We start from the raw sequence: 116,110 nt of genomic DNA, 5'->3' as shown, positions 1-116,110 counted from the left end.
GTGTATGTGTGTTACAAACAATTAATACCACAGTTATTATAAATTTGTAATCAGAAAATGATTATTCCATTAAAAAGGAATTATATCTCTGAATAAACAACACAGTCTAAACAGACTTTTCTAAATCATTCCGAGAATTATGTCAGCTGCAATTTTGTTGTAAATTCTCTGAATATTTTACCGACATAGGTTTAATAAAGTATTTTAGAGAAATATTTACTTTATAGAAACCAGAAACGATTTGTTTTCCTATTCTGTATACTGTATTCATATGATTATGTTTTCAAACATGTTGTTATTAAATATAAGTAACCTATAAGGAAATTTTCTCCTGGTTTTTGAATTAGAAAAATGATTTCTTTAAACTGTTTTTGTTCTTTCCAAAATCATTACAAATACAAAACACATTTCCACTGACCTCAATCTACAGCCTATCATCAATTTATAGCACGTTTCCAAACAAACCAATGCAGTTTGAAACAAATGAAAATAACTGAAATAAAATGAAGAGTGAAGGCTACATTTAATAAGCACTTTTACAGTTACATGACAAAAAAATATTAGTTTCAGTTAATCGAGCATTTGTATAATGACTGCTATACTTGTGCATGTTTTTGAGTTGCACATCAAACCTTGGCCAGCATGACATGATAACCTTAACTAAAGAGAATCAATAGAACATATGCATTTTTTCTGTCTGATATGAAGTCAAATGATATGCACAATGCAACGCTGAAATTAGTCATTAATGGTTTACAATACAAATGTTATTTACACTATAAAAAACTCACTTCCTTAAATTTTTAAGTACAATCAACTTGGATTTTTAATCATTTCAACTGTACATTAAATTGGTTAAAAAAACAGGTGAATCTTATATAGCTTAAAACAAGATGAAAATTGCTTAACTTTGATGAGTTAAAGCAACGGAAAAACAAATGTTGTGATATTTCATTGATCATATAATTTTTTTACAATGCATTTTTTTAAGTAAAACATCAAAATAGTGTGCCTTGTTGAAAAGCTATGATAATGTGTGGTGAAACATAAAGGCGAGGTGTATCTCTGTTAGTAGCCTATCATCTGAGAGAGAGGCAGAACATCCTTTCTAGTTTTCCTCGCAGCCTGTTGAATGCATTGCCCACATCAAACACTTTTAAACAGAGTAAGCACACAATCAGATCCCTTCAGATTGGGGGACAGAGAGAGGGGAGGGGGGGAAATGGGCCCTTTCTCACCAAACAATACCATTATTTCAGCTCCCTTGGCCAAGAATGCCACATTTCACAGCCCACTACCCTCCTCCAAATGTCAATCAAAGCTCACTGGAGACTCAAGCTCCTCCCAGGACCGGCCCACCACTGTGACCACGCCCACAAAATCTGACCGCTTCCTCTGAGCCATCTGCATAATCTGTTTTATGCGGTTGCCATAAGAGAAATGGGTAGCACTTTACAATAAGGTTCATAATAATGTACTGCACTTATACAGCATTTATTAATCTTTGTTAATGTTAATTTCAACATTTACTAATACTTTATTAAAATCTTCCATTAACATTAGTTAAAGAACTGTGAACTAACATGAACAAACAATAAACAGCTGTATTTTTTATAACGTTGACAACAATACAGCAACAAATGCATTGCCCTTGGTTAGTTTATGTTAGTTAATACATTAACTAATGTTAACAAATGAACCTCATTGTAAAGTTAACGAGAAATGTAGGCTATGTAAAAAGTGGTTTCAACAATTTAACGTATTAGTTAAAATTAATATTTTAACTGTGCAGTTTTTTTCTAAACCTCCAAATAAAAAATGTTATAAATGCAAGCACTAAATATGTAGCCTACATGTAAATGAGCCTACACTGTAAAATCAATAGACCTAAGTTATGACAATATATGTTTTAACATTGCTGTGAATCAGTTGGAAGGTAATTTTCCACCTTTTTTGTTAAACAAGATTCAACTCATCTATTGAAGTCAGTTTAATATAGGCCTTTAAGTTAAAATGACTTAAACATCCAAGTTGATTGTGCTTGTGTGTAATAGTGTACATGTGAATAAGATGTACATTTTCAGCATATCTTTTCTAAAAAAAACAAATTAAAAGGGGGTTTAAAGACTCCTGATCACAGTTGGCCAATACCCTGTAAAAAGAAAATATTTTCATGATTTGTAATCACATTATTTCTTTTGTCAAATCAACTAGATAATTTATGTAGTTCAGATAACATAATATTTTGAGTTTCTGATGATTAAATCAATCTCTTTCATTGTATTAACTCAATTTTTCCATTTCAATGAACTTAAAATTTGTATATAGTTTACTTATTTTTTTTAAGTTTAACCAACAATATTTCTTTACAGTGCCGAGTCAATGCATAAGGCTATTTTCGTTTTATTTCATCATTGATTAGTTTAATTTTACAATACTTTAAAATCTACAACTTTATAATGTGAATCAGCTACTTATTCAAAAAGGTGTCGACTTTGACATTGAAGACTGCCATGTTTAGCTACATGATCATGATTTGGACTACTGTTTAGACAGAGAGAGTAATTTTAATAATAAAAACAAACATACTGTGTACTTCATATGTTAGAAGTTATGAAATCTTTCAAAGGGTAAAATTTAATTACACAGCTCTGGTCATGGGACTATTACACCAGCCATGTAAAACTATTCACAAAAAAGTCTAAATGAAGTAACTCAAAAAAGTAAATAGTCTATGTTTTAAACTATTATGCTCATAACTATGATGTTAATACAAAATGGAAAGGAGATGATTTTGATCATGGATCATTATAATGTTTGTGTTTCAGTACCACCCGGGAAAGGTGGACGGCGGCGATGGGAAAATTGTGAATGAGACAGTGCGACGCGTATTTGTTGTTCAATTAAATTATGCAGCGGCGGTATCCGTTTTGCGTCCAATCACATCACGAGTCAGAGCGCCGAGGAGCTGACAATTCAACCAATGGCGCATCGCACGGCAGAGACTAGCGCAGCAGCAGACCAATCGGCGCCGCGCATGCAAATGAAGCATTTGCTCCGGCTGGATCTGAATGTCAACTAGTCAAAGATGGAGTCTGACGCTAGATGGCCGCGAGGCCGCGCGTCTTTACATTCGCTCGTTTATTTCGCTGAACCGCGCGATAAGATTTTAACTTTGTGCTCTCGAAAACGGAGAGTTTTAAAACATTGACCATTTGAAAAGGGACTGAAGAAGAAGACGGTCAGGTTTTGCACCTTTTTCTCAACTTTTCCTCTTCTCTCACTCTCCCTCTTCGTTTTTTTTTTCTATGACGGAGTGTCCCTCCCTTGGTTCGCTACCATTCATGAATTTGGGGTTCACTATATGCTCTTCATGCATTTGGGATGATTGGGCGGAAATGGCGGGAGCTGTGGGGCGTAAAGGAGAGTTTGGATGGATGGGACCAATCCACTCGCCTCAGTTTCATGCGCATCAGGACCGTGTGCCATCAAACCCTGGGTACGAGATCTTTTCTGTGGTCTGCAGCGTTTATGCGCGTAATGTTTGCTGTCTGAGAAAACAGAGAAGCCTGAATGAATTGCCACTATTTAAATGCACGCGCTGACAGTGTGATCAGGTACGAATCACCTTTTTAAACGCTTGAACGTGAGGTTATGTAAACACCACCGTTATTAAATGTAAATTCGTTAGTTTAGTTGGTTTAGGGATGCTTTACATTTAATCCGAATCAAAACAAACACGAGAAAGTGTCAAACGGCGCTTATGTATTATTAACTGGATCAGAATGCATCTAATGAGAATATAAATTGTTGTTTAATTAATGAAGGTTTGATAGTAATTGGGAAAGTTTGTAACGGTTATCAACAAGTCTTTGAAAATGTTAAGCAAGCTGTTAACGTGTTTAATTACTTTTAGCTCTCACCACTGTGAACATTTAAGTGTTTGTTTTGTTTATTTGTTTGTTTCAGAAAAAGAAGTCGCTTTATAATGTCGCATAATTTCCTAAACGTGTGGTTCTCACTGTCCTGGAAAACCAAATATTTCCAAAGTAGCCTAATTTCCAGGCCTGGAAAAGTCATGGAAATTTCTGCAGTCAATGTAAAGTTTAATTATGACCAGTTATACAAAACTATTTTAAGTAAGAGAAACACTCTAGTGTTGTGTCTGTAATTTAGCCTAAAGAAAATTCTAATTCAGTCTTCATAAAGGGTTTGAAAAGTCATAGATTAATTATGGAAATTAACTGGGGAAGTGTGGGAAACCTAAATTAAAATCGTCATTGGTTGCCTTTTTTTTTTTTTACTAAAGTGCACTCTTTCTGCTTTTGTTTTCTTTTTAAAGTTTGTTTCGATTTCACTTCATCTTATGTAACTATCAAGGTCTTAACATTTTTTAGGGATACTGTTCTCTCTGTTCTAAACATGTCAGAAGTCCTGACACATTTCCAAGACTCTCCCGGAGGATCAGAGAGAGACATCTGTTTAAAAAGATAGATTTTTATTTAATTGTACTATTAAAACAAAAAACACTAAAGTTGTTTTCATTGTAAATCAGAGCCTCACAGAGAAAAAGGAAACAGATGTGAAAAAAATGTGCTTTCAGTGGTAAAATGTTACTGTAAAATTTAGATTTTAATTTCCCATGCCTTCCTAAATTTGTTCAGCTGATGTTGTTGCTGTTTGTAGATGAATTATTTAATTATTTGAGTAATACTTTGAAGCTGAACTGCGAGTTCACTACTCTTTCCTTTGATTCTCATAACCAAAGTGCATGACATTCATATAAATTAAGCACACAGAAATCGGAATGTAATATAATTGTTCAAACATGATGAGGGAATTGTGATATTGAGCAGGTTTTTGTCCATTGCCCTTTTTCTGTTGTACTACTGGCCAATCAGAAGAGCAGTGCAATATTAAAAGGGCATTGGCTGATAGAACAGAGACCTCCACCTCCCTCTATTTCCTTCACCTCTCACCCCTCTCTGGTTTGACATTATTGAACACGTGGAGCTACAGTCAGTACACAGCCTGGAAACCCGCATAAGAAAATTTATTACAGACTCTAAACGTTTGACAAACATGAAAGTACTATTTTTGCTTGTTAAATATCACACATTTTTGCTTATTACATGTCACATATTTTCACTTATTATTTCACATATTTATATATGTAATGTTATTATATTGTTTTTTAGTTTGATGCAGTTTTTATTAGTTTTTCTAAAAAAATATAAAATTATTATTTTATAATTAGTGTAATATTGTTTTTATTTGTAGTTTTTGTTATAGTTCTAAACATTTTATATATTGCATATTTATATATTGCATAAATTATTGTTTTATGTTTTATATTGCATATGTGTGTGTGTGTATATATATATATATATATATATATATATATACAGCAAAAGGCCTGTTAAGAATGTAAATTAATGTAATTTTAAAATATTTTTTGTTTGTTTGACAGACTTGCTTTGCTTTGATCAGTTTAATGAAAGTACTATTTTTGCTTATTACATGTCATATATATATATATATATATAAAATTGGAGGCAAGTTATCTGTAAAAATATACAATATTTTTAGCAATTATACACACACACACACACACACACACACACACACACACATATATATATATATATATATATATATATATATAATTAGAGGCAAGTTATCTGTAAAAATATACAATATTTTTAACAATTATACACACACACACACACACATATATATATATATATATATATATATATATATATATACATTGTTATTGTTTTCTTGTGGCTGCATTTTAATTATTTTTCTAAATATTCCAAATATTGTTGTTTTTGTATTATTAGTATATTGTCTTTATTTGTTTATAGTTGTTGCATTTTATTTATTTATTCAAATATATGTATGTATATATACGTATATAATATAAATTATTGGTCAAATTGGAAGTAATTTGGACATTATTATTATTCTTTTCTAATATATATTACACACATATGTGTGTGTGTGAAATAATTGAAATGAGTGTGGGGCAGTGGTCACTGTCCAGAGAAGATGGCTGTCGTCGGTCCATGTGCTGATGTGCTGAGGTCAGCTGCTCTGACGATGTTGCACTACTGTACCATCCATTCTAGCAGTGCAATAGTATTGTCATAGCATTTAGCCTCTGATATGCTCAACGCTCATGAAACGCTCCCAAACAAGTGCCGGATTGCTCAGGTTGTCCCCCTACGTTACCCTGCAACTGTAACCGGTGTAACGCACGTTTGATCAATAAAATTGATTCTTTTTTGACTTAAAACTGAGTTCAGCCGTCATTTGTTTTGGCGACCACGCCATTTTGGCTCAGTTATCACCCCCATGCGTCAGGCTACGTTTGGAGCTAAAGGGCCGAAATAAAGGTGCACGGTCGGACCCTCCCTTGTCGCAGGTTAGCAGGGGGAAGGGAATGTTTTCAGTGGAATGCAGGGAGGCAAGTCCAGTTGTGAGTATAGGGGTGGGGGATGGTCAGGAGAGGGGCCCAGGACTGCTAAACGTGTCTCTCGGCATTTCTGAGACAGTCCTTAACATAGCTGTGTGAATCAACCCTATAGGGGCGAGTCGCTACACACAAGGTGTCTGTACTTGCCCCGTATCTATACTAATATACTGGTGTTGACTTGAAGTGCAGAATACTAAAGCTTAGGTTACTCCATTAGCACTCACAACTCACAAGAATCTCTACACGTAAATGCTGAAAACGTGCTATCAGCTCTTAAGTGATACAAATGTTCCTCAAAGTTTTTGAAACAAAGTCGCACAATTTTAGGATTATGCCTGGGGTTAAATGGGGGTGGTAAACTCTCAGCGACTGGAGCACCTCAAATACCTCATTTACGAATGCGACTTGTCGGGGCACGTTCGCAAAGGTTGCTGGGTAATAGTGGAATGTGAGGAATGGGAGATGATATGTGTCTGTGGTGCTCGGGACACATCATCACTTCTCAAGCAAGTCGCTAAATAATCTGCTCGTCTTCAATGATGTCACAACCGCTTGATTATGGAGAAAAAAAACATGCATTTATGAGTGTTTGGTGAATTCCATTACGCCTTGTCTCAACCCGATGTTTGTACTGTTAGACATGATGTAACAAGTTAATTACTGCTGAATGGCTCTCTAGTGTTTGCGCTTATCGAGTATCATTTGAAGGTCACTCAAAAAGGGTCAAAGACCACTTGAGTTAAACAGTTGAGTTTGTTATTAACGGTTCATCATCTCACCTCATCTCAGGCCTATAAGGTGTCTTATGGGAACTATGTTGTAACTTAATTTTACTGCAAACAAAAATGAGGTTAGATGGGTCTGTTTGAAATTGAGTACATCCCATTACCTTCAAAGAGCACATTGCAAGTACACAATACTTCCTCCTCAACACATTGGGATTTATTTAGGGAAAACCTGTTTTATCCATCATTATTACTGACCAAAGCCGTCAATGTCTTCTGTTGGAGATACGTTTTTATCTAATTGTATTCGTTAGGGTGCTTTCCAGGAAAATAGTAGTGTCAGAAATACTTAAAAAGCAAGTACAAATGTTGGTCATTAGCCTCTGGTCATGCTAAACTTGAAACAAGTTTCATTTTATATTCATATTACATTGGTTTTGTAATTTGTGCAACCCAGTTTAAATCCCTGATTTGTGGTACTAATCACCTTAATGGTGACAAAACCATTTAAGGTTAAGTAAAGGTTAACAATCAAGTTAAATCAAACTTAATTTATGAAGTCAACTACTGTTCTCTCAAAAATTTAGGCAACTAAGGAGAAAGATGACAGCAGAAGTGGAGGAAATGAGCAAACATGTATTAAGAGTTGCCCTGACTCAAAGTCTTGCTTGATTAACTGGTACTCAAACCAATCAAGTAATCTTAATTTGGGTTTTCTGAGGCATAGGCATATGAATAGTACATATTTCTAGATTTGTACAATTAAGTTCAACAAATTGTTGGACATTAAGTAGCCACAGATAACTAAGAAGGGCTAAATAGAACAACTGTTGGGTTTAAAAAAAACTATAGAATGGGGTAATATTATTTCATGATAGGATATAATGTTAGCCTACTTCGTTGTTATTACTTAAATCGTGCAACAGAGTTGACTGCTAAATAGTTTTTTAGAAAATAAAAGCTGTTCAGTTAAAGACTGTGTATGAACTTAGTGTCAAAATAATGTCACGATCAAGAGTTCAAGAGGTTCAAGTTAAAAATCTAGTTTTACAAACATATTCAATGTAATTATCACGACAAAACACGCGATTTGTGCCTCTATGCTTGAGACAAAAAGTCACGTGACATTCATTGGCTTACATAGCCTTCTAACTTTGTTTCTTTGCGTTTTATCGCTTGATGTGCTTAGTAAATTATAACTTGTCTATAGGCTATCTTTACACATGCTACATTTTTATGATAATCATTCTAAATATATTTTAATCGATACCTGTTGCAGGGAATTCATCAGCCGGTTTAATTTGAAAAACGAACAAAATTGTAGGCCTTGTTCACAGGTTGTAGTTGTTCTCAGGTCGACGCAGCGGGAATCAAAACAAAATAGCGCGAAGTCTGTTTGAACACAGTGGTGTGTGGTATCTGAGCTGTTTATAGCAACAAAGGCTGGTAATAATATGGTCTAATTTTCAATCAATCTAATTTTACAAAATCAAATGATACGCTAGTTCTCCATTCAAGTCGGGCGCATAGTCTTTGCCGCCATCTTACGGACAACAGAGATCTTCATCTTCCCGAAGATGTCTAGTTAATTTACTCGTTACCGATTGAAAGTTTTTTTTTTTTTTTTTACTGCAATTAATATTCTGTTTTTATGAATGTGCGGTTTCAGTTCCTCGACCTTTATATCATAAGGCACATTAAAAATTTAATTCAGCAATGAATTGTGACAATGCTGTTCATGTTTCCTTTTTGCTTGGCAAAGCCAGGGTGGCACCTCTAAAATGCAGGGACAACGTTGAATAGGCTACAACAGGAAATTAGTTTTCGCATGTGTCTGAGTTTAATCAAATTACAAATAAATATGACAACAGAATAAGTCTAAAATAAAGCTCTTTAATTATATCAATTCATTAAAGCCTAAGAAAAACAGCCATAAACAAAACAGTATAAACAAGCAAACTAGCAAATATATAAAATAGGCTATAGCCTTTATTAAATCAGTTGGGGCAGAATAGAAAAGTTTTAGAGTTACTTTCCAGATTAAGTTGTTATACATCAATGTCTGTGTATAAATGATATAATAAACAAAAGTAAATAAACAGTTCACCAATGAGACAAAAGGCTAGATACTTTATCAAAGCTCTTAATCACGAACACAGAATAAACAGAATATAAAAGTTGTATAAATAAGGATTTTACACTTTCTTAATAAATAATAACAAAACAGCTGTTAACTTAAACCATATGACATGCAAACGTAGCAAACTCCTTTTAATCACAAATTTCTGCCAGAATCATACTTAAGCTAAACTGCAAAACAACCACACAAGCGCAGATGTGTATAAATACACAGTTTTGAGGCAGGAATGGAAACTGAGAAAGTACAACATACACATTAAATAAAAAGTTCATATTTACAGCAGTAATAATAATAATAAAAATCAGTCCTCATGTCTCTGTGGATGAACCTGGGTTATTTCGGGCACAATTTTCATCTTGTCCGCAGTTGGCATCGGCATCGTCACACTCACACTGCTTCTGTGTGCAAAAGATGTAAATCACTTAGCAAAGAAAAAGAATCATTTTCGAACAAAAACATTATTGTTACATTTAAAACATTAATTCAAGTTACAATATTTGAGAGTAATACATTTTAGTAATATATACATTTATAATTATTATATAAAAAGTGAAAGTGCCATTCAAACCTGGATGTTTGAGCTTTTGAGGATGCGCTCTGGCAACTCTGTGATCTGCTCTTTGGTCTGAGACTCCACAGCGGCCTCGTGTGGCAACTGTTATGAGTGACAACATTCATTCAACACACATGGAATTTAGATAAAAATATCAGCACCTATTTATTTTTTTACTTCTTTTTTAGAGCAATTTAGTAGTCTTAAAATAGTACTATAAATAGTTTATTAAAAACGTATAATATTTATTTACTATAATTATTACAATTATAATTTTATAGCATCTTTATTAAATATTATGTATAGTTATTTTGATAACTGAATTGGAGAGCGTACCAGGACGTGGGGGGCTCTGAAGAGGTAGCTGAAGGGGTAGTTTAAGAGGTTGAGGCAGGTGCTAGAGTATATATCCGCATAGCGCAGTAACTGACTGGCGAAGAGGGTTTTTGTGGAACCACAGCGTAAAAGACTGCCCATTTTCCCATAGCACAGATCCATGCCGTACGTCACCATCTGTAATGCATATCGAAAAAACGCTATGTTACGGTAAGGGTATGCATTTTTAAGAAACACAATTTTAGAATATTTTTTGCATGAAGATAATCCACAAAACAGGCTGTGAAAGCATCAAAACTTCCTGAGAACTCACCTTTATCCTGCGCTGAATCGCACTAATATCCGGACTCTCTTGACTTCCACTGTCCAAATGCCTGATGGGATAAAATGAGGGGTCAGCTGAAAAGTTCAATGTCATTCAGTTGTCATTCACTCTTTGGTGTTCTTTGGTCACTTTTGACAGAGAAAAAAGAAAATAGTTTTTATGTTTTACTTCATCGGAATGGTCCAATGTTGGGCAAAGTTACAATTTTGCGTTACTTTTTTAAAATGCAACCTACTTAGTTAATTTTTACGGAAAGTAATGCGTTACGTTACATATGCGTTCGATTTCCTCATCTGGGCTCGGCTTGTTTGTTTTTTAATTAAAGAAAAAAAAAAACAATAAGCCTCAGGCTGAAGGAAATGCAAATTCACACCTGAAGAGGGCGCAGCTCAAACAAACCTTTCAGCTGTGCTGCCATTCTGGATTGCAGAAGAATAGGACTCAGGAGAAGAAAGTTCATCACTCTTACTTAAAAACAACAACAACAACAACAAAAGAAACACAAATGGGATGTTTGACTAAAGTTATTTTTGCCTATCGGTTGAATTGGATCATCGAAGGTCAGCAGCGAGACAGACACAGAGGTGTCAGTCAATATATGACAAAAAATGTATTTGAAAAGTAAATTAGATATTTTGTTATACATTTAAAATGTTTTACTTTATAGTTACTTAAAGTAATCTGATTACATAACTCACATTACTTGTAATGTCTTACCCCAACTCTGGAAGGGTATATTGTGGCACTTGCCATGTGAACACTCAAAGCTTGTTTCGATCAAAGTATTGCGAGAGTGACTAGAGAGCAGACCATGTGCTTTTACATTGTGCTTGCGGTATTTTGATGTCATGCACCGATCCACACACAAACCACGGACATGATTTAAAAAGGTTAAATGGTCCTAACAAAGTGATACTTGTACTCCTCACAGTCAAAAAATATTGCTTTATATGATGAACAGAGTGAATTTAGGCTTGTATTCACATATGACCATTGATCAGTGAACATAAACAGAAGCTCAACCAAACCTGCTACCGTGCGTAAACAAACCTCACTAGTTCTTGCTGAAGCTCAAACATTCAGCGAAACAAGAGAATGAACCTCATTGGCTCTCACACATCAAGGGAACACACTTCCATTTACCACAACTGATGTGTGTTGAGGAATGTTTAAATGTGAATTAAAGATCGAGTCTCTTCAGACAATTTTAAATGCTCAATTCATTTGGATTACGATATCTTGAACAATATGACATTTGAGGTGTTTGAACACTTTTGACCCCTAAATGAGGAGAACCACATTTATGTTTTTTTTTTACCCAAAAAAGGTTCAAAAAGACTTGATACAATAAAAGCCTAAATAAAATATAATTGCTGAATAACCTAATTAATTTGAACTAACAACACTAGATTGTGTGTGAAGTCTGTGCACAGAAAAGCAAGTATATGGAGCGCTGTACTGCCACCTATCCATCATGCCCAGTATTGCACTGATTCTGGCAGAGAAAGACTCACACTTACTGATATAACTCTGCAAGGAAGATGTCAAGATGTCTTAACTCCTCAAACATACCTATAAAAAGAGACAGTATTTTTAGCCTCTAGCAGTCAACAAATCCATTCTTTATCAAATGATGAAAATGAAAGGGTGTTATTTACTGGTTTTGTCGGTCCACACATGCAGCTCCTTCACGAGCTCAGGAACCACCAGGAAAGTCTTCCAGCCCTGACGTTTCTTTGACTTGAGGATATCCCCAAAGATGTGATCCCCCACATAGAGGATGTCTTTGCCCTTGACATCCAGCAAATCACAGACCATATCAGAAGATCCTAAGAAAGGGGTTGAAGAATAACTGACATAAGCAAAAGCAGTGTCTTCATGCAAGCCTAGCAAACAGATCATGAATATGATGAGGACAACATGTGAAAACCCCTCTGGCATTACCTCCAGAATACACTGTCCCGTGCTGGAGGTCTCCAGTGTATGTCCCAATACGCAGCTTTCCAGTGACCTACATCAGGGAACGATCAGAAGTTTAGTACAATCCAAGACATGCCTTAATGTTAATAAAAATATACAGTGTACAATGTTATTTATTCATTTATTGACTGCCATTCAAATGTTTGGGGTCTGTAAGATTTTAATGTTTATATATGGAGAAGTCTCTTAAGCACACCATTCATTTGATTTAAAATACAGTAAAAACAGCAATATTGTGAAATATTTTTGCCATTTAAAATAACGGTTCTCATTTTAAATGTATTTGAAAATGTATTTTATTCCTGTGAGGCAAAGATGAGTTTTCAGTCTTCAGTATCACATGATCCTTCAGAAATCATTTGCTGCTCAAGAAAATAATTCTTCTTATTATTATAGAAGTTGATTTTTGACTGATGCTGTGGATTTTCTTATGATTATAATATAAATATATTATTATTACATTCAATGTTTATGGCAAACATGCACAACAATATTGGAACATGTACTTTTTAATGAGAATCCTCTTGTCTGGGGCACAATTTTGTTAAAATCAGCACATATTGTAAATAAATCCCACCATAATGGTACAAACATTAGGCTACACTTTATTTTAAGGTGTCTTTGTAACAAAGTAATTATACATTTAAGTGCTGGGCATAATTTTAATTAACATGTTAGTGGCGTGTAGGCATAATTTATAGTTATTACTATAGTAAGTACATGTACTATAAAAGGTCACTGTAAAATAGTGATACCACATATTATGTCACTGAGAACAAGACTTTTCAATTCACTATAAAGAGAAATGTGGGTAAATAGGGTTAGGGTTAGGAATGTAAATGTAGTAAAGAGTCATTTCTTTATCCAAAGTCTGATGGATAAGACTTTGGTATTTGTATAACTTTTTTTTTTTTTTTTTTTTTGTAAAATATAAGCTAGACATGTTCCTGACATTCTTAAGATTCACCCATAGTCTCATTGTTATTAAATCATTGGGTATAACAGCTAACATTTACATAAAAAAAAACGTATTTTTACCTGAATGAATGGTTAATTTAAAAGAGAGCACAGCTTTTGATTTCTACATGAATAGTAGCAGTGACTGCGCACCCACCAGACACCAGGAACCCACCGTGTCGACCTGTCGCAATACTGTCCCTCCTGCGAAGAACATGGGCTTCCTAGTGTCCACCACCACCAGGTCAAAGTAGGAGCGCCAGGGTTTCTTGGGGTTCTAGACAACATAAAACATTTCAGAATTTTAACATCTCTATGTGTGCATAAAGTCAGAGTAAATGACACTAAGTGGTATGTTTTGTGTCAGTCAGAGAGTACTCGTGCTGCTCACCTTAGAGCCAGCTGGGAAATCCAGTAAGTACTTCATAATCCCCTAATTTGAGAAAAGATATGATACAGCGTGATTAAAATCCAATTATGAATATTAATGATAGAGTGCAATGATATGCAGCCTGTCTGTGGCAGTGTAAATAATTTCTAGGGGGCTGGCGCTCTCCTTACCTCAGTGTAATTGAAGTCGCTGTTAGTGGCCAGGAACACTTTGGCGACCTCTTTAATGCGGCTCAGTAACACAGGAAGACGAGGCTAAACATAATCATATGTATATGGGTATTTAGGCACATGCAAATCTATAATATAATCTATTGTCATCATAATGATGATTCGAATACAAAATGTTTCTCTCAGGCAATTTAAGAAAAAAGATATAATTATTACTTACATCTTTAATCACGTACTTGTCCAGGTTCTTCAGTGTTCGTTCCTTCAGAATGCCCTGAAAGACAAAAAAAATAAAATAATAATAATTGCTGTAATGTGTGTATGCCTGAATATTCAGCATTAATCATCAATAAATGGATTCTGATTGGCTGTCAATGTCTTTATCGTTCCATCGTTCCAACGTTAGCGCTCCTCTGTGTGATAATTGTTATAGTTGTGGACTTCCCTATTCTCTTAGAATTAGAATGACTATTAAAACTTTATAGTTATCGTCCTCCCTGTATAATCTACACAAAAATGGTCGTTTACCGTGTCGTGAAGGTGATCCATGGCGTCCCTCACGTCCTGAAACATGCTTCTGTGTGACATGAACAAGTCACCGTGTTTGAACCCTTTCATGCAACTAAGTGGGAGAGGAATAGTAAAACAGATTTTAGAAATCTTTTAATTATGCTATTTTAAAGGTTCCTAAATTATTTTTGGAGGTCTGCTAAAAATGGGGCATCCAAGCAACATGCATCCAAGGTCAAAAACACACTTTCACTTGCAGCATAACCCATTTTCTTACATGTCTGAAAAGAATTCTATCTTTCTAAACCTGACACCTCAAGCGAACCGTCCCAGAGTTTGTTTGCAATCGGTCCGAGACTACAGTACCTCGTTTAGGCGATGTCAGAGTGATTGTTTTTGGTGCGGATCTGAGCACGTTCGCCATGTTCACATATGCCTAAACAAACCAAACCAAGGGAGAAAACTCACCAGGTTCCGAAATAAACGCTCATGCACCCTAAGTTTTCTTTTTCGGCATATACTCAACAGACTTGCTATATGGTTGCTAAGGTATTCAAATTGGTCGCTAAGGTGTTCTAGGTCTGCCATATGAACAGTTTGAAAATGATAATGGTTTGAAACCTTTAGCATTAAGCATAAGCAAGAGTAATACTGCTTGCCTCAGCAAAAACTGTAAATTATAAACATTATTCTCATGACTAAGCTGTAAAAGAGCCTGTTGCAGTTAAGAATAATTTACTCACTTTTTATATCTGGTGGATTTGGCGAAGAAGTCCATCAGACAAGCATAAAGATATGTCTCTGAGAACATGAGAGAGACAAATAATGTTAATAGAATCGATTATCCTTTCACTTGACCGTTTAGATGCAACAGTTTCATTGTACCTGATAGGTTGAAGAGCGTGTTGAGAACGTAAAAGCGGTCAGTGTCGTCCCTCTGGATGAACTTGTTTGGATAATACTCATCAACCTGTTCACTGCAAATAGACACACGTTTTAATGAGAATAGTAGCAGACAAATGACAAACCATATAAAAGCAATGGGAATATGTTCACATGTCGGAAGGCGTGTGGCGAAACAATAACAGTGTGTCACTGAGCTGCCCAGCTAATGTGTCACAGAGAGACTGCTAACAATACTGTTCTCAAACAACTGATCCCTGCTAAATAAAACCGTCCCCAAAATACAACCATGTCTAATGAATCACCCTTTACATCGCTGTCTTATTCGTGAGGATAACCAACAGCCTCATTAACAAAATCTACAGTTGTTGGATATAAATATACTACTATAATGAGTTCATTACTTCATCTGTGTCTGATCTAAATAGAGTTGGCTCTCAAATTAGACATTTTCCACCAAAATGGAACAAAATAGTGGTTATAAGTTTTTGTTCCTCCACCTCAGGAGGTCTAACTATTTTTTATGACATATGACATAAATATTTTATTTTATACAAACTACAGTTGTCTATTTTGTTTACTATTGTAATATGTTGTAAAATCTAATTTATTCCTGTGAATAAAAGCGGAATTCTCAGCATCATTTTAACATGATCCTTCCGAAATCAGTCTAATATGGTGATTCTTTGATGAATAGAAAGTTCAAAAGAACAGCGAAGATAGATAGATAGATAGATAGATAGATAGATAGATAGATAGATAGATAGATAGATAGATAGATAGATAGATAGATAGATAGATAGATAGATAGATAGATAGATAGATAGATAGATAGATAGATAGATAGATAGATAGATAGATAGATAGATAGATAGATAAATCTGATTGGCTGATGTACATGGAACATGTTGTAATTGGCAAAAATCAGGTTCTGCGTGTTCCTAGATAGATAGATAAATCTGATTGGCTGATGTACATGGAACATGTTGTAATTGGCAAAAATCAGGTTCTGCGTGTTCCCTCTGTTTGCAGTCACATGAGTCAACACATCCAAAATAACTTTTGCCTTGTCAGTTATTGCCTTGCCCTGCTGTGCTAGTCTGTAACACAGATCCTTGCATTTCTTTATCTGTTTCCAACAGCTCTCAACCCTGCCGTTCCTTCACATTCGGCTTATTGGCTTTCAACCTGCCTCCCTTGAATGTTTTGTCCCACGCTGCACTCAGCTTTGTTGGAATCTTCTGTTGTCAGAGAAAGGTTGAGGCGGCATTTGCGAGCAAACTCTCACTCAATACACCATTGACCCGCGCCACAATGAACCATCTCACTCACCCTCTCAGGTACTCAAAGCCGTGAGTGCACACCAGGATGTTTCCATTGGAGTCTATTTTCAACAGGTTACCATACGTAGTATCGTACACCAGGCCTCTGGAGAGGAGAGGAGAAAGAGAGAGAACATTGGATTGAACAAGAGTCTGGGAGCATTCAGACAAGTGAATAATTGATAGCAAAATATGGCCCTCTTAGGAGTTAAAACAAGAGTTCATTCATATTTATATTTCCCCCCAGCGGTATTGAGCAGAGAGTTAAACTGTCTGCGTTTGGCATTCAGCACGTTTAAGAAACGACCTCAAGCACTATTGCTTTCATGAGACTCTTGAGACTGGTGTAATGCAGGGCATTTTTATTTGTATGGTTACCCACAAAGTTTCTCAGGAATGGTTTATAATAGGCTCAAAAATGACTACAAACACAAAATTTCCATCTTGTACTAAAGACTAAAGAGATCCATTTATATTGGAATTATCCGATAATTTACACTACCGTTCAAAAGGGGGTTTTTTTCTTTCTTAAAAAAATACATTTGTGCTTTTATTCTGCAACGACAAATTAAACTGAACTAAACAAAGACATTTATAATGTAACAAAAGATTTATATTTCAAATAAATGCTGTTCTCTTGAACTTTTGAAAACAAATCACACTTTCATAAATGAAATAAATCAAATAAATGAAGCCTTGGTGAGCATAAAAGACCATAAAACTAGCGAAAGGAATAAGCATATTCATCATATATCAAAACTGATCCTTTAATTTCTCAATACAAGTCTTTTCCACAATTCAGCATATTATTTTAAATGAAAAATCTAAATGCAATAACTTTCTCCACTTCTGAAACAAATTTAGTTTAAGAAACCCTCTTATCAACCCCTCCCCTCAAAGTACCTGAATATATTCATAATGCCTATTTTTTCAAAATCCAATCAATACTCGATGGAAATGACTGGATTTTGAAGTTATTAATGGCATTTCATGTTGATTTGAAAGCAAATGAACATAAATTAGTACAAATACTGAAACTGTAAAAAAAAAAAAAAGATTTCTTAGTATTTTCGTCTTATGTTTCTTTATAAATGTATAAAAGTTCTTAAATCAAGAGACATTAAATTAAAACGCAAAATTATTTACAATATAAAGTCTTGTTTTCTGAAAAAATTGATCAAAATTAAGTGAAAGGGTAAGAAAAATAAACTTAATTTAAAGGTAAAATTTATTTTATTTTGCTTGCCACATTGGTAGACATATATTGTTTTAAGCATAAACTTGCTTTAATTTTGATATATTTGTTATCTGATGTCATTTTGCTTCTCAAATAATTGAATCTTGATTTAAGGACATTAAGGTATTTGTACTGAAAAAATAAAGCAGACAATCATATTTTGCAGTGAGGATTTCCCTGAACTATACATTTTTAAATTCACTGCACTCTTCTAAACTGTTGTCACTTCTTTAATGTGCTCACATTTCTATTGCCCCTTGTGATGTACCATTCCCATTGAAATCAATGGATTAATCGTGTTCTGTGACTCAACGTAAACCAGAATATGGACATTAAGAAGAAGATGTGCATGTAAACACAGTCAATGTTCTGCTTGCACCACCAAAACCCTCAAAAGCCTTTCCAATGAGCTCAGTTACCCAACATAGCCTGATCCAGACCCATTAATGGCGCAACACTTACCGTGTGGGAAAGGTTGGGTCGTATGAATAGCCCAGCAGCTCGTGTGGGTATCCGATTGACACCAGCCTGTCTCTGAGCAGCTCAAAGCCCAGACTCTCATACTCTGGAGACTTATACACTGTTGAAAACACGAGAGTTGATGTGAAAGAAGCACTTCACACATAGTCTGACAACTTGTCCCAAATGCACTATAAAAGCACTCACCCGCCAGAGTGTAATCCATGTCAAATCCATAGCACTTGATGTTTTCCAGTGTCAAACTCCGGTTCACAAACACCCTGAAGGAAAAGACAGGAAGTTGTTTATTTGATTGGTCATACCTTTTCAACAGTTATCGATTTGGCATATACTTTTATCCAGAGAACACTTACACTGCAATAAATGGGACCCTTTTATGCCATTTTAAAAGTCTTTTTTTTTTTTTTTTGAAAAATGATTTCAATGAAGTATTTAAATGAGGAATATTGTGACGTGTTTGTTCCTGGAAGTAAATTCAAGCGTTTCAGGGAGCTGCGCACTGATAGTGAACATGCTTTGTAACTTTGCAGACAATGTTCATGCTCAAACAGCAACATTACACACGAAGAAAGATGAAAATGTAAAAACAAATTAAACATCCTTTAAGTTATAATCAAAGCCACAACCTCAGTGTGGTAACCCTGGCATAAATGCTGAGTTTTGTTACATTATTGAACTGAATTGAATCAACATTGACTCGAGCTGAATAACTTCTGTAGAGCTTCTTATTTATGACTGAATTGAACTGGTGGATATTAGTTATTGAACTAAACTGAATCAACTCTGAACTGACTCAAGCTGAATAATGACACCACTGTTTTTTTAGGGCTGCTTACAGCAGAATTTCATTTTGTTTCATATTTGATGAAGTTTGCATCATAGATTGTTTATTACTGTGAAACTGCTTTAAAACAATCTGTTTTGTATAAAGTGCTGTGGAAATGTAGATAACTTCTATAGCGCCATGCTCTATCAACTGAGCAACAAAAACACGTAATACCGCCAAAAAGTGGTCATTTACGTGTTTGTATTGAAACGTGCAGTGTTTATCGCACTGTCCTATATATCAAGTCAGCGCAGTTTAGGTCTGTTCTTATCAGGTCCCTGGCATATGACATCAGTGCAGCGTGTGTGAGGTCACTGCATGCCGTTCGAAACATGTAAAGACGTAGGGTGAAGGAAACGCCAACTGGCACTCTTTCAATGCAAATTTTTCAATGCAAACAAGCTTTGTTTTTATATTTACAAAGGAAAGGACTGACTAAGCAGTACAAAAACAGTAAGACAATGCAACTTGATTAAATGTAATGAAATTTTAAATGTTGCATGCTTAACAGTCAACTAATGTTGGAAATTAAAAAGAATTGAGGTTGAAATCTTTGATATCACAACACTGCATGGCTAGAATTCCTAAAAATATTTCTGACCAACTGACGACTGACGGTTTCATATACTCACCTATATATTAGTGTTTGAAAATTTGTAACATTGTATAGGCTTTAAAAAATATAACAACTTTTAATTTAAGTGAACTTCAATCAATCTTTGCATAAACCCATTGTAATAAATGTTTCATTAGCTGTGCCTTTAATATATCAGGGCTCAACACTAACTAACAGGTATGCAGAAATTGAATAACCAAACACTGCACAGTGCAGTTATGAATTGAATATTAGTTGCCTTTATGAATTGGCTGAATGTGATATTTTGTATTTAAACGAACAAATTCAAAACAAAGTAGTCTTACTGAAGACAATTTCTAGCACAATACACTGTAAATAAATTATTGTTGGTTTAACTAAGAAAAGTAAGTAATCTAGTTGCCTTAATTTTGAGTTCATTGAAACTAAAAATTTTAGTTACAAAGAAAGAGATTGATTCAATCAACAGAAACTCAAAATATTGTGGTATAAGTTGATTTGACAAATGAAAAAGTTGAGATAAATCATGAAAATAATTTCGTACAATGGAGAGAACCTAAAATGCGAATGCATCATGGGTTGCAAGTCTCTGACTCACTGTGTAGGTTCAATTAAAGATGTTTGTGATAGTCAAATGTTTGCAATGCCATCTGCAACCTTTCTTATCATCGTTTTTCTTTTTCAAATTCTTTGATGACACACATGAATTCCTAAAGAAATAGTTCACCCAAAAATTTGAATTCTGTCATCATTCACTCGCTCTTTTGTGTTCAGTAGAGGAAATAAAGTCATTTGGCATGACATCAGGGTGAGTAAATAATTTTAATTTTGGAGCGGACTATCCCTTCAAGTATATCCAACGTCTTAATGAATAAAAAGCACAGTTAATTATCTAGATGAGTGACTTATCATCTGTGACTAACAATTCACCGAGCAAAGAAACAATCAGTCTTTTATCTTTGAATAGATAAGACTGAGTATACAGGACCAACTAACTAAATCAAATGAATGAATAAATAAATAAACACTTTATTTTAGTGTCCGTTACACATTACATGTACTTACTAGTAATAAAACAAAAATTGTGCATAATTACAAGCAACTAAACTTAAACTAAACCCTATAAAGTGTTAATAGTGCTCAGTACTTAACCAAATAAAGCAGCCTATTTTTTTTATTTTCCCGTTGAGATAGGCTTATTGTTTAATAAATGATGTTATTATTTATTTATTTTTATTTTTTTGGAAAAGTTTTGTTTAGATATTATCTAGAGCATTGGCCCGGGTTTATGTCAAAATATGATGCTTTTATGTAAATTGATGTCATTGAGAGGCAAGAAACTCAAAGCCTGTCAGTGGAGGCTATTGCCACATTATTGTGAAATCAAACAAGGTACTCAAAATGCCATTTTTTTGTCCAAAAAATAACCCTTGAGGGAGACAGCATGATATATGACAAACACCGAGACCACTATTAAGAATTACTGCAACAATGGTGTAGTGGTATAACAACACAATTTATAGCCTATAAAAACAAACAAATCAACTGAAAATATAAATAAATAACAGCACACTAAGACCCGTGTTTCTAAAGATCGTTTAAGCCGGTTAAAGGCAGGTACTCACCTGTATGACAGTGTAAAAGTACCCGTTCTTACCTGTGGTGTATTTCTTTTTTGGCGCTGCGCATGTCCATCGCGAGTGTCCGTTCCCTCGCGCTCCACGAAACACTCTCTGATCACTCTGAACTGTCACAACACCTCTTTTGCCCTTTAAATTGTACCATGATGTTGACATCACCAATGTGAATTTACTTTGGGTTTGGCTTGTAAACAGGAACCTTAAGTACGTAGTTTGGGCGTGTGTGGGGCGCACGCGAACACAAGTGAAGATTGAAATTGGTCGTTGTGGACGGGCTCCAGCGCGCAGCTCGAGCACGTAGATTGTGTTATCAGTATCAGACAGGCGCGCGCGCTCGCCTCTGGATCCAAAGGTCCCAGTCCAGCGCCCAAACACGAAACCATCGATACTGCGCCACCGAGGCGACTACAACAGGAGGAGCATTTACAAATTAATCGCGCATTCATATTTCATTTAGCCCACGAGTGTTCCTCCCTTCATTCATATTCGCAACAAGAGAGTGCGTCTCTCACCCCGGGGCAAGTTGTCACACTGGTTATAACTATATAATACTCGATTACTTAAAGACAAACTTGTCACGCGTTTTAAATTTTGAACAAATTCTTTCGTCTGTGGCTCATAAAATAAGACATTTTGAAAAATGGCTTTTGTACCATGTTCCTTTGTGCTTCATGTCACATCCAGGATAAATTCCTAAATAGAGATCAAGGCATTAAAATTTTGAATTAGTTTTTAACTTCATATTTTAATTTTTTAACAATTTTGTAATGTGCATTTTGTTTTGTAAATAATACAATTGTATTTGTTTATTATTTAGCTTTATATTTTTTTTCAGTTTATTTTAGTAGCCTATTTAAAATTTTTAACCAATATTTGCATTTTATTTTAGCTTTATTTCAACAAACGACAACAAGTGTTGATTCATGTGTTTTTTTTTCTGATTAATGTACATAATGAAGACAATTTTAGCCAAAACCTTTTGGCTTTTAACATTCTTCACAATGTCTTATTTTGTGTTATACAGACAAAATTTCTTCTGTTTTTAAGCCACTTTTAAATTTATAACATTTTAAATCTAAAATGTTTTTTTTTAAAGTAAAAAATGTGATGGTTTTAGACTAAATATGTAATTCAAATATATTGTATAATATTTAAGGATAAAACAGCCACTTGGCAGAAACATTAAAGCATTTTTCGGTTTAATTTTCAAGTATACAGTCATTTTGGTGGAGTCCAATTTTTTTAGTTTGATAGTTTTATGGCGTGTGGAGGTCAACACACCTCTAAGGACTGATACTCAAGCCTTACTAATCACTGCTGAACTATCCAAAGAACAATGTCATTGCAGCGCAACAACTGTACCAGGCCAAACCTGAAATGGTGTCTCTCGGCGTGACAAAGTACAAACATATTGATTCAACTTTCAGTTCGCCTCTAATTAAAATTAGATTTGGAGATGTGGCTTACAGTTTAAACACACAAGACGTCACCAACAGAATAGCTAAAAAGATCACAGAGTCATCAGCCATCAAAACAACAAATGAATATTGGGTCTAAGATGATTTTTATTGGTCAGCTTCTGATTTGACTATATGACTAATTCTGGTGCTAAAGCTTTGTAGATATGTCAGTTTGTATGCTGTTGATGTGTATTGAGCTCAGTTTGGACTGTAGTGAGTATCCGCGTTTCTGGTGCATTCTCTTAAAGTCTTCGGAGATCTCCAGAACAGTTTTATTCTTTGTCTCAGGCACGTGGAACCACACAAAAATACCAGAGAAGAAGCAGAACACAAAAAATACAGAGAAGCAAAAATAATTCAAATGCTCCTGCAATGGAGAAAAACATTAGTTAAGAAAGAAAAAAAACAGTCCAAATAGACATATAAGTGCACCTTATATTTTTTGGTTTAGGTCATCTTACACTTATACTGACACCTAGTGGTGTGGGTGTATTTAAAAGAGCACCTCATGCAATCTAAAAATGGCAGCCTCCATAAGAAGACCCACTCCATGTAAAATAGTTTTTAATAAAGCTACTAAATATGAGTGAAGTCTTCATCTCTTGTGAGATTATATTTGAAAAATGTTTAAAATAATGTACATTTTTTTTGGATGTGTAATTTCTAAGCAAAAAATGGGTCATGAAATGATTGAGGCGGACCAGCTCACCACTATAAGAGGAAACAACATGCCCACTAGGAAGAGCCCGACCCAGTTGAGGATGCAAGCCACCATGAACGCTGGAGGTTTATAAGACTGTGTGAAAATCTCACCAGGAAGTGATGCGGTCACTGCGGCTGTGGAAGAGAGTTCACAAGAGTAATTTGGAGACATTAGAGCCACAAAAATACACTCTTAACGTCAGAAAAATGTGTGGCTGTACCTGGCCCGCTAGAGAAGAAGAAAATGTAGGTGAAAATAAGGACCATGCTGCAGTATGGCATCCAGGATACAAAGCTCTATTACAGAGACATTTCCAATCTCATCAACAGTTTCATGGAATATACAGTACCCATATAAACACTTCATTTAATGATTTGTCTTTAAGAAATAATTCACTTCATGACATTCTTTCTTCAATGAAATGCAAAATGTGTGGATATATGTATAAGGTTTTCACTTATATTACATTATTTGTGTCATTTTTAAAGCTTGACATCTGCAGTCCCCATTCACTTCCATTTGACAAAACGATCAACTTGACATTTGAGAATTGTGGTGAAGGTTTTGTGTGAATAACAACTTAAATTTAGAAGAAAAAAAAACTAACAAACAAAAATCAATTAATTAAAAGACATGCAATATAGTTCAGTCCCCATTCGGTTTCATTATATATAAAACAGCCACCTGAGATTAGAAAAGCTGTGCCGAAGACTTTCTTTTTCAAAAACTACTTTTAAGGTACTTTCATGCTTTTTTGACAGTTTTGTATCCATTATATGAAAAGAGCAGCTGGATATTCTGCCAACATCTCTTTCTCATATGGCTTTGGAATGAGATTAAGTAAATTCTGACCTATTCCTTTAAATGTAGCTGCACAAGCAGCGCTTTTCTTGTTAATAACTGAATTATTAGACACACACACACACACAAACTATCGTTTTAATTCTCATTTAAAAATTAACCACACAATGTATATAATTGCACGATTGCATAATTAAAAAATCAACCCAAACCTGGAGGTAAAGAGTGAGTGTGAGCAGGGCAAGCGAGGCCGCCATGCAGAGATAACCCCTAAAGAGAAGCACTCTCTTCCCAGTACTCTCAATGATCAGCACCTGGATAAAAATAGCACAGTAAACAACCACACAAAACCAACAGAAGCTTCCTTTAAACCAGGTCACATCATGTTTTGAGGATGAGGTGGTGAAAAGCGGCTCACGCAGGCAATGGAGGTGGAGACTTCACACAGGCCTGTCCCTAAGGCGACGTAGCGCAGGTTCTCCTTGGCAATGCCGGCAGCTTGAAACACATCAAACGAATAGAGATAGACCTGCAAAGACATCAATCACAGGCCATATGAACACCAATACCTTTAAATTCTATTACTCATGTTTGAAACTGAATGATGAAAATAATTACGGTGGCTTTCTTTAAAAAGAAGAATAGGGGGGGAAAAGACAATTCTGGTAATGTGTTTTCTGTGCTGTGTGAAGTCAATTTCCTGAGCAGATTGTGGCATGTAGCTGTGCGTTTTGACAAAATAAGCCTTCTCGATTCAATCAATTTTCGATTGAGCAGGTGCGGGCGGCTACGTGTCTTTCTTGTGACTCACAGCACCGATGCCGCAGAGCTGCAGAGTGACGAACGTGACGAGGATGGTGAGGAGCTGCCAGCGGACGTTGTGGTCGAGGAAGAGGTCCATGAGCCCCTGGATCTTCACTCCCTTCAGGGTGGTGTGTTCAGCCAACATCTCCTCCATCTCTGGTCCAGGGTCCCTTTCAGCCCCCCACAGCCTGCGCAGAGCTGGGCCATAACAAACATTGTCAAACAACTTGACAGAGTACACACTGTAAGATTTAAGAGGACGTGATACAAGTACTGTTTTGACACTTTGGCTTGGGAAGTGTTTGCCAATCGATTAAAAGTTTGGAGTTAGTAAGATATTTTTAATGTTTTTGAAAAGTCTCACCAAGGCTGCATTTATTTTATTAAACAAAATACAGTAAAACAGCAATATTGTGAAATATTATTTCAATTTGGAATAATTCTATTCAAGTAGATTTTTAAATGTCATTTATTCCAAAAAATGTCAGTTATTTATTTAACTTTAAATTGAAATATCGCATAAAACATTTGCAAATAAAGCAGAATTTTTCACTTTTCCCAGACATTTCAGAACAACCAAAACAACATTTTCAGATTCTGTGCAATGAGATTGTTCCGCTGGTTAGTCCGGCTATGCCGTCCCATCGCAAAGTATCGACACGAATCAAGGAATGTATTTGGTAACTGTGCTCCCATCATAGTTTATGTGCAAGTTTTCTTACCAGATAAAAATTTTATCCGACTTTTAAATCATAATTAATTATTTGTTTATTTTTCTTGACGTTTCCATCCTGAGGTTTTTTTATGAGATATCCCAAAACGCACATAAAAATAGGTGGATGGAAACATAGTTGGTGTCACATGACCCTTCAGAAATCATTCTAATATGCTAATTTGCTGCTCATGAAACATTTATTATTATTAAAAGTTTTTGTTGCTCAATATGCTTGTGGAAACCCTGATACACTATTCAGAAGTTTGGGGTAAGCAAGATTTAAGGGGTAGAATTAAAAAAAAAGAAATGAATACTTTGATAAAAAGAGACAGTTATGAAATGTATAATGTTACAAAATATCAGTACATAAAAATATACAAAATTATTTATAACAAACATATGCAATTTTCGATTCATCAAAGAATACTGAAAGTATTGTGGTTTCCACAAAAATAAACACTGTTTTCAAAACTGATAATAATAAAAAGCACTATAATTATTACTTGAAGAATGATAATAATTGATAAATGAGCAGCAAATAGGCATAGTAAAATTATATTCCGATCACATGACATTGAAAATTTCTGTTTGAACATGAGAGACTTATTTCAAAGACGTTAAAAATCTAACATTTAACCAGCAGTGTATGTGTAAATGTCACTGAAGGAGTCTGTGGTTCTGACCCGTCTCACAGCCGTGCTTGTCTGCCTTCTCCAGCAGGAGGTACCGCGGGGATTCTGGGAGAAAGGGCAGAGTTAGCATCTGCAGGAGCCCAGCCGCCCCACTGAAGGCCAGCAGCCAGATCCAGCCCTCCTCAGTGCCTAACACCTCGCTGACACACACACAAAACCAGAGTTCAAATCTTTAAATTTGTATGATGAAGACGTGTTCATTTGATTGACACGTGGACAGCAAAAGTAACAGAAAATCCTACTGGAGGATGAACCGTGCTGTTAATGACCTACCTAATCCCAAGCAGCTGACCGAAGAACTTGCCCAATGAGACAAAAGAGGCCACAGACACACCAACCATCCCACGCAGCCTCTTGGGGGCGCACTCCAATATATACATGGTGTGGACAGTCAAACTCACACCTGCGCAGACATCACTCAAGTAGTTTATTTAGAAACACAGCACATCACAAAACAGACAATATATGTACAGATTTTTCCAACGTACCAGCGTTGAGGCCATATAGGACGCGTGCCACCATGATCATCTCAAACGAGACAGCGGCTTTACTCAACAACATAAGGACAGCTCCACAGATTGCCACCACATTGTTCAAAAGCATAGTTCTCTTCCTGTGAAGGGTTAAAAACACAAAACACACTTAGTTGCTGCTCCTTCTAGAAGAATTTAAATACTTTAAAATGACCAAAAATGCAAGGTTACCAAAAATGCAAGGTTACCAAAAATTAAAACTGTAATTTTCATGTCATTCCATTGTTTTTAATAAACCTTAAGCAAGAACTGACCACAGAGAAGTCTTCTGAACAAGTTGTAAGTACCATTTGAATGGTTATGATTTACGTCAGATTTGACTAACTCTACCTAATCTGAGGATAATAATAAGGTTAAAGGTGTTAAATAAAAGTCAAAGCACACACCGTTAAAAAAAAAAACAAATAAATAAATAAATTATATACACATATATATATATATATATATATACATACATATATATGTATATATATATATATATATATATATATACACACTTTCTTTATCCAAAATATCTTATATTTTATGGTGAACTATCCCCAGTAAGTAACTTCATTCAGCATCAGACGATGACCTGACCACACTTCCAGTACCTTCCGTACACGCCTGCCAGATGTCCAGCATAAAGGGTTCCGGCCAGTCCTCCGATGCAGTATATAGACACAATGAAGGACCAGATGAGCGACAGCTCCCACGGCTCAAGGGAGTGGCCATAACGCTGTTGGCAGGTGCTGTTCACCAGCTCTTTAATAAACTTGGAATGCAAGCACAAGTCTCAGTTGATTATGCCATTAATTTCATTTTATTAAACTACTGATATGTATTGATTCTTTGGTCCTTTGGGAATGTCCCATGTGATTAACACTGATTCCCTCAAGCTGCCCTCAAGAGACAGTAAATCACCCTAAGACACTTTATAACCAAAGGTACTTACAATTGATGGCGAGTTCAGGACAGAGATATGGAAGCCATACTGGAAGGTCCCTCCTATTCCTGCTATGAACATGGCTGCAACGAGCACTGGACTTTTTGCCTGCAAAAAAATGAAAGGTATTTGTGAAAACTGAAATGCTCAATTTGTGAACAAAATCATCATGTAATTTAACAGTTAGCGTACCAGTTGTCTTAAAGAACCCGTCATTCTATGTGCAAGTGCAGCGTACTCTATATTCTCACTAATCTTGATGTCTTCCTATGCCAATGATGATGACAAAGCAAGAACAAAATGTCTAACTTACTGTTGATGTGTAACTTTTCATGCTTGGTTGAGTTTTTGGTCAGTAAAGGTAAGGATCCACTCATCTTCACACATCCCTCGGGTACTGTTAACTGAAGCTGCTTCTTTTGTCTCAAAAATTAATAATACTAAAATGTCAGTACAGGAATCTCACCGTTTTTTTTAAATGACACTGACATTTGAGATGAGGCTACGAATACTGCAATTTTATAAGAGCTCCAATATTTTTCCACTTTCCACCAATATAAATAATACAGCAAACAATTTATAATTTCATCATCACAGATAGAGTGACCCATCTACATCATCAACTGTGTATCCACAAAGCCAGTTTGCAGGTTGACCCCAGAATGCAAATTCATCATGTGGTGCTCCTGAGAATTTCTAATGGGTTTTCAGAACAGGATTTATGAGTAAATTAAGTCTGTTGTTGACATTGATTGAAGAGAAGTTTGTTCAGCAAAATAATGAGTTTTTGTACTGCAACAACTTACACAAAGTTATACCTTAAATGCAAATTCATGAATTATTAACAAAATTGAGCACACAATGGTTTTAGCATTTGATGTTTGACTGTGTAATGTATAATTTATGTTGTAGAACAAAATGTGAAAGATTCTTCAGGCAATAACAGAACGTTTTTTACATTTAAATCCATCTCTCTATCAGGTTTTAGGCCTGCAACCGAAAATTGATGTTCATAAGGATGATTTGGCAAGTTCATTCCACAGCAAACAGCTCTCGAACAAACATATCCTTTAGTGCACAGAGCCTTTTAGAACTCCATTGAAAGCGATGTGATGGAGATGTGGGCGTCCACGACCCTTAGAGCAGGAGGAAGCGTGTGAGACCACCGCCTCGGACCTCCTTCAGACGCTGGCAGTGGCGTAACATGTTCAACATGCCCACAAACCGTTTGTCCACCTTCAGCTGGGTGAACTCTCTGATGTCTTGCTCCACAATGAAAAACTGACCTGTGGGACACAGAAAGAGTTGATGGATTACCTTTTTCAGCCTATTAAATACCAGACCAGGATAATGCCCCGTGGCATTAATAGATTTTTTCAAGCAAACAGCTGACTCTCAATTCTTGATATGACAAGACTGTTAATACATGATGGACTGCAGAGCTAAATGAGGTCAAATAAGCCTTTGACCTGCGGCTCCAGAACAGACAGACAGATAAAACTGTGATACCCTTGGTGTCCTTTGTTTCTTGGTCTTTGAAGCGCTGGTGGAGCGTACGGGACGCGTTGTTCAGGGTTTTGACAGACTGATGGAGGATCTTATATTTTGATGTCACAGCTGTGTTGATGCTTTGGACCGCCGCGTTCAGCTGGTCGTATGTCACACGGCCTTTCATGTACCTGTGAGAGCACAAGTGACATTGTGACAAGTGACATCTCTACTAATCAAAGAATTGCAAAAAGTTTAACAGTTTAGCGCCACCCCCTCCTATGAATGACATAATCATAGTCATTCAGCATACGTTCTCAAACTACTTAAATATTAGGAGAAGAAAAAAATGCAATAATCTTTTGCAATCTTTTTTTAATTTATGTAATTCATAATGCTTCATGGAAATGTAGTTCTTTCCCTCATTAAAGCTGTACAGTCTTATACCGTTGTAATTTTGGGTTCAAATCAAAGTTTGCAATGTTGCAATTCACCTCGCGGTTGGTTGGTTTGGCTCATAGCTTATAACTCTTAAACAAAGACTTTTCAGAAACCTCTATGGAAAACACTTCCAGAACCAAGGTCGCTGAAAAAGTGGTCCGCCACTGTTGCCCTATGTAGAGTTTGGTGATAGCACGCTGCTAAAAAACTCATTGCAGTGCATTTTGGGATTTGTTTGAATCTTAGAAGGTAGCCTACCTTTCGAAACAGCCTTCACATCAGGATCCAGGCTACTATGATGTCTAGTTAGGCGGCTCACTGGGTTTTGCAACACAGCTATTGTTTTTTGTTCTGTACTATTATTTGCTCACAGAGTTTGTTTAGACAGTTGTGGAAGGACTCACGGTGGTATGCTGTCAAACTCTGGGACTGTAATGAACTCCATCTCTTTGATCTGGTTTCGTGGAGGTTTCCTGGGCGGCCCCTGTTCCTGAGGGGCGGGGGCCGCATCTGTCTGCCTGCTCTGAACTGCCACCTGTCCTCCACTGAAGATAAAAAAAAAAGACAAACTCATCAGCTTCAGTCAAACAGAAGCTGGCTGAAGCTTTATGTTGTTGAGATTTTCTGTGGTGTTTTTCCTAATGATAACCCAAACTGAATAAGGCACCATCCCACAGAGGGATAGTTAGGTAATAGAAAGATATAAAAACAAGAAATACCCTTGCAGAGCTGCTTGTTGGCCTCTTTTGGGCATGTGCGGAGGGGTGTTGTTCTTGAGGTGATAGGCATCCTGTTCGTCCTCCAGGAAAAACCCTTCTAGATCCTATTGACAAGATAGTTAAAAGATTCAGAAAAGAGAACAGAATAAAAAAATATGTAGCTTGGAACATATGCACTTTTGAAATCCAAAAAAAGGGGTCAATAGATTCAGAAAAAGCTCAGATTCTCCCATCACTAAATGTTACAATTACAGAGAATATCTGCAAAATAGAATAAATATTAATGAAAATATATTACACCTTCAAATGCTTCAGCAAGTCTCTCTGCTGGCCCACATATATCTCAAAGCGATCAAGAAGCTCATTGATGCCAGCGACTTCTTGCTCGATTTTGAGAAGAGTTCCCCGTTTGCTTGGATCTTTTGCTAAAGAAAATTCAAGGAGACATACCGTAACAAACCATAGCACCAACAAGGAACACACAATAATGACAAAATATAAGTCACTTTACATTTTGAGTAAATGATGAGGTTGAGTAAATGATGACAAATTTCATTTTGGGGTGAACTATCCCATTAATTAGTAATACTTTATTTTCGTTTTTAGCAAAATTTTATTGTGAAATAAAAAAAATATTTAAGTGCATCACTAGTAACAGTACAATAAATGCAGCTTACCAACAGCTCGAAGCTCCAGCAGTCTTTTAATCATGGATATTTTGTTGTTAATATGTTGTGTTACTTCTTCAAGCTCACAGTGATTCATTTCTTTAAAAGGGAGATAAAAAGATTAGAAGTCATCAAAAGCATAACTATATTCAAAGACAGACCATGCTTTAGGGTACTGTAACCTAGCAACCGCCTAACAACACCCTAAGAACAAGACAGATAGTCGTAGTAACGACCTACCAACCACCAAGAACACATTAGCAACATCCACCCAGCAAACTTACACTCAGAGAACATTAACCGTATCAACCCTGGAGAATTACACACGACATGCAACACAGTTCAAAATATATTTACTCTCCATTAGGCCGAAATGCACACATTTTAAAGCTTTCGTGGAATGCTTTATCATTCGTTCTTCCTCTTTTATTTTTGTTTGTTTTGATGAACTCTTCTATGAACGCTGCAGCATCGACGACGATGACGACGATGACGACGACAACAACAACAACAAATCTAGTGAGTGACAGATAGCACTGCACACATAAAACACCGTTTAACAGTACTCCTTCAGTCTAAATAATTTGTTACAGACATAAATCATGGTCCACAAACGCTTCTTAATCAGTAAGTTATAGCTAACGTTAAATATAAATAATAATAATAAATAAAAAAACGACAACGGACAGTCTCATTTTGTATTATTGTTCTCAATCTAAAGACAACGTTTTGGATAAATAGGCAACTTTATCAGTTAGGGAAATAAATACAAACACAAATAATGATATTTACCTGTCCTGCGGATTTTTATGGGGATGATAAGTATATTTCTGAAAGGGATGTGATGAAGTCAGATCGCGCCAACTTTTAAACACACACGCACGCGCGGAAGACACTTTGTGATTCGTCCACGCACTTTCGTCAGAGAGAAACTCTTCAGCACAAATTCATAATAACGTAATAAATTGTGCTTTCTGATAAGACCATTCTAAATGTTATGTTATTTGTATTGTATTTCCGGTAGACTGGCTATATCTCGATTTATTATGTAATTAAGTATTTCTCTGATTTTGTTACTGCTGTGGTTTCACTGAAAGGTCAACAACTAAAGATACAGTGAATTAAATAAATGAAATGTGCATTTTAAAATTAAGTTTTAGCTTTAGCAGCACTGAATTCTGATACGTTTTTTCCATAGACTGTAAAAAAAAAAAAACTTTCTTTTTTTTTGGGATTTCACTTGGGTAAATTAATGTTCCAGCGTTAATGTTAATGCCTTTACAGCGTTTTTATTCAACAACGAAAATATTTTTTTCGACGATGATGGTTGACTCATGGGTTTAAAAACACATTTGTGTCTTTTTTCTGAGATGCAAAGTCGAGACCGAAACCACAAAATCAAGACTAACTCCGGAAATAGCAAATAAACAATTTATTTGCAAAACAAAAATTGTTTCAACAACATTTTTTTTTTTGTATTTAAATAAATGCAGATATAAAACTCCACAAACACAAACACATTACAGTATTTTTGCCAAGTACAGTAGAAAAGTAAACATCTGCTCATTTGAATCTCACATTTTTTCAGGTGTTGTAGGAAAATGCAAAACTTAAATGTGGTAAAGTTCTTTTTTTCTTTCAGATTCAGTCAAGTGTCACGGTGTCTGAGCCAGATTTCAGAGTCCAAGAGAAGCTTTGAGCAGCGAGGTCATATCATCAGGTAAGGTGTCCTCTTCATCTGGAAGAACCAAACGTATTCATTTTACAAACAAAACACAGATGAAAATCCCTGCGAGTTTCATTTAAGTATTCTCACCCTCAGTTGAAGTTGCAGTCATGTGCTGCTCTAGTTTGAGTTTTCTTTCTCCAATTCGAAGCATGGCGTCCTCTATAGAGTCCTTACTTATCAGCTTGATCACCTTCACGGTCCTTTAATGGGACACATGCACTCAGATATAAAAGCACGAGGACAAAACGCTAGTGAAACAACAGGAAAAACTACTGTGGGACACACATGTGCACTGTCTCTTACTTGGTTTGTCCCACCCGGTGGCAGCGGCCCTCTGCCTGTTTGTCATTGTAAGGGTTGCAGTCGATATCGTGAAGGATGACCACATTGGCAGAAGTCAGGTTAATGCCCAGCCCTCCAGCTCTGGTGGAGAGCAGGAACACAAATATGTCCTGGTCTGTGTTGAACTGGTCAATCAGCCCAATTCTGTAAAAGCCCAGTCAGATTTACAGTTACTGACCATTTACTTAATTGGCATTTAGAAAACACTTTGATTTACAAGTGATTTAAAGCATGCTAATGGTTACTATGGATAATGGGGTTTAAGTGCTTTGGCCAAGAAAACAATGGTGGTGGAGCAGGACAGTGATCTATATGAATAAAACAGAAGTGTGGTTGGTCACTCATTATTGTAATTTTTCCCCTTTACATCAGCTATTTGTTATATTAATGTTATATTCATATCTGGTATAATGTAAACTGCCCCTGTTATGCTGTTTTAAATGTTCTTAATTTAGTTTTAGAGGTTTACATACATCCCTGGTCCAAAAAAACGTTAATTTTGTCATCATATACATTACAGCATATTTTCTCACTGTCTGAAATGGTTCGATAAAGGATTTGTCTCTCTAAAACCCTTTCTTCCGAGAGCCTGTTCTCCTCTGATGGGTTAAATATCCCAGTCTATTGTCATTTGTCTGATCTGCTCTGATTGGTCAGATCACTCAGTCTGTCGTGATTGGTCTACTGTGCTCTGATTGGTTAGATATCCCAGTCTGTTGTGCTTGGTCTACTCTGCTCTGATTGGCCAGATCAATCAGTCTGGTGTGATTGGTCTGCTCTGATCTGATTAGTCAGATCACCCAGTCTGTTGTGATTGGTCTGCTCTAATTGGTCAGATCACCCAGTCTGTCGTGATTGGTCTACTGTGCTCTGATTGGTCTGATCACCCAATCTGTCGTGATTGGTAAACTGTGCTCTGATTGGTCATGATTGGTCAACTGTGCTCTGATTGGTCAGATCACCCAGTCTGTTGTGCTTGGTCTACTCTGCTCTGATTGGTCAGATCACCCAGTCTGTTGTGCTTGGTCTACTCTGCTCTGATTGGTTAGATATCCCAGTCTGTTGTGCTTGGTCTACTCTGCTCTGATTGGCCAGATCAACCAGTCTGTTGTGCTTGGTCTACTCTGCTGTGATTGGTTTGCTCTGCTCAAACAAGTTTCACACAACAAAACCATGAAATTAAGATAGACAATGTCTTCAAGGACACGGATGGAGAACCTGAGTGTCAGTGAAGGAGACACCGTCCTTGATTTACGACAGCTGTGACAAGACACAATAAACATCAGGTCCACCTCATCACACACTGCCAACATCACCGCTGTCACTCATTCCTGTCATGAGTCTGGGCTTGAGCCGATTCCAGAAGGACATACATGATGATTTGAAGAGTGGATTCTCACGACTCCTTTACTGAGCAACACTGAACATAATAGTGCGTTTACCTGTCACTCATGGGTGTTGAACCGTCCAGCCGGATGTATCTCTGCTTATGGTGTCTCAGGAACACCTCCAAAATGTCAAGCATCATTGTGAACTGGCTAAACAGCACCACTCGATCACCCTGGGGGTAACAGAGAGAGATAAGAGGACAAAATTCATTGTATGGAAAAAAGCAGCATGAACATTCTGGTAAATATCTGCTTTTGCATTCCACAGACGAAAGAAAGTCATACTGGTTTGGAATATGATGATGACTACAGTGGGCTTTACAAGTATATACGTACTTATATAGTTCATATGCAGTATGGTGTAATATGGAAGTGCATTTCTCTGCACAGGTAGAGTATAATAACTTTCATTATACTCTAAAGGCTAATTAAAAATGTAATTTGGTCTCTGGAACATAAACCGGAATCTGTTTTCCCCCAACCTTCTCCTTCAGGGAGTTCAGCAGCTGTGCGAGGAGGCTGAGCTTCCCCGAGTCCAGCAGTATTTCTGTGTCGAGTTGGTATTCCTGCAGTGCAGAATACTGCTGACAGAGGCGGTGTAACTCGAAGTCAGAGAGCACCTCCATGTCCTCTTTGACGAGAGCGGGATCTGCGTCACGGTGACTCGGCTCCTGGAATGTTTCAGCCAGTTAATGGTAAAGCACAGAGACTCTTCAGATGATGATGCACATGTAACAATACAAGATGTTATAGATCTGCCCTAATTGTGCTTATTCCCTGCTGCAGTTCTTTATGAAACACAAAGACTGATCAATATATCTGTTATGACCTATACTAATACAAATATTAGTTTTTTTATTAAATATTTTATTATTCTTGATAATAATGAGAATTAAAGAATTGATAGAATTAATGTATTATTGTAATTATTGTCCACACAGCTGTTTGTGGCCAATAATGATCATAATATTAATAATACATAGTATTTTTAATTTTTAAAAAAAATAAAAATATTTTTATTATTCTTCAATAGTTGTTTTTGTTGATGTATAATCATAAAAAAATTAGAATTTATTCATTCAACTTGGTATGAAAATATTTCCGACCTTGAGCATGAGTTTGCTCATGGCTTTGAGTTTTTCTGTGGTATAATGCTGCCGGTGAAGGAGCGGATGGTTGGACATCTTTCTCAGCTGCATCATCACATTGGTCAGCTCACGTCCTGCAGAAAGACATGGTTAATAAACTCTGATTCGCATACTGTATACTGAAGCCAGTTCATTTTTCAACAATATCTCCCTCAAATACATACTTTCTCTGTTACTGGAGCGCTTCAGTTTGTGGAAAAGAGCGTCATAGAGTTCCTGCTGCCTCTCGGACATGGCACAAAATTCAACCTGCTCCTCTTTGGCAGGCAACTGCTTCAGGACCTGTCGGGCACATCATCATCTGTCAGTGAACCCCTCGAGTGCCCTAGAGTCACAGAGGGTCAACATGACAAGCAAAGTGCCTTATCCGCTTGTGAGACTGAATAATGCATTTGAAATGTTGTCCAACAGATTTCCACATTGGGATGCATTCCATTATGCTAAATGCTTATGGACCATGCATGCTGATGTACCTCGCTCTTCACACGTCTGAGAATGAAGGGTTTCATGATAAGCTTGGCCTGGGTGATCCTGTCCCTCTCAAAACTGCTCTGCTCCTCTGAAGATTTCTGGTGGACACAGATTAAAGAAATATCTGGAACTAAATTTTACATTTACTGAGGACGATTGAAATAGTGCTGGTCTTGATGCTAGGGTGTCTCTAGGCAGGGAAAAGTGTTGTGGATGCTTTCTAGGTCATGGCTAGGTGGTTGCTAAGGTGTTCTGGGTGCTTTTTTTCTAATTCATGGCTAGGCGGCTGCTAGGGTATTGCTAATGTGTTCTGGGTGCATTCTCTAGAGAATGGTTGGGTGGTTGCTAGGGTGTTGCTAAGGTGTTCTGGATGCTTTCTCTAGAGAATGGCAGGGTGGTAGCTTGGGTGTTGCTAAGGTGTTCTGGGTGCTTTGGAGAATGGCTGGGTGGTTGCTAGGGTGTTGCTAAGGTGTTTTGTGTGATTTGGAGAATGGCTGGGTGGTTGCTATGGTGCTGCTAAGGTGTTCTGTGTGCTTTCTCTGGAGAATGGTTGGGTGGTTGCTAGGGTGTTGCTAAAGTGTTCTGGGTGCTTTGGAGAATGGCTGGGTGGTTGCTAGGGTGTTGCTAAGGTGTTCTGTGTGCTTTCTCTAGAGAATGGCTGGGTAGTTGCTTGGGTGTTGCTAGAGCCTAGTTCACACTACATGATTTTAAGCCCGATTTAAGCCCGATTTGCAAATCGTTGAGTCACCGACAAGTCAGGGTGTTATCGCGTGCAAATCGCGGGCGATTAGCGGACGATTAACGCTCGCCAATCTGTTAGTATGAAAGAGCCAACAACGCATCAAAGACAGCTCGCAGACAGGTCACCGAGCTCAGAAAAATATCTAGCATGCTAGATATCCAGAGCTGTCCCGCGACTCAATCTCAGTGATGTCATGAGCTAGAGCCAATCAGAGCAAGGTATGGGTTGAGGTCACCGGGTAAATACGCGAAATGCGCAATTTTCGAAGAAACACGTCCAATAGGAGTTTGCAGAAAGATCAGCAACATGTCAAGAAAGCAATGGACTCAAGATTTAGATCAAAATTGAATCGAACTGTGTCAGGAGCATGAATGCCTTTATGATGTTGGACATGAGATGTACCACAACCGCATCCAGAAAGAGAAAAGGTGGACAGAAATCACAAACGCCCTCAAACAGTGAGCAAAATGTTATTGGAAATGTACATTAAATCTTACTGTAATTCTGTTTGTTGTGATATATTATATTGTGAAGTAAGAGGATATTCAGTTCAAGGATTTAATTGTCATATTTAGCTTGAAACAGAGAATCAAAACAAAAGAATTAGTGGGGGTGCATAACTGAGAATTAATGAATAATGCATTTTCTTTATTAATTCTAGACTTTACTGTTGAGGACATTAAGATCAGGGCCGTATCCCTGCGAACGCTTGTAGATGAGATTGAATCGTTTGGTGACAGAGTTGTTGTCAAATCCTGTAGTGCGTCAGCTCCAGTTGCGGATCAATCATGATGTGTCGTTTGGTGTGAACGGCTCAACAACTTGAACACTCCTGATTTCACAGAGAGCAAGTCATGTAGTGTGAACTGCACAGTTCAGCCCGATGTTTTGAAATCATGTAGTGTGAACTAGGCTTAAGGTGTTCTGTGTGCTTTCTCTGCAGTGTTTCCCAACCCTGTTCCTGGCTGCACACCAACACTGCGTGTATTCTTTGTCTCCCTTATTAAACACACCTGATTCAACCCATCAGCTCATAATCAGGTGGGTTAATGAGCTGATGGGTTGAATCGGGTGTGTTTGATTAGGGAGACAAAGAAAACACGCAGTGTTGGTGTGCCACCAGGAACAGGGTTGGGAAACACTGCTCTAGAGAATGGCTGGGTGGCTGCTACAGTGTTGCTAAGACATTTAGGTGTGTGCAAGTTGTACCATGGAGAACATCTTGGAGATCTGTGAAGTGCTGCTGGAGAACATGCTGGGCATGATGAAGTTGAGCAGGGACATGAGCTCGAGTAGGTTGTTTTGCAGTGGGGTCCCAGTGAGCAGCAGTCGATATTTGGCCTGGAGGGACACAAACGGAGGAGAAACCTGAGTGCCTGAGGGGGCAAAGGCAGTTTAACCCCATCTGGGCCGCACACAGTCCTGCTACTTTACAAAAACAGACATGTGGCTGTAATAGAGCTCAAGGCATTTATTCTTAATGACCACTGACACGTTGCTATGGACGACAGCTATACATGCGACTTATAGGGATCTTACGTTGATGGCCATGAGGTGTCGGTAGCGCAGCGAGTTCATGTTCTTTAGCAAGTGGCCTTCGTCGAACACGGCATACTCCAGCTTGAGCTTGCAGAACAGGCTGCGGTCACTGTTATTTCCAATAGCCAGGTTGTAACTGTGCACAAGAGACCATTTAATGAGCTGAGGTATTAAGGGGCAGGACATGAGGCACAGCCATGTTTCATTACCATAAATAATGAATGGGACAGGGTCATTTTACTTGGACCTTTTCACGTTCACTCAAACGCTGAGTATTTCATCATTATTATGTCTTTAACAAGGGTGCTTTTTCTATGCTAGCTTCACGGCTTGTGGTTCTGTGTGTGTAACAAAGTTCAAAAGATACATATTTCCCCAGACGCCTGATGCTCGGTACCCTTCTCGGATTTGCATGCAGGTGGTCGATGAAGGATATGACGCCTCGACTCTTTCTTCAAGGGTTCAGGGCAATCTTGAGAGCTTGAACTTCGATACTCACGTGGAGACAATGATGTTGTAATCCACTATTTGATTCAGGATCTCATAGCGCATATACTTGCGATCCTCAGCAGACCCTACCGAAATAAATCAGTTAGATTGACACCAACATTTTCTTTGAAATGTTACATTAAAAGTTAAGTGTGTAATTTATTCATGATAAAACATTTCCTTTTACAGTTTAACATGTAAATGAAGCTTTTTGTAGGTTGCTTTCTCCCACAAAAGTGTATACACTGTAGCGCTATCAAAGCATACGAATGAGCCAAACACAGCAGCATTGGCTCAACCAAACTATGTGAGTGTGAGGCGACCATTGGTAGGTTCATGTAGGCTATATTTAAATGCGTATATAAGGAATAATTGACAACGGCCCAACGACCGGTGGTGCAGAGTCAATTATTCTGCTTATACAGTTACCACACCTCAAAACATTGTTCAGATTATGTATTTCAAGACATTTGTCAGGCAATTGTCCTGAAAACACTCTTGTGTGTAGGATTAATTTCTTACCCATCTAATTCCAAGCCTCAGTTGCTACTTAATAACAAAACGTCATTTTAGAGCTAGTAATGGACTCTTGAGCCACGAATAGCAGACTAATGCAGTTAGAGTGAGTGAGAGAGAGAGAGAGAGATTAAGCACATGCGATTACCTGAATCTGTGCATCTTTAAACAGTGTTCAGGCAGCAGCGTCTCTACTAACGGCGAAACTGTAAGTTTATCTGTTCCAAGAATAGCGTCGTTATTACCTTGCTAGTGAGAATTGATTTTAATCTATTTTACTGATAAAATCATCAGAGCAGCGCTGTCAACACGTTTCTGTGTGAGTGTGTGTCCATACTTTAGGCCTATGTTTGTGTGTTTGAGAGGGAAAGCGGGAGAAAGAGTAGCCTACGTGCTTTTCGTACATAATAAAATGGAATTTGGTGGCAAAAAACATGGACATAGTGTGTTGTTTTTATCCTATTGTTTACTATATTTATTTCCTAGGTCAGTGTCATTGCGGGTTTAGGTTCTTTTGCTGTTGTAGTTTGTAAGGACATTTGAAATAACTGAAATCATTTGCCGAAGTGATATGGAACCGTAATGTGGTCAAGACCTGATAGGACCTACTTCAGCTGTGCGTTTCCCTGAAAATGACCTTAGAACGTTCGTTAAATCATTCAGATTTAAGCATTCAGCCCTGCGGTATAATGTATACTACAGTTGACCCTATTACAGTTCCATATCACTTTGCATATCACAAATTATTTCAGTGATTATTTCAGCACTAATATATACAGTACACACATAAATATATATATATACAGTACACATATATATATATATATATATATATATATATATATATATATATATAATTATTTTGTGTGTTTAGTGAAGAACAAAAAAAATCATGCGTAAAAAATTTGCAAAAAGATCCTTGGTTTTACCATAATATACAAGCACTTTGAAACTGGGGCACCAAAGTTTCAGTTCCCGAACCCAATTATCTGTAAAAGTAACAACAAATTAAGATGCTTCAGATGGTTGGATGTTTTATGCTGATGGTTATTTAGATGCGCATTGCTCTGTTCACCAAGTGTAGAAGCAGGAACGGTGATCAGATGAGGCCCATGGTTCCCTTCCTGATAGAGGTATGCCAGGAACGAGATGGCCTGGATGGTCTTCCCCAAACCCTAAATTAAGAAAGTACATCCTAGTGACTAAATGTGCAGTCCTTGCCGTGTAATGAACATTGAGATCATATTCATAATATCACTAAACATTTATAAAAAGGACTATTATTCCATTACCATCTCATCCGCAAGGATTCCACTAAGTTTGTTCTGATGTAGTAAAGCCAGCCAGTTCAGTCCAATCAGCTGGTACGGTTTCAACTGGAATCTAGACAAAAATATAAAAAATTAGGAATCAATCACTCGACAACACAATCTATGATGTTAAATCTTACGTGCTAGTGAGGATCTGGGGCTGGCTCATAGAGCCCGGGCCATTGTTCATCATTTGGGTGACGTCTTGGATCAGTTTTACAGATATCTCCTCACACTTGCTCATGAGACCTTTCACAACTTCCCTTTCCTTCAGAACCTCCCGACATCCTGCCAGCAGCTCGATGGAGAGACCATTTCCTCTGTGCATGGCATCATCCTGAGAAAGAGATGTGTAAAAGTGTTGCTCTTGGATCATGGCCAAAATGTTCTTGTGGTTATAAACAGAAAGCAAAATGCACAGTTCTCTCACCAGGTCTTTCCACCTTTTAAAGGGTCTCAGCTCTGTGATTTTCTGAGCCTTCTTCAAGGAGCATCCTGCAATGAGAGTGAGCTCATCCGCAGAAGCGGTCTGAAAGAAGCTGAGGATCTCTGATTTGAGTTTGGATAGAGACTCCTCTGATTGGTCAGAGTCAGAGTCCAGTAATACATTCACCATAGAGGCCTCAGAGTCACTGCACTCCTCAGACGAGCTCACATATACGTTTTTTGGGACTACCGACTGCTTTGCACTCCTCTGAGGTGTTTTGGTCCCGTCAAGAGGTCTGCGTGGTTTCGGTTGGGGTGGGCTGGAAAGTTGGGGAACCTGAGCTTGTTGGCGGGTATTTGCGACCCGTCTGGTGCGTTTGGCAGCAGTGGATACTTGAGAGGCATCATCCTCAGACTCAACCACTAAACGTACAGAAAGAATGTAAGCTTTAGGACAATTATGACACTTACGTTGAATCTTTGTTGTCATATGCTATCGTATTTGAATTCAATTAGAATTGTAATTGCAAAGCAACTAGCAGTTAAATGTATGCTATTAAAAGCACCAGTCTAAACAAAGTCTAGCTGAGACTTTAAATTTTACATGAGAATCTTTTTCTGGAAGGCCATATGTTGACATTTTAGGTCGAATCTTTCATTTTTAATTAAACATTTTTTTTTTCCTGTGATGCTACTGCCGTAAGACATGCCAGTACACAGTTCAAGAACAGTTATAGCCGTCGTTTAGGAAGAGCCAGGAACAAACTGTAAAATAAATTAATATAAATGATTCATAAATAATTTTAAAATAAACATATTTAATCAATAAAAGTATTTTAATAAATATGTATATATTGCAATTCCATTTGGTGTCACTAGAGGCACAAATTAAAAAAAATATACACTTCACCTGTGTAAAATTTGCACACAAAAAAATGCTCGGTTTTTACATCATACCTGCAAATTTGGAGCACCAAAATTACAGTTTTAAACCCAATCAATTTCATGAATTCTTTCTATTAAGACTTGAATATGGGTAAGTTTCATACAAAAAATAAACATTTTGAGCAAGAAGCTGAGAAAAAAGGGGTTTTTGTCAAAGACTACCCAGATCGGATTCAGAACGATGATCAAAAACATAGATGGAGTCGATCGAGTCCATCAACACTCCCAAAACTTCACAGTGCAACAAGCTCATCCTGGGTCGACAGTTCATTCAGTAACATTGGGCAGTTATGATTTACGCTGTTGCTTTATGCAAACATACTACTTCCACCATGTCATCATTTTTGTGATCTAGATGTCAGTAACACCATTCTTTGCTATTTAGAACTATGACGACTCCTTTACAGTGGCCTCATGGGATAGTAAAGAGTCCATTGGCTTTTGTTTCATGAGAACTGTGTTACTACTGTCAAACTGCTTTTGAAATACTATGAAACCAGTCCAAAATAATACTAATGTCAATTGCGATTTTAAAGCTATACACAATAAATATCCTATCAAACCTCACCAAGATCGGAGAACATTCGTAGTGTTTCCAAGGCATCCTCAATAAGCCAGCTGTGTTCCTGAAGCACATCCCTGAGTTCCTGTGTGAAATCACACACTTCAACTTTAGCCCTCAAGCTCAAACAAATATCTGGTGTACATACCAAAATGGCCAGCTTCTGTCAGTGATGACTTACATTCTTGTTCAGATGAGGGAACTTCCTCTGGAGTTTTCTCAGCATACGTTCCTGATCTTTAGATCCTGGCTCAGGCTCCTCTTCCTCTGAATTATCCATCTAATGAGACATGAAACACTGTTGTGGCCCACTTCCCTGAATACTGCAAGGATGATTGTTTTTTTTGGTAGGCCAAACCCCGGAAAAGAGTTCGCATTTGATTTTAGCACTTTCATTTCAATGAACGGATTTTTGGTTCAGTTTGAAATAAGGTCTGTGATTAACACAAACTTAAGATATTTTGATGTTTTAGATGTTTTGACAGGCATTTCATTTTACATACATTCCCCCTTGTGATATTTTTAAAGCTTTTACTTGTGTACGTTTTTTTACTTGCTAACAAGTGTCTAAATGAGACTACAGATGTTTTCAAGACATCATCACGTCGAACAGATAAACTCGTCTGCTCACTAGTCCGTTTTCACAGCCTCGTTGAGTTTATAACGGAAATCTTGCACACTATTTTAACTTAACTTTCAGGGAATATGTTTCTGTTCGGTCGTTTTTTAACTTAAAATTTTACATCTTTACATACATTTTTTACTTTATTGGAATCGAAATTTGGTACAGGTTTTGGCACCTACTGTGTGAACACGTATATCATGGGCATAATTCAAAAAGGCTAAATGGTACTGAAAAAAATAGTCACACTTGTATTGTTCGCGTCAATAAGTAATGACGAATTTCATCTAGTGGAAACGTTTGGTACTGCGCACAAACAGATTCTTACTGAAAGCTATTCTTTTCAGATATCAACCTCAAATTTGGAACACAGCTTGTTTAGATTTATTTCTTTAGCTTTGACTTTCTCTCATTTTTAGAGTAAAACATGTTTTGGTAAATATATATTTCATATAAAAAATAAAATAAAAAATGGTGTGCATTTTTCATAACAATAAATGTAAAATTGTATAATTGTTTTCAAGTTCACTTTTTTTTTTTACTTTTTTCACTTCAACAATAATCTGCCAAATGTCTTCTTTAAAAACTTAAGTTTGTGCTTCAAAGCATTACAGATTTATGACTCAGTTCTATGCTCAAAAAGTGAATAAATGGATTTATAACTACTGCATAAATATCATTTATTACATTAAATCCCCTAAAAATACAAATCTAAAATATAGTACAATCATTTCATTGAAAAAATGTACCAGCATGCGAACAGTACCAGAGGGTTAAACTGAAAGTGTTGTTATAAACTTGGTGATGTTTAAGTCATGAGACAATAGTGTTGTTCTGATTATAACTAGAGCTGTCAAATGATTAATCGTGATTAATCGCATCCAAAGTATATATAAAAACACACAGATGCATGTATATTTAAGAAAAAAATAGTATTTATAAAAAATATATAAAACTATATACAGTAGATATACAGTATATACACACATGCTTGTTTATATTTAAGAAATATTTTTATGTATATACTGTATATATTTTTATATATATTTTATATATAAATACTATTTTTTTCTTAAATATACATGCATCTGTGTGTATTTATATATACAAAATAATTATACACAATGAACCCACATATATGTAAACAAAAACTTTTATTTTGGATGCGATTAATCACGATTAATCCTTTGACAGCCCTAATTATAACCTATATTTAGCTTCTTACTTCTGCTGATTGTATTTAGGCTTCAAAAGCTTATTGGTAAAGATTACCATGAACAAAACATGTAAGAATCGTAAACTTTTGTTGATATCAGAGCTTATATTCTTCAATTCAAAGGCCAAAGGAAAAATCATATTGGGTTTTTGTCGAGGGAACCAGGCTGATGCGAACGTCTGGGTTGGCCTTCAAAACTAAGTCATCTCTGGAGCGCTCCATAAGCCTAGTGTGAACGCACACACCCTCGCCAATGACTAATAGACTAATACATCATCTTGAAAAGGGACAAACCGTAACATGGCAGTCACAGAAAAACATTCTGTTGGTGTCCTTGATCGGGACACTCTCTTCAATTTAGCCTTGGTGTGTTTGCAGAGGCACAAAACTCCTTGCTGTCAGTATTGAGAGGATCAGAGAGGGAGCGGCCCACGTTATTCCAATGACTGTGTGTGAGTTCACCTCAGAAGCCCGCCTCTTTCTGCTGTCGCTTTCCTGGGAAGCGCCACACATCTGCTGCTGTCTCCTCTCCTGGGCCGAATCGGACGCTGGAAAGGAGAGCATGTCAACAAAGCTCAGCAACAGCAGCATCTTCACCTCAGACACACCATGGGAGCAGTTTAGATTGATGGAGTGACTCTGCTCATCTGTACCTGCTATCCTGGATGTCTTCAGGGGGGAGGGGTGTGCGCTATTGGTCACCTAAAACGTCAGTGAGATGATTATTGCCATGCAACCCAAACAATGGCTGGGATGCACCTAATTGTCACACTGGGTCAAGAAAATGCTTGTTTTTACCATTTGCGACCCCTTCTGTTGTGTTGGTGGAGCTTGTGAGGTAGATCTTGTTGTTCTGTTGTGCTTCAGTCTTCTCTCTATCTTCACTACAGTTACTTCCTCCTCATCAGACAGTGATAGTTCATCCTCAGACGATGATGCTTTTTTCTTACGCTCTACTTGCCTTGATATCGAAGTATAAAGCATACAGAATAAAGCATAAAAGCTATTAGCATAATCAGTTAATCTCGATAATGGTGTTTTTTTTTTAGTGTCTGTAAAAATTACAAACATTTTTTTGTTGAGAGGGTGCTTTATATTATGTCATTTATATTTACAATGCCTCAAGCACAAATACTGAATTTGAGGACTGACCTGACTGGCATCACGGAACTGCCTGATATCTCAATATCCGAGTCAGAGTCAGAAAGGGCAGTGGAGAAAGATGATCTTGATGGACGTTTGGTTTCAGGAGTCTCTGGAATGATAGTGTCTGGCTCTGTTGGAATTAAGCATTTCATTTAACTGTGGCAAAATCACAATGCATGCCCTTGAGAGGCTTATTACTGTAGCAAGACAACACTGCTCTATTATCCAGAGCATGTATGAATATATACACACACACACAACACTTTCTGGTTCTCAAATCTAATTGGCTGAGAGCCTTTTCCAGCCATGTGATATAATAGGTTGCGATTTGCTGGGCTAGTGGAGGGATTTTCCCCCTTTGGTCTCAATATCCCTGCCTGTGCTGAATTATTTATATCCCCGGTGGCTTTTTTATGTTGAAGCATGCTGTGCTATTGCGTTCTGTGATTATTTTGTATGAAATATTGAAGTATCTAATAAGCGTTTTGGCACACCTGGCTGAGTTGCACATTGTTCTAAAATCAGGGTGTAATTCTGGCATACTGGGATTTTTCTCCTTTGTGGAGCACATCACAAAAATGAATCAAAACTTAGTGTATACGTGCCTCAGTCAGGATAAGAATTATATCTATAGAAAGCTTGAAATGTAAAATTGAAATGAACCACCAATTCAAAATCAAATTTAATTATGTAATCCATATGAAACCAGTGAGAGGTACAGAGGTAATCTGTTGAAATATAGATACAAAAGTATGAGAGCTTCCCAATGAGGAAAGGACAAGGCATAAGAGTGAAAACTCAGTCTTGAATAATTAATAAATATATATATATATATATATATATATATATATATATATATATATATATATATATATATATATATAAAGATTTAAAAAATAATTTTTAACCCTCTGGTTCTATTTGAATGTTGGTCAAAAATGACCTTTTTTTTTCTTTCAATGAAACGATTGTACTATTTAGTTTGATAATGTTTTTGTATTTTTAGTGGATTTTATACTAAATTATATTCATGCATTGTTAGTTATATGATTAGTTATAATCCATTTATTCACTTTTTGGGTATTTCAAAAACATCCCACTTTTTTCCACAAAAATAGGCTAATTGAGCATCTAACATAAAAAGTCTGTTTACATAACATGTGTGTATATATTATTATATTTATGTTATATAAATATATAACACTTATACATAACTTATATACAAGATAGATAGATAGATAGATAGATAGATAGATAGATAGATAGATAGATAGATAGATAGATAGATAGATAGATAAATAGATAAATAGATAGATAGAGATGTTATATAAATATAGATCAATAAATATAAGGCGATGACGAATATTTGCATTCATTTGCATCTATTTATGATTGCTAAGATGCACAAATTGTATGGTCTTTTATTTAACCATTGAAGGATGACCACCAGTCACATTAAATAAAACATTATTAAATCACCATCATTCATTTTGGAAGCGAATGAACAGGCTCTTATCTCAAGTGCATACTGTCAAACTTAACAGCCTACCCGAGGGATCCACATGATGTAAGGATGCTGACTGTCCTTTCTTTCTCCTCATTGTTCACTCTCCACATGCGTAAACATCAGCTGAATTCAGGTTCTCGCATAATGCCATGCAAACCAATCGATTCAATCGATAGAATCATTCGTCGCTGCCCGAATTCACCATCTATCAACTGTAAGAGCTGATTTTTTGGACACGAGAAGCATTTCTCTCTAACAAAGCACGGCGAGCTGATGAATGATTGCTTCGTCAATAAACAGCCTCGCATCGGCTTCGGTCAACGGCAATGACCAGATAACCCTGTTTATCTCGAACCATTTCTATGCACGTTCTGAATCATTGGGATATTTCACCGGCTGTATTGTGTGTCTAGTGTATTTAATGAATGAAAGACAGCGTAATCGTACGCTAGCCGGTTGTAACATCTGTAACTACGGTGGCCGTGAAGGTACGCACGTGTAGTCACAGTTGAACGAGAAAGAGTAGTATACTGTAATACATTACACACCTGTATATTAATTGTTGTTATATATTTATGTATTTAATGTATTGACATACATACTTGTAGTGTAGCAAATGAAAGGGAATAGTTAAAACAAAATTAAAATAGTAATTGTTTCATCCATTTTTGGAATAAAATAAAAATGTAAACACGATACATAACTGATTTAAAACTGACAAGAAACTCGTTTCCTTTGGGAAAATTCAGCAGTACGCTACACAGAACCATCACATCTCTTTGAATGGCATGGGTTGAAACATGCAGTTTCACTTATACAAATCGATCTCTTTTCCGAACAGATCCTGTATTTTCCTTTCTTTCAAACTATGCCTCCGTGATGCCCGTCTGTGTGAGCAGGTGGTGATTTGACTGACAGCAGTCCTGTGATCTCGCTTCATAAAGATGCAAGTTGGCAAGAGCCGATACAACAATAACAAACGGTTCTCAGAGGCTGCTGACGCTGCGAGGTGACGTGCACTCACACTGACTGCAGTAACACTGCAGCGACTCTTTCACGAGTGCTGAGATTCAAAATTATGGCTTTAGGCCTACATAAGCGGACTGATTCTCACTGGATCTATAGACAACGTTTGGTTTGGGCAGACGAATGGTATAATAACGGCATAAACTTACATTAAACGACAGTGCACCGTTCATTTAGATTTAATTATGATAGACTTAATGAATAGGAACCCGCTGTTTAAGAAAATGAATCAGTTTGCCTTTGTCGGGAAATTGTTGATAATACACGTGTTTACTTTCACTCAATTTGTGTCATGCTGTTTAAAATGTCCGTCTCGCGATTAAACCAGGTGGTCAGATGCACGGTTACTGTTACTACTGTGACTAATGGCGATTTTTATTCATCCCAGTGAATCGGATCTTTTGAATCGGTTCACTAAAACAATTCATTCAGATACTTTCTGAAGGTAACATCATTACAAGCGAATGGCTGCATCCGAAATCACATAGGCCTACTCTTATTATGGGGTTAAAATTGTTGCATTATTCCAAGTAAATACATTGAGATTCACAAACAAATGTAAAGAAATTCATAAAAATGTATCAAATTCACAAATAAATAGATTGCGATCGACAAATAATTATTAGGCTACTAATGTAATTTTTACAATTTTTACTAATGTGTTTTATGTCACAAACACAACTCTGCCTGGCATTTATTTGTGAACTGTTTTATGTGCATTTGTACAGTAAATCGCTGCACGCATTGGTGAATTTCTTCTTGTGCATTTGTAAATCCCTTCACACATCTGTGGATTTTAAAACACTTAGTGTCAATGTGCAGACAAATCCACAATTAAGTGGACTCCACCAACCGTTTCCTCAAGCCATTCAGATAACGGCCACATTGAGCTGACCAATCGCAACACGTTCAGGCTAACCAATCACTTTAGGCTTTACAATCAGGGTGGTCTTGCCATGAAATAACTTCATTCATCTGCATTGGCTCAAATAGGAAGTGTAAGGCTAAAGGCCCATACAATTGCTTCAGTAAAAATTATGTTTAAAATTTGGGTTTCATTTGACCATTAGACTGTGTATCAAGCCAAGCCACATGTTTATGAGCCTTTGAAAATGCCAGAGAAACAGCGCTTAAATCTCTGTCATATGGGAACAATGTGTTATGGAAGCGTCACAAAATTCATGATAGGACAGGAAAGCATCAATAAATTGCTGACTAATGAATAACTGGATTCAATCTCGTGATAAATATGCAAGTTTGTGTAGTATAGGTGAAATTACTGTCACAGCAGCCAAAAACTTTTCACACTTCTTCAGTCAAGTATATGCAGCAGGTCCGTGGATTTAGTTTTAAACACTAAATGCTAGGGCTGTCAACGATTAATCGGGATTAATCGCATCCAAAATAAAAGTTTGTGTTTACATAAAATATGTGGGTGCACTGTGTTATTATATATATATATATATATATATATATATACATGAAAAAATACAAGCATGTGTGTGTATTTATATATATATATATATATATAAATACACACACATGCTTGTATTTTTAAGAAATATTTTCATGTATGTAATATAGGATATATAGATTTATATATAATGTATATTATATATAAATATTTTATATATAAATTATTTTTTTTATTAAATATACATGCATGTGTGTGTATTTATATGAAGAGTTCAGATGCAAAAGCCTCTAAGTGCCATTTGAAATTTTCTTCTAAAATGATCATTTTTATCAAGCTTGTATATTTAAGTTCAGTAACAGTTACCTATTAATTGCCATTTAAGTGAAATTACTGAACTTAAATATACAAGCTTGATAAAAATGACCATTCTAGAAGAAAATTTCAAATGGCATTTAAAGGCTTTTGCATCTGAACTCTTCATATATACAGTATATACAAAATAATCATACACAGTGTCGTGCACATCGTGTCATGCTGCGCTGCACCGTGTCCAGTGTAGACACTACACTGCGCAATGTGATGTGACAAAAGAAGAATGTCAGAATTCACGGTTCTCAATGATAAAGGTGTAGGCAAAAAGTACCCGGATGACTTACTTCTGGCGGGATTCTGAAATGTGCATATTATATAGACACTTTACTTTCCCATGAGGCCACAGGAGAGGATTTGTGAATGGCTGCGTTTAAAATAGCATACTCTCTTGAGTAGGTACTTGTTTTGAATAAGTAATTATTACACAACCGCTAAAAAAAAATTATGTTCTATATATCCTTGTGAAGTATGAATGGAATGTACTACATTCACCATGTTGTCATTGTCATGGGAACTAGTGTCAGTTCTCTTTGCTGCACTCATTCATAAATCATCTCCTGTGGCCTCATGGGATAGTAAAGTGTTCATCGTATGTACTCTTCAAATTTTTAGCTGGCAGTAGGTCATCCGGTCATCATTTCAGACATACTTCATTTGTCACATTCTGTTTTTCGCCTATGTGATTTTGGATGCAGCCAAAAGAAATTGAATTGCCACGCAACTGATGCTGGTAGGTCACATGATAATGACAACATGGCAAATGTAGTATGTCCAAATTACATTAATACTGCACACATATTTATACTATATAGAACATAAGTTAGCGGTCAAATACTGATACTTATTCAAAATAAGTAATTACTCAAGAGAGTATGTGATTTCAGATGCAGCCCAAGTCTTTTGTGAATTATGAGTGAGTTATTGAATCCTTCAACTTTTAAATTTTTTTTTATTAAAAATGTGCATGGCTACAAATCTAACATGCACCAGAAAGAGTGTTTTGCATCTTTTCCACAAATTACAACTATAGAAATGTTTAAATTATTGCTCCATATTGGTCAAGACTTTTATCAAGCTATAGAAATAGAGAGAAAGAAACGATGAATTTATAACCATCAGTTATTTAAGTGCTTTATAATTAAGTGCTTTATAATCTGCCCTTTTTCTCTGCTTAAAATTTTTAAACATGGATGTATACTATAGGCTATAGTACCCTGAAATTGTATTCATATAAGTCAAAGTAAGTCTATAAATCATTATGATAAATGAAGACAAAATCTTTCCAAATATTCCAAAGAGTATATAGCCAAGATTAGTGAATGTCTGCACATTTTAACTTTAATTTTTAACTTAAAAAAACATTAATTTCCATAACATATACATGCAACATTTCAAAAGATAGATGTTCCACATATGTTTTAATTTAAAGAATTCCATATCATCATAAAACATTAATAACATTTGTAACAACAAGTAGCCTATTGTATATGATCAACGTTAAGGATAACATTAATATCAAAGATATTAAAGAAAAAATATTCACATATGAAAGAGGAAGAAGAATATACGTGGTGTAATCAAAATAAAGAAGAGGAATTTAATTGTTTGTAAATGTCCATATTTCTGATGGCTTTGCGGCTTGAAACTCCTTGTAAGGTTTTAAAACAAACCTTCATGTCAGCCTTGAAAATGCGTGATATCCTTTCAGACCATTATACCTTTTGTGAATGTAAAACTTACCACGGTCTGCACATTTGAACCGCATGTTGCCACCTTCCTTGCGTGACGTCAGTCCAGTTGTTTTGGGTCGTTCGACCAATCGGAAGCGCGCTCGCACTTCTACAGAAGCCGATGTGGGTCCATCCTCGGGCCAGCTTTTATCCTCCGTTCCTCATCACAACGCCCCCTCGGTAGGGTGCATGAACGGGGCTCTGCTGTAATCAGCAGCTCTGACATGGAAACCCCATTGCAGTTGCAGAACGATTTCTATCCAGAGCAGCAGCAGCACCAGCACCAGCAGCACCAGCACTACTGCGGGCGGGAGGAAGAGCGCTCCATCCGGCACTGCACCTGCAACAACTCCTCCACCTGCGAGGATGCGAGGAAAAGCCAGTATTCGCACGGGACGCCGCTGGGAACTTTAAGGACACCGTCCGTCTCATCTTCAACCAGGCAAGGTGCTCAATACAGCGAGTTCACGCCATCTAGTCATGGTAGTTCATCCAGACATCATCACCATCACCTCCTCCACCATCCTCCCCGCGAACTCAACCGGCAGCAGATTCGGGGCAGTCCGGCCAGCAGCCACAGAGAGAGTAACTCTTACACTCAAATAACCATGAGCAGCTGCAGATACAACGGCGGCGTGATGCGGCCGCTCAGCAACTTGAGCTCGTCCCGCAGAAACCTGCACGAGTTTGACTCGGAGTCTCAGCCACTGCAGCCAGTCTCTGCGGCGGACGCGTCCGACACGCTCGCCTCCAAGCCGGAGAACAACTCCACCACCCTCATGCCTTACGGTACGGGAGACGGAGGAGGAGGAGGGGGAGGTGGAGGAGGAGGGGGTGGATGTAGCCACAGCGGGAGCAAATCGGGCAAAAAGAAGAACCAGAACATCGGACAGAAGCTCGGGCACAGGAGGGCCTTGTTTGAGAAAAGAAAGCGACTGAGCGACTACGCGCTCATCTTTGGGATGTTTGGGATAGTGGTGATGGTCATTGAAACTGAACTCTCGTGGGGAGCTTACGGAAAGGTGCGTAACTTAATAGTCCCCAAATCCTGCAGGTTTCCCCCTCATCTAGGTCAGAATTCATTAAGTCGAGTCTGCCTGCTGGCGAGCGAGAGAGCGAGCGAGGGAAAACTACAAGTTTGGAAAGTGGATATATGAAGAACTGTGGCAAGGTCACGTTTTCTGGAGAACGTTTTGCTTTGCTTTGGCATTCTATCCCTATGGAAGAGTTTTTAACTTAACTATATATTAGTTCCAATTACAAGTTTTCTCTATAATTCTCCTATTAAATTCATGTTTTTTATGAATTGCATATTTACGCTACGGCAAGAGTGTTGTTGTTTGGTATTATATCAGCATGACTGTGATTTGGCCACATAAAGGTAATATCTAGGTGCATTAAATTGCATTTTACAACAACTCAATAGACAAAAATATTTTCAGTGCACGCACAAATTACACAGCTCCCTTTCTGTTTGATAGAAACACTGGAATGTTACAAACACAAACAAACTAAAATATTATCATGTTGTTAAAATAAATAATAAATATCAGCACTAAGTTGGTAAGCTCAACCAATCAAATGACTGGAACTGTTGTAGTTCAACAGCATCTATCAAGATGAAACTCAAATTCTTACTAAAGTAAGTAATAAGTCAAGTTAAAATTATAAACCAATTCACAATTTTAGAACAACTGTGTACCCTTCGTCGTGAGCTTTCTGTTGAATAAATGTGTTATTTGCATTTATATTACTATAAATGCTTCAAATAATTTAATAATACAGTTGATGCCTTTATTAAAGTCCCAAGGAGGATATGCATTACTGCAATTCAATTTGGCACATAGTTGCCAAATGACAACATTTATATATTCTCAGTTTACATCTATATTAAATATTCTATTGTAAAACAATATTAGATCTTTGAACAATATAGCAATTAAACTACATATGAGAGAAATGTACAGAATGAGTTATATCAGCATGTCTCTACTGTAAGGGAAACCCTATAGGAAATCAATGGTCCTGTGCTGTTTCTTGAAACATCATAATATTGTTTTTGATGATGTTAAATGCACTTATATTAGTTCTTATGTTGTGATACCATTTACAAGGTGTGACTTAATCCAAACCCTCACAAAAGTGTACACAGTCAAAGAATCATTAAAAACACATTGTAATATGTTGCAGTGATATTTTTACAGGTTTAAACAATATGCAATCATGTTTAAACTGACTAATCCAAATGATCTGAAATTGTCTTTTTCTTCTTTTTTTCCAGGAGTCACTGTATTCTTTAGCCCTAAAATGCCTGATAAGCCTTTCTACAATCATTCTTCTTGGGTTGATTATCATATATCATGCCAGGGAAATCCAGGTAACTTACTGTTTACTGTTTTTGTGTGTGTGTGTGTGTGGGGGGGGGGGGGGGTGCTTTCTGCAGAAGGTTCTGCTGTCATGAGAGTCATTGAGTTTCTTAACACATTCTCTCCTCCAGACTAATGCTTAACACATAGCACTTGAATGATATCCATTACCATTGAATTACAATCGGATTATTTTCAATAGCACTGCATCCTCTCCATTTCCCAGTGGCTTAATCAAATCATCCCATGAAGTCCTGTCAGTGACTTGTTGACTTGGCTTAAACAGCAAGTGTTCACAGTTTATTAGCTAGTTGAATAGACAAGACCTGGTTGAATTCCCTGTAAAGTATGTTGAGTATTTATTAATCTTCATAGAATCATTTTAGAAATCTCCCAGAGTAAAACATGAGATTCATAGTCTATTACCTGTGTTGATAAAGTACTTGCGCTTTCTCAACAGAAATGTAATTTCTAGATTAGGTAGAAGCTTTCAATGTCTCTATATTGTTATTCATAAGCGCTAAAAGATTTTTGACCATATTTGTTTAGAGAAAGAACTCCAGTTTAGGGTTGTAGGACTTGGAAAGCACTCAGTCTTATGACCTTGCATCTGTGAATTGTTGTATTACTGTATTACTGGTGTGAAGTTTATGCAATTCAGCATCTATATCGCCACTGTAATGCATTTCTTTGCATTAAGTAATGCATTAATACCAAAAGATGCCATTTATCTTGTGCTGACAAGAATGAAATTTTGTATATTTCGGAACAGTCTCCGTGATGTTTCTTAAAATACTTTGCAGCCAGGGAAATGTAGCATCAAAGATTTATTTGATCTATTCCACTTCTTTCTTTTTCGTTCTTTCATATTCATGCTTTCAGAATTCACATGGTCATATGAAACCAGGAAATTTGAGTGGATTTGAAAGTTTGTAGGCCTGGGAGACGAATAAAATGATGAAAATGAAAACAATTAATTCATTAATGAGCAAATTAGATTACAAATCATATTAAAATCATAAATTAGCTAAAATACTAAAACTAAAATTAAAATTACTCTTTATGTGCGCTGTTAAATTTTATTAAACAACCATAATCCAGTTGTCAAAAGTGTGGGAACCCTGTAGGAATTTCATTCAACTTCAAACAGATACAAATATCTCATTCAAGTTGAATCAGACAGGCTTATTATGAAGTGGAACCATGTGTGGCTTTTCCAATAGGGAAATATCACTGTTGATTTCTTGTGGGATGGACCAATTAGCCCAAAGGATTTAATCACAGAGGGCCATGTCAATATCACACTGATTAACATACGTTTATTGCCGGGGGGTTGAATTTAATGTACATAAAAGCTTGATTTATTCATTTTTTTACTTCAAATAAGGACTTTTTTTTACTTAATTATTATACATGAATGTCTGCATATTGCATACAGTTTTTTGTTTTTTTGGCCTGGGTATTGCCTATTTATATTTTCACTAGCTGATGAGAATGTTATTTATTTATTTTTATGACTGAAGCCGTCGTACCGTATATGGATATATTGGTTTTGAGTGATACTTGCGTTAATGGCAAAATATATAAATCAAGAACTTACTTAATCAAAGCTTGTACTGCCAGTAACTACATAGTGCCAACAAGATTGTAGTGCTATTGGCAGAGCAGAGAAAGTGTTATTAGTTAATAGTGTGCTTGTTTTTTTCTTTTCTTTTAGAGTCACCTGTTCAAAGGTATGACATAGGATTTCAGTTAGTGACCAGGCAGCAGCATTTCAGACAATTCAGCCAAAAATTCACTAAAAAAAAAAAATTAAATCATCATTTATAATATTCTGTAGCAGAACATTCACGTTGCTTCTTTACATACCGTATAACTAAAGTACCATAAACGTGCATACAACTATATCAAAGTTTAGTTTTGCGTGTATATATTTTGGAAAATTGCATCAAGACCCATCACACCAGGTTTGACATCATATGTATAATGGTACATCATACAAATATTGAGAATATACATCACATGGACTACTTTTATGTTGCTTTCATGGCTCTTTTTGTCATTGTGGAGCTTCACAGCATCCATTCCCATTGACTTTACTTGGAAAAGAACAGCATGACCATTCCTCAAAACGTCTCCTTGTGCATTCCACGGAAGAAAGAAAGACGTACAGGTTTGGACTGGAGCAACATAAGGGTGAGAGAGAATTTTCAGTTTCCAGTGAATTATTCCTGTAAAAGCTCACATTAGCGGTAAAGTCAAACCATTTGCCGTAATGTAGTTGACAATGACTAATGCCGGAGAAGGCCATGAGAATGATAAAATGATAGATCACCTAAAAATGAAAATTCAGTCAGGTTGTTCCACGTATGAGTTTCTTTCTTCTGCTGAACACAACAGGAGATATTTTGAAGGACGTCCGTAATCAAACAGTTGATTGACTTTCATTTTTCCCCGTATACTGTGGAATTCAATGGGGTCCATGAACTGTTTGGTTTCCCATATTCTTTTTTTGAGTTCAGCAGAAGAAAGAGCATCACACAGGTTTGGAACAACTTGAGGGTGAATAAAAGAAATGATGACTGAAGTTGTATTTTTAGGTGAACTATCCCTTCAAATTTGACCTGTGAATTCGCTCAATTAGCCGGTTTCCGGAGCTCTGTAGCTCAGCCAATCTCCCCCGATAGCTCAGTTCGGCCGGACGGCCAGCTCTGGGAAGGGTTCTGGTCGTCCCAAACGTCTTCCATTTAAGGATTATGGAGGGCACTGTGCTCTTAGGAACCTTAAGTGGAGCAGAATTTTTTTGTAACCTTGGCCAGCTCTATGCCTTCCCACAATTCAGTCTCTGAGCTCTTCAGGCAGTTCCTTTGACCTCATGATTCTCATTTGCTCTGACATGCACTGTGAGCTGTAAGGTCTTATATAGACAGGTGTGTGGCTTTCCTAATCAAGTCCAATCAGTATAATCTCATGGTTGATCAGAAGAAATAGACAGCACCTGAGTTAAATATATGAGTGACTGAAGAAAGAACTGAATGAGATGATGACTGAAGTTGTATTTTTGGGTGAGCTATCCCTTCAAATTTGACCTGTGAAGTCGCTCAATTAGCCGGTTACCGCGGTGTGATCTAGCATCCAGCAAGAGTCAAAACAAGAAGACAATACATTGACCTTCAACAGGGATGGAAAAAGACCGCAGGCGATGAACAGCCTTCCACCTGAGATGTCAAAGAGCCATGTTGAGATTTCCTCACTGTGGCCATTGATGTGGAGGCAATTAGGTGTTGTTGGCATGAGAGGAATAATGATGCAATATGATGACAAAAAAACCAGATGATCTAACTTGGGTATAAAAAAGCCTTTTGTGGCACTGATGAAGAGGATGCTGGGTGCAAGTGGACCTTAAGTTTTCAACTTTTCAAGTATTCTCATAAAACTAGTGTTAAAAAAAGAGTAGTCCGTAGAAAATAGAAATCCCGTCATCATTTACCTACCCTGAAGTTGTTCTTCCCCTTTCCGTGAAACGTTAAAAGGAGATGTTTGGCACAATGTTTAAGCTGGTCTTTTCCACAAAATGGATGTAGATATTGATTGGTTCTCTGCTGCCAAAAAGTAGACACAGAAGAAATTTATTTTGGTTTGCCCAATCCATGTATTTCACGGATGAATAAATACGGCATTTAAACAACATAAATGACACAAATTGCATTTTGGGGTTATACTGTTTCTTTAATACAATAATGCTTGTGCTCTGCATACAGATGTTTTAGAAGTTCAATATCACACATACAATGGCCACAGTGTATATAGAAGCATAGGTGTGTTTGTACATGTGTGTGTGATGTGTACATGAAACAAAATCACTGTTTTGTAATATGCATGCAACCCCCCCCCCCCCCCCTCCTTAAGAAAAGTCATTAAGAGCATCCATAAATGCCTGAGCAGTTTTATTACTTTTCACACTGTTGAATTATAACGGCGTGTATTCATGAGCCAGTAGCACTCTGTAATATTTAGGGCCCACAAGCCTCTGAGGGACATCAATCATGGGATTGCTTTACCAGAAAAATGTGCCTTTCTGAAGGTACCAGCTGAGGCCCTACCCATTTAGAAATACATGCACATCATTGACATATTGATACGAAATATAAGTATTGCATTCTTTTAACTAATAACCTTCATTTGCTGCAGCAGTTATATGATTGTTAGCTGCAATTGAACCACAAATCCCTTGTTTTCCAGTGTGTTTAACGCGACATATAGGGCAGAAACGCGTGATTAATGCATGTGAGCCATGCTGATGCACTATAGGAGATGTGCACTACCTTTTTCTGTGACAACTAAACTCTACCCGAGACGACTGCCGAGTGTCACGTATCCATCTCTCACCACTGACCCCTGAGTTTTCACTGAGCTGGATTACAGAAAAGATGTTATGAGATTCAGTTAGAAGCTTCTTGATTTTATTAGATTTATTTAAAACAACAGCTGATTTAAATTAAACTGTATTTTAAAAAAAAAATTGAATTAATTTGAGAGAGCTGATTATATTTAAAATTCTAGAGCATGTATACGGTACGTAGCTCAGAGAAATGTTGTTTTATCATTTTAACATTATAAAAAAGACATTTAGCGTGCATTCAAATTCAGTTAAAGGAATGGGATCTTCAATCCCTTAATAATTGGATTTAATAATGTAATTTTTTGTATTTAAAATGAATACAACTTTACAGTTTATTAAAATAAGAAACCTCCAGTGACCCATGCGTTTTCTCTGAGCAAAATTACAGTATGGATTAAAGGGATACTTAAATTGGAAATAGGCTCATTTTACCACTCCCCCAGAGTTAAACAGTTGGGTTTTACCGTTTTCGAATGTATTCAGACGATTTTCTGATATTTAGAAAAATATCAGTAAACAGACAGTTTCTGGTCTCATTGACTTCCATTAATGGAAAGAAAATACTATGGAAGTCAATGAGACCAGAAACTGTCTGTTTACTGATATTTTTCTAAATCTCAGAAAATCATCTGAATACATTAGAAAACGGTAAAACCCAACTGTTTAACTCTGGGGGAGTGGTAAAATGAGTCAATTTCCAAAAAAAAGTGGACTATCCCTTTAAGCATTTTCAATTTTCAATTCATTTAATTTGACATGACCAGTGCCTTTTATATGAAATTATTTTAGTCTATACATTTTGAATTTAAATCCCTAGACACACAGAGTTCGATTGAGTTACCGTTGAAACAACAGCTGTCATCGTTTACTGACGGCGTTCAATTACACAAATGCAAACTCTGAAAGCATGCGTCTCCTTCGAAGAAACTTGAAAGCTGAAAGCAACCCACAACTGAGGATTTACTTAGCAAAAGTGGCCTCTTAGGACCCACTTTGATATCATAAATTAACCATTGCATTAATTTGTAATTGGGCTGAACCTCTCTACCTAATTCTCTAATGAGACTGAGCGATTTCTTTTCTTAGCGACAAGATATATGTTCCCATTCTCTACATTACACAGATTAAATATTGAGCCATGCTCCATTAGTTATATTGAGCTCTTCTGAAACCAGTAACCAACCCCTGCTGCCTACTAGACAGACGGGTAGCACGAAGGCAGACGACCTTTTGTCCGTGCCCTTGTCGAGGCGAAATGTCAACAGGAGCACAGAGCACCAGTCCCCCTGTATGGACATGTGTTTAATAGATTATTTTGTTGTGCTCGTGTTTTAACAGAGTTCAGGTCTGGGAAGGCAACAGTGAGTGCGGTCGCTTCAGAAGAGCCATCGACCTTGCTTTGCACTGATCAGTTTAGGCCATTTTTTATTGCGGTTTTCATTAATCCACATGCTCTGCCAAAGTCAGCCTTGCATCCATCATTCCACTGAGCGCTGTATCTCATGCTGTATTAGTGGAGGCCGGGGGTGATGGAGCCACTTCTACACATCTACCTGCAGCCGCCTTTCATACACGAATATGGAAATGCGTCACAAGTAAATCTAACATTAACAGATTATATATATGAGTCTTCAACTAAATAGTTTTATAATGTGTTTGTAAATTATTTAATTGTACATTTTACAATATGTTCAATTTCTATTTCATTACAATTCTTGTTCTAAAAGCTATGCAACAGTGTAAACGTCATATTAACTGACAAAAATGCATGTACTATTGTAGATATAGTAAAGATATAATGTACACTCTAAAATATGCTGGGTTGTGTTAACCCAATTTTTTGTAAAATATGGACAATCCCAGCCATTGGGTTACATTTTTATATAACATTTTGAACCCAATGGCTGGGTTTGTCCATATTTTACCCAAAATTGGGTTAAAACAACCCAGCATTTTTTAGAGTGTAGATCAGTATGTGTATTGTTCTAAAATTACTTAAAAGAGTATTACAATAACAGCTATTTAAAAAAATAATCAAGGTAGGTTTTTCAGAAATAAAAATCTTTTTTTTTTATTTAGGCCTTTTTATTTTTTTATTTTTATTTTAATATACACACATATAAACATTTTAATAAATGTAAGGCAATCATTAAATTGAGTTCAGTTCTTAATTAAAACATTGAAATGGTTTATAAATGTAAATGAACCTAACTTAAATATTCTAATGCTGTTTGACTGCAAAAACATAACATTAATAAAATATTATATTATATAATTATATGTTAAGTGTAAAATCTTAGGTATTGCAAAACTTTATAAAAAAAAATTCTTAAAAAAAGTTTTTCAAAACCACTACAGCATTAATTTTACTAAAATTCATCATCATGCTTTAACAGAAGGGAATAAATCTACATTTGGCCATTTTTTTTCCTCAATTCTTGTTTTCATGATTATTTTTTGAAAGCTTTGAGGCATGAAGTGTTTTTTTTTCCTTTGTGAAAGAATCAAGATTATTTTGTGATTCAAAAGCCCTAAAAACATCAATCCATTTTACTAAAATCCCTCATAATATAACAGAAAGGAACAAATCTAAAATGATCATTTTCGATATATTTGGACTTCTGCTTTGCCTTGGTTGAGTTAGCTGCCGCCGTCACGCTCTCGGACTTGTTGAGGTTATCTGCTCGACCCTTAGCTGTTGTAACCAGGCCATTACATGTTCACCTTCCCCTCTGTTGTCAAATTCAGCATTTTTCCATAACTACCTGCTCAAGCACTCAGTTGGAATATTGGATGCTTGAGGGTGAAGCACCCTTGAGTATTGTATTGCAGGTCATCCATTACCATAATTGGTTTTACCTACCAAGTAGGTTTCCTTACGTAGCCCATTTTAATGTTTAATTGCTTCGTTTTGAAGCTAGCGAGTTAAAAGCGGTGTCTTGATGACATGTTTTGCCCATATGGACAAAATTAAAGCTTCACGCTTATCATCCTTAGTGCAGGCTGTGTGGTTTGTTGGTTGTTGTTGTTGTTGCTAAGTTTTGAGTAAGACAGCGTCTGTCACCGTTCAGAAAGGCAGCTTGTGTTTCGCTGTCTAAGTTACACTCGCACGGAAAGTCGAACAACAGCCTAAACTAACAGACAGGCTGGTTAATGTTACAGCATCTCTGGCAATTGTCAGGCCTTTTAAGACAGTTGATGTGTCTTATCTGCTCTAAAATCTCCCTTTCTTCTGGCCTTACGATTTCTGTCGTGAGTCAGTGTAGATGAGAATGTCCCAAACAAAACGTGATTGGGTTTGATCTATTTTTATGTTTGGGAGCATAATGTTTTGGATGTTATTTTGATTCTTTGGAATTAGAGTATGTGGTAGGAGTGTGTGTTTGCATGAGCGTCGTATGAATATGAGGGATTAGTGTCGTATTTTGAGGCTGTATGATTCATGTGACTAACATGTAGGTGGGAGTACAAGGGTCTAAAATGGAGATGTTCATTTTGTCATTTAGTCTTTGGGCTAAAAAAACATTCTAAAATCTTTGAAGCGTGAAGGGTTTATTTTCTGTGCGAACGATTCAAGATTTTTTTTTTAGCGATGATCGCTAAAGCAACAGTGACTGTCACCATTCATTATTATTGCTCATCTGGGAAAAAGAGCTCAATGTTTTTCAATCTCAATATTTTCCAGCCTTCTTTTTTAATATTTAATCTCAAAATATATGTATTTGCTTTAAAAAAAATGATTCTACCAGATAAACATCATTTTAATGTAAAAAGTAAAATACAGTAAACATTTAAAAAAAGAAGAAGAATGATATATAATAATTTCCGTTAAGGCCCTTTTTATGCACTAATATGAAAATACAATAAGAAATTTCGGCATACAATAAAAGTTTCATATATTTTGTTAAATTTGTAATTATTTTGTATTCTCTTATATTAAAGCTTAAAGGACCTAAATAAAAATGAGCAATTTTGAGTTATGAATCAATTAGCTGAATACAGTTTGAACTGATTAATGGAAAGGAATCAAATCTTTTTGCTGTACAAAACATAAAATAAAAATATATCTAAAATATATTTTATATTTGCAGCAAAATAATTGCTTTTTCTCTGTTATGGATATATACCTCAAATCATGCAGTTTGAAGAAAGCAATGCTAGCTAGAAACCTCACAGAGCAGCCTAGCAACCACTTAGAAACCACACAGAATGCCATAGCAACCACCTAGCAACTAGCCAGAACATCCTAGCATATAAGTGCCAATAACTACTCAGAAGTCATTCGCAACAGTAGTATAGCATTATGCTGGCAGTCAACACCCTTTTGTACGGTCAAGCACCATTTAGATTAATGTTTTAATGTATTATCACTCAATATATTGTATGATCCAGGTTATTAATCTCATTTGTCTCCAGAAGTGGTGCTGTTTTTCTTATTGAGGAATTTGGAGATTAGGAACCAAGGTTTAAATCAAGGTTATTTGGCAAGGTGCCAGTTTATATTTTGTGGTTTTACTTGATTCAATCAGACATCACCTGTATGATGATCCAGATACTGTGGATCAAGCACCCCAGGTTGAGTAAATAAGTGACCATAAATGTGATTAAACTGTCCAAGCGTTAAGGTTTTATATACATGTGCTATACTAAGCGAGGAGAAAACCACAGGACAGCACTGAAGCTAGCTCTTAACGCCTCAAGCAAGATTCATATTAAATCATAACTCAGTTACGCACCGCATAAACTCATTACTCGGGGAATGGCCTTGTGCTGTGAGAAGGCAAGAAACCCTTTTGCACATATTGGATCAGGGGTTCATCGTTTGCGCCTTTCTCATATCAGATAGCCACAGTCTTGTTGGATAAAATCTGTCAGCCGAAGCCTTTGAATTGTGCTGACTGCACCACTCTGGTGAAATATCGCTCGCTGATGTTGACTGTCGGGTACCTTGAGGTGATTGAATGCACAGGATGAAACCGCATATGATCGGCACAGAACGGCAGGAAGGGCAGGGATCTGACGGTTGCTTCCGCAAGTAAAATACCATTCACTATCTCAAAAGAGAAATCAATTTTCGACGATAACAAAATAAACCTTTCAAATCTCAAGACAGACCTACTGTATCAAGATCAGTGAGATTTCAACTTCATTTTTGAAGAATTTCTAGTGAAGAACTACACGCTCCATAATAGTAAAAAAACCTGGACCAATTAAAGGGTTAGTTCACCCAAAAAATTTGAATTGTCCCATGATTTACTCACCCTCAAGCTATCCTAGGTATATACGACTTTACTCCTTCAGCCAAAGACAATCTGAGTTATATCAAACACATATCCTGGCTCTTCCAAGCTTTATAATGGGAGTGAATAGTGACTAGTTAATTTGAAGCCCCAAAAAGTGAATCCATCCATCATAAAAGTAATCCATACAGCTCCAGGGGTTTAATAAAGGCCTTTTGAAGCAAAGCGGTGCATTTTTGTAAGATAAATATCCATATTTATAATTTTATAAACCGTAATCACTAGCTTCCGGTAACTTCCATGATGTGTGATGTAGGCGTAGCAACGCGTTTAAGTTTAGGTGAGAGTAGACAACTCTCACGGTCCAAACTAATAGGGCTGAAGGTACAAATATGGATATTTTTCTTACAAAAACGCATTTCTTCACTTCAGAAGGCCTTTATTAAACCCCTGGTGCTGTATTTATTACTTTTTTTTATGGATTGATGGATCATGGATGTGCTTTTTTGGGGGCTTCAAAATCTCAGTAAATATTCACTCCCATTTTTAGCTTAGAAAAGTCAGGATATTTTTAAATATAACTCTGATTATGTTTGGCTCAAAGAAGAAAGCCATACAGTATATTCCTTGGATGGCTTGAGGATGAGTAAAATCATGGGATAATTATTAATCATTTCATTTTTGGGTAAAATAACCCTTTAAGGCACCCACACACTACAAGGTAATCGGGTCGATTTTGGGGCCCAATTCTCCCCTTCTGGCAATCCTAGGTGAAGTCCCAATTATCACGATGGTTGTACAGATTATTTTATCTACGGTGTGGGGCAGGGCTGCCAACTCTCACACATTCAGTGTGAGACTCTCTCAATCGACACTGTTCGCTCACGCCACACATCCATATCCTCACGCAGTAAGACAGACAAGTTAGAGAAGGTTAAATTTGATTTATTTTGGCGCATGTTTTTTATTGAATGTGATGTTGCTGTTGTTATTAAACTATATCATTTTTTATGTAAAGCCCTTTGAACTGCATTTTATGCCTGAAAAGTGCTATATGAATAATTTATTGTTATAATTATTATTTTTGATATGAAACAAAGTGTCAGCTTTCTAATTCTGTCAATTTTATCATGAAATGCAAACAATGAATGTGGTTTGTGAATGTAGTGCCAGGTTAACCGATCATCCCTTCCTCTTTACTACTAGTTATAGCATTAAATAAACATGAATGAACATCAGAAGGAATGTTGAAAGATACAGTACAACTTATGTCTCATGTAATCGCTCAATCAGTGTTTCAACCAACTGTCGTGTGACGTAACATTTACCTCAGAAAAGCCATTCAGTGACCATAAACTCAATATTCAGCTAGAAGAATAAACTCCAGATAGGGGTCAAAAATGCATTATATTAGCCTAAATATTAATTATATTTGTACTTTTTATAGTGTTTTTTACTTATAATGTTATAGCAGTATTGTTATATAATAAAAAACTGCTTTATATGCAATTATTGTATTGTATACAAATTAGTTAATTTTTACCTTTAATATTAGTGTCAGCTGACGGTATTCTGTGTAGTTTACAGCATTTGAGAAAATGAATATGCACTGTACCTGGTATATCGCAGTTAATTGATTTTGAAGCGAATTGAATCTAGTTTTGACACGGATTTGTGTCAATATTAAAATACAGCACCAGTCACTGTACCATGTAAACATTGTAACATGTTGTCTAATAACATTTTATTTACCAAATGTTTTGACAGTCACAATACACATCTTGTGATCCCAATAATTGTCATTCCATGCTGAACTCAAAAGTTGGCAGACCTGTGTGAGATGTGTGAGAGTGAATTAATCATTGGGACCACACTGATCTCAAATCGTAAATATCCAACACGTTGAATATTTACGATCAGAAATCCTGTTGTGCGAGGGAACCCCGAGGACAAATGTGCTCTGTAGGTTGTCACGTGGAACGAAGCGATACCAAATCAGAAAGCGAGCTGATGGTAAACACTATTATCACTATTTCTTCTTGCTGGTCGTCCGCCATATTTGTTTACTCTAAACAGTCACGTTTGGCTGCGAGAGATTTTGTGAGATTTCCCGTGTTCTCAGCTGGGACTCTGGTTGTTTGTGAATCAATCTGTTAGTGTGTGTTGTACATCACATCGTGGCACTCCACACACACTAGAGGAACAAACCGGTTACATTTATAACTTATTTATCTTCATGTTTGTGGTCTCTCACATTTTGAAGATCTGATGAGATTTGAAAAATCTTCTAGTGTGGGCCAGCCTTTAGATAAGTTTCTGACTGCCCATTCCCATGAAACATTGCAAATTATGTAAAAGAGTTTACATACTCCCAACACAAATGTTTGTGCAGTAAACATTTTAAAGTAGAATTGAACGGTAGCAATGCGTCTGTTCTGTCTGACATCAATATTAGCCTGCCGTCAATTGAGTACTAATCTCTGTTTTCCTTCTTTTCCGTTGCACATCTACTTAAACTGAGTTGTGCTTTTGGTCTTGTGCCTGGAGACACTGCTGCTACATAAAACTAGGACTTGGTGGCATTCACAAACAAAGTGTTTTCCTAAGCTACAGTGAATAGAAGATGAAGATGATCTCTTGTCTCTAAACTCTTGTGTTTGGAGTTATTTGAAAAATACCATGGGGAATACAAAAATCTGAATGGCTGTTTGAAAACATGAAAATACTGTGTGACTTTGTTTTTTCTCTGTTAAGCTATAGGCCTGTGTGTGTGTGTGTGTGTGTGTGTGTGTGTATGTGTGTACATATATACACAGTGCTGTCAAATAGATAAATCGCACCTAACATAAAAGTTTGTATGTGTGTGTGTGGGTCTGTGTGTAGGTGTGTAGTATTACATTTATATATATATATATATATATATATATATATATATATATATTATATAAACGTGTGTGTGTGTGTGTGAGAGAGAGAGAGAGAGAGAGAGAGCTTGCGTGTGCACGTGTCCATTTACACACATACTGTATAGATCCTGCATCAGCACACCATGTTAACTCTATGGTGTATGTATTCGTTGTATGGATTGCTACCTCTTGGATTATTATAAGTTACCCATTTGAATCTAGATCTTCTGTGTATTCTGTGTCTACATCTTCCTGTTACATATATGTGTATATACATACTGTATATATATATATATATATATATATATATATATACTCACATATATAATATAAACATAAACTTTTATGTTAGTCAGGATTACTTGATTTGACAGCATTAAAAAGTGCATTCAGAAATCTGGCCACGTCTTTTGCAGTGACTTATTGGATGTGTTTTTCACTCTAGGACTGCGCTAAAACATGATTTTGATTTTTAACATACCAATATCGATTCTAAATATGTTGTTCTTCTCTATTGTGACTTATGTCTGAGTGAAACGGCTTCTCAAACAAGAACAAATTAAGTGTGGGACTTGATTTTGTCCACGGGGAATTGATTGGATGGTTGTGGTTTGCTATTGGTGGATCTCATGTGAGTAATGGATTGCCCCGCCCTCACGCCAGTTAACACATCATCAGAGAATAGATGAGATGATGCTGCAAGGGAAATGGGAAGTTTTAATTTTGTGAGATTTTTTTTTTAATCATTTAAAAATTATTAAAAAATGGGAAAATACTTGTGGAACCATAGCTGTTAAAAAGTTAACAGTGAAATCTGCACTAATGCACTAATGAAACTTTTATATTATGGAAATATTTATGGGATTGAGAAGAAGGAGAAAGAGGGAGCTTCTATGTAGCAAGAGTGGAGAGAAAATGGAGAGAAACCCGAGAGAAGCCTTTGAGCAGCGCACCTTGGCAAAATCTGACAGGCCAAGGTTGAAAATACAGTCTAGTGGGGTTTCCACTGATGTGCACTGAATAACTCCTTGCTGCTAAAGAAAAAAATACTTGAGATATTTGGACTTATTTGCAAAGAATTCTATTTTTAAAAATTATATATTACATAATTATTATTTACAATTTTAAACTGAATTAAGTTTCTTACCCTATACTGTTTTACATTTCTGGAGAAACATGAAATTGTTTTGTTTCTTTCCTGCTTCTACAGCTTTGCTTTTACATTTTTTTCTCCAAATAGCTATTCATGGTGGACAACGCCGCAGACGACTGGAGGATAGCCATGACCTACGAGCGCATCTTCTTCATCTGTCTGGAGATCTTGGTGTGCGCCATACACCCCATCCCGGGCAACTACACCTTCACGTGGACGGCGCGGCTAGCCTTTTCTTACGCCCCTTCCAAGACGGACGCCGACGTGGATATAATCCTGTCCATTCCCATGTTTCTCCGTCTGTACCTCATTGCTCGCGTCATGCTGCTGCATAGCAAACTCTTTACCGATGCTTCGTCACGCAGTATCGGTGCCCTCAACAAGATAAACTTCAACACACGCTTTGTCATGAAGACCCTCATGACTATATGTCCCGGGACAGTGCTGCTGGTTTTCACCATTTCTCTGTGGATCATCGCCGCCTGGACTGTGAGGGCGTGCGAAAGGTGGACCACTTTGTTGCTCTGACAAGATCCTTAAGTCAGACCTAAAGAATATATATATATATATATATATATATATACAATTCATTATCATGACTTCATAAATTCAGTTCAGAAATGAGATCAATCATGTATATATATAAACGGTAGTGATAATTCACAGGTTTTACTTCACACACATAATACATAACTACAATTATTATCATTATCATGTTGTGAATAACATTGATGACCTTTTTAGAATACACACTCACAATTACATATTAATATATATGTACAAAAAATAATTCACAGTTACTTGGTGATTTTTGGAAGTTTTTTTTCATTCTTTCTTATATTAACTATATAATTATCATGAATTCATGTTTCATTATACAATTGTAATAATTCACAGTTACTAGGTGATTTTTACAAACTAAGTGTCTAAGTATCAAAATGTATCATTTCAGTGAGAAAAAAAAGAAACTGTGCCATTTTCTCAAGCTGTTAAACCCTATGGAGTATCACATCTCCTAACCTTTTAAACTGCAGTTAAATAGCTTTGGAAACTAAGTCAATTGTGTCCCAACAGGCTAGATCTCTCAATTAGCCAATTAAGTATTAGCTTACAGCAACACCAGCATGTCCAATACTCTGTAGTGGAGTCAGTCAACACTACTTACGTCTATAATGCCAGATAAATTAGCTACATTTTCATGGCTGATTTATTAACTTACAATTAAGTCAGTCAATGTATAGTAACTGTAGTTGTTTTTCTAATATGTCATTTACAATTTACTAGATACCATGACAATATGGATGTAACCAGCAATTTCCTTGGAGCCATGTGGTTGATCTCAATAACTTTTCTAACGATTGGATATGGAGATATGGTTCCAAATACATACTGTGGGAAAGGGGTGTGTCTCCTCACCGGCATCATGGTGAGTTGCGAATATCTGCGTAACAGAGCTTTTGTTTTTGACTGAGTGTTTAAGGCTGGTGTTTGTCTTGTCAGGGTGCCGGATGCACTGCTTTGGTGGTCGCTGTGGTCGCAAAAAAACTGGAATTAACCAAAGCCGAAAAACATGTACATAACTTTATGATGGACACCCAGCTGACAAAAAGGGTAAGTCTGAAAACCCAAATCTTAGCCTTGTGGCGACTTATGTCACAGTTTATTCTTAATCCCTGCAAACCTGTGAAAATAATATCCAGCTTATGCAAATTGGAAAATAAGATGCATTTATTAAATATAAACAAAATGTGTGAATTAATTTAATGTGACACTCTGCTCAAAATAAACAAATTAACCTTAGTGGTTGGTTTTATAAGCTTTCTGAGAAGAAGATCATCAGGAATAATGTTTGGCCTGACAGAAATGTGGGAAATAGACTGGACCAGTCGAGAAATCGGCTAAATATTCAAATAGCAAAATTTTGAGTTCTCTGGGCCACATTTAAAGATTAGTCAATTAAACTAACAGAGGAGTAATCCTAATGCTGTGCCAATAGAGGGCCACTTTTTGAGCTGCCTTGGAAGTATTTTTCCATGGGAAAAATTATAAGCCACGAACCAAACAAACCAGCTATGAGGTGAATCACAACAATATAAACTTTGTTTTGAAGCAAAAAAGACAAAAGTACAAGACTGCGTACTTTATAACTTTAATGATGGAACAGTCCCATGAAGCATTGCAAATACAGGGAATAGGCTGTGTCCGAAATTTTGAATAAGTAATTACTTCACTAAAAAGTATGCTCCATATAGTATGAATATAATCTAGACACACTACATTCCTCTCGTTGTCATTATTTATCATGTGATCTACCCGCATCAGTTCACTGCCATTCATAAATCCTCTCCCGTGGCCTCATGGGATAGGAAAGTGTTCATGCACACTTCAGAATCTCGCTGGAAGTAGTAGGCCATCCAGGTACGTTTTGCCTACACTTTTATGAGTATTATGAATTTAGACATACTTCTTTTGTTTGTCGCCTACTATATAGTAGGTAAGTATGCGATTTCGGATGCAGCCATAGAGAAACTGACTTGTCATTTGCAGTGCCTCATGGGAGTGGGTGGACGCTAAATAGTTCTTTAAAAGTTCTTCAAAGATAATTTGTTTGTCGTGATTCAGAATCATTGCAGAATTATGGGTAATGTAGTTTTTCTACGTTGAACACATTATTGAAAACAAAAGTTTGAGTAATGTAGGCTGATGGTTTCAACAAGCATATACAATTGATTAAAAACTGTCATGTTAGTTCTATCTTTTTAATGGTTTTTAAAGTCATTGTTAAAAATCAATTCTCTATGGAGAAAACGACTGAAATCTGACTGTGTTACCAAAAGAATTTTTTTTTTTTTTCAAATTGGTTTCCTAAGCAGTCTCCTATCTGCTATATACTGGTAAAACTGATGTTTTTGGTGAACCTTTATGGCGTTTTTTTTTTTTTTGTGTGTTTTTTTTTTTTTTGTGTGAGACATTTTTGCACCTCCTGTCCCATTCACTTGTATTGTTTTAACAAGAGCCGCTAGTTAGCTAAATCTAGTGATTTAGCTTGCAAGCAGCTAGTTAGCTTGTTTGATTGCTAGTAAGTTAAATATTCCAGTTGAAATCCCAGGTTTACTCTACACTAAAACATATTATGCAAACCAAGTAAGTCACGTTCAAACACCAGGGCCCAGGAAGCCTCAGCAGAACCGTGTGATAAATGCTACTATGCTAACTCTCTCCCACAGGTGAAAAACACAGCTGCTAATGTTCTCAGGGAGACGTGGCTCATTTATAAAAACACCAAGCTGGTGAGGAAGATGGACCACGCCAAAGTCAGGAAACACCAACGCAAGTTCCTTCAAGCCATTCACCAGTAAGTCAGACCTCTGTAGAGCCTTGAGGACTTCTCACAGTCTCTGTTTTTTTAGTGAGAGTTAAACGGTTCCAGCTCTGAATTGTTTGACACCTGTAGCCCAGTGTAGGAGCCGCTGATAATGGATTGTTAATGGATTTTTGTCCTGTTTGAATGGGTAAATGCATTTGTACCGTGTCTATTTAGCTAATGTGAGATATTTAGTATCGCTCGTTGTATTGATGCTCTGCTCTTCCATTATAGAGTTAATTCAGCCCTCGGTAAGGCACTAGTAAGGACACTTGCTTTTCCCCCCATCAGTCTCACTCTTGGTATTTATGAGCCAGCTAAAAGTGGATGTAAGTGCCCTGTAAATGTCACACTCATCCAGTGACTGATTATTTGGCATACACAAAAGGGAAAATGGTAATATAAAACCACCTCATTTCAGCTGAAACCTTCTTGGTTTGTAGTTTCTTCACTATGTTTTACTTTCAGCAACTTTCAGAGATACTGGCTTGAAATTGTGGCCTTTAAAGTTGGGTTATAAAGCACTTTACCATGAGTCTTTACCACAGCAACCCTCTTTTCTCAGAAATACAATTTGAAACATTAAAGGAAACATTACAAATCTTGTATTATGAGCGTCCACCAAAGCTGAAATATCCATTAATAGTAACTGAGACTTCAGCATTCTGAATTAACTTCTATCTTTTACATGTACATATCACCCCCCCCCCCCCCCCCCCCCCCCCCCCAACATGCACACACACACACACCAACAATTCTACTACACTCTAAAAAATGCTGGGTTGTTTTAACCCAATTTTGGGTCAAATATGGACAAACCCAAAATGCTGGGTTAAAAATGTAATGTAAAAATTTAACCCAACGGCTGGGTTAGTCCATATTTGACCCAAAGTTGGGTTAAAACAACCCAGCATTTTTTAGAGTGTATCTTTGTTTTTAATTAGAGTAGGTTATGTTAAACGTCTGTATATATATAAAGGATTGTTTTATTCAAATGAGTAAACATAGTAGAAATGCAATTGAAATGCAAAGTTTAAACAAGTCTCTTATGCTTACCAAGACTGCATTTATTTGATCAAATTTCAAGAATATTGTAAACTATTTTTACCCTTTAAAAGAACAGTTTTCTATTTGAATATATTTAAAAATGTAATTTATTCCTGTGTTCAAGCTGTATTTTCAGCATTATTACTTCAGTCTTCAGCGTCACATGATATTTTAGATGATTTTCTGCTTTTTATGAAAACTGTGATGTAATTTTTTCCTATTTTTTCAATAGCACAGTATTATTTGAAATAGAAATCTTTTGCAACATCACGTCTTTACTGTCACTTTTGATCAATTTCATGCATCCTTGCAGAATAAAATTGTTATTTTTAATCTTACTGACCCCAAATTACTTACTCTAAAAGTAATCTTTAAAAAAGCAAAAAATGTATAATGCTGTTAAATGTAACCTTTAGCGAATCTCAAAGTGAATATCTATTTTTTTATATAGTACAGTACATTATAGCATTTAATTCATTTAGTCAAAATAGTGTGTAATCTAATATCAGCCATGATATTAACTATCGACCACGATTATCACCTTCGCTCTATTAGACAGAATTTCATTATCTCATTCACTAATTATTGTTGTTACTAATACGTTTATGCAAGGTTCTAAAAGGTACAGAACCAATGATCAATTGTCAAAGGGTTAGTTCACCGAAAAATTAAAAATTTGTTAGTAATTACTCACTCTCATGTTGTTCCAACCCCGTAAGACTTTAGTTCATCTTCGGAACACAAATGAAGATATTTTTGATGAAATCTGAGAGCTGAATCACTCCTTCATCGGCTTCTATGTAATTTCAATCTGCTGGCCCAGAAAAGTTAGTAAAGACATTAGTCCAAGTGACTACAGGGGCTCAACCTTAAAGGGATAGTTCATTTCAAAATGAAAATTTTGTCATCATTTATTCACCCTCAAGATGTTTCAAACCTGCTTGAATTTCTTTCTTCTGCTTAACACAAAGGAAGATATTTGGAAGAATGTCAGTAAACAGTTAGACCCATTGACTTCCATAGTATTTTTTTTCCTACTATGGAAGTCAATGGGTCCACTTAACTGTTTGGTTCCTGACATTCTTCAAAATATCTTCCTTTGTGTTCAGCAGAAGAAATTCACACAGGTTTGAAACAACTTGAGGGTATATGATGACAGAATTTTCATTCTGAAGTGAACTATTCCTTTAAGTTTATCAAGCAACGAGAATACTTGTAACCAAAATAACGACTATTTATTTTCTTCTGAAAAGATTGATAGACTTAAGGTTGAGCCACTGTAATGTCTAAGACTATTTTAACAATGTCTTTACTCACTTTTCTGGGCAGGCAGATGAAATTACCTAGCAACCTATGAAGAAGTGAGACAGCTCTCAGATTTCATCAAAAATATCTTAATATGTGTTCTGAAGATGAAAAAAAGTCTTATGGGGTTGGAACAAGAAAAATCTTTTTCAGAAGTATATCATAATTCAAAAAGTGCTTTACCAAAACCTGTGAAAGGGTTGAAATGATCAGGAGACACTCTTCAACAAGACCTAAGGAAATACTGTAATTGAACTGAGCTGAATTTGTGTTTATCTCAAAGCAACAGTATCAAAGCAGTGAATGGCTTTGAAGTCCATGGCTAGCGCTGTTATTGTGGGCCGTGTAAGCTAATATTGAATAAGGAGCATCTCTAAAGCAACTGGAAACCATGACGGATGTGGAGAGCACATCCTATCGTCCTTTACTCCTGTTTCACTATTCATGAAGGTGTCAAGGGACAAGTTTCGCCGCCTTTCATTTTAGGGTTCTGTCAGACTGTCTTCCTTTCTCTCTTTTCTCTCCTCATTTAAACTTTATTCATCACTCTGTCCTACTTTTCATCTTCTCTATGATGTTAGCGTTGTGACCAGTTTAATGCTATCTATAAAGTAAACATTACAATTTTTCAGTGATAAGATTTATTTGTCCTGTTAAGCTTTGAAATGTGTTTTCGCCATTTTGAGATTGAGGGGAAACGTTTCACGCATTTAGATGAGAGTATTGAATCCCTTTTGTTTGTTTTGTCTCGCACTGGTCTTTATAATTAGCTAAATCAACTATGATGCTCATAAAGACAAATATTCTTTATTGAAATATGTCCTTTCCGCATAATTAGCTAAATCGGAAAAACTGAATGTAAAAGGCAAACTGTGCTTAAATAACAACACTGAAATAAGACTGCACTGTTTATCTTCCAATCTGTTTAAGCCGGTTCACACAGCTGAAAACTGTTAAAAACGCAAGACAGTGAGTGGCATGAAAAAAAGCACAAGGTCTAGAAATATATTTTTAAAAAGTTGAACTTCTTTTAACTTTATTGCCGGATTTTTTTAGAATGGCTTGTCATGCATGACATGCTGCAAAAGACACGAGCACAACCTTAAAGACATTCGTCTAGCGCGTTTAGAAAACAATTGGAAAGTAGCACAGTGGAATGGAAAAATGCATTCTGTGAACGGCCCCTTTATTTGTCTGTCTGTCTGTCTTTCTGTATGTCTATCTATTTGTTTGTCTATCTATCTACCTGTCTATCTATCTGTCTGTCTGTCTATATCTGTTTGTTTGTCTGTCTGTCTATCTGTATCTTTGTCTGTCTGCCTGTCTTTCTGCCTGTCTGTTTGTCTATCTGTCTATCTATCTTTTTGTCTGTCTGTCTATCTGTCTGTCTATCTATCTATCTATCTATCTCCCTGTCTATTTGTCTGTATCTATTTGTCTGTCTGTCTATCTGTTTGTTTGTCTGTCTGTCTGTCTGTCTGTCTATCTGTTTGTTTGTCCGTCTATCTGTCTGTCTGTCTATTTTTCTATTTGTTGTTTGTTTGTTTGTCTGTCTGTCTGTCTGTCTGTGTATGTTTGTTTGTCTATCTATTTGTCTGTCTATATGTCTGTCTATCTGACTGTCTGTTTGTCTGTCTGTCTGTTTGTCTGGGTCTGTTTATCCATTTTTTGTTTGTCTGTCCATCTTTCTGTCTTTCTGTGTGTCTATCTAGTTGTCTGTCTGTCTGTCTCTCTTTCTGTCTGTCTATCTGTCTGTCTGGGTCTGTTTGTTTGTCTGTCTATTTGTCTGACTGACTGTCTTTCTGTTTGTCTATCTGTCTGTTAGTCAATTTATTTGTTTGTCTGTCTGTCTGTTTGTCTATTTGTCTGTCTATATCCATCTGTTTGTCTGTCTGTTTGTCTATCTGTTTCTTTGTCTGTCTGTCTGTCTTTCTGTATGTTTGTCTGTCTGTTTGTCTGTCTTTCTGTCTATCTATCTGTTTGTCTGTCTATCTATCTACCTGTCTGTCTATCTATCTGTCTGTCTGTCTATATCTGTTTGTTTGTCTGTTTGTCTGTCTGTCTATCTGTATCTTTGTCTGCCTGTCTTTCTGCCTGTCTGTTTGTGTATCTGCCTGTCTTTCTGCCTGTCTGTTTGTGTATCTGTCTATCTATCTTTTTGTCTATCTATCTATCCATCTATCTATCTATCTATCTATCTATCTATCTATCTATCTATCTATCTATCTATCTATCTATCTATCTATCTATCTATTTGTCTGTATCTGTTTGTTTGTTTGTCTGTCTGTCTATCTATTTGTATGTCCGTCTATTTTTCTATTTGTTGTTTGTCTGTCTGTCTGTCTGTCTGGGTATGTTTGTTTGTCTGTCTATCTATTTGTCTGTCTGTATGTCTGTCTATCTGACTGTCTTTCTGCCTGTCTGTCTGTCTGTCTGGGTCTGTTTATCCATTTTTTGTTTGTCTGTCCATCTTTCTGTCTTTCTGTGTGTCTATCTAGTTGTCTGTCTGTCTCTCTGTCTGTCTGGGTCTGTTTGTTTGTCTGTCTATTTGTCTGACTGTCTTTCTGTTTGTCTATCTGTCTATTTGTTTGTGTGTCTGTCTGTCTGTCTGTCTGTTTGTCTGTCTATATCCATCTGTTTGTCTGTCTGTTTGTTAGTTTGTCTGTCTGTCTGTCTATCTGTTTGTCTATCTGTCTGTTTATTTGTCTGTTTGTCTATCTGTCTTTTTGTCTGTCTGTCTGTCTATATATCTATCTATCCCCCCCACACAAACAAAAATACACATCTATTATTTCAGCCCACACTTCTTCTGCTGCCAAGAACCAGGTCTAAACTAGAATGTCCCATCAACCACCTAGTAACAAGCCAGAACCTCTAGCGACTCCCCAGATACCACATAGAAGACTTAGCAACCACCAGCTAGCCGTTAGCAACCACTGCAAATCACCTTGGTTCATTATGTTAAGTTGATGGTAGAGACAATGTATTCAAACTTCTGATTTGTCTGCTCTTCTTCACTCTTGCCACGGGATGGAATTAGACGCCGTCAGGCTGTGGTTTGCGTGATACATCACAACTAATAACGCTGAGGGTAATGTCACAACAATGTTCTGGCTCTTTTTATAGGTGCATGCATAGCTGAAAGAAAACAGGCTGAGATTGCTTGGAGGAGAGATGTTGGGAATACAGGCGAGCAGGCTAATGTTCAGCCAGCGCACATAAACCACAGGCTACTGCTCACACATGACACCACAGATTAATGGTCAATTCGCTCCCGGCTCTTTGCAAAACCATTAGTGTGTGCTCCTGTGTTTTTATGGTTGTATATGAGTTCACATGCTTTCATTTAGACTATATGTGAGCATCAATACGGCCGTTCAGATGTGTGCACACTCATCTTAACAGACCATGGTGGTATTCTATCTTCTACTTTAATTCGCTTCCCTTTTTCTGTTCAGTGTCCTTTATATTTGAAGACCACCTGGCCCCATTCCAAACGCATAAAGACAGGAAACTGCTATTGCAGGCCAAATCTAAAACTTCCCAGTTGGCCCTGTCTGCACTAATAGCTTCGCCGTGTGTCCTTTAACATGGAAATCATGCCGTTTTGCATAATGAGGACGACAAGGATCGATTTCCACAGATCGAAGCCGTTCTTATCATGCATCAGTACTAGGCGAGCGAGTCTAGCATAGCGCTGAAATTATCTTCAGGCCATCTTCGTGTCCTACACATGCCAGGACCACACAGGAAATAAGGAGTACATCTTGTTTTTGGAGGTCTGTTTGTCCTTTGCTGTGGAAACAGGTGGCGAGCTGCGATAAGCAAATGCGCTGCTGATGGCACGTCACAAAGAAGGTTGCTAACGTTGGCTTTGAGGACGAGGAGAGAACGTCCACGTATGCGCATGCAGAGCGTGAGGAGAGGGGCGGGTGGTTGCGTGGGTGGTGCCAGCTGTAAAATCCCATGCACCGCCTGCTGTGCCTCCAACCCCCCGCTTTAATCAACAGTGGGGTCTGTAGGATCAGCACACTTGGGCCAGGGAGTTGCTAGCTAAATGAGCGGCACAAGACTCCCACACAGCACATCTGCTGCTATGATGGAGGTCAGGAGCAATCTGACATGCTCTAGTAATAAGCTGCTGGTTTTTAAAGTGTCTTTTTATCAAAGATGGTGTTAAAATATTTACTTTATTGTTTAAGATAATGGTTGAGTGTCCAAAGAGTACAAATGTTACGGATTTGTGGTGATGAGTTTGGGGCGGAAGGGGCCATTCACACTAGAGCCAGACCGATATATCGGCAGACCGATATTATCGGCCGATATTAGGCATTTTCCAAACTATCGGTATCGGCAGTTATAATGGCCGATAAATGAATATTTCAAAAATAAAATAAAAACGGACGAAACATGCTTGAACCATGTCATGAGTGTTGGAGTTGTATAGTTTGTCCACCAGAGGGCACTGTACACCGTTCCTGTTGGCAACACTCGTTGAGTTGGGCACGATACATACATTGCTTGAATAACAATTAAAAGAACATCCCCATCAGTTCTCTTAACTTAAATAAGCATTACAAAATTTGTGACTATTATGTCCAGTTTAAAAAAAATAAATAAATAAAATATCGGCGATATATCGGAATATTGGATTTTAAAACCCAAAAATATTTTTATCGGTATCGGACTTCAAAATCTTTTATCGGTTGGGCTCTAATTCACACAAAACATGCAGGGTAGGGAAATGAAGAAAAAAAAGCACAGTCTAGAGGCGCATTTTTTAAAAGTTGAACTTTGAACTTTAGAACATAGAAAAACCATGGAAAAGTCATGCAAGGGAATCGCTGCTTTTAATTAGCTCCTAGCTAAAGTCATTTTCAAAATAGTTTTTCCAGATATTTTAACAGTGTAATGCTATGAATGCTATGCTTTTGTCACAATGTCATTTTACAACGTCTTTCTTTTAATGTCCTGTTAATTGCTGTTGTTTGTTACGAATCACTTGGGGTACGTTTACACGGCAACAATGTACCAAAAAACTGAAACGTTTTTCGCTTACAGACGACAAAGTTGTCAAAATGATGGTTCACACAGATCTGTGTAAACGTTGTATTATTCATGCCAGGCCAGTAGATGGCGATGTGATGGAAATGGCAAATGTTGTTAAAAAAATCTCATAATTTGCTAAAAAGGTTTTACGCTCGCTTGAAATGTTTTTTGACTTGTGCGAAGATTGAAACGCATTTGCCTGATAAATTCGGACGTAGCGAACATTAAACCCACGTGACTAATCGGTTGTGTCTGTTGATAGTGTTTTATTTACTGTTGGTTACTAGGTTACCAGTGTTGGGAAAGTTCACTTTCTACATGAACTAGTTGAAAGTTCAGTTCACACATTTTAAAATGAATTAGTTCTGTTCATAGTTTGATTTTTCCCATCCTCACCGACCCTCTTCATAAAATCTGTTTAAACGATCATACGACACCTCCTTGCTCGCTGCTTTGTCGACGGCGGCAGTGGTGCAACACTGGTGTCTTGTGTTGCCAGATTTGGTGTTTTTTCGCTACATACAGTAGTAAGGCCTGTTTCGCCTGGAAGGCTCTATAGAAATCTGTACGAAGTCAAACTGAGAGATGGTGTGTTCACATACACCAGAATGAATGCGTTCACAGTAATGTTCATCAGGCAGTAATACAGTACATTCAGTTCACGTTCGCCCAAAATATGAACGCGTTCATTGTAGGTTACCAATAACACCATTGTCAACTCGAACAACTTGATGAAACCGCACCTATTTTGCATTTGTTTGTTTGTTTTTTTGTTTGTTTTTTGTGATTTTTGAAAAGAGTTGCTTCATTTTTGGATGTCAAGGTTTTGTAGTTAACACAGAGACAATAACGGTATTGTTTTCAAAAACTTGCACTTTGAAACCTGTTTTCAAAAGTTTGCGTTTTTAGGTCCCCAAAACACTGCTGTTGACGTGTAAATGAACGGCCAAAACACACACAAAAATCATTTTTTAGTTGAAAACAGGTTTTAGAGTAAATTTGTTTAATGACATGTGAGTTTTTATAGAAATATGGATAAAAGATGGAAAATTGCTGCATGTGTTAATGTGAAATGTGGTAAATTTACACACAAAAAAAGTGATTTAATGGGGTTTTATGGTTGAAAGTATTGTAGTTGTCTTTTAATAATTTAGTAGCTAACAATTATTATTATTATGAGTAGTTTGTAGTTTGGTAAGTTTAACAATGGCAATCGGGGGACGGATCAGAAGGGAATGTTTGTGGAATCTTGTAAGGAAAAACGCTCTTATTTTCGCCAATATAGTTTGGGGCCGCTAGTGCGAAAATGATAATGCAGAAAAAGGCAAGTAGGATGGACGATTGTGGATGATGTGCTGAAAGGACTTGTGTTGGGATTTTGGGGACGTCAATATAAAAGTGTATCACCTGATGACTGTGTTGATGGAGATTGCTGGCAGATCTGAACACAATAATCATGCCACATTTTAACTGTTGTGATAATTCATTTGTCTATTTTATGTTTCCTTTTTTCCTGTTTGTGTCAACACAATGCAATAGAGCTCGAAAGTAAGTCTTCGCCTCACTTAGATACAGATCTGTTGTGTGCATGCAAATGAGAGCTTGTATTTCTATCAGATGAACTGAGAAGAAAACAAAATGTGCACGCCCTCGTTTGATAAGTGAAATTCATTCTCTAAAAAAAGTAAAAGATTTAATAATGCCTGATGCACTTCAAAAATATTTGTACATATATTTTTGAAGTGCATTAGGCATTATTAAATCTTTTACTTGCACATACTTTGAAAATAATTTGGATTATTTTTCGATTATATGGATTACTTATATTTGGATTAAGCCACTATTAGACACAGTTAAGGACAATTTTTTTAACTTTTATTTACGACAGTTGCTAATTAGCAGGATCGTATTAAAACCTGGCCAGGTTTTTTCTCTAAAATATTTTTTTTTTAAACTATCATTTATATATTGTTTTAAATAGCCTATTTTTAGGACCATATTTTTTTTTTTACATGTCAATATTTACTACATATTTTTACACAAAAAATGTCATTCTTATAAATATATATTAGTAAAATTATGAAATTATGTATAATATATATATATATATATATATATATATATATATAAAATGCCACAATGCAATATAGCTTAATGGTCCTACAAAAAATATATATTTAAATATATATAAATATATATATTTTTTTAAATATATTTTATTTTTTATTTTGGGCTGAAATGTGACCTGGCATTTTAGGCATTTCTCAGCTGGTCTGCCCTAAAACTAGAGCTGACAAACAAAAACTAAACCAGCCTACATTGCCATTTTATTCAATGAATTCCAGTTATCAATGATAGAGGGTGTTTTCTTTCCATTCTTGCATGAATGTGATTATTTGGGACCTTTAATCAGACAGCCGCTGATTAAAACTGAAACTTGACTTTGCTTCCATGAGTCGAAAGATGACTGTTCCTGAAATGTTTCATTTGCATCCGGTTTCTCAAACCTGTTTTACGACTTTAAGCATCTTTGGGCTCATGGAATCTGGAAACATTTGTCTCAGCATATCCCACCCTCCTCCTCCTCCTCCTCTTCCTCCTTCAAACCCCTTCATTTCCCAGTTGGATGACCAATAACTGTGCAGATGTTAGTGAGTCATAATGTGGATCGGCCGGCTGCTGAATTTTGCCAGTCCTAATTCAAACTCTGAATTATTTTGTGAAGCCTATGCAGCGAGACAAACGGGCATGAAGTTTGCTTCATCTGCACGACACTGCTATGCACGATTGCATTCGTTCACTGCAGCCCAGAGCAGCATGTGGTGAATCAGACTGACTGCAAGAAAACACACACAGCGAGAAAGACACAGAACCAGCTCAATGTCTTGGTGTGGGATCGTACGAGCGAACAAGAGACTCTCAGACGCGAAGGTCAGCGGGTGCCGGAGGGATCCTCTGGATGACTTTTATCCCAAAATGCTCTGCTCCCTTTGCCCCAGCAGGAGCTAATGTTCAGCACACACCCGTCTCAGTGACCCGAAAGAGCCTCATGAATGAAACTGGGTTCAGGTACAGCACGCAGGCGACCGCTTTTCTTTAACCCGTGATGTCAAAAGCGGATGCTTGCCAAATGCATTAGCACAATAGACGTAGAAGTGATGCAAAGCCCTCCAAAATAAATTAGATTTAGTTGTGTATGCTTTGAAAAGCTTTTCATGTCAAATGTAGTTGCTCTCTCTTTAAACGACATCGGTCATCCGACTGGAAAATGAGCGTAATGGAGCCATTTTCTCGAGACATAGGCCTTACAATATTTCAACATTTGGAATTAAAAAGCAATTATGGAATTAAAAAGCAATTGTGTACATGAAGTGCCTGGATTCCCAATGCTGTGGGAATGTCCCAGTCATATTTCACCACAAAAAAACAAAAAGTTTACTTAAAGAAAATTCTAATTATTTTAGGACCTTTAATATTGTGACATTATTTTCATAACAGGCATTGCCGTTTAAAATGGTGGTGTTTATTGACTTTATGCTGATTAATATAAAATAAAAATGTGTATTATTTATTTTTTCACCTAAACTATATTAGATGTGTATTATTTTAAAGTAAATTAAACAAATAAATATTTTATGCTGATTTAAACAGAAAACAGTCATTGTATAACTAAATTTTGTGCTGGTTTATATTATATATATTTTTAATGTGAAGCAAATTAAACATTTTTTTTTTACTGTAAATTGATTGTTTACATCAGCTATTTTATATTTTAAAATATTCTAATATAATATAAATATTTATATGTGAATACAAAAAGTGTTTATGGTTATAATGGGAAATTTACACACACACATGAAACAAGGGGATGTACAGTTGTACACACAAATTGTGTTCTTTTTCACACAAATTGTTTTATATTATAAAACATTTGAATTCCACACAAATTAAACAAAATATAGACAATTATTGCCTTTTATCACTGTAACTTTGCATTACTTAATAACATTCTAATGAGTCTAAATGTAAATTATTCATATATTTTATATAAATACTAGGGCTGTGAAACGATTAATCGCATCCAAAATAAATTTTTGTGTTTACATAATATTTGTGTGTGTAGTGTGTATAATTATTTTGTATATATAAATACTCACACATGCATGTATACACTCTTAAAATGCTGGGTTGTTTTAACCAAATTTTGGGTCAAATATGGACAAACCCAGCCATTGGGTTACATTGTTAAATTACATTTTAACCCTATGGCTGGGTTTGTCCATATTTGACCCAAAATCGGATTAAAACAACCCAGCATTTCTTAGAGTGTATATTTAAGAAATATTTGCATGTATATACTTTATATATATTTTTATACAAAATTAATATTGTACATAAATATAAATATTTGATATATTAATAACACATTTTTCTTAAATATATACATGCATGTGTGTATTTATATATACAAAATAATTATACACACTACACACACATATATTATGTAAACACAAACTTTTATTTTGCATGCGATTATTCACGATTAATTGTTTCACAGCCCTAAAAAATACTTTTTATTTAAATAACACTTTTGTGTTTTTCTCATTATTCTCTCTATATTTTTCCCATTTTATATATATATAAAGTAAATTTAAGTAGTCTTAAAGAGAACTTTAGGGTAAAAAGTGATGAAAATGTCAATCCAATCAATGTTAATGGTCCTAAAAACAGGGATAATTTCCTGTATACAAAATATAATTCCTTGTTTATTCTTTTGTGTTATTCTTAAGCGGTAAAATCTGATCTGGCCTTGTTCTTGTGTGATTCATCCAGTAATCTTTGGCCAGACCTCCGGACATGTGTTTCTGTTGTTCTGCTGGGTGATGCTTGATTTGCGCCCTCCAGTGGTTGGCAGCAGAACTGCAGCCTTTGTGTTAGTATACACCACCCTCTTAATGCTGCTCTCCTGGGCGAAAAGTGCTACATCTGGGCCAAACACCTTCCAGTCCCCAGAGGCCTCCCTTATTCTCTCCTCTCTGATCTGATCACAGATTAATTAGAGAGTTTAACCCAGAGCTCAATGCGCCAGCCTCCACAATGAATTGCGAAACTGTTGCTCTTTCTCAGCAATGATTACAAATATCTCCAGCAGTGATTCAATCCCTTTCCCCCAGAACGGAGTACAGCTTGCTTGTGTTTCTCCCTTGTGAGTGCGGAAACATGCCGCAAACCACAGTTTATGTGTGTTATGCCCTTGAACGAGAACGAGAGAAGAAAGCACTTAATGTATAGTGAAGATAAGTGGCTCCTATGAAACCTAATTAAATGGAGAGGATGAATAATTAATGCTAGTGGTATGGGTTTGAGTGAGAGGGTTTGTCTACAAAGCTGTGTGATATAGTGTTCAGTTCTTAGAGACTATTTATCTCCGCTTCCTTACAGTTCACATTGATCAGTTTATAATATAGTCAAACCAGTATTCAACAGGATTCATAGTCATTAGTTTAAAGCAATGTTCCTGGTTCAAAACAAATTACACTCTATGGAGATGCAGTCGAGTATCAGAAAAAAAAAAAAAAAAAAAAAAACAACTATTCTTCAGTTTGTAAAAAAAAAAAACACTAATGCACTTACAATGGAAGTCTATGGGGCAAAGCATTCAGTTTAAAAACAGAGTGCAAAGCTCATATTATTGTTAAAGCACTCATATCAACCAAAAATTCTAATTAATCCCATTATTTACTCGTCCTGGGAGTATATGACTTTCTTCTTTTAGCCAAATGTCAGGTCAGAGGTCACTCTTTTGCTCGATTCGAGCACAGCCGTTACTGGAAGCCAGTTATTTATAACGTTTTTTATAAAGTCTACTTTATAAAGTGAATTTTTTCCTACGAAAACGCATCACTTTGCTTCAGAAGGCCTTGATTAATCCCCTGAAGTCCCATTACTTTAATGATGGATGGATGTTCAAATCTTCAAATCATATAAATCTTAGAGGAGGCAGGATATTTTTAGATATAAATATGGCAGAAAGAAAAATAAGTCATATGCACCTGGCTTTAAGGTGTGTAAATTATGGGATAATTAAACTTTTTGTTCATTTTCTAACCCTTTAATTCTTCTATAAAAAAAAAAATAATAATATTTGAACTACAAAGTTTATAAATTTTAGTGAAGTCCTAGCGTATTTTGCGTACAAGCAATTTAAAATAAGATGATGTTCTTTGTTTGTAAGCATGCCTGTAACATAACATAACTGAATCATGACATGAGAAATCAAATTTGTCATGTCCTTTTAAGATAAATGCAATGAGTTATATCATAACAGTGGCCATTTACTGCCAAGCCTTAAAGAAGCCTCCCCTTGAAAACAGATAATTTCAGACAGAAGGTCAAATTACACTTTTTTCAATTTTTAAAAAATATTTAGTAAAAAAAAAAAAACAGTTATTAGCATTATACAGGAACCTTAAAAATATATATATAATAGTTTAACAAATTCATGCCATGACCCCTTTAAAAAATGTAAATGTTTGAATGTTGTGTTTCATACCCTTACACATTTAATTTAAATGTTAGCAGGTTCACTGGTTGTACATAGTCATGAAATAACTGTGTATAGACAAAGTCAGTTAGCTATTTTAACTTGTTTAAACTTTAATACACTGTTTATTTTAACATTTATTGCCTGACCCCATATACTTCTACCATTAGTTTATTACTGTTATTTCAAACTAAACTCTAAATATCTTCTTAGGATCAGAAGTGGTTTGTCTTGTCAAATTTGATAATTTTAGTAAATTCTGTAATATTTTTTGATAGTTTTTTAATATATTATTTATCCCTACGTCACTAATAACCAGAAAGTCTTTAATCAGAGCCCCTGGTGTAATTGTTTTGCATCAATATAAGGTTCATTAAGGCTTTGTTCCTGCAAGAGGTAAAGAAAGGAAAAGAATATCCTTCCGCGCCCACAGCCTCTTCCCTCTGAAGTTTTGACTTGCATGCGCCTCAGTCCTCCTTCAACCCCTGCATTCTCTCCTCATGTCTTGTGCATGTCCTAGGAGTGCTTCTGAAATGTGTGGCTTGTGAATGGAGAACCTGTCAAAAGATTTTTGTACTGACCGCTTGCCACTATTGGGCTCTGAATGGTCTTGTGTTCAGATTAAGAAGTGTAAAAATGGAGCAACGCAAGCTGAATGACCAAGCAAACTCTCTAGTGGACCTTGCAAAGGTAAGATAATGAGTTGAATGTCTGACTAATGCATGATGGGCAAATAGGAGGTCCGTTTTTGTTTTAAAGCGCACATATATTGTAAGTCTACAGGTGTCAAATGAACAGACGTGATCTTTAAATTTGTTTCATCTACAATATTGTTTTCGTTTATGTGATACAGATAATTTGTTTCCTTATAAAGCAACTAAGCATATGGTTGATGTTAGTTAATTTATGGTTTTTCCTTCACGAAATATTCTCACATTAGCTTTTGTTATTTATTTCCCTCTTTCTACGCACAATACATCATGCTGCTTAATGGTCCGGAAAAGCTTTCATCTCCTGAGAGAAAAAAAAAGAATAACTGATGAGACACCTGAGATGTTAAAACAGCTTGATAAATATGAAGCACTGCATTTGCACTTCCCTTATGGACATTTTTTTAGACGGGCTTAGGAGCGAGCCCTGGGGAACACCAGGCTTGCTGCCAGCCTGACTCTGCAAAACACACAGCAACCTGGGAAAGGGATACACTTGAGATCTGTTGAGTCAGCTGGAACCACCTCTCGCACGAGCACACGCGCCGAAGCTGCGACATTCAAACATCCGCAATGGTCATAGCACCTAGCAACCTCTGTCTGGGCTCTGCCGTGAGAGTCAATAGTTAGTGTTACCCAATTACCCTCCTGTCCAGCACCTCCCAAAGAAACCGGAGAGGGTGACATTGAGGCAGAGCGTGATATGACTCATACTCATTTCAGCCTCCTTTTATCATTGCCGTAATTACCTCTCACCATAAGAGGGCGGTATAACATTAATCATGGCAGCAGCTGCTCCCAGTGGCAATGAATCCTATAATGCAGCTTAAAATAACTTGAGCAGCTGCAGTGCTTCTGCAACCTTCAGCCCGCAGACCCAGATACGTCACGTCTATCTTCTGTGACTCGTTTTTACGATTTTTCAAGTTTCATTTTTAGTTTTTCTTTAAGAATTTATGAAGGCAGTTTGTTCATATTTAGCGGTGTCTGCTATACTAAGGCAAGTGTCACTGTTGCACATTACACATCACTGTTGGGATTTAAACAAACGTAAAGCCAAAGTATTAAACTCGGGTGCACAACTTGAAACACAATGTCTGCTACATAGGTGAACTGTGCTCAAATCATGTGGCTTTTTGAGAAAAGGTGTGCTGTTATTTTTTTAATAAGCCTGAGTTTTACCATGGACAATAGTAGAAAAAAAATCACATTTAATTAAATTAAAGGAGGGAGCTGAGCCATAGAGATTGGAATATCAGTGTTGTACTCTTTTGATTTGTGTCAGTAAGCTGCCACCCTGAATACCTCGTACTAGCAAATGCACTGAACTCCCTAGCAACTACATAATAATGCGCTAAAAATAGAGAGACCACCTTATTAGATAGTGACCGATACTGATTTTTTAAGACTGATGATAACGATTTACTTTTGTAAACGTGTGAAAACCGATATGCTGTTTTTTTTTTTTTTTTTTTTTTTGCCTTTTGGGATAACTAATGAGCATTAGACTACAACAAACAATATGTATTTTGAAAAATCACTGTTGTTGTTAAGCTACACATTTCTAATTTGAGAAAAAATGGCTATTACTAAAAAAAAAGGATTTGTAATTATCTAAAAAATACATTGAATAAGTTTTAATAACATTAATAACTTTATCTGTTTAATACTGTTGTTAGTTGCCCCCCCCCCCCCATCAAATAGCCATTTATCGTTTGACCCAATATTTTTAAAATATCTTTTGTAAAGTTGTAGTAAATAAATTATGCATTGCTAATATTTGCACTTTTGTATACCGATATTCAGACTTTTGTGGTTCACTGACCGATTATTGGCAATGTAGTCAATGCAATTTTCAGTTGTTGTTGTTTTGTTTTTTACCAATATTCACAAGTCTTAGTATCAATTTTTAAAATATTGTCAAAAGTATGAATATTGGTAAACAATATCTGTCAAACAGATCATCGGCTTATCTCTACACCTTAGCATTAGCAAATAGTAAGCATTAACGTTACCTCGCAGTAGAAAGTTGTATTTTAGCATTGCTACTGCTTACTCTCAGAAAAAAAAGGTACAAAATCTGTCACTGGGGCTGTACCTTTTCAAAAGGTAAACTTTTGTCCATTTTAGTTGCTAATATGTACATTTTAGGACAAGTGCTAATATGTACATCTACTAGATTCTAATATGTACATTTTAGGTGCTAATTTATAGACTTGTGGTGCTAATATGGACATTTATTTGCTAATATGTACATTTTAGGTGCTAATATGGACATTTATTTGCTAACATTTACATTTTAGGTGCCAATATGTACATTTAGGTGCCAATATGTACATTTTAGGTGCTGATATGTACATTTTAGGTGCCAATATGTACATTTAGGTGCTAATATTTGCTAATATGTACATTTTACGTGCTAAGATGTACATTTTAGGTGCTAATATGTACATTTAGGTGTCAGCATGTATATTTAGGTGCTAATATGGACATGTATATGCTAATGTGTACATTTTAGGTGCTAATATGGACAAGGTGCTAATAAGTACAATTAAGGTACCAATATGCACCCTTTAGATACAAAATTGTACCTTTTGAAAAGGTACAGCCCCAGTGACAGCTTTTGGACCTTTTTTTCCTGCGAGTGTATAATACCATTCTATTCAACCAATCTTTTTTGAATCTCTGTTAATACCCTTTTCTTGACTCTTCATCTCAGACTCAAAACATCATGTACGACCTGGTCTCGGACCTTAACGAGCGAGGCGAAGACATGGAAAAGAGGATTGGGTTGCTGGAGACCAAACTGGAGACATTGCTTAGCAACTTACAGGCTCTTCCAGGCCTTATCAGTCAGGTGATCAGCCAGCAACACCGGGACTTTCTGGAGGTGCAGCTCCAGCCATTTGACAAAAACGGCCACGAGCGCTCACAGTCCGTCTCCCGGCGCCGGTCGTCCTCCACCGCGCCGCCCACTTCTTCCGAAAGCAGCTAGAGCTCCCAGCCCAGCCGGCGTCTCCGGAGAAGACTTTCGCCATCATATGGCCAAGTTGCATTTTACTGTAAAGCCTTATGGTTTCAATAAAGTATTATCCAAATTCTGATGGCACCATCAGAGGTTACCGGGGATAATGCGTTTGAAATGGATAGCTTCCACACATATCTTGTCGTTTTTTTGTTTTGTTTTTTGTTTTTTTTACATCAATAAATGATGCTGTTTCTCTGTTGACATGATCACAGAGAGACTTTTCTCAGTAACTAATGATGGAAAGATGGGGCTATCAGGTGAGCAAGTCCTTCCGGGGGGCTTAATTCAGGAAAGCAATGTGATGACCTCAAACGGCACTGAATAGTGCCGGACTAGTGCTTCCTTCCGAATCGTCTGTCTCTGCGTATGTGAATGAGATCTGACCTGTTCCTAGAATCAACAGGCATTAATAACTCTTTATCGAGGAACTAATAGCATGTCTGAACCCAAAATGGGCAGATGAGGAATGCTTCCCCTCCCTGTCCAAATAGCGAAAACCCTAGATTTTCACTATCAAAGGAAAGCGTATATCTTTTAGGTTAGAAACGGCATCAGCTGTAGTGTTCTTCTGTTGTGAGGCCTCTAAAAGTGACTATTCCAGGGGCACTGTTCACAACAATTTACGAAATGAATGCATCTGAATCTATACTTGCACTTTTTATCATTGCACTTCAATGCTTACTGACTATAATACGAATTTATGTTGCTCATTCAAATAAACAGACACCTTTAGTTATAGGATAATGGCCAGAATGTACAACGGTAATGATTGTGTAGGCTACGGCAAGGGCAGCAATGACACCTCGACTGAAATGACTGTGCTTAAAATGTAGATGTTAGATCGCTGCTGTTTATGCACCAACGTTTCAAACTCTCCATTAGTTCCAAAGGCAATCTATGGAATAGCTGAGAGGAAACGCTCTCGGTTCACTGTGCGCTCTTCGCTTAAACGGTCTTCAAAACGAGAAGAGATCTACTGGATGCTATTTATAGATCTATTTGTAGATCTGTTTAAGAGCAGCAACTATCTTGTATATGTTTGGAAATGCCTATTTTTGTATATTAATGAGGACAAGCACACCTCCAGATGCGTATGTCTTTCTCGAAGGATGTGTGGTGAATAACTCTGTTTGAGTGTGGAAGTGGAATGTAGAACCAAAGCTTTCAAAATGGGCAGAAAGAAGGGAAACGGATGGCCGTCTGGAAAACCTCACGGTTCCCCAGTAAGCTGAACCGTACCATTGTTCTGTAACGTGTTTCTCTGGGATGGTCCTCTGGCATGTCCTGTGAATTCAGCCTCAGTTTTTTTCATACTGGTGTTAAAGGTTAAACAAATCCACAGCACAAATCAAAATAAAGGACTTTCATACTTATTTTCCAAGCAATCGGTCTCACGCCATTCTAAATGTGAACACAAATGTCTGTCTAATGCAAAGAATTGTATTTATTGTGGAAGAGAATACGACCAGTACACCAAACTTTACTATCATTTATTGATAGCATGTTATTGATAGATCTGTGCACTTTAGATTCTAAAGAAATATGATGGGTTCATGTTGGATATATTGGTGCATTTCATAACCTGGCCCAGCAACAACACATCCCAGAATGTCATTAAGGGGTCACAGAACCTAACGAAACGATGGTGGATCCAGCAATTTCACCAACATAGAAACTATGAGTGATTAAATACTGTATGCAAAATGAATATAAACAATAAAATGAAGCTATTTAACAGAAAAGTGTGTTTGATTATTGATTATTGATTATTTATATATTTCATGAAGTAGTCCCATGCCAATGTCGTGTTAGCTTTGAGGCTGTATATGCCATATGCTAACAGTTAGCATTCTCTAAAATAGTGTTTCTCTTTTCTTATTATTATTTTTTTGTACAATCAGTTACTTTCTAGAGCGAGAATGAATGCCCTCCAATTAATGCCAACTTCCTCAATAGGAAATAAGCCTGTTGGTTATTAAAATACCTGCATGGTTAAAATAAAATCCAAATCATTAGTTAAAAAAAAATACATTGCTGATGATAGGCCTGTATGGTCAGAGCGTTACATTTCAACGGCTCTTCCTGTTGAAGTAGCATTTTATCTTATCCTTTTTGTGATGAGGCCATGGGTCCACAATAACCTTGTAAATCTAGCAACGTATTTATAATACATAGTGTACATAGTATGGTAGTCAATGGGGAATGAGATCTGTTTGATTAAACCATTATTCTAAATATCTTCATTTGTGTTCAGCAGAACAAATAAACACATAGAGGTTTGGAACAACATGAGGGTGAGTAAATACTGACAGAATGTTCATTTTTGGGTGAACTATCCCTTTAATTTTTCCGATTTGAACTCGGAGGTACGGGTTTTCGCAGGTGGTGCAGCTAAAGGCAGCAACGGAGCCTTGTTATCACAAAGACAGAACGCCCCTTCTCTATCTGTATGTATTGACATTTTTGATCGGTATTCCAAAATATCTGGAAAAGTGGAAGAACCCTATGGGAAGAACTGAAAGACGTATTTTCTCCTGTCCAGTAGGGGGAGCCATTTTGTCGGCCACGAGAAGAGGAAAACTATCGCGAGAACAGAGCGTGGCGTGAACAACTCATGGCAAAGCATGTCAACGGTGCGCTTACGAGCCAACACGCTGCTTAACTAAATAAGTAACATCATTTTTTTATTTTTCAAGTAACGGCTTTGAAAGGACCAACGTCAAAATGAGTTTACTCGCCAAAATAGCCGAAATTGAGAACGAGGTGGGTTGACATTTACAGTAACGTCAATATTGAATATATGAAAAATAGCCGTTAGCACGTTAGCGCCAAACCTATTCAACACTGAGTCCTGCTGCATTTAATAAATTAACTTGATATTCAATAAACCGAGAAGTCCAGTCTCACATAACAGTAAAAATTGTGAAATTATTTTGTTGTCTTGACATTGTCATTGTAAATGTGCGGTTTAATGAGCTGTCGGTGTCCTGCAGATGGCTCGTACTCAGAAGAATAAAGCTACCGCTCATCATCTGGGCCTGCTGAAGGCTAGATTAGCCAAACTGAGGAGGGAGCTCATCACTCCTAAAGGAGGCAGTGGAGGGGGCACTGGAGAGGGTCAGTGCTGCATAATCACACACAGATCCTGCAATATCTTGTCTCTGCCTGGAGCTTCATAGCCATGTTTTTATCAATGTCCTAAATGTGATTAAACTGGTCTGTTTTTGCTTTGTTTTTTTTCATTAACCTGGTTTTCCCCACAGGATTTGATGTGGCTAAAACTGGGGATGCCCGTATTGGGTTTGTGGGCTTCCCGTCAGTGGGCAAATCCACTCTTCTGAGTAACTTGGCTGGTGTGTATTCTGAGGTGGCTGCCTATGAGTTCACCACACTGACAACTGTACCAGGAGTCATCCGCTATAAAGGAGCTAAAATTCAGGTGAAACTCTTCGCACAAGTTTATCATATGCCAGGCAGATTGATTGTAATTGTGATATTTAAAAAGACACCATGCAGCTTTTTTAGCTTAAATGAACAGCTTCTGAGTTATTGACATGGTTTTATGACTCCTTTCGGGCTGAATGGTGGCTGTCTATAAATTGACAAATATTTTCTTTTAAATGGTTTTAAACATATCTTTGAATCTGATAACTGTTAATAATAATAATAATAACTTAAAAAGTGTAGGGAGCACCAAGCAGCATTTTGTAAAGCTTAAAGACTATGTAAATTTTTTGAACATCGAACGTTTTGTAATCAAAAAGCATTTCTAATTAATTGAAATTGTTAAATGTATTCAGTGTATTTACAGTTTAACAAAAATGACATTTTTATAGCCTTATGAAAAAAAAAAACTTTTATTTTGACGGGATGCCGTGGAGATCTTTGAGTTTCTCTTTGTTTGTTTGAGATGATATGACGATAACTTTTCTCAGTTGAAGCATTAAAAAGCTCATGAAGTGACTACGCGTTTATGTTTATGCAATCATGTCCTCATATAATGCTGAGGCTATAAAACAGCGCTAGCGTCACACGTGCTCCAGTGTGTTTGTGTGTGTGGTAAATGAAATCATGCATCTGCGCCATTCATTTAGAGACATCAAGGTGCACTTTATGATAATATTAAAGCTTAAAGCGATATAGTTTTTGAAATTAACTTTTTCACTCAATGTCCAATTTTGATTTGATTTACTAAATTTGGCTGCTAAATTGAATTACCAGGCATTCAGAACCAAAAAGAAAACGAAAAACCAGATTAACTAAATTACAGCTTATAAATATTTAGGCTTGATATATATATATATATATATATATATATATATATATATATGTGTGTGTGTATGTATAATATGGATTTCATATGAAGAGTTCAGATGCAAAAGCCTCTAAATGCCATTTGAAATTTTCTTCTTTAATGATGATTTTTATCAAACTTGTATATTTAAGTTCAGTAATTTCACTTAAATAACAATTAATAGGTAATTATCATTGCCATTTAAGTGAAATCACTGAACTTAAATATACAAGCTTGATAAAAATTATCATTCTAGAAGAAAATTTCAAATGGCACTTAGAGGCTTTTGCATCTGTACTCTTCATATATTCATTTCTTATTCAAACAGTGTCATCTGTCACCCAGCCATCTCAAGTTTGACTTTTTATTTGTTGTATTAGCTTCTGGATCTCCCAGGTATCATTGAGGGGGCCAAAGATGGCAAGGGCAGAGGACGACAAGTCATTGCTGGTAGGTAACTAACACACAGACTCTCATTTGAAGACGCTTTCAGTGCACTTCTGTCTTTTTAAGTGTGCTTTAGTACCTGTTTTACGTTCTCTCACAAATCTTAGCGTTTCCCTAATCTTAACTCCTTCCAACAGTTGCTCGCACTTGCAACCTTATCCTGATCGTCTTGGACGTTCTAAAGCCTCTCGGACACAAGAAGCTCATTGAACATGAGTTGGAAGGTTTTGGTATCCGGCTCAACAAGAAACCACCAAATATTGGCTTCAAGAAGAAAGACAAGGGCGGAATCAACTTCACTGCCACTGTATGTCTTCAGTGTGCCATTAACCCACTAATGCATACATCTAGAAAAGCATTGTTCAAGTCACCTTTCTTACATAAAATGAACATAAAAAGCAAACATATGTGTATTTATAACATTAATCAAAGGTTTTTATTTTATGAAATACATTTTATTCAATTTCTAAACACTTTGACTTTGTTGGTTTAATAAATAGTAATTGCAATTTAAGTAAATGGTAATAAGTTATGTACTTTAATAATACAAAATTTTGTATTTATCATACAATATTGCAGTGTTGCTCATAATAGATTAATCATGTCATTATTTTTTTATATTATTAAAAATAATCTCTTCCTTCTAATATCCTGTCACTCAAATGAGATCATAGCAATTGGAAAAAGACATGTGCCAATCAATTCCAGATGGACAAAATCAAGTCATCCCGTCCCACTTTTTTTTTCTTTTTTTTTGAAAAGCCTTTTCACAATATAGATCACAATGGGCTATATGCACGCATAAGTTCCGCATTTGACGTAAGGATGCTCGTCCATTTCCGGTTGTGTAGATTAAAGCGGAGGAAAACCGGAGAAAACGGGATTATGGCAGAGTCTTCAATATTTACTGTCCTCCCGTCTTTGAAACGAAACGTACATACGTCTAGATGTAATTTTATATATAGTTATGTTTATTTAATATAATTTTAAAAAGAAGCATAAACACAACGAGGGGTGTCTGTTTTATCTGTTTTTGTGACTAACGTTTCATTAGTATAACCATGGAGTATAAAATTCAATATAAATTCTCGGTATTGCATTGGACTCTATGATCGGCGGAAGTTATCGAGCATCCCTAATGCTTCACCGGAAATACCGCCGTGCATAGAGCCCATAGAGAAGAAAATATGGTAGCAATTTTTCTTTCAAGCTGATTTTAATCTATTCAATTCTAATCAGTTGTGTTTACAGTTGTCATCATGCTTTTGTGTTTCAGTGTGCTCAAAGTGAGCTGGATGCTGAAACTGTGAAAAGCATCCTTTCAGAGTATAAGATCCACAACGCTGATATAACCTTACGAGGAGACTGCACAGCTGACGACCTCATTGATGTGGTGGAGGGAAACCGGTAGGACCATATTTACATCCTTCAACCTCAGTCATTCTCACTTCAGAAGAGATTGTTCACATGGTTTTAACCTCTCCTCTAGGGTTTACATCCCCTGCATCTACGTACTCAACAAAATCGACCAGATCTCTATTGAGGAGCTGGATGTTATCTATAAAATCCCTCACTGCGTGCCAATCTCAGCTCACCACCGCTGGAACTTTGACGACCTGTTGGAAAGGATCTGGGACTACCTGCAACTAGTGCGCATGTGAGTTACATGTTCCACTGAGCTCGTTGTAATGCGTTCTGTGATTGCATGCTTAGAATGTGGCCAGAACAACTTGAATGAGGGAGGACTGGGTACCTGGCAAGCAAAAGTTATTTGCTGTACATATTGTAGCCCCGACTAAATATTTTTCTAGTCGATTAGTAGTCATTCATATAATCCATTAGTCGAATAATCGCAAGATTAACGACGGCAGAAAGCGCGACCTGATTAGGGTTATAACGGTACATGTATTCGCATTGAACCGTTTCGGTTCGAGGCCTCTGGTTCGGTACGCGAACAAACCGAACGATTCCTTGGACCATTTTTCCCACCAACAAAATTCGTGCTGGTGTGACCACCACACCGTTGCGCAACATCAAATGGCAAGCGTAATGATAGCGTAGCGAAACTGCGCTACTCATTATGTGCTTCACGGATCGTTTACATCTGTGCAGCGCAAGCCGATCTCGATCAAGCAACACTGTTACTACACAGCGCTAAGAGATCCAGTAAAGAAAACATTTGAGTTCGCCACTGAAGTAATAACATCGCTGCAAGATCTAGTGAGATTGTGCCGTGAATGAACTAGTAATACTTTACGTCCACAGACCAGCAACATTCACCATTGAGTCAATATAGTAACACTAACTGTAACCAGTTGAAATGAGTTTTTAAGTATTTCACATCTTTTTCCAGCACTTCAAAACTCAAATAATATATAAATAAATATATATTTATATATAATGATATTTTTAATGTGCTGACCAAAACATTATTTGTTCATCCTTCAAACATGACCCCCATTTATAAACCTGAAACCTTCAAGATGTAGGAAAACTCAAACTTATTTGAAAATATTTTTTTCTTTTAACAAATAGGACATTTCTCTGGCATTTTTCTTTTTGCTGTATTGAAAATGTACCGAACCGTGACTTTAAAATCGAGGTACGTATCGAACCGTGATTGTTGTGTCCCGTTACACCCCTAGACCTGATAGTTTTCTTTATTTTACAAAAACAAGTTTGCTGTTATTGTGAGTTCACACAAATACAAGTAGACCCTTTAGTTTAGGGCTGCACGATTAATCGCAATGAAGCGTTTTTTTAAAGCTGCTCCATGTGAACACCAGAGGGCGCTGTCACGCACACACTAGATATGCCCCTTCCGCAGAATTACTTAATGTGTCTGCTGTTATCAGGGAAAAAAGTGCTTGTGATGGCGCTGGCACCTCCATGTCATGCATTTAGCCTGTTAATCTTCACACTCCGCACAAACACTTGGATATGCGCCTAATAGTAGCGCGCATTTATCAAGGTTAACTTTACAGCAAGCAGGTGTGTAAATTTGCTACTTGCGTGTTTCAAATGATAAGCCATATTTGAGGTTGATGGATGAAAGGTGAACAGTTAAATTTCCTGCCCGACATACTTAAATTACCACAAAGAACCGCCGTTCTAAAACATTGTGTACTGAAATGTCACTTTCAGTGAAAATGCCATTTTGCCTGTGTGAAGCTTACAGCAACATAAAGCAGTATCATTTATTATAATGTTCTACTGGTTAGTTTTCACTGCCAGACTTTACAGTTTACAATGGGCACTATCTATCATAAAGCCACTTCATAATGTATAATAACAATGACTGATGTTTCACAGCTACACAAAGCCGAAAGGACAGCTTCCTGATTACACGTCGCCTGTAGTGCTTCCAGATGAAAAGACAGCTGTTGAGGACTTCTGCTTAAAGATTCACAAAAACCTCATCAAAGAGTTCAAATAGTAAGTGACTTAAGTAAGCTCTTGTGGGTTTTTTTTTTTTTTTTTTTTTTTTTGGAAACTTTGGTTTTCTGCAAGTGGGCTGGACCTAGTGATCTCTGATTTTTCTCTCAGTGAAGATTGCTTTGAAACCTAGTCGGGTGAAATTGAAAGTGTATTTCCTTTTTGTGCTGTGCGTCATTTTTCATCTGTGTTGATAGCAAATGTCTCTGGTGTAAGTGCATCACTGGGTATCTTTTATTTCTCACACATGATGAGCACAGTATCTTAAACTCAGTTCCAAGGTTACAGTGTATGTTACGTTACTTCCTTGGGTTGGGAAGAACTTGTTCCTAAATTCTGGGTAAGAGCTCTTCAATTTGGTAAAAGAAAAACATTGATCAAGTATCTCTTAGGGATGGGCATTTTTCAAAGATATTGCATTCGAATATTCAGGCTCATAAAAATCGAATGTTCGTTTATTTAAATGATGTTTAACAAAAAGACGTTTTTGAAACGAATGACGTTTTTTTGAAAATTTTTTAACGTTTTTGTCACCATTTCTGAACAAGCTTACAGTTAGGCAATATACACAAGCTTCCAAGTTTTAGTAACTAAACTTGGTTTTTCATCTAAAATTTACATTAATTTATTCCAATTAATACTTTAACAATTGCAACACTGATTTTTAAAGGGACAGAATTGGATAACAATGTCAAATTTAACCCTCCTAGTCCTTTAAAACAACAAAACCGCATAATTTCATGTGTAAATCTACACTTCACTTTCTGGTCAAAGCTGACCCGAACTCAAAAGTTGTAACAATTTTGTTTAAATGGTTTTATTTCTTACGTATTTTTTTGTGTAAGAAGCTTTTCAAATATGTACATTTCTTTTTGCCAAAATGCTATAGTTTCTGCAGATATTGTACAACTCGCACTGTTTAAAGGAAATCCCCTATTAATGCATGGTTCATTATTCATTTTTTGTATGTAATTTAATTTGTCACAGGTTTTAATTCGTATTACCGTTTAACTCCAGAACCTGCAGTTGAATGAATTTGGTGCAGATTTTTAAAAATTGTCCCATGTCAATGAAGGAAGATTTAAAACCCTATGTAAAACATGTAGTAAAATGCTACTGTGTTGAAACGTGCCTACTAGCATCATCTCTCTCTCTTTTCTCTCTGCAGTGCATTGGTGTGGGGGGCGTCAGTGAAGCATAACCCGCAGAAAGTCGGAAAAGACCATGTGCTAGAAGATGAGGATGTAATCCAGCTGGTCAAGAAATAAAAGGACTCTGATGCTTTGCATGATCATTACACTTCAAAAAAGAAGTAACAAGACATTTCTAAATGCCCCGAAGGTTCCCATGGCACACTTGTTGTTCATTCCTTCATTTTATTTTTGGACTCGGATAAGGTATGATTGCAAATCTCAAAAATGCATCAAGCATATTCTCATATGGATCTTGCGTTATTCGGCATCAGAAATGGTTTGAATGCAGTTATCGAATAAGTACAAATGTGGGCTGCAAAACAAAGTGAACTTCAATAAAACTCTAGTATAAAAATCCATGGATGTCTAAATGTGACTTTTTCATGACAATTCAATTCACATTTATTTGTATAGTGCTTTTCACAATACACATCGTTTCAAAGCACACTACAATTTACAGGGATCTGTTATCAGAGGTAACTGTAAGTTGTATTTCAGAAATGTACATTTACAAATTAGCTAAAAATGTACATTTTATTTGTACATTTAATGTATTTTAATAGTCAATAATAATGCAATGTAATAATTTCAGGCAGAAACAGTGAGCTAATTGAAGTACTAAATACTTTACAAAACATATGATTCAAGTCTTTTTGTAGAATATTGTCAGCAATGTTTACCAGATGAACAAAATCAACTGTGATATGTAGTCAGTAACCAGCACTTCATATGGTTTAATCCAGTAGTCTTGTGGTCACAACACCCTCCCCCGCTGTGACAATCAATCACTCAGGATAACCAGGCCACTTAGCGGATGAAACGGACGAAGAATGATACACACCCCGTCAGAAGCACTGATGCCCTTAAATCGCCCCACTCACTAGGGACATTTGACATTATGAATGTGTGATGGGTGCAAGCTGCCTCAAAGGTTAATTAGCCAAAAAGCCTTTTTGGTGCCTTTGCATTTGAGCTGATATAAAGTCAACAATACCACAATAAAAAGCAATTCTTGTGGTAAGTACATTTGGATAAGTGTCTTTTAAATTGTGATTTTTTTCCAGACCTGGAGTGCTCATGAAAATTATAAAATTGTATTGTGAATATAAATTTTTACTTATGTTATGATTTTCAATGTTCCTTGGTTAGTAATTGCTCATTATAAGAGTAAGAATATATATAGAACAGTTTCTTGCAATGCCTATTCAGTAATACACAAATTATCAAAATGTGGTATTCCTATAGAAGGTCATCTCATGATGACTGCAAACTTATACATATATTTCGCACTGTAGTTTCTATTTGTTTATTGGGTATTCTGCTTTAAGCTGTGCCAGTAAAAAATGGTTTCTCAGAGCAGTTGAGATTAAACAAAATGATCTACCTTTTCAGAACATCTAAAAAATGGGGATGCACTGAATGCTTCAAAATTGTGTACTTCAAAATGAAAAACAAAACATCATGCCAGTCACCCTATTCACAAAACAATAGCTAATGCGGATGGTACAATAAATAATTTTCTCAAAGAAAGCATAATTGAAAGATGCAGTATGTTATCAATGAGAACTTAAAGCGCAGCATCAGCAAACGCTTTAGTCTGGCGTTCGTTTCTTTTGGTAGGGTTATTGGGTTCATGGAGATGAAATGGAGGCATATTCAGGCATTGATCCGAGTTTATTTTTTAAGATGGTAGGGACGTACGCCAATGGCAGAGGAGCCAGTGCTCACCCATCAAGCTCCGCCCTTCCCCCACCCATCTCCCTCTGCTGCACTTTCCCCTGTAAATTATAGCAGCACTTTAGCTAATGAAAGAGTTGAAGTCCGGGCACTAATAAAAGCCATTAAGTGAATAAAGCGCTTCCCCCTCTAACAAAATTAAAGAATTTGCCCCCTCCTCAAGAGGGAGGACTCTGTATTAATATTTATGAATTGCGGAACTGGACCCTCTACCCCCTCCCAATGACACATACCCTGGCCCACATCACCCAACTTCTCCTCGGCAACTAGCCTATCCTGGGTGATATTGTGTGACCCCCCCGCAAGGCGGAGGGAGGGGCGGAGTATGTGAGTGTTGGAGGAGAGACATCCTGGACAATTTGCCTTCAGTCTGGCTAACAGGTCCAGTCCAGACACCCACCTCAGAACAGCAGCTCCTCCTCGCCCTCAGCCGATCTTAGTCGCCGAAGAGTCGAGAGCAAGTGGCATTGGTCTCGGCATGAAGATTCTCTCTCTGGGAACCTGTTGGAAGATCCTCTACAAGACCTCTTGTAGATGGTCTTCTGCTAGATTGAGGTGAGAGTCCGTTATGCGCCAAGTTGTTGAATGTCTTAACCGTTCCTTCTTTTCTTCTCACAGAGCTGCTCTGACAATTCCAACAGTTTTCTCTAGGAATTTGTTTTGAGCCTTTTGGACAAGTCCTCTTCAAGATAACAGATTTCCTTGCGCAAGAGAAGGGGATGAAATACACTTCTGAACCAACTAGGTAAGAAGTAGTGTTTGCAAGTAGTTTTTGCTTTAAATTTGTAATACGCTCATAGGATAGACTCAAGGGTCAACGTGACACCAAACGTACCATGAAATTTGTTAAAGAATGTAGGCGTAGATAATGGCTTCATCCATTCATTCTTTATCAACTGTTCTTTCTGATCCTCACCCTCCCTTCTCCAACACCATCCCAAACCATCATCCTTGAAAATGTTTGTTTCCTTCCATTTCATCTTGCTAAGTGGTTCAGTTGTCCGACATTTAGAGTTGATTAGCGGACCCATCCTTCCCATTCCCACTAAAATGTCCCATGGGGTATGGCAAGTAAGAGGGTAATATGATTACCACCCAGATTAATAGGCAGATTTTTTTGTAGGGATACTCTGGTATACTACCTTTGGAAGCCTTACCACAAGAGATTTTGTAGTATTGAGCTCAGATTTAGACCTAAGGTCCAAGTTCTGTGAGATAGATGACATTGCCATGGTGTGTAAGAAAGAGATATTAGTAGTTTATTCTTATTTGCCCCCTAGAGCAGTCAATTTAGGCAAGTCAAGAAGCTGGGGAGCTATTGATGTTCCTTAACAAGACAACCATTGCTCCAACAAACTCTATTTCTATAGATTTTCTGAAAAGAATTGAATGACAGCAAACTCATTTAATTACCAACCCACTCTCGTTTGTTAACCCCCTTCTGTAGCTCTCTTGAGTTCCATGTCACTATTTTACTGAAATCTGAGAAAATTTACCATTTTGTCGACTGGTCATCAGGCATAGGTAGTAGGGACGTGTACGATTTTCGGAGAGGGTGTGGTTTGACGCAGTTTTTGCGCAGGAAGGGCGGTGCCTACGAATCTCTGCAGTGGGAACGTGACCTATGACTAATCTTTTCTTTGCTTTTTTTAATTTTGCAGACAGTCGCAGTCTATCACAAACACCTTTTCAGCACCTCTCCCACTGTGTGGGACTCAGTTGCTCTCGGTCATCACCTGCAACAACTCTATGATACTGCTCTTCTTGATTTCATGTGTTTTCCAGTTTGTGGAAAGCTTAATTCAATCTTTATTAAAATAGATACAACATCGAAGGATGGCTGAAGAAGACTCTTGATGACAAATTTTGATGGTCTTTTTGAAATACCTCAACCAGGGATCCATGAGTTTGCGGTTCCACCTTGACTTGGAACCTTGATCTGTTCTCAGACGTCCTTTATTGTAATCTGCATGATTTTGAACAGCATTTTAATGTCCATGGACCATTCTGTCTTGTCTTTTGTAACAGATCCAGAACCTGGATGAGTTTCTACTGACTTTACGACTTTGCCCAGGACACCATTGTGCTTGATCTAACCATGCAGTTCCCTTTCTGTCCATGGTTTTGCCAAGCACTTTGGAGACTTGTGTGCACTTTCTTTCATGTTTTTCTTACTTTTTGTTCATTTCCTCTGAGCTCCACAATTTAAAGAATCAAACCTTGTGAAACTTGTCTGTTGAAGTGTAATGTTCCTGTCCAAAACAAGAGTGTTTTAAAGAATAAAATCCCTTGTGTTGTTTTGTTTGTTGAGTGTGACATATCAGTATAGCAAGAAAAATTAAACGAGTGGAAATGGTGACACTGTGGACAAAAAAGTGTTAGTTCTGTTGCCAACCAGCACTTCCTCAACAAAGCTGATTTCATGGCTTGATATATTTCTCTCTTTATGTCTTTTCCATTTCCTTTTACAAATGATTAGCCCCCTGTATGTATACATACAGGCGGACACGTACCCAACAATACCCCCCATTTTACAATTTGTTTGAAAATAAGGTAAGAAAAAAGCAAATGCACTGCCAAAGTCTAGCTGCATCCCCATTCATCCTAAAAATATGTATGGATAAATTTGGCTCATCAGTCACCATTTTCAATATTGAAACAATCTGGGCAAAAAGGCTTTAGTAATGCAAGTCTTGGAGTAAATGCAATCTTAGATAAAATCGGGGAGGTCATGATGGGTGGAGCTCACTGCAGAGAAAGAGCAGCATTTACAGTCAGTCTCCAGATGAATGAACCACTCTGTTTTACCGTCAGAGGTCATGTTAGGTTGCACAGCTCAGCTCCAGTCATTTTCAAAGTAATGGACTGCTTGGATATTGTGTCATCTGTTTGTCTGTGCAGAAGCATCTTTTACTTAAAACTTTGAGATTCAACCTCTACAGGAGATCAGCTCGCATCGTTTATAGCACCTTATGAAGCTTTTGAACACTAGCTGATTTGCCAAGCGGTATAAAAAGATTCATTACAATGATAATATGGATCCAATCCATCAATAAATGCTACCAGAGAAATCCAGTCAATGAAAATGTGCTATAATTAAAGAACAACCATGGCCACCATGTACTTTGCGGTATATATATATATATGTGTGTGTGTGTGTGTGTGTGTGTGTGTGTTATTGGACTAACTTCTGTCTGCTGTTATAACAAGAAGTTGATGATTAAAAGCTATAAAAACATTGTTTAGTAAACTATTATGAATTTCACATTACTCGATACTATCTTATCTACATCAAGAAAAACAAAACAAAACTCAGAATGAATTAAAATGTATTTATTTTCACATTAGCAAAAAAACTAACTCATGCTCCAGACCTCTCACTCGTTCATTCTATTTCACTTGATATTACAGTAGAACGCTCTTAGTTTAGATATTAGAAAGTGAAAATACTACTAAATGCATAAAACTTCAGTTAAGCAGTTTTATACAACATCTGGTGCTTTGACTCAAGACGCCACATCAATGCACTTTTCAGTGTAACTTACTACAGAATGTCTGACAATTTAACATGATGAAATAGCATGACGAAACACTAAACATGCTCAACAACCATATTAAAGGGATAGTTCACTTTGAAATGAATTTTTGATATGTTTTAGCTTACCTCAAGGGCATCCAAGATGTAGGTGTCTTTGTTTCCACAGTATTTTCAATTTTGACATTTTTCCAGGTCTACCTGTCATATAATGCGGGCAAAGTATGGGGGTCCACGTCAAAGAGCATGCACAGAGAAGTCCAAATTAAACATGATTTAATGACTCGTAAATGTAAGTAGACATTGATGGCCTAAGACACGAAACGAGCGGTTTGTTTGAGAAAACGAACAGTGTTTATTTCGTTTTTACCTTGTGTAATCACAGTATCGTCCAAATGATCTGAATCAGTTGTGCAATGTCCAACTGAACCGAACTAATTAATGTTCATGTTCCGCCGGAAGTGACCGCTTGCATGTGTACATCACTGAATATTTACACGGAGATTTCGGAAGTTTTACCTTTTACTAAACATATTTAGATATACCGAAATCGTATTCCATTGCAATTTCCCATATATATATAAATATGTTTAGTGAAAGGTAAAACGTCAAAAATCTCTGTATAAACAAAGAGTGAGTAGCGCGCAAGCGATCACTTCCTGCGCATGCGCAGACCGAAGCGTTCGTGCCGTCAGATCATTTTGACATCGATGTGATTACACGAGGTAAAAACGATATAAATACTGTTAGTTTTCTCACCCAAACCGCTCAATTCGTGTCTTATCAATGTGTACTTACATTCACGAGTCATTCAATCATGTTTAATTTTGACTTCTCTGTGCATGCTCTTTGGGGTGAACCCATGGTGGATCCACCTTAACCTCCAGTGTATTAGTGATGGACAACAACGGTTTGACCGAAATATATCAAAATGGAAAATACTGTGGAAACAAAGACAGCTACATCTTGGATGCCCTTGAGGTAAGCTAACACATATCAAAAATTCATTTCAAAGTGAACTATCTCCCTTTAAGGACCGTTAGAGACATGTCAAATCGACGGGAAATAAATACACAGTTATTTGTGGGAAACAGAAACATATATGACACTGGGAAGTTTGCATTTGTATGTATTAAGGAGCAAAAAAAAAAAAAAAAAAAAAAGTGTAGTTACAAGAGCCTTTTTCACAGATGTCAATAGACCGTAACTTCTAATAAGCTGTCATATTCCTTAGGAAAAGAAGACATACCTTTGACTGACTTCTGTGAGCAATAGTCTTAAACATGAAACAAAATCATAGAAAACCATGATCACCAACCATGACAGAGCAGTTGATTTTTTTAATAAACAAAACAAAACAAACAAAGACAAAAATAGTATTTTTGAAGCCTTTTTAACTTAAACACACCAGAATGTAAACAGGTTGGAGTTATCAGTGTTAAAAATACAAATACATATTTTTATGAACCTGGTGTGACAAGTGTATTATAATTGAATTTAAAAAAACAAAAACAAAAAACAAAACAAGAACACAATACAAACAACCGGGGGAATTAACAATTTCATTACATATAAGAGCGAAAAGTCACATGGTTGGGTATATGGATGCATTATTTGGAACCAATCACATTTCAAGTGAAACATAATTCCACTGCAAGTTTAGTTACCACACCAGTAACACAACGTATGCATTATGCAACACAGGAAATGGATGTTTCAAGAAAATGTCCCCATCAAGTGCTTCATTCAAATGAAGATGTCATATTTATTCAGTATATTTTTCACATATCCACCTAGTAACATTTCACCTTGGAATTCAATAGATCTGCTTTCATTTTAATTGTCCCACAGCAGAAACCATGAAAAGAAACTAGTCAACATGCAAGTACCTTTGCATTTCCTCAGACGATTAGCATACTTTTTTCTCCACTCAGCAAAACTAAGTGCTACTGTATCAGTAGCTTCACTGCGATGTTGAAAAACATCAGTATGAAATGATAGGACGGAGACCAGAAACTTGATGATTTAGGTTATGTGCTCAGGATGTTCAAAGTGTACAATCTGCATTTAACAAGCCAAGCTTGACTACCACATCCTTTTTTTTAGTATAAACATATATAATACAGACAATCCCATTAAAGTGAATTGCCAAACACACACAAATCCCCATTATTATTTGCACTTGCACTAAATCCATCCTTCTACTTCCATCACACTATGGATTCAGTCAGCAAAACTGTCTCTCATAGCATCCTCATTTGCTGGAGTTCAGATTACCAAAGATGTTTTCGACTTCAAATAGCCGTGTAGAGCGCAGGAGGAAGTCCAGCCAGTTCGTGAGGATGTTGCGGTTCACATAAGACACGCCTCTCTTTTGTTTCCAGAGCAGGTTTTGGTGATCCCATGAAGGCTGTTTGGGTTTTACTGGCAATAAACATTCAACACAGTAAATGAGGACTATGGGGAGTCGATCCGGTTCTGCCGGGAGCAGTTCACCACAGTATAAGCTGGAGAAAAGAACCACAAAAAAAGAAGATAGTACAAATACATGGCTTTGCAGAAGCAATTTCCTGAACTTGAAGCTTGTAGGGTGTGTACACTGTTCTCCAGATGTTTTTCCACATTTCAACTGCATGATTTATTCCGATGATTGTGAGATACAGAAATGCGCAGTAAAATACTGCTTTGGCATGAGCGTCTATGATTAATAACGGCGTTATTTTGGCTCATCTCAGATAGATGCACCCTACAGAAAAAGGATGTAAACTAACAGCACAAAAAGTGAGGGATGCAAGCGCTCAGTTTGACAGCTAGTGCAGTTGGTCAAATGGCATAAATTAATTTTGGGAATCGATGGTTCGGATCACTTTGTTGCTTCAATGAATGACCCCACAACAAAACAGATATGTAGATCAAGTTCATTTTGCCACAGTACATCAATCGCCGCAGCCAGACACTCAGGCGTAGATCTGGCTTGGGCCTCTAGTGTGAGTGTTGTCAGCTCCTAGTCGGTCTTGTGTGGGTTGGGTAGGCTTTACGACGCTGACGTAGTCTTTGACACTGAACTCCATGTTTTTAGCTCTTAGAGCAGCGGTGTGAAGCTTCTCCAGGAAGTCTGGCATACCTGTGGGTCAGAGAGGAAGTGAAATTGATGTGAACAGGTGTCAAGAAACAGCAGCTGCAGAAAGGGCAGAACTCAAGGACGACTATTATAACAGCAACCAAATCATCTGTGAAATTCCAAACTGTGATACTAAGATGAATAGCAATTTTCTATGAAGATATATTTTTTTAGGACAGTGAGTGCATTAAACAGACAGCTCACCACTAGACACCATCCAGCTGACGCAATAGCGAGGGAAGACCGTCTGGGGATCGTCACTGTAGGTCAGCAGGTAGTCAAAGCCATTCTGTTAAGACAACATAATTAACTTAAGACTGCATACTAAGACCAACCGCAGACAGACTTGCACACAGGAGATTTTGGTTCTCACCTCATCAAATGACCTGTGTGGGCGGATGACCAACTTAGACTGGTAAGAGTGCACTCGGACGAATTCCTGGGTCTCTGGGATAATGGGGTGTTTAACAGCTCTGCGTGGAGAAAAAAGGCTAACTTAATATAAGGAAAACACTTAAACCAATAAACACTCAGATATTACTAAATAATGCCTTTAAAACATGGCAATAACACTTACCTGGAGACTAACATCATTAAGTTGTTCTCCTCATCGATGTGATATCGGCGCACATAGACGTAGTCTCTGGAGTACATAGGATACTGCACAGGAAAGGTCAATAAGTATTAACATTATTAACTATTAAACAATAATGTGAATACTAACAGATACATTAAATTAATAAATGAAGCTTACACATGCATTTACTTGACAACGATGTATTGAAAACGGAAATGTTTTTCTATGCGTGTTTCATGTACCTATACGTGAAACCGGATACGTGAAAACGGCTGTATTATTCATGCCAGGCCAGTAGATGGCGAAGTCACTTAATAAAGAAACACTTTGCGCCTATAGACTGAACATGTAATATGCATCCGCATAACGTCACCGTTTTCACAAATTCACATTTTTATAGTTTCAAAAACGTGAACTACAAACGTTTTTGTAGTTTCAAAAACGTGAGTTCACACGGAGACAATAATGGCACTGTTTTCAAACACTTTGTTAAAAAATGGTGTCCTGTAAACGGCCCCTAAAACAACTAATATGTTTTTTTGTTCTAGTAATTTTAATCAAGTTACACATGAACAATACTGGTATTGAATTTATAACTCAAATATGGAAATTAACTGTAATGTAATAAATACTTAAAATCCTCATTTTAATAACTCAAATTGACTAACTACACAAACAAGGCTGTTGTGAATTCCCATAAGTCCTTGGACTTAAATTATTCATATATGCTTTATGTTGTCAACCTGTTAAGATTTTGAAGTTTAAATCATCCAAGCAACTTCCTTCATCAACGACTTCACAAGCACAAAGCAGATTAGGATTAAAGGCTTTTAAATCTTATGTTAACTAGTACTAGATTACACTTCCTTTCAACTCAGGCCAACAACTCAACTCCATGGCAAAATGTCTCGTTATGACAGAACACAGCAGAGAACTGGATTAATAGCTTACTGGAAAATGCGTCGCCCAATGAATGACCTCCGTGCCTGTGTTGACATCCCTGTCCACCACTTCCAGTTTGATAACCAGTGCATCCCACTTCTTTCTGTACTCTGTGTCCAACTGGTGTGAAGGGAAATATTTGGGAGTCTAAATATAACATTCAATTTCCAACCACATGCACACACCTAGAAATATCATCATAGATAACAAGAGTGCAAGGCAGGTGATGCCTGAAACGTGTAAAGCCCAAAGTATACTTCGTTCTTTACGTGTCTGTGAATCATGGCTACTGTGCTGACGCCAAAAGTCGTGTCATGCGCATAACCTAGTGTACACGCAAAAAGTGAAGAATACTTTGGGCTTTAGGCTATGGAAAGGCTTAGCCATCGTGAGGCACACAATCACCCAAGACAAACCCAAAAGTAGTTTTTTGTCAAGCTGAAATATGAAATAAATTGCATAATCTTAATATTAAATCAATTATTTAGTACCTGGACATTGAAGAACTGCCGGGGGGTGACGTCTGTATATGAACCAAACACTGTAAAGATGTAAATAGATTATTTGAATAGGAATAGACAAATAATTATGATGATTATTATTTAAATATCAATCAAGTTTAAGGCACACATCCATAAATATCCTATTCAAAACACACATTAACTTACAAAAAGATATTTATTATGATGTAATGAGACAACAAATATATGTAATGTTACCATTTAAAACATACCTCTGTATTCAAAAAGATGGCTACCCTCGATAGGTCTCCTCCAAACTCTGAAGTTTTTCTTCTCCATGACCACCTCCCAGCCTGGATCCACATACGCGGGTGTATTTGGGGTCACATTCTGGCTCCTCACCGACTCCATGGCCTGCAGCTCCCATGCACACCTAAAGCACAGTTCACACAATGTTGCTTAAAAAAATAAGAACATAAAAATGTGCCTCTCCTCACCAAAACCAAACCCTCAAAAAGTCAATCTGATGTTAGTAGACCTAAATGTGAAAAGTGATTGACAGGTAGAGAGCGTTTCTGATTGTATATAAAAGGGCGCTCCACTGTTGCTATTTTGCTTCTCTCAAAGCTAAGGCAGTTGATAGACACGCAATATAGCTTAAAGATAGAGTAGGCGATTTGTTTTATAAAAACTTGAAGTTATACTAAAACTAAACTTCTCTTCACATTCTGATAGCAATCAATAATAGAAGTGTTCTAAATACTAAAACATGTAGGCCTACATATATATTCTGTGTAAGTCACAGGACCAAAAACTGTCCAATCATTGCCTTTGCAATGAAAAACTGTCCAATCATTGCAATTGCATCACCTGCCTGTCAACATATGTATTTCCATACCACAGTGCACTCTGCTCGTGCAGACATCACACATCATCAGCGCTTTCCATAAGGCAGTAGTGTTGGGCGATGTCTACCAATTTGGCATCAGACAATGCCTACAGTGAAACATCGCGATGGACGATGACATGGGGACTTTAAAAATGACAATAAAGTCAACTCTATTTTTCTCCCAGTCCACTGGCCACTTACTTACATGTATTTCGGGAGAAACGGATGAATTGACGCGCTGTAATAAATCCAACAGACAGGAATCTCTGAACTACGGCCCATCTCATGTTACGGATCAAGATCATTTAAAGGATTTTAAACGACGACAAAAACTCACTTACACATATTTGACAACCAGAATAGAAGACAGTTGAGGACGTGGTAAGCAAGTTTGTTACTATTTAGAAATAAAAGTGCTATTTTGGCTGTGGTGAATCACATGCCAAGCATGCCATGTCACCATGATGTCTGTCAGCCATCACAATGGACAATGATATCGTCCACCGGCCCAACCCTATAAGGCAGCCGCCTTTTACAGTTCCTCCTGAACCAAAACAGGCTTATGCTGCATTTACGCCATCTCATAACTGTAATTTCAAGATGGAAACCTGTCACGTTCTACCCGGAGCGGATCATGTCCTCAGACTCAGATTTGTGCGTTTCTATGCCAACAATATCAATGCCAAAATTAATCTGCAGCAGTTAAGTGGTACAGAATGAGCTCTGTAAGTTGTTTATGTTTATTATTATTGTAATGTACTTAGTGAGTCTTGACATGGAGTTATTTAACAGTCTCTCTTGTCTTGTGATGCTTTGCAGACTCTGCTGCATGCATTCATGTGTTTTGCAGAAGGTGTGGCTTTGGAGACACTAAATAGCCACTGGGACCTTATGCTTTCAAAGCTAGCCTGTCCGAAGTCACCTAACCTACCTTTAAGCAGAGCAAATGTCAGAGCGACGATATTATGTGTCGTATTTATAATATTACATAAAGCACCTTGATGTCACATAAAACAATCCAGAAGTGAGGGAAGTACCTTCTCAGCTCATCATCTCTGATCTTCTCTTCTTCCCACATGAAGACTCCAGCCAGAGCCGCGATGAGCTTCCCCGCAGGAGCGTGCTTGCTCTGCAGGCGCCGCCATATGCTGCTCACGAGCGTCCACCTGCTTCTCTCCGAGTACAGGTTTGAGTACAGCTCTCCTATCTGAAGAGCCCTTCTCAGCCTCTGGCCTGTCACAAAACTACAGTGGCTGGCGAATAGAGACAATAGTCTCTCTTTCTTATTGTCGGAGGCCAGTTTGTTCGTTCCCCTTCCTGCTTTTTGGAGCCATGACATCAGCAGGACCGCGCGCTCACCCAGCCACGAGAAACTCCACGATTTGCTACTTATCGCACCAGTTTGATTAAAAGTGCTAAAGCGTTGCAGTCGGACAGCTGTGGCCCCCATGTTACACACAGGGCGATGCTGGACGGATGAGAACATTCTAGAACCACGAACCGAATATATCTATAATTCGACTTAGAAGTGCACGTTAAAGCTAAAAAAGCAATGATTTACTATACAAATTATTTCCCATGTGGTTCTAGGGAACAGATAATAAGCGCAACCCAATGTCAAGTGGACATGCACTAGCTATTATCTTGCAATTTAGGTACGTTAACGTTAACGACAGCTGAAATGCACGAGCAAAATAATTTTTTTTAGTATTTTCATCTCATATTATTAACGCTTTAAGAGTAATTTATTGGATAAACAAACAGTTTGACATTTGCGAACGACTGCAAAAACAGATCAACTAGCTAGCCAAGCCTTCTCGACATGCCACCACGGGCAAACTATGATTAAATCAACGAAAACAACTCGAATGTTTTAACGGTATACCATACACGGTATTTTATCACAGCTAAATTTATTATCGTGTTCTTATGGTTAAAATAAATCTTACTTTTATCTTCATGCGTTAGCTTCATGGCATGCCCTCACCTCCCCTCTAGTGAAATGCAAGTTTGCGTGACAAACAAGCCTGTTGGCCATGCCCATCTCACTCTTTGGGAGTTTATTGGCTGTCTCTTACGTCGAGGATGGGCCTTTCCTTCCAATTGGCTGACAGGGCTGTCTGTCTTCTTTGTTCCAGGCCGTGGATCAACCAGCATGTTTCGTGACTCACCTTAACTCAACCGCAATGGTAAAGGTCCTCTATTGTAAGGTTAAACATTTACCACGTGGCTGGTCCGTGCTGTAACGGATAAATTAATTGATAAGTTTACCACTTATTTCATGCATAGTATTCAGAATTAGTATACACGTATGTTTTTTTTTTTTTTTTTTTTTTTTTTTTTTTTATTGCTCAAAAAAATATACAAAAAACCAACAAACATCAAGATACAAATCTTAGATGATTACAAAACAGTCCAAATAGCAGCACAAAAAAATAAAAAATAAAATACATGAACACCACAAATTTAAAAAATAAATAAATAAAATTAGAACACAAAACATGTAAGAACACATAAATAAACAAGTAAATAAATAAAATATTACACAAGGGGGGAATCATCAATCAAAAGCTTCAGAAGATTAAATAATTTAAGGGCTTTTTTGTTATGCACCAGTCTTAGAGCTTTGAAGAAGATCATTAAATCTTTATGGAAGAGACTGAAAGTGGGAGGGTTCTTAAAAAATCTGCATTTGTGTATGAAGTAATTGGCCAACAGCACAATATTGTTCACCAAAAATTCAAGATCGTAACTCAAAGACAAAGACAAATATTTTATAGTTTTAAAATTAAAGTCAGGTATTTCATATTTCAATCTTAACCAATTATAAAGGTCATCCCAGAATTTCTTTGAGAATTTGCATAAAAAAAATAAATGTTCCAACGACTCTATATCCGCTTCACAAAAGGTGCACTCATTACAATCCATATTAAATCTGTGTCTTAGGAAAGCATTACAAGGATAAATATCATTAATAATTTTAAACTGAACCTCTTTTACCTTTGGAAAAAGAGGAAATGTAAGAAATCTTGTTCTAATTTGACCCACTTTGTCTTTTGGGAAATCAAATACAAGAGGTCTATTTTTAACTTTACAAGGGAAAGTCTCTACATTTACCAATGTTCTTAACACTTTAATCTTACAACCTTCCTCTGTAAAATCAAGACCAGAGATGATTAAACTTTTCATTCTCGGAATCACAGGTGAATAACACATTGCACCTTTGACCAACTGAACCAAACCACCAGGAACAGCTTTTAACAAAGATGCATATAATTTCTGAGTGCAAATAATATTATATCTTTCACAAAAATTCTCATAACTAAGGAAATTCCCTTCCCCATCCATAATGTGTACAATGGACCAGACACCTTTATCCATCCAGTCCTGAAAAAACACTGATTTCCTATTAATAAGGATAAACTTATTATTCCACAAAGAACAACTATGTGGGGAAAAATTGTGTTTGTATATCAGTTTCCAATATAATAATACCTGACTATGAAAAGAGGACAATTTACACTTTAGTTTTAATGGCTCAAAATCACACCTCAAAAGAAAATCAATGCCCCCAAAAAAATCAAAGATTTTTGAAGAAAAGCTAGACCAAACAGATTGTTTATTCCTAAGGAAAGCTTGGAGCCATCTCAATTTAAGAGTGCCATTCATTACATCAAAATCAATAAAATTCAAACCACCCTCATTGAATGGCTTCACTACATCTGATTTTCTTATGTAATGGTGTTTGTTTTTCCAAAGAAATTTATACTGAATTTGATTAATATCCTTTATCCACCTGTCGGAGATTGCCAAAGAAAATGCAGGATAAATCAGCCTAGAAAGTACCTCAGTTTTCTGTAATAAGATTCTACCAAAAATGGAAATATCTCTTTGTAACCACACATTTAACATATTTTGGCATTTTGTTATATTGTCAGCCAAATTAGTTTTTTCTCTTGTTTTAGCGTCTTTAGTAATAACAATACCTAAATATTTAACCTCCTTTTTTAATGGAATATTAAATAAATGAGATTCAGTCCGATTATGCACCGCCATCAACTCGCACTTTTTTAAATTTAACTTCAGACCCGAAGCTTTGGAAAAATGTGACACTAAATTAATGGCAGCTGGGATCTGCTCTGCATCCCTAAGAAATAGAGTAGTGTCGTCTGCTAATTGACTTATTAACAGCTGACTCCCCAAAACATTTAACGGCTTAACATCTTTACTATTTTTCATGTAAATTGCCAAAAGTTCAGCTATTAAAATAAACAAATACGGACTTGTCGGATCTCCTTGCCTAATACCTCTGTTTATGTTAAAACGCTTAGACGTCCCACCTGAAAGCGATACTGAACTATTGATATCTTTATACAACATCTCTATCAATTTAACAAATTTATAACCAAATCCAAAAGAAGTAAGTGCATGTAAAATGAATGCATGCTCTACAGTATCGAATGCCTTATAGAAATCAAGAAACAAAATAAACCCATCATCCTTAATCAAATGTGCATAATCAATTAAATCTAAAACAAGTCTAATATTGTTGTGTATTAACCTTCCTTTAATAAAGCCAGATTGCGTTTCACTTATAACTTGACTCAACCTAAATTTTAGTCTGTTTGCAATAGCAGATGTAAGAATTTTATAATCAACATTGAGTAGGGTAATCGGTCTCAGATTATCAATAACTCTTTTGTCTTTGCCTGCCTTTGGGATGAGAATGATCAATCCCTGTTTCATAGTTGGAAGTAAAGAGTTAAACTCAAAACATTCCTTTAACGCTTTAAACAACAGATCTTTTAAATCTTCCCAGAAAAATTTATAAAAATTTGTAGTCAGACCATCCTGACCAGGGGATTTACCTAAAGGCATATTTTTTAAAGCGGACTCGATTTCTTCCAATCTCAGGTCTTCATCACAGCTTTCTTTAAATTCAATATCAATCTGCGGAATACAATCTTTTATCTTTTCTAGAAATTCTTGACCATTTTTAACAGAATATGAAGAAGAATAAATATCACTATAAAATGAATAAACTTCGTCGGATATTAATTTGGGGTCTGTAATTACCTTTTCATTAACAATTAAACTATTCACAGCATTGTTTTTCTGTCTCCTCTTTTCTAACTGACAAAAATATGCGGTATTCTTCTCTCCTTCTTCCAACCATTTTGCACGAGACCGTACAAAAGCACCTTGTGCTTTCATTAAATACAAATTATCTAAATTAGCTTGAAGAGAGAGTAATTTATCAAGATCTCCTTGAGACAATATCTGTGTATTACAACAGTTGTTAATTTCTTGAATTAAACTTAACTCTTTTTTCTTCTGTTCTTTGTTCTTTTGTTTGCCAAATCTAATTGAAATTTCCCTTGTTTTAAATTTAAAGTACTCCCATTTATTCCCATTAGAAGTTAAAGTGAGGTCATTCTGAATCTCCATCATCAAATTTCTTATTTGATTACAATAAACTTTATCCTTTAAAAGTTCCGCATTAAACTTCCAGTAGTCTTTTCTAAAGGTATGTTTGGTTGTTGGTGTCAAAATTAATGAAATGAGGCAATGATCAGTCAATGGTGCAGCAGAGATGGCAACGTTAGAGGCAAACTCAGAATGTTCCTCAGTGATAAGCCAAAAATCTATCCGTGACTTAGAGGATCCATTAGGTTTGACCCAAGAAAACTGAGACTCCATGGGATGCTTCACCCTCCAGATGTCATTAAGGGCATTTGACTGGCAAAACTCCAGAATAATGTTATTAAAATGGTGACTTGAATAACTTGAAGGAGATCTGTCCAGCCACTCGTCTGGTGCTAGATTAAAATCACCTCCAATTAGTACAAAATTTGTTTTGAATTTCGATTTAAGCTGTGTGACAACATCTGTAATTTTAGAAAATAAAATCTTGTTTTGCCCACTACTGTTATAACCATAAATATTAACTAAAACAAGAAAAGTTCCTTCGCTATTAACCACAGCAGCAAGCCAATGGCCATGATCATCAGACTGAAAAGTCACAATCCTCCCAGGGCAATTGTTAAGGCATATGGCGACACCTGCTGATCGATTAGAGCCATGACTAAACAAAATTGTCTCTCCCCACTGCAACTTCCAAAAAGAAACATCTTCCACAGTAGAATGAGTCTCTTGTAGAAAAACAAAATGTGACTTCTGCCCCTTGCAAAACAAAAATATA

General features: G+C 36.7%; 7 protein-coding genes and 1 pseudogene across 12 annotated transcripts; 3 read left to right on the top strand and 5 right to left on the bottom strand.

Annotated features, from left to right (window-relative positions):
• Positions 1-9,079: 9,079 nt before the first annotated feature.
• Positions 9,080-21,853, bottom strand: nt5c2l1 (5'-nucleotidase, cytosolic II, like 1). 3 transcript variants are annotated; one of them, XM_039676918.2, is made up of 19 exons: positions 21,589-21,853; positions 18,697-18,770; positions 18,493-18,610; positions 16,804-16,899; positions 15,454-15,545; positions 15,312-15,369; positions 14,587-14,680; positions 14,279-14,332; positions 14,059-14,142; positions 13,889-13,930; positions 13,673-13,774; positions 12,505-12,571; positions 12,219-12,389; positions 12,081-12,132; positions 10,960-11,028; positions 10,549-10,609; positions 10,236-10,412; positions 9,915-10,001; positions 9,080-9,741 (listed from the first exon to the last, which is right to left on the bottom strand). In XM_039676918.2, exons 1-19 carry the CDS (start codon positions 21,624-21,626, stop codon positions 9,655-9,657), a joined length of 1,623 nt encoding a protein of 540 aa, XP_039532852.2. In that variant the 5' UTR covers positions 21,627-21,853; the 3' UTR covers positions 9,080-9,654. The 3 variants fall into 3 exon arrangements, with proteins under 3 accessions (XP_039532852.2, XP_039532851.2, XP_039532853.2); XM_039676917.2 differs by having other exon boundaries at positions 9,080-9,744; positions 21,589-21,852; XM_039676919.2 differs by lacking the exon at positions 10,960-11,028 and having other exon boundaries at positions 9,080-9,744; positions 21,589-21,850.
• Positions 21,854-23,118: 1,265 nt separating this feature from the next.
• LOC120483165 (solute carrier family 2, facilitated glucose transporter member 11) lies at positions 23,119-28,504 on the bottom strand. Its single transcript, XM_039678083.2, has 12 exons — positions 28,397-28,504; positions 28,214-28,312; positions 27,873-28,033; positions 27,235-27,359; positions 27,020-27,149; positions 26,738-26,886; positions 25,347-25,537; positions 24,954-25,064; positions 24,748-24,849; positions 23,955-24,030; positions 23,741-23,868; positions 23,119-23,398 (listed from the first exon to the last, which is right to left on the bottom strand). Exons 1-12 carry the CDS (start codon positions 28,418-28,420, stop codon positions 23,180-23,182), a joined length of 1,515 nt encoding a protein of 504 aa, XP_039534017.1. The 5' UTR covers positions 28,421-28,504; the 3' UTR covers positions 23,119-23,179.
• A 197-nt stretch (positions 28,505-28,701) lies between these two features.
• ska1 (spindle and kinetochore associated complex subunit 1) lies at positions 28,702-32,439 on the bottom strand. The gene is made up of 7 exons (XM_039678082.2): positions 32,313-32,439; positions 31,530-31,619; positions 31,153-31,277; positions 30,853-30,956; positions 30,538-30,678; positions 29,714-29,883; positions 28,702-29,490 (listed from the first exon to the last, which is right to left on the bottom strand). Exons 2-7 carry the CDS (start codon positions 31,615-31,617, stop codon positions 29,342-29,344), a joined length of 777 nt encoding a protein of 258 aa, XP_039534016.1. The 5' UTR covers positions 31,618-31,619; positions 32,313-32,439; the 3' UTR covers positions 28,702-29,341.
• A 733-nt stretch (positions 32,440-33,172) lies between these two features.
• Positions 33,173-52,292, bottom strand: smarcad1b (SNF2 related chromatin remodeling ATPase with DExD box 1b). 2 transcript variants are annotated; one of them, XM_039677201.2, is made up of 23 exons: positions 52,174-52,292; positions 46,118-46,241; positions 45,764-45,926; positions 45,619-45,667; positions 45,428-45,513; positions 43,309-43,407; positions 43,134-43,212; positions 41,625-42,043; positions 41,335-41,531; positions 41,177-41,267; positions 40,960-41,059; positions 40,814-40,873; positions 39,379-39,454; positions 38,880-39,015; positions 38,550-38,681; positions 36,601-36,696; positions 36,292-36,409; positions 36,086-36,201; positions 35,462-35,650; positions 35,034-35,152; positions 33,553-33,735; positions 33,337-33,449; positions 33,173-33,258 (listed from the first exon to the last, which is right to left on the bottom strand). In XM_039677201.2, the coding sequence occupies exons 1-23, from the start codon at positions 52,196-52,198 to the stop codon at positions 33,197-33,199; spliced, it is 2,832 nt and encodes a 943-aa protein (XP_039533135.2). In that variant the 5' UTR covers positions 52,199-52,292; the 3' UTR covers positions 33,173-33,196. The 2 variants fall into 2 exon arrangements, with proteins under 2 accessions (XP_039533135.2, XP_039533132.2); XM_039677198.2 differs by lacking the exon at positions 52,174-52,292 and adding an exon at positions 47,661-48,115.
• Positions 52,293-52,387: 95 nt separating this feature from the next.
• kcnn2 (potassium calcium-activated channel subfamily N member 2) lies at positions 52,388-91,008 on the top strand. 3 transcript variants are annotated; one of them, XM_039677202.2, is made up of 9 exons: positions 52,388-53,185; positions 54,445-54,540; positions 68,318-68,736; positions 69,515-69,656; positions 69,731-69,841; positions 71,458-71,585; positions 80,535-80,543; positions 86,160-86,229; positions 88,969-91,008. In XM_039677202.2, exons 1-9 carry the CDS (start codon positions 52,388-52,390, stop codon positions 89,242-89,244), a joined length of 2,049 nt encoding a protein of 682 aa, XP_039533136.1. In that variant the 3' UTR covers positions 89,245-91,008. The 3 variants fall into 3 exon arrangements, with proteins under 3 accessions (XP_039533136.1, XP_039533137.2, XP_088982227.1); XM_039677203.2 differs by lacking the exons at positions 80,535-80,543; positions 86,160-86,229 and having other exon boundaries at positions 88,969-89,250; XM_089126101.1 differs by lacking the exons at positions 80,535-80,543; positions 86,160-86,229; positions 88,969-91,008 and adding an exon at positions 71,829-72,276.
• On the top strand, positions 75,354-77,231 carry LOC148969411 (uncharacterized; annotated as a pseudogene).
• An 854-nt stretch (positions 91,009-91,862) lies between the features above and the next one.
• Positions 91,863-99,005, top strand: drg1 (developmentally regulated GTP binding protein 1). Its single transcript, XM_039677898.2, has 9 exons — positions 91,863-92,040; positions 92,271-92,394; positions 92,541-92,716; positions 93,952-94,021; positions 94,156-94,325; positions 95,295-95,425; positions 95,508-95,675; positions 97,331-97,453; positions 98,622-99,005. The coding sequence occupies exons 1-9, from the start codon at positions 92,002-92,004 to the stop codon at positions 98,719-98,721; spliced, it is 1,101 nt and encodes a 366-aa protein (XP_039533832.1). The 5' UTR covers positions 91,863-92,001; the 3' UTR covers positions 98,722-99,005.
• A 4,695-nt stretch (positions 99,006-103,700) lies between these two features.
• Positions 103,701-111,927, bottom strand: stard7 (StAR related lipid transfer domain containing 7). The gene is made up of 8 exons (XM_039677220.2): positions 110,946-111,927; positions 109,292-109,452; positions 109,050-109,099; positions 108,568-108,678; positions 107,617-107,699; positions 107,413-107,512; positions 107,244-107,328; positions 103,701-107,042 (listed from the first exon to the last, which is right to left on the bottom strand). The coding sequence occupies exons 1-8, from the start codon at positions 111,392-111,394 to the stop codon at positions 106,876-106,878; spliced, it is 1,206 nt and encodes a 401-aa protein (XP_039533154.2). The 5' UTR covers positions 111,395-111,927; the 3' UTR covers positions 103,701-106,875.
• Positions 111,928-116,110: the final 4,183 nt, after the last annotated feature.

Source organism: Pimephales promelas, chromosome 23 (assembly GCF_988280905.1).
Source record: "Pimephales promelas chromosome 23, fPimPro1.hap1.1, whole genome shotgun sequence".
NCBI classification, from domain to species: domain Eukaryota; kingdom Metazoa; phylum Chordata; class Actinopteri; order Cypriniformes; family Leuciscidae; genus Pimephales; species Pimephales promelas.
This window is presented reverse-complemented; position numbering and strand designations above follow the sequence as displayed.

What these genes read in the sequence shown, in the direction of transcription:
- nt5c2l1 (XM_039676917.2), bottom strand. Translation starts at nt 21,626, where the DNA reads ATGGACATGCGCAGCGCCAAAAAAGAAATACACCACAG. An exon ending in CATGGATTACACTCTGGCGG is followed by an intron (nt 18,611 to 18,696) that starts GTGAGTGCTTTT and finishes TGTTTTCAACAG; the next exon opens with TGTATAAGTCTCCAGAGTAT. An exon ending in TGTGTGGACCGACAAAACCA is followed by an intron (nt 12,133 to 12,218) that starts GTAAATAACACC and finishes CTCTTTTTATAG; the next exon opens with GTATGTTTGAGGAGTTAAGA.
- LOC120483165 (XM_039678083.2), bottom strand. Translation starts at nt 28,420, where the DNA reads ATGACGGGTTCTTTAAGACAACTG. An exon ending in TCTCCACCTCCATTGCCTGC is followed by an intron (nt 24,850 to 24,953) that starts GTGAGCCGCTTT and finishes ATTTTTATCCAG; the next exon opens with GTGCTGATCATTGAGAGTAC. An exon ending in CACTCACTCTTTACCTCCAG is followed by an intron (nt 24,031 to 24,747) that starts GTTTGGGTTGAT and finishes TCTCTGTAATAG; the next exon opens with AGCTTTGTATCCTGGATGCC.
- ska1 (XM_039678082.2), bottom strand. Translation starts at nt 31,617, where the DNA reads ATGAATCACTGTGAGCTTGAAGAAGTAACACAACATATTAACAACAAA. An exon ending in ACTTGCTGAAGCATTTGAAG is followed by an intron (nt 30,957 to 31,152) that starts GTGTAATATATT and finishes TCTTGTCAATAG; the next exon opens with GATCTAGAAGGGTTTTTCCT. An exon ending in GAGTTTGACAGCATACCACC is followed by an intron (nt 29,884 to 30,537) that starts GTGAGTCCTTCC and finishes GTGCTCTCACAG; the next exon opens with GTACATGAAAGGCCGTGTGA.
- smarcad1b (XM_039677198.2), bottom strand. Translation starts at nt 47,712, where the DNA reads ATGAGGAGAAAGAAAGGACAGTCAGCATCCTTACATCATGTGGATCCC. An exon ending in CGTTCCTGCTTCTACACTTG is followed by an intron (nt 40,874 to 40,959) that starts GTGAACAGAGCA and finishes TTACTTTTACAG; the next exon opens with ATAATTGGGTTCGGGAACTG. An exon ending in GACACCTCATGGCCATCAAC is followed by an intron (nt 38,682 to 38,879) that starts GTAAGATCCCTA and finishes GTGTCCCTCCAG; the next exon opens with GCCAAATATCGACTGCTGCT.
- kcnn2 (XM_039677202.2), top strand. Translation starts at nt 52,388, where the DNA reads ATGGAAACCCCATTGCAGTTGCAGAACGATTTCTATCCAGAGCAGCAG. An exon ending in ATCATGCCAGGGAAATCCAG is followed by an intron (nt 54,541 to 68,317) that starts GTAACTTACTGT and finishes TTCTCCAAATAG; the next exon opens with CTATTCATGGTGGACAACGC. An exon ending in ACTGTGAGGGCGTGCGAAAG is followed by an intron (nt 68,737 to 69,514) that starts GTGGACCACTTT and finishes ACAATTTACTAG; the next exon opens with ATACCATGACAATATGGATG.
- drg1 (XM_039677898.2), top strand. Translation starts at nt 92,002, where the DNA reads ATGAGTTTACTCGCCAAAATAGCCGAAATTGAGAACGAG. An exon ending in TAGCCGAAATTGAGAACGAG is followed by an intron (nt 92,041 to 92,270) that starts GTGGGTTGACAT and finishes GGTGTCCTGCAG; the next exon opens with ATGGCTCGTACTCAGAAGAA. An exon ending in AGGACGACAAGTCATTGCTG is followed by an intron (nt 94,022 to 94,155) that starts GTAGGTAACTAA and finishes TCCTTCCAACAG; the next exon opens with TTGCTCGCACTTGCAACCTT.
- stard7 (XM_039677220.2), bottom strand. Translation starts at nt 111,394, where the DNA reads ATGTTCTCATCCGTCCAGCATCGCCCTGTGTGTAACATGGGGGCCACA. An exon ending in AGAGATGATGAGCTGAGAAG is followed by an intron (nt 109,453 to 110,945) that starts GTACTTCCCTCA and finishes ACTGTGCTTTAG; the next exon opens with GTGTGCATGGGAGCTGCAGG. An exon ending in ATTGGGCGACGCATTTTCCA is followed by an intron (nt 107,700 to 108,567) that starts GTAAGCTATTAA and finishes TTTCCTGTGCAG; the next exon opens with TATCCTATGTACTCCAGAGA.